This window comes from Bufo gargarizans, chromosome 11 (genome assembly GCF_014858855.1).
Source record: "Bufo gargarizans isolate SCDJY-AF-19 chromosome 11, ASM1485885v1, whole genome shotgun sequence".
NCBI lineage: Eukaryota > Metazoa > Chordata > Amphibia > Anura > Bufonidae > Bufo > Bufo gargarizans.
In genome coordinates this window covers 22,324,930-22,469,108 of record NC_058090.1, presented here as the reverse complement: position 1 = coordinate 22,469,108, position 144,179 = coordinate 22,324,930, and the positions used below count along the sequence as shown (strand labels likewise).

The 144,179-nt window shown below is 44.6% G+C and overlaps 1 protein-coding gene across 3 annotated transcripts; it reads right to left on the bottom strand.

Moving 5' to 3' along the window:
• Positions 1-36,943: 36,943 nt before the first annotated feature.
• LNPK (lunapark, ER junction formation factor) lies at positions 36,944-122,217 on the bottom strand. Of its 3 annotated transcripts, XM_044272359.1 has the most exons (14): positions 122,091-122,173; positions 90,129-90,189; positions 88,683-88,737; positions 85,984-86,025; positions 83,884-84,071; positions 81,698-81,756; positions 80,179-80,219; positions 59,250-59,333; positions 58,368-58,416; positions 56,392-56,610; positions 49,987-50,092; positions 41,277-41,347; positions 38,364-38,531; positions 36,944-37,864 (listed from the first exon to the last, which is right to left on the bottom strand). In XM_044272359.1, the coding sequence occupies exons 3-14, from the start codon at positions 88,707-88,709 to the stop codon at positions 37,635-37,637; spliced, it is 1,284 nt and encodes a 427-aa protein (XP_044128294.1). In that variant the 5' UTR covers positions 88,710-88,737; positions 90,129-90,189; positions 122,091-122,173; the 3' UTR covers positions 36,944-37,634. The 3 variants fall into 3 exon arrangements, with proteins under 3 accessions (XP_044128294.1, XP_044128292.1, XP_044128293.1); XM_044272357.1 differs by lacking the exon at positions 90,129-90,189 and having other exon boundaries at positions 122,091-122,217; XM_044272358.1 differs by lacking the exon at positions 90,129-90,189 and having other exon boundaries at positions 122,149-122,204.
• Positions 122,218-144,179: the final 21,962 nt, after the last annotated feature.

Genomic DNA, 144,179 nt, shown 5'->3' with positions numbered 1-144,179 from the left:
TGTACAAAAAACCTGGAGTACATGGTTTGCACCACATTATCTGTGTTTTAGACACTTTTTATACCTCACTTGACAAAAGGAGGGCATGGCTTAGCAGGAAAGAGAGCATAGCATAACATGCACTAAAATTATACCATTATTAAAAGTGTTTTCCAAGACTTAAATACCAATGACCAATCCTGTGGATAGGTCATCAGTATCTGATCGGTGGGGGGGTGCCCGTCAGTCAGCTGTTTGAGAAGGTAACAAAGGTCCTGTGAGTGCCGCGGCCTTCTCTCAGGTCACCAAGCACAGCGACGTATATTGCGTAGTGGCTGTGCTTGGTATTGCAGCTCAGTCCCATTCACTTCTAAGGGGCTGTTCTGCGCCTAGGCCATGTGACCGATCAACATTTTGTCATTTGGCCTAGGGAAGCTGCAAGAAGGCTGCGGCACTACTTTGAGGGCGCTGCCTTCTCAAGCAACTGATAAGCGGGGGATTTGTGTGTCGAACCCCCACTGATCAGATACTGAGGTCAATATATATGTCTCGGAAAACCCCTTTAAGTCAACCAACAGTAGTGTGAAGTTGTCTGAGCAACTATAATAAATTTGCTGCATCTCCCCCTCTGCACCAGTCTGGTAATAGTTTCATGGTTTTTGTATTTTTTATATTACATATGTGAAACCCCTCTTGATGTACGGCCCAATGGAATTAGTTGCGCTTTGAAATAAATAATAGTAATAATCTTTAAACTATCTAGTTTAAGATTACACCAGATATTAGGCAGACTTAGTAAATCTACCACAGTGCATTTTTGTGGCTTTTCCCCCCAATTTTGGTGCATTCTTGGGGTCAATGGAGTTGTTTTAACATACAACATGCACTAGGTATTGGGATTTTTTTATCAGGTGTTTTTTCATAAGTGATTCTATAGGACTGGAAAAACATGAGAAAAAGGGCAAAATAAATAAAACATCACACAAACAATGCGTGAAAAAAAAAGCATGAAAATCATGGGGGAATGTATCATGTTGTATCACTTTTGTTTTGAGTGTGAATAGGAAAAAGTTGCACCTTGATTAATAAATTTTGCACATTTTTAACCCTAACATTTGACAAGAAATGCTACTACAGTTTTCTCATGCCACTCCCCTACTGGAGTGACTCTGCAAAATTGTCACCTTTTTAAACATTTTCAAAAATGATGAAAGCGATTCAAAATGGCAAGACAAAATGTGGCGCAAAAGGCAAATGTCCCATTTTTTGTGACTTTGGTACGGCAGAAAACAGGTGTGCAAACTTCATACAATTCCCCATGGTGTTTTTTTTTTACAAGCCACAAAAAGTCATGTGAAGGAAGATTAAAGACAGAGGGGGTCATTTACTATCAGAAATACTGGATGCTTCCCACATGCTGTCAGTTTTTTTCATTGACCCATTGACTTGAATGGACCAGTACTGTGTGAAAAATCGATAAAGATAGATCATGCTGACAGATCATGCATGGACAGATGATCAGTGAAAAACAATGCTTATGTACATATACAGATTCACACATTCAGAAAGTCTTCAGACCCTTTCACTTTTTTTCACATTTTGTTATGTTGCGACCTTGTGCTAAAATTTAAAACAAAATCAAGTTTTCCCCATAAATCTCCACTTAACCACTTCCAGACCGAGCCATTTGCCCCCTTCATGACCAGGCCTAATTTTGAAAATCTGACGTGTCAATTTATGTGGTAATAACTTTAGAACGGTTTTACTTATCCGAGCCATTCAGAGACTGTTTTCTCGTGACACATTGTACTTCATGTTAATGGTAAATTTGAGTCAGGATCTGCCCCCCGGTATAGATGCACCACTGCATATGGGGTTGAGCACTTCCTGCTTTTTATTACCACGCCAATTTGTAGTTTGTATTTAGAATTTTTTGGAGGTGTAGAAACTCCTAGTCTGAATGTGCCTTTATTTCCATGTACAGGTAGCATTCTGGTGCACATGTGAGGCCCGGGCTATATCAGCCAGTCTTGGGTGGGGTTCAGAGCTCTCTGCCTCCTCCCATTGTATGCATGGTCACATACTGGAGGTTACTGGGAGATTGCTTTGAGTCGGACCTTGCACTCCTGTAATTCGCTCACTGGCTCCTGGCATTGCCCATACAGCCCAGGTAGGTTTAGCGTTAGGTCCCGAGCTACTTGAGAAACCTTGGCGCGGTGCCCGGGCTCAGACATATCCTCACGTAGTACATGTTGGCTAATTTCACAATTTTAACACCAGTTTCAGGGCTTAGTAAGACCGCAGAGTGCACCTGTCTTTGTTTTTGTTATATTATATATACTGTTTATCACATCCACACATTTGCTATCCTGTGTAGGATGTCCATTGTGGTACTTGTGGTCTGCTGCAGGCATCCTCCATTGTATGCATTTTTGCTGGGGATTGCCATTAGCAGCGGACCACAAGTGCAGGATCTGCCCCCCCCCCCCCCCCGGTATAGATGCACCACTGCATATGGGGTTGAGCACTTCCTGCTTTTTAATACCACGCCAATTTGTAGTTTGTATTTTAAATTTGAGTCAATATGTTTTACTTTTATTTATTAAAAAAATTCAAACGTTAACGAAAATTTTAAAACATTTACTGTTTTCTAAATTTGAATCTCTCTGCTTTTAAGACAGATAGTGATGCCTCATAAAATATTCATTAATTAACATTCCCTATATGTCTACTTTATGTTGGAATCATTTTGGTAATGTAATTTTATTTTTTTAGGACGTTAGAAGGTTTAGAAGTTCAGAAGCAATTTTAAAAGGACCAGTTCAGTTCTGAAGTCACTTTGTGGGACTTACATAATAGAACCAACCCATAAATGACCCCATTTTTGAAACGACACCCCTCAAACTATTCAGAACTATTTTTTTTTTTGTTTTTTTTTTAAATAACATTTTATTTATTTTCTAATAAAAGCATTTCAGAAGCAAAATATGATTCCATACAATGTTTAGGAACAAGAGTAAATTCAAGACAATGACATATTATCCAAAAGAAAATATATCAGCATCACATTCTATTTCATATGACGTTTGCCTCCTCTTGTAGAAAATAACACAATTTCCCCAAAACCCTCTCCCCCCCCCCCCCCCCCCTTCTGGATGTGTACCTATCCCAACTAACATTGTTCAATTCCTAAAAACTGGTATAGCTTCCCTGTTAGGATGGCCGAACTACCTTCAAGTTACCCAAACTTCCTTTCAGGTCAGTGAGTAAATACCATTCTGTATACTGAAAATTTTGCATAACTTTCTGTATTTCAGGTTCCGAGAGCTGCTTACTAATGTAGATCTTCCACTTGCCAAAAAACTGTGACGTTTTACAAGACTTTTGTTTTTCTGCTTCTAATTGATCCATCAACATGAAATATCTCATTTGTATTTGAACTTCTGAGATTGTGGGAGTTTTTGGTTGCAACCACAAGCTCAAAACTAGTTTTAGAAATGTTGTTAATCCTTTAAATATTCCACAGGAATTAAAGCAAAGCAGAGGTGACATTTTAAAATTTCACTTTTTTTCCAGATTTTCCATTTTAATCATTTTTTTCCTGGAACACATAGAGGGTTAACAACAAAACAAACCTCAATATTTATTACCCTGATTCTGCAGTTTACGGAAACACCCCATATGTGGTCGTATACTGCTGTATGGGCACACGGCAGGGAGCAGAAGGCAAGGAGCGCCATATGGTTTTTGGAGGGCAGATTTAGCTGGAATGGTCTTTGGGCACCATGTTGCATTTGAAGAGACCCTGAGGTATCCCCACAGTGAAAACCACCAAAAAGTGACATTTTGTAGAGTACACTACTCAAGAAATTTTTAAAGGGTGTAGCGAGCACTTAACTCAACAGGTGTTTCATAGAATTTTTAATACTTGGGTGTGAAAATGAAAAATGAATTATTTTTTTTATAAGAAAATTGAGCTTTTGGCCCAAACTTTCTTTTTCACAAAAGATAACAGGAGAATATCACCCCGCAATTTACTACCCACTTTCTGTTGAATACAGTAAGACCCCAATTGTGGTCGTAAGCTGTTATTTGGGGATACGGCAGGGCTCAGAAGGGAAGGAGCGGCATCTGGATTTTCTAACATGGAATTTTCTGCCATGGTTTTTAAGAGTGATAACTTTTAGAAAATTTTGTTGGAAGGAATCACAGGTAAGGCTGTATCCTGTCAGAGGATAGTTGTACTCAGGTGGTATGAATCCAAATAGACTATTCACAGAGTACCACCCTAATTTAAAATGTAGCCTTTATTATAAGCACTAAAATTACCCAAAACAAAAAAAATACATAATATATCAAAACAAATATGAAAAAATAGATATAGTGATAAATATTCCACACCATATATGCTCAGTGCAATTACTGTCATGTTGGATTCAATAGTTATATGCCAAAAGACACTTTCTGCTGCCAATGATCATAACATTCAAAGTATAGGTCCCTTCATCACAACGCGTTTCGCCCAATACATTACATGGGCTCATCAGGGGACACACATGCAGTATTTAAATAAACATCCAAACTGTTTTTCATATAAGTAATCCGACCTAGTGTCTAGCGATTTCTTTGTAACACCAGTTAGTCATGAAACACTGATTCAATAAATAGACAACAATGATGAAGTTGGGCCAGTTAATCAGATATCCCCCTCCCACTCAAGTGAGGATAAATGATATAAGTCCTCACATGAGGTGCAAAATAGATACTGCTCAGTCAATAATTGCCAGAGTAGAAGATACTTGCTTGCCCCATATGTTTAACCAGAAGTGCTGGGAAAGATAATCAGCCAGTATGGTTGCTGTTCGGTAGCATCAGTGGGCCGCTGCTGCATACTGTCTATGATGGAATAATAAAGACTTATAGTCAAAGGTATATCAGGTGCCATGAAAACCAGGCACTACTCAGATATCTACAGGGAAATACCCACCTGCATCACATGGTGGGTCTGTATAATAAAGTGGCAAGAGGGTATAACTTTGAATAGGGCGCCGGAAAAACGTGGAGCATTTGTATTGGATGTTTAATAGGACGCTATCCTGAATACCAAGACTCGCGTCCTGCCCCCAACTAGGACCGATCGGTCACGTGATCACGCTCACACCCTCAGCGGTAACGCAGTGCGAACCATGTGATCACACAAAGGTCACATGACCGGCGCCACAAGCTAAGTACAATAGTGCCATACTGCTATGCTCAAAGATGTAGTTAGCATAAATAGGACAAATAGGGCACCTGTGTGATTAAATAAGACAGTATTAATAAGAAAGCGATAATAAACCAAAGAAAAAGAAACAAGAATAGGGAGGAAGAGGGGAAGGGGGATCTCACAAACAGAAACCAAAACGCCAGTGTGAAAGTAGCCTTAGTCGAGCCTAGTTGAACGCAAACATGGCCAGTTTATTAAGGACTTGACTGAATTTAGAAATAAAACTGCGTATGAAGTAACACAGTCCAATAAGAAAGGATCAGTAACTCCAAGCTCCGCATCTAAAGCAGATAGTTCTGATCCAGACTATAGTCAATCACAACAATATCAAAATTGGCGATTAAATTGGAGCGGAAGAAGTCGGACCAGGGCGAGGTCTAGATATTCCACCCCGAGATCCCAACCAAGAGGGAACCAATAATCTACTCATTATCCTGGGAGACAATGGGACCCCCAAAATACCCTAGCACTAGGGGGAGAGGGACTCATTATGAAAGGGGACCAACAAAAACTAAGAGAACCGTCCCCAATTTTAGTTCCACCTGGGACTCCCTTATTAGATGCCTCCTCCTCCTCAATACCCTCCACTACGAATTCCACATCTTTTTTAGGCCAGACGCTTTTGAACACCTACACTTTGAGAGATCGGGTACAACTACCAGCTCAGCAGACCAATAAGTACTAACATCATCTTCTGCTCAATCTGTTATTTTGAACCTGTCAGAAATACCTTTATCAGATATGGAACAGAGAGTTCTAACTAAAGGACTGTCGTATGATAAAAAAAGAAGCCTTGAACTGGGACTTAAACCCAGTGATCTACAAGGACTTGATTATTTGGTGGAACTACTGGATGAAAACGAACGTCCGAAAGGACAAGGTCACTTTACCACTCTTAGAAATAAGAGCACCAAAATGCCCCCAAAAACATTGGGAGAAGCTAATATTGACCTTTTTCTGAGATCCGTAACTAGGGACCTTAAGAATATTGTACTGACACGGCACGGGTATAAAAACTATACGTCTACAGAGATGGAGGTGTTACGACATCCAAGCATAAGCAAAAACCTGGTAATAAAACCCTCGGATAAGGGAGGTAATGTGGTTGTTATGTCTGTTCAACAATATCGAAACATGTGTCTGTCACTTCTGTCTGACAGAAAAAGCTATGAATTATTGAAGTCTGACCCCACCTTTCCGTATTCACAAAAGCTATCACAGATGCTGAGGGAGGCCCTTGAGGGGAAATTAATTGACCGATTGTATCTGGGATAGGCAGCCTTACTGAACATGCAGGCACTTATATCGATCAAATACTTCCCCCATTTGTCACAGCCCTACCATCGTATTTACAGGACACAACAGATCTACTTAATCACTTCACATCTAGGCCATTTCCCCCTTCCTAACAGAGCCATTTCTTGCAAATCTGACATGTGTCACTTTATGTGGTAATAACTTTCAAATGCTTTTACTTATCTAGGCTATTCTGAGATTGTTTTCTTGTCACATATTGTACTTTATGACAATGGTAAAATTGAGTCAAAATGCTTTATTTTTTATTATTAAAAAATACCAAATTTACCCAAAAATTTTTAAAATTTGCAAATTTCCAACTTTCAATCTCTCTACTCTTATAATAGATAGTAATACCTCCAAAAATAGTTATTACTTTACATTCCCCATATGTATACTTCATGTTTGGATAATTTGTGAATGTAATTTTATTTTTTGGGGACGTTAGAAGCCTTAGAAGTTTAGAAGCAAATCTTGAAATTTTTCAGAAAATTTCCAAAACCCACTTTTTAAGGACCAGTTTAGGTCTGAAGTCACTTTGTGAGGCTTGCATAATAGAATCAACTTAAAAACCATTTTATAAACTACACCCCTCAAGGTATTCAAAACTGATTTTTACAAACGTTAGGTGTTCCACAATAATTAATGGAAAATGTTTTCTACTAAGAAACAAGGGTTAACAGCCAAACAAATCTCAATATTTATTGCCCTCATTCTGTAGTTTACAGAAACACCCCATATGTGGTTATAAACTGCTGTATGGCCACACGGCAGGGCGCAGAAGTAAAAAGGGACACCATATGGTTTTTGGAAGGCAGATTTTGCTGGACTGTTTTTTTTTACACCATGTCCCATTTGAAGCCTCCCTGATGCACCCCTAGAGTAGAAACTCCAAAAAAGTGACCTCATTTTGGAAACTACGGGTGGCAGTTTTGTTGGTACTATTTTAGGGTACATATGATTTTTGGTTGCTCTATATTACACTTTTTGTGAGGCAAGGTAACAAAAAATAGCTGTTTTGGCACCTTTTGTTTGTGTGTGTCTCTACATTCTGAAAGCCATAGTTTTTTGTTTGTTTTTTGGATGACTGTCATATGTAGGGGCTAATATTTTTCGGTATGAGATGATGGTTTGATTGGTACTATTTTAGGTTGCATATGAATTTTTGATCGCTTGGTATTACACTTTTTGTGATGTAAGGGGACAAAAAGGGGCTTTTTATTTTTTTTACGTTCAGCTGAGGGTTAGGTAATGTGATATTTTTATGTTTAAACTGTTTTTATTCAGTTCAGTTATGATTAAATGTCCACATTTCATCCACTGAAATACATATTATATATGTGTATTGACATGGATACATGACAGCCAAAGTATTTCTGCAATGTGCATGTTAATTAGTATAACATGGGGACTAACCCCAACACTTTCTGTGAGAAAATAACATTAAGCTTACAATAAAGAGACAAACAGAAAAAAGAGAAAAAGGTGAAATAAAAGAAAAAGAAGGGGGGGGAAGGAAGAGGACAGGAGAGGAATGTATGATGAGAGTGACAGCCATCACAATGCGAGTATTGATATAAGTTCCGGCAGGGGTCGAGTGGAGGGGGAACGCATGGGAACGGCGTTCCTGCACTATTTTCATGGCAGGAACGCCGTTCCCTTTCAGCCTCAAGTCAGGAGAACACGGCTGAATCAGATTCACAGGGGGAGACGGAGCGCACTGTGCAGGGCAGGCTAAGGGAGGAGGGGCGGCTTCAGTTGAGAGGAAGCTGTCTGTGCCGCTGCCTGCGACTGCTCTCATGGCGCCCCGCCCCCTAATGACATCATCTCCTTCACTACTAGATCATTCATTTAGAATGTCTTTTAGAAAAGTTTGTCCTAGGATTCGAACTCACGACCTCTACACATCAGAGGAAGGCATTTAACCTCACAGCCATGAAAGCTGTTTAGGTAGTTGCTTAAAAAAAAAAAAAATATAAGACTTCTACTTATACCTAGTGTACTGATACCTAGTGTACAACCATACACATGACAGCTGCCCACTGTGTATGGATGTAGCAGAGCTGGGTGTGTTGGGGCAGCTGTCATGTGTATGGTTGTACACTAGGTATCAGTACACTAGGCATAAGTAGAAGTCTTATTTTTTTTTTTTAAACAGCTACCTAGATAGCTTTTATGGCTGTGAGGGTAAATGCCTTGCCTCTGATGTGTAGAGGTCATGAGTTCAAATCCCAAGACAAACTTTTCTAAAAGTGTTTTTTTTTTTTTTTTTAAGACTTCTACTGATACCTAGTGTACAACCATACACATGACAGCTGCCCACTGTGTATGGATGTAGCAGAGCTGGGTGTGTTGGGGCAGCTGTCATGTGTATGGTTGTACACTAGGTATCAGTACACTAGGTATAAGTAGAAGTCTTAGATTTTTTTTTTTAAGCAGCTACCTAGACAGCTTTTATGGCTGTGAGGGTAAATGCCTTGCCTCTGATGTGTAGAGGTCATGAGTTCAAATCCCAAGACAAACTTTTCTAAAAGTGTTTTTTTTTTTATAAGACTTCTACTGATACCTAGTTTACTGATACCTAGTGTACAACCATACACATGACAGCTGCCCACTGTGTATGGATGTAGCAGAGCTGGGTGTGTTGGGGCAGCTGTCATGTGTATGGTTGTACACTAGGTATCAGTACACTAGGTATAAGTAGAAGTCTTAGTTTTTTTTTTTTTTAAGCAACTACCTCAACAGCTTTTATGGCTGTGAGGGTAAATGCCTTGCCTGTAATGTGTAGAGGTCATGAGTTCGAATCCCAGGACAAACTTTTCTAAAAGTGTTTTTTTTTTCTTTTTCTGATACTTCTACTGATACCTAGTGTACTGATACCTAGTGTACAACCATACACATGACAGCTGCCCCAACACACCCAGCTCTGCTACATCCATACACAGTGGGCAAAGTTACCTACAGTAGAAGTCTTATATTTTTTTTTTTTTAAAGTAACAAGCTAGACAGCTTTCATAGCTGTGAGGGCATATGCCTGGCTTCTCCTGTGTAGAGGTCATGAGATCGAATCCCAGGACAAACTTTTCTAAAAGTGTTATTTTTTTATTTATTTTTTTAGTCCGCAGCGGCACAAATTACAGCATGCTAGATTTTCTGTGCTTTTTTATTTTTTGGAGGGGGGGGGGGGGGTTGCAGTGGATCTTGGGTGAGTTCCCACACTTTTTTTCCCAGGACTTGACCCCTGAGTTCCGGAGAGTCTTGGAACTCGATCCATTGCGACCATATCTTATGAAATTTGTTCGAAAGGTCCAAAGCCTCAGCAGAGATCTCTTCCATTCTATTTATGTGCAACATTTCTTGATACCATTCTCTAATGTTAGGCGCATGTGTAGTGCGCCAATGCCTAGGGATCACTACCCTAGCCGCTGAGATGAAGAATCTCAACATGTTACGTTTCTGAGATGCGATAGAACCTGGTAGGATGGAGAGGAGCGCTATTTGAGGGGTGTTTTCTATTGACTTCACTGTCATTTTCTTATATAAGTCAAAGACTTTATTCCAAAAAGGTTGCACCTTATTACAGCCCCACCAAATGTGCAGCATAGTCCCTTTCTCCGTACCGCATCTCCGACAGGATACTTTTTTTTTAATGATTTTTTAAGTTTTACACAATAATATCATTTTTGAAACAAAAAAATTAATAGAAACATAGAATTTGTCAGCAGATAAGTACCATTTGACCCATTTAGTCTGCCCAATATACTGAATACTATGAATAGCCTATGGCCCTATCTTATATGAAGGATGGCCTTATGCCTATCCCATGCATGCTTAAACTCCTTCACTGTATTTGCACAGCTACCACTTCTGCAGGAGTGCTATTCCATGCATCCACTACTCTCAGTAAAGTAATGCTTCCTGATATTACTTTCAAACCTTTGCCCCTCTAATTTAAAACTATGTCCTCTTGTAGCAGTTTTTCTTCTTTTAAATATTCTCTCCTCTTTTACCTTGTTGATTCCCTTTATGTATTTAAAAGTTTCTATCATATCCCCTCTGTCTCATCTTTCTTCCAAGCTATACATGTTGAGGTCTCACTAGTGCTCTGTAGAGCGGCATGAGCACCTCCCTCTGTCTACTGGTAATGCCTCTCCCTATACACCCAAGCATTCTGCTCAAATTTCCTGCTGCTCTAGGACATTGTCTGCCTACCTTTAAGTCTTTTGAAATAATGACCCCTAAATCCCTTTCCTTAGATACTAAGGTTAGGACTGTATCACTGATTTTATATTCTGCTCTTGGGTTTTTACGCCCCAGGTGCATTATCTTGCACTTATCAACATTAAATTTTAGCTGCCAGATTTCTGACTATTCCTCTAGTTTTCCTAAATCCTTTTCCATTTAATGTATCCCTCCAGGAACATCAACCCTGTTACAAATCTTTGTGTCATCAGCAAAAAGACACAGATTTTAGTGTCTCCATAGTTTTTTTTTATTTTCTGGCCGATTGCCTTAGGTAGGGTATTATTTTTCTGGGATGAGATGACTGTTTTATTGTTACTATTTCGGGGTGCATATGACTTTTTGATCGCTTGCTATTAGACTTTTTGTGATGTTAGGTGACAAAAAATAGCTTTTTTTACACCGTTTTTATTTTTTACGGTGTTCACCTGAGAGGTTAGGTCATGTGATATTTTCATAGAGCAGGTTCTTACAGACGCGCCGATACCTAATATGTATACTTTTTTATTTACTTATAACAGCATCTTTGAAACAGAACAAATGATATTTTAGTGTCTCCATATTCTGAGAGCCATATTTTTTTTATTTTTTGGGCGATTGTCTTAGGGCTTGTTCACACGACCATATGAAAGAATGTGCCTGTGCTGTGGACAGAAAATTGCGGTCCACAATGCACTGGCACTGACCGCGGCACAGCGGCATGGGGATCGCAGACCCATTCACTTGAATGGGTCAGCGATCCCTCCGTTACACAAAAAGATAGAGCAAGTTCTATCTTTTTGAGGTGCGTTGGGCTTCCGTTCCGCATCTCCGGATTTGCGGACCCATTGAAGTGAATAGGTCCGCATCCGCGATGTGGAATACACACGGAACGGTGCCCGTGTATTGCGCATCCGCAAATCTGGTCTGCAATACGGCAACGGGCAGCATGCGTTTGTGCGAATGAGCCCTTAGGTAGGGGTTAATTTTTTGCGGGATGAGGTGACTGTTAGATTGGTACTATTTTAGGGGGCATACGCCTTTTTGATTTTTTTGTGTTGCACTTTTAGTGATGTAAGGTGACAAAAAAAAGTTTTTTTGTTTTTTTTAGCACAGTTTTTAATTTTTTTTTTGGACAGGGTTCTGAGAGGTTAGGTCATGTGATATTTTTATATAGCCGGTCGTTACAGATGTGGCAATACCTAATATGTATACTTTCTTTTATTTAAGTTTTACATAATAATATCATTTAAAAAAAAAAAAAAAAAATCATGCTTTAGTGTCTCCATAGTCTGAGAGTCATAGTTTTTATTTATTTTTTTGGGTCGATTGTCTTAGGTAGAGTATAATTTTTTGCGGGATGAGATGACGGTTTGATTGGCACTATTTTGGGGTGCATATGACTTTTTGATCACTTGCACTGTTTGTTATGTAAGGTGACAAAAAATAGCTTTTTTGTGGCACCGTTTCCATTTTGTTTGGCGTTCGCCTGAAGGGTTGGGTCCTGTGATATTTTTATAGAGCTGGTTGCTACGGACACGGCGATACCTAATATTTCATTTTATTTTTATTTCACTTTAACACAATAATAGCATTTTTAAAACAAACATTTTTTTAATGTCTCCATGTTCTGAAAGCTATAGTTTTTAAAAAAAAATTAGCAATTTTCTTGTGAGGCTCATTTTTTGCTTTATTGGTATCATTTTGTGGGACATACGCCTTTTTGATCACTTGGTGTTGCACTTTTTGTGATGTAACGTGACAAAAATTTATTTTTTTGACAGTTTTTATTTTTTATGGTGTTTATCAGACAGGGTGGATCATGTGATATATTTATAGAGCCGGCCGTCGCGGCAATACCAAATATGTCTATTTCATAAATTTTTTCCTATTTTTTATTACTTCATTGGGGATTTTTTTTTATATGTGAAATCTTTTTTTTATTCTTTATTTTTTTATTTTACACTTTGAGTTCCCAATAAGGTCATACAAGACCTCTAGGGGACATTGGACTTCATTTTTATTTTATTTTTCACTATTGATTCCTTCTATAACTGGGGCTGACATAGTAGCCCCAGTTACAGGGGAAATACACCCCCCAGAGAGGCTGTACAGCAGAATACAATGCTGTACAGCCTTAGTGCAGGGCTGATCGAGGTCTGTGAAAGATCCGACAGCTCCTGCACTCTTCCTGATCTGTATACACAGCACTCAGTGATCGCTGTGTATGGAGCGATGTAGAAGCCAGGGACACCTGGGAACTGTCTCTGCCTTCTCTCTAGGTTGCCCTGCTGTCACTGACAGCGGGCAACCCACTCTGCAGCTACACGATTAGCGTGCAGTTGCGATGTCTGAATGGACGTTCCAGAATGTCCATTCAGAGTTAAACATCCACCCATAGGAAGTTTATATCTTATGGGTGGATGTGAAGTGGTTAAACGCATCGATGGTATTACATTAGAACCAGACAGTCGGCTAGCATCTATTGATATGGAGGCATTATATACCTCAATTCCCCACAACAAAGGTTTGGCAGCGACTAAACACTTTTTAGATTCTAGGTCCAATGACTTAAAGGAACATAATCAATTTGTCATTCAACTCTTGGACTTTGTTCTTACCCACAACTACTTTGTGTTTAATGGACAATTCTACCACCAGCTCAGGGGCAACGCGAGGGGTAGCCCCACGTGCACCGACCGATGCAAATCTGCTCCTGGGCTGGTGGGGGGATACAATTTTTTTTGAGACCATGGCACACTGGACCTTCTGGTCCAGATTTATAGATGAGATTCTGCTACTGTGGTCTGGGACAGAGGATGACTTTAAACTCTTCATGAGTGAGCTCAATATAAATCACATAGGACTATATTTCACATATGAACTTCAGAATGACACAATAACCTTTTTGGACACACAAATTCAGGGGGGGTTCACTTGATGGGGTAGATAATGTGATAATTTTATAGACCCAGTCATTACAGACACAACGATACCAAATATGTCTTTTTTTATAATTTTTTTACGTTTTACAAAATAAAAACATTCTTAGAAAAACAATTATGTTTTTGTGTTGCCATTTTCTTACAGCCATATTTTTTCATTTTTCTGGCTATACTCTTGTGTGAGGGCTTGTTTTCTGCTGGACGAGATAACGTTTTTATTACATACAACATACGACTTTTTGATTGATTGATATGTTTTTTGTGAGGCGAGGTGACAAAAAAAAGCTGTTTTGGCATAATTTTGTTTTGCTTTGTTTTTTACACCGTTTACTTAGGGTAGATCATGTGATATTTTTGTAGAGCCAATTGTTACGGAAGCGCCGATACCAAATATGTCTATTTTTTTTTTTATGTTTTACACAATAAAAGCATTTAAGGAAAAAAAAATGTTTTTGTGTTGCAATTTTCTTAGAGCCATATTTTTTTTATTTTTCTGGCTATGATCTTGTGTGGGGGCTCATTTTTTGCAGGATGAGGTGACGTTTTTATTGGTATCATTTTGGGGTACATACGACTTTTTGATTGATTAAAATTATGCTTTTTGGGAGGTGAGCTAACTAACAAAATCTGTTTGGCGCAATGTTTATTTTCTTTACGGCGTATACCTGATGGGGTAGATCATGTGATATTATTATAGAGCCAGTTATTGCAGATGCAGTGATACCAAATATGTCTATTTTATTTTTTTCTTCTATTTTTAACATTTTTTTAATGATGGATTGGGGGGGGGGGAATCTATTTTTTATTTTACACTTTGCGTCCCCCATAAGGTCATTCAAGACCTCTGGGGGACATTGAACTTTTTTTTTTTAACAATGGATTTCTCCTGCAACTGGGGCTGACATAGTAGCCCCAGTTACAGTGGAAATACACCCCCCAGAGAGACTATGCAGCATAATACTGCGCTGTACAGCCTCAGTGCAGGGCTGATCGTGGTCACATGACCACCGGACCGGGACAGGAAGTGGCAGATCACTTCCTGTTCTGTATACACAGCGCTCATTCAGCCTTATGAATACAGCGATCTAGAGGGCAGGGATACCCAGGAAAGGTCCCTGCCTTCTCTCTGGGGTGCCGCCCCCCACTCGGCAGCTTCATGATTAGCGTGCAGCTGCAATCTCTGAAAGGACGTTTAGAAACTCGACCGCCCAGGACGTTTATAGTCAATGGGTGTTCGGGAAGTGGTTAATATTCCATAATGACAATCTTGAAAAGGAAAAACTAAAATGTTGCATTGGCATAACTATTCAGACCCTTTACTCAGGACATAGTTGAAGCATTTTTTGCAGCAATTTCAGCCTCCCGTCTTCTTGGGCACGATGCCACAAGGCTTGCACACCTGGATTTGGGGATTTTTTTTTGCCATTCTTCTCTGAAGATCCTCTCAAGCTCTATCATGTGGGATTAGGACTAGTTGGCGGGCAGACATTTTTAGGTCTCTCCAGAGATGTTGAATTCAGTTCAAGTCAGGGCACTGGTTGGGCTACTTAAGGGCATTCACAAGGAGTTATCCCTAAGCCACTCGTGTTGTCTTGGCTGTGTGCTTTGGGTCATTGCCTTGTTGGAAGGTGAACCTTCAGTAGTCTAGAGCACTCTGGATCAGGTTATCGTCTTTGTACTTTGCTCCATTCAGCTTTTCCTCAACCCTACCTGGTCTCCTTGTCCCAGCTACAAAAAAATACAGACACAGCATGATGCTGCCACCACCATGCTTCACTGTAAGGAGGGAATTGGGCGGGTGCTGATGAGTGCCTGGTTTCCCCCAGACATGACACTTACAATTGAATCCAAAAAGTTCCTCAAAGTCAGAGTGTCCTTTAGGCACTTTCCAAAGGGTGAAATCTGTGACAAAATAAAATGTGGATTGTGGTGTAGAAACATTGTAAAAGCCACATAAACCACACTGGCATGTACCCTACGAGGATTTCACTCATATTTTTGTCAGCGTTTTTTTTTCTGGAGCAATAAACTCTGCGACCAGTTACATTCTGGCTAATAGGAAATTATAAAAAAAAACTACACAAACATGTAGTGGCATTTTAAGGCAGTTTTCTTTCTTTTTTTACTCCTGAGTATTTTTTTGTTGTTAAATCTCTGCATGCTCTGGCTGTGGCATCCCCCCCCCCCCCCTTCCCCCAGAGGTTCTCCCATAGACTTAAAGCTGTGTAACAAAAAATACACAACTTTCATGGTGTTTCTTTTACAAGCCAAAAAGAAAAAACAATGTACTGCACTTAGCTTTTATTCACACATCCGTGTCTTTTGGAAGATGTGAAACAATACCCAGCGTTTCATTTGTGAAGATGTCCATTAGTCTTCCAAGATGCACTACTAGACTGAAAAAGATTTCCAGAACATCTCCTAATAATGGTTCATGAAATACAGAAGAAACACTGATGGCATCCATGTACTGTGTGCGATTATCACTGACCCATAGAATTCTATGGTCGTGTGTTTTCCAGAACATGGACCAAAGTTCCTCAAGGATGTGAGAACACACATATAAACACATGTGCTGTACTTGAGTCACTAACATGCCAATAAATCCTTAGCGTGTGCTTCATGGCATGTGAAAGGCTCTGATTTGAAGAAAGATAATGTCATGCCCCACTCTGACGATGTGCGGAGGTCGGCCAGGATAGCAGCACGAGTTTAGTGTTTGTTCTGGTGCCGTGCTGGATCCGCCTCTCATCAGGTGCACTGGATGGAGTCATTAGTTTAAATGGCCTCCAGCTAAGTGCTCTGAGCGGATTATACTAATCATTGTGGTCTGGGAAGCTTGGAGGGAAGGTTGGCTGTCTGTTCCTGCTCTCGAAGATAAGTGTCATTTCTAGTTTGGTTGTTTGTGTCATCTATCCCATCCAGGTTCTGTGCGAGCAGGCTGCTCCTATTTCCCCACTTCACCATCTCAGGGAATTCAGGGTTTTGTCAGCCCAGGGTGGAGGACACATCACACCTACCTTCAAGGTCTGCATGTGGGCTGAGCAGTGCAGGGAAAGAGGTCAGGGATTAGCTAGGAAGTGACCCTTCCCCTGTCTCTCGTCCAGAGCCTGGCTGGTGCGTTATCTGTTATACTGAGTGCACGTCCGCTGTGACATTATAATCCGCCATACTGTGACTGCCATTGCTCAGCGCTTTTGTGATGGCGTCAATTGATGCACTGGTTGACCGCATGCAGAGTTTATCCCTAGAGGTTGCGGATCTGCATAGTTCGGTCACACAGTGTCAGAGGGTTCTGGCATCAGGTACAGGTCAAATTGTTGGGGAGCCTAAAGTCGCTCTTCCCGAGAAATTTACAGGGGGTGCGGATGATTTTTTCCGCTTCAAAGAGTCATGTAATTTGTACTTTCGATTGCATCCATTTTCATCAGGTAATGAAGATCAGAGGGTGGGTATCATCATGTCTTTGCTTAAAGGGGACGTGCAATCCTGGGCTTTTTGTCTGCCGCCCGATTCTCTGGCCCTCTGGTCGGTGGAGGAATTTTTCAAAGCCCTGGGATTGATTTACGATGACCCAGATTGAGTCTCGATGGCAGAATCGAAATTACGTAACTTACTACAGGGTAAACATACTGCTGAGGTTTACTGCACAGAGTTTAGGAGGTGGGCTACTGAGTCGGGGTGGAATGACCCCGCGTTACGTAGTCAGTTTTGTCAGGGGTTATCTGAAAGGTTAAAAGATGCCCTGGCTTTTCATGAGTACCCAGATACTTTGGAGAATGCAATGTCTTTGGCTATACGTTTGGATAGACGTATCAGAGAGAGGTGTAAGGGTCCCTCCGTTGAGGGGATTCCTCCCGCGTGTGGTTTTGTTTCACCTACTGCCCAGGGTGATATTACTTATTACTCTGGGGTAGGGGAGGAACCCATGCAGTTAGGTCAGATATCTTGCCATTCTGATAGTAGAGACTTTCGAAAAGTGCACAATCTATGTTACTATTGTGGGAAGAGGGGTCATTTTAGTTTTTCTTGTCCTTATGTTAAACCACAGGTGGAAGAGAAAAAGAAAAAAAAGAAAAAAAACTTCCCTCACACTTGGTAGTATGAATGGTGTGGTGGAGCAGACGGGTATGCAGGCTCCCTGCAGTTCCCGTTTTCTCCTTTCAGCTATGGTGGCGCTAGAGTCTAGAACTGTGTTTGTTGATGTTTTCCTTGATTGTGGTGCTGGGGTAAACCTAATTGACCTTCTTTTTCTTCAAAACCTAGGACTAAGTACTTGCACGTTAGAGATCGAGATTCGTGTTTTTGCAATTGATTCTTCCCCTCTTTCTCAAAGGAGCCTTACTCACATTGTTCATGGTATTCATTTAAGGGTGGGCGATTCACATGCTGAAATTATTTCTTGTTTTGTCATGAAGGATTTGCCAGCTCCAATAGTTTTGGGGTTGCCATGGTTGTCTAGACATAACCCAATTATAGACTGGCAAGCGAGACAAATCATTGGTTGGAGCAAGTTTTGTTCGGATAATTGTCTTGTCACATCTATCTCTGATGTGTCCATTACGGCCTTGCCTCAGTATCTCTCTGATTTTTCGGATGTCTTTTCGGAGGGTGGGGCTCAGGAATTGCCCCCTCATTGAGACTATGATTGTCCAGTGAATCTCATTCCGGGGGCTAAGTTGCCTAAGTCTCGGCTTTACAACCTCTCTCAACCCGAGAGAGAGGTCATGCGAAAGTATGTCGCCGAGAGTTTGGCAAAGGGTCATATTAGACCAGCGGTCCCCAACCGCCGGGCCGCGGGCCGGGACCGGGCCCTGGAGGATGGCTTGCCGGGCCGCGGCGATCAGGGCAGTCTTTAACGCTGTACTAATGAAGCGCTTCCATTATAGAAGCGCTTCATTAGTACAGAAGGACCAGGAAGCGGTGAAGGCTCTGTACTCACCACTTCCTGGTCCTCGACTCGGCTATCGGCTGTGCAGGGCTGCGCACAGCGTGAGGTCTCTCTGTGACCTCACACTGTGCGCCGCGATACACAGCCGACAGCAGAATGAATGAAGAGGATCGCGATGGTGACCAGGAGAAGGAGAGGTAAGTGTTTTATTTTATTTGCACTGGGGGCTTATGGCTGACCTGGGGGACATGGGGCAGACATGAGGGGCTAATGGGAGGCTTATGGCTGACATAAGGGGCTAATGGGGGCTTATGGCTGACATGAGGGGCTAATGGGGGGCTTATGGCTGACATGGGGGGCTTATGGCTGACATGAGGGGCTAGTGGGGGGCTTATGGCTGACATGAGGGGCTAATTGGGGGCTTATGGTTGACATGAGGGGCTAATGGGGGCTTATGGCTGACATGAGGGGCTAATGGGGGCTTATGGCTGACATGAGGGGCTAATGGGGGCTTATGGCTGACATGAGGGGCTAATGGCTGACATGAGGGGCTAGTGGGGGTTTATGGCTGACATGAGAGGCTAATGGGGGGCTTATGGCTGACATGAGGGGCTAATGGGGGCTTATGGCTGACATAAAGGGCTAATGGGGGGCTTATGGCTGATATGAGGGGCTAATGGGGGCTTATGGCTGACATGAGGGGCTAATGGGGGGCTTATGGCTGACATGAGGGGCTAATGGCTGACCTGAGGGGCTAATGGGGGCTTATGGCTGACATGAGGGGCTAATGGGAGGCTTATGGCTGACATGAGGGGCTAATGGGGGGCTTATGGCTGACATGAGGGGCTAATGGGGGCTTATGGCTGACATGAGGGGCTAATGGGGGGCTTATGGCTGATATGAGGGGCTAATGGGGGCTTATGGCTGACATGAGGGGCTAATGGGAGGCTTATGGCTGACATGAGGGGCTAATGGGGGGCTTATGGCTGACATGAGGGGCTAATGGGGGCTTATGGCTGACATGAGTGGCTAATGGGGGGCTTATGGCTGACATGAGGGGCTAATGGGGGCTTATGGCTGACATGAGGGGCTAATGGCTGACATTGGGGAGGTTTATGGCTGACATTGGGGGCTGATAGATGGCTAAAGGTTTGGGGGTTTGATCTGAGGTCTGATTAACATTGGGGGTCTGATTGCTGGTCTGACCTGAGGTGTAATGAAAAATATTTATTTCTTATTCTCCTCTAAAACTAGGTGCATCTTATAGGGCGAAAAATGCGGTACAGTGCAGCAGAGACCATAGTCAGTTTATATAGTCGTTATATATTTTAATATGCATCTTGTGTTTTGTTATGCACGTGAATCAGTCAGCCCCCCCGGTCCCTGGGAAAATTGTCTTGCATGAAACCGGTCCTTGGTGCAAAAAAGGTTGGGGACCACTGTATTAAACCTAAGTCTCCAGTGGCAGTAGGTTTGTTCTTCGTGAAGAAAAAAGATGGATCACTGAGACCGTGTTTGGATTTCCGGGAGTTGAACCGTATTACAGTCCGGGATCCATATCCCCTGCCTTTGATCTCTGATCTTTATGATCAGATTGTTGGAGCCAAGGTTTTCTCCAAGTTGGATTTGAGAGGAGCATACAATCTGATCAGGATCAAGGAGGGGGATGAGTGGAAAACAGCCTTCAATACGCACGAGGGTCATTTTGAGAACCTGGTAATGCCTTTTGGGTTGACGAACGTGCCAGCAGTATTTCAGCGAATCGTCAATGACATTTTTCATCACTTGGTGGGGAAGTTCGTAGTAGTTTACCTAGATGACATTTTAATTTATTCTCCTGATCTGAAGACCCATCAGGATCTCCTTCGGGAGAATAAGTTATATGCCAAATTGGAGAAATGTTTGTTTGCGGTGCAAGAGCTTCCGTTCTTGGGATACATGCTTTCTGATTCCTGTTTTCGTATGGACCCCGAAAAGGTCCGGGCGGTTCTGGAGTGGGACCGACCAGAGAATCAGAAAGCTTTGATGTGGTTCTTGGGGTTTACGAATTATTATAGAAAATGTATTTTGAATTACTCTACCCTAGTCAAACCTCTTACTTATATGACCAAGAAGGGCGCCGATGTCTCTGTCTGGTCGGATGAGGCATTGCAGGCCTTTTCGGCTATTAAGGAGCGTTTCGTGTCTGCTCCCATTCTGGTGCAGCCGGATGTGTCTCAGCCATTCGTGGTGGTGGTTGATGCATCAGAGGTGGGGGTTGGGGCAGTGCTGTCACAGGGTTCATCTCCTGGCAAGTGGGTCCCGTGTGCCTTCTTCTCCAAGAAGCTCTCGGTCGCCGAGAGGAATTATGATGTTGGAGATAGAGTTGTTGGCTATCAAGTTGGCCTTTGAGGAATGGCGTCACTGGTTAGAGGGGGCGTCTCACCCCGTTACGGTGTATACAGACCATAAGAATTTGGCTTACCTGCAATCTGCCAAGCGTCTGAACCCTAGGCAGGCCAGATGGTCACTGTTTTTTACCAGGTTCAATTTCGTGGTTACCTTTCACCCAGGGGTCAAGAACATCAAGGCAGATGCCTTGTCTCGCAGGTGATTCAGAAGATCCGGCGCTCATTTTGGCGGATGGGGTGGTGGTCTCCGCTCTGTACCCTGAATTGGAGATGGAGGTGTTGGGAGCCCAGGAGGGGGCACCTGGTTCTTGTCCCCCAGGGAGGTTGTTTGTTCCTGAGGGCCTACAATACAAGGTGTTCAAGGAACATCACGATACTGTTCTCGGTGGACATCCTGGTGGCAAGTCCACCCGTTGATCTGGTGTCCTGGAGGTTCTGGTGGCCAGGGTTACGCAAGAGCATTGAGAATTACGTGACAGCTTGTGAAACCTGCACTCGGTCAAAGGTTGCTCATACTCGACCGCCTGGTTCACTTCTTCCATTGTCTATTCCATCTCGTCCTCCGGGAGAACAGTGATTTTGGTGGTAGTCGACCGTTTCAGTAAAATGGCTCACTTTATACCACTAACGAGTCTGCCTAACGCTAAGACTCTTGCGCAGATTTTTGTGGATAATATTGTGAAATTGCACGGTATTCCTTCGGATGTGGTCTCTGATAGGGGCACGCAGTTTGTCTCCAGGTTTTGGAGGGCGTTCTGCTCTCTTCTTGCCATTCAACTTTCATTCTCTTCGGCTTTTCATCCGCAGTCGAATGGTCAGACGGAGCATACCAATCAAAACCTGGAGACCTACTTGAGGTGCTTTGTGGCTGAGAATCAGGAGGACTGGTCCTCATTCTTGTCCTTAGCAGAATTTGCGTTAAATAACCGTAGGCAGGAGTCCACGGGTAAGTCGCTATTTTTTGGCACATACGGTTTCCATCCTCAGTTTGGTACCTTTTCTTGGTCTGGTTCCTCCGGGATGCCATAGGAGGAGAGATTCTCTTCTGCCTTGTCCTCTATCTGGCAGAGGATTCTCGGGTATAAACGAATGGCTGACAGGAGACGTGTGACTGATCTGGTGGGGTTGTCCACTAAGAATATCAAGTTGAGAGTGCCATCTTGGAAACTGGGTCCAAGATTTGTTGGTCCGTATAAAATTTCTGCGGTGATCAATCCTGTGGCGTTTCGGCTGGATCTTCCGCAGACTTGGAGGATCCATGACGTCTTCTACAGATCTTTACTAAAAAAAAAAAAAAAAAAATATGTGAAACCGGTGGTGCCATCGCCATCTTCTCCTCCTGTTCTAGTCAAGGGAAACTTGGAGTTCGAGATCTCCAGGATTCTCGACTCGAGAGTTCTTCGGGGTTCCCTCCAGTACCTGGTACACTGGAGGGGATACGGTCCTGAGGAGAGGATGTGGGTTCCAGCGTCAGATGTCAATGCCAGCCGACTGGTGAGGGCCTTCCATAGGTCCCATCCGGATAAGGTTGGTCCGGGGTGTCCGGAGGTCACCCGTAGAAGGGGGGGGGGGTACTGTCATGCCCCACTCTGACGATGTGTGGAGGTCGGCCAGGATAGCAGCACGAGTTTAGTGTTTGTTTTGGTGCCGTGCTGGATCCGCCTCTCATCAGGTGCACTGGGTGGAGTCATTAGTTTAAATGGCCTCCAGCTAAGTGCTCTGAGCGGATTATACTAATCATTGTGGTCTGGGAAGCTTGGAAGGAAGGTTGGCTGTCTGTTCCTGCTCTCGAAGATAAGTGTCATTTCTAGTTTGGTTGTTTGTGTCAACTATCCCATCCAGGTTCTGTGCGAGCAGGCTGCTCCTATTTCCCCTCTTCACCATCTCAGGGAATTCAGGGTTTTGTCAGTCCAGGCTGGAGGACACATCACACCTACCTTCAAGGTCTGCATGTGGGCTGAGCATATCAGGGAAAGAGGTCAGGGATTAGCAAGGAGGTGACCCTTCCCCTGTCTCTCGTCCAGAGCCTGGTTGGTGCGTTATCTGTTATACTGAGTGCACGTCCGCCGTGACGGATAATTAGTGAACATTAATTTGTTTATAGGTTTCTTCATACTGTTTAACCACTTAACAGTTTTTCTCAAGCTCCGCTCAGGCTCTGGGAAAAACACTTTATGTTCTGCCAGAGCCCAGCTTGGCCAGAAGGGAAAGGGGTATCTGTTTTAGGCTACATGCACACGACCGTGCCATTTTTTGTGGTCCGCAAACCGCGGATCTGCAAAAAACGGAAGCCGCCCGTGTGCCTTCTGCAATTTGCGGAACGGAACGGGCGGCCCATTGAAGACATGCCTGTTCTTGTCCGCAAAACGGACAAGAATAAGACATGCTATATTTTTTTTGCGGGGCCACGGAACGGTGCAACGGATGCGGACAAGTGAATGGGTCCGCATCCGAGCAGCAAAAACGGCGGCTGGGATGCGGACCCAGACAATGGCCGTGTGCATGAGGCCTTAGCTTCTCAGATCTCCTGATTGGTAGCAGTTAGAGACATGCGCCTAGGTTTGAAAGTTGACTTTCATACAAGCCCAGAATCACAGCATTAGCACAACATAAGCAAGAGATATCGCTGTTAGAAATGGAGTCAGGAATAAAAGCATCCCAATTTCTAACAGCAACATCTTCCCATGTGAAGATAATGATGTGATTGTGGTATTGTTTGAAAGCGTAGAATGTCAGACAATACAAAGCCCATATCTCTAGCTGCTACCTATCCAGAGATATGAGTGGCTAAAGCACTTGCCACTCTCCCCTACAGTCTGGAGGAGGAGGAGGGGGGTAGTTGGGGAGCAGGAGTTAAGGAAAAATAATAAAAAAATCTATAGAAATTTATCATTGTACTAATCCACATAAAAAGGTATATTATGGACTTCCGGTTCCGGCGCGCACATGGACGGCCGCTAATCAGGAGAGCTCCGCTCGGCCGGCCCGAAAATCGTGCAAATACCGCCTACAGGGGTGAAGATTTGTCCCCACAAACCTCCCAGGAGCATAAGGGGGCCACTCATGGAAAAATTCCTGGTCAAAGGCGGCTCGCAAAAAGAGGTGCATACCACTCACCCGGCAGGAGACGCTCAGAAGGCGAGGGGCAAGATGGCGCCGGAGACTGAGAAAGGCCGCAGGTTCACCCGCTCGGCTTCTCAGTCGACGCAACGAAGTACGGAGGCTTCCGGCTCAGAAGGAGAAGAGGAGGAATGTGGTCACCTCCCGAACGGAGGGATGTTGGCCTCGTGTAAAACCATGGCCATAGAAGTGGCAAAGCTGCTAGCTCCGGACATAAAAGCCTCTTTAGAGGCCACAGTGGCCACGGCCCTGCAGCAACTGCATACTGAAGTGGCGCAGCATACCTCGCAAATAACGGAGGTGCAGCAAAAGGTGGCGCTGGTGGAGGAGGAGCTAGAAAGGGCTCAAAATAGCATCAGCGATCTCCGGCGTGATAACCGATTCCTGAGGGAGAAAATGGATGATCTGGAAAATCGCTCCAGGAGGAGCAACCTGAGGATCGTCGGCCTGCCGGAGTCAATCCCGCTGAATCAACTGGCGGATATTTGTGAGGTGGAGATACCGCAAGCTTTGGGGCTGCGTGGAGCGTGCATTGTTGAAAGAGCGCATCGCTTGGGTCCGCCTGTATCGTTAGGAGCACGCAAAGACAATCTTAGGCCCAGAGCGGCGATAGCGAAGTACCTAAATTACGCTGCTAAAGAGGCCATACTGGCGAAATTCAGGCGCAAGGATCATCCCTTAGTAATCCGAGGAAGCAAGATCTTGCTGTTTAGCGACTACTCCGCAGAAGTGGCGAAACGCAGGAGAGAATTCTCCCAAGTCTGTTCTGCGTTGGCGAGGAATAAAGTCAAGTTTGCGTTGATCTACCCTGCAGTTCTGAGGGTTTTTCATCAAGATGGATCGATTGACACTTACCATTCCGCAAGAGATGCGATGGAGGCATTGGAGCCGGATCTGACAAGCCCGGATAAGACTCCTCCAGGTTCCCAAAGGTCCAAAGGCCAGGCCAGGGGGAGAGGAGCGAGATTGAGCCCAGGGGGACTGTCACCAAGAGCTAAGGGTTCGGGACGCCTGGAAGTTGATCCAGAACGAGAATAAGCGCCCTGATTTGAGGACTACTCACTTAACCTGATGCCTCCTTGTTGGGTCACGTGAGATAAAGGTGGACCCAAGGTCCAGTAATACTGAGTTTATGTTAACCTGCTATGCTGTGTTTAAGTATATGGGCTGGTGAGCGGGAGCGGATAGGGAAGAGATAATGAGGCCGTTAAGAGTATGTAGTGACAACAACTACACTGCGCAATGTGCGAAAAAAGTGAAGTCAGGATGTTGGGGATTAATGTTGTGGGTTTGGTTGCGGAGGGAAGGGAGGGGGGGTGGGGGGGGGGGAGGTTCGCTAGTCTGGGTCAAATGGAGGCAATATTACCTAGGGGTCAGTATGCGAGTTACGGTGGCTTCTTGTTCCTTTTGGTTTTCTCCTGCAGAAATTGTCAGTGTAGGAACTAACCATGAGAGTAGTAACGTGGAATGTTAAAGGCCTTCGGTCCCCAGCTAAACGTATGGCAGTGTTGCGCCATCTCAAGAAACACAAAATAGACGTGGCATTTCTGCAGGAGACCCATCTGGAAGAAGTAGACTTTGTGAGGATGCAGAAGCTGTGGGTGGGCCAAGTCGTGGGTTCGCCTTCAATAGGCAAAAAAGCGGGAGTAATGATTTTACTGCACAAGAGGTTGCGTTATAACATCTTAGCAATGTCATCTGATAGTCAAGGGAGATGGCTGCGTCTAAGTATGGACTCCCCAGTAGGTCAGGTAGTAATGTATAATGTTTATGCTCCTAATGATTCCCAGACGGGTTTTTACAATGCATTGGAGAGAGACATCATAATGGAAGGCGCGACAATGTTACTGATGGGGGGTGATTTTAATCGTGTCCATAGTGAGCAGGAGGACAGGAAGAGGAAGGTCCCCGGGATTGCCATGAAGCGAAGTAGGAATCAGACGTTACTCCCTTTAATGCAACGCACAGGGTTGCAGGATGTATGGCGTTACCATCATCCTGAGGATCGGGAATTCACCCATTACTCCTATGCACAGGGGTCATGGTCCAGGATTGATTACTGGTTGACATCACCAGGATTGTTGGCCAGGGTCCAGCTGATTGCCATTCTCGATCTGGTGATCTCGGACCATGCCCCAGTGGTGATGGAGCTTTTGGACACTATTCCCAGGGGCCAGGATTACATATGGAGGATGCCCCAAAACCTACCCAAAGATAAAGATTTTGTAGACAGACTAAGAGGTTGGTGGTGGGAGTATGCACATCACAATGCGGACCACATGACTAATCAGGGCCTTTTCTGGGACGCAGCGAAAGCAGTACTGAGAGGCAGAATAATGTCGTACACGACGGGGAAGAGAAGAGAGGAAAGGAATAAGTTTGAGGAAGCTACGATGCAGGTTCGGAAAACGTACACTGAGTTCCTTCTAAACCCCTCTGACTCTAATAAGTTGCTTTGGGTGACAGCTAAGCATAACTTTGACTACTGTCAAGAAAGGAGGGAGAAGTGGGCCAGTGACTATCAGAGGGCTAAGTTCTTTCGCCAGGGTAATAAAGCGGGGCGGCTGCTGGCAAATTTAACACGCCCCTTTGCTAAGCAGCCATTACTGCAGCCTCTTAAGGACGGGAGGGGGAAGTTGTGTACCCAGCCGAAAGAGATAGTAGAAATTTTGGGTGACTTTTACCAGAAACTGTACCACAGTGACCCCTTTGAACCGAGGGATGCGAAGGGCCTATTGGACCAAGTTGATCTGCCACAACTATCTAGGGACGCGGTAGAAAAGTTAAACGGGGAGATACGAGAGGAGGAGGTACAAGAGACCATAAAATCCCTGTCAAATGGTAAGGCACCAGGCCCCGACGGGTTCCCCGCGGAATTGTACAAAGCAATGCACCAAGAATTAGTCCCTACTTTGACCAGGTTGTTCAATAGCATTATGGAAGGGGGGAGCCTACCTGGCACTGGAAAGATGGCCTACATCAAGGTCCTCCCGAAACCGGGAAAGGATTTGACGCAGCCAAGTGCGTATAGGCCTATATCCTTGATTAACCAGGACGTCAAGATCCTATCCAAAATCTTGGCTAATAGGCTGGCCACTTGTGTGCCCGATATCATTGGCTCCCACCAAGTAGGTTTCATGAAAGGCAGGTCAGCGGTGACCAATGTCCGTAAAGTCTTGGCCGCCCTGAGCTCAAATAAGGAAGGGAACAAGGGACCATGTCCAGCATTGCTTGCCATAGATGCCGAAAAGGCTTTTGACAGTGTTAGCTGGCAATGGCTGGACATGGTGCTGGATAGATTTAATATTAAGGGTCATTTTCGGAACTATCTTAAGGCACTTTATGAAAATCCCCAGGCAAGAGTGAATATACCAGGTTTCCTGTCCAAATCCATTTCACTCAGCAAAGGTACGAGACAGGGATGCCCCCTATCCCCGTTGCTCTTTAATTTGGCCATGGAACCTATGGCTAGATGGCTATTGCAATCTGATGTCTTTGAGGGGATTAAAATAGGTAGCAGGGAGTTAAAGTTAAGCTGTTTTGCGGATGACATACTGTTATACTTGGGAGCCCCTGAAAGACAACTAGATAAAATATTAGAAGCCTTGGCTGAGTACGGTAAGGTGACGGGATTTAGGATCAATGTAGACAAGAGCCAGTTACTGTTTCTAGGACATGGACCTCATGGTGGGAGCCAGTTGGACAATGGAGTGGAGATTAGGAAGGATTATCTGACGTACCTGGGCATTAAGATTGGGCGTACTCCGAGCTCTATATATTCGCTCAATTATCCCCCTCTCTTTTTGAAAATTGAAAAGGAGTTAGACAAATGGAGAGAGCTACCCTTATCCTTATGTGGGAGAGCGCATTTAATTAAAATGATGAGTTTTCCAAAACTACTCTACCCGCTTCAAACTATTCCGCTATTGCTAAAACATGTAGATGTCATAAGGATCCAGAGAGCATTTAACCGCTTCCTGTGGAAAGCAAAAAGACCCCGTATTGCATATGCCAAACTGACAATGCTTAAGTACGAAGGGGGGCTACAACTCCCGAATGTGAGACACTATAACTTGGCGTCGTTATTTAGGCATATACGAGACTGGGTGTGGGGGACAAGTCACTACTCGGCGACTATGTTCGAGAGGGAACTGGCTGGCAGGGAGAATTTGGAGGCCCTGCTACATTCCAAACTAAGAGATATCCCAACAAACATCAGGCAGGAGGTATTACTAAAAGATACTTTAATGGCGTGGAAGGCGATTAGAAAGATGTATGGGCTCCCCTATTATATTTCACCAAGGCTACCTTTGTGGTCGTTGCCAGCGTTTCCCCAAGGTAGGGAAAATAGGCTATTCCAGACATGGAGAAGCAAGAACATCAGGAGACTTAGTGACCTGTTGCAGCACAACAGTACTCAGTGGCTGTCCTGGGAGCAAGTGAAGGAGAAGTATGACCTTCCGGACACACAGTACCTGCCCTACCAGCAGATTAAAAGCTATTGCAGAGCACAAGCGAATTCATTGGGCGAATCTGATAGGTTGGCGTGGTTTGCGGCCCTACTGGGCAGAGATAGTTCCCCTATGTCTTTGTCAGACCTGCACCACAGGCTCCATAATATTCAGACAATAAGACTAGTTAAACAGGCCTACACACCATGGGAAAGGGAACTCGCTGACCAAAACATTGGAAAAAAAATGAGAGAGGGGCTGGAATGTCTGAGGCGGGCGACATATAATGAGCAATGGAGGGAGTCGCAACTGAGGCTAATGCACAGGGCAACCTATGCGTTCAATCTGTCCTATCAAGATGCGCCTACGCATTATTTGCGAGAATGCCCCAAGTGTGATCTCTCGAGGGCTGGGCTCCTGCATGCCATATGGGAGTGTCCAAAATTACAACCGCTGTGGCAGCAAGCAGTGGCGACAATTAAAGAGGTTTGGGGAGTGGTAGTGGGACTAACTCCCCAACAATGCATCTTTCACTATATACCGAGGAACCAAGATGAGGAAATGGGATCAGTGGTTATTGAGGCAGGGGTGCATCTTTTGCTGATGTCTGTGAAAAAGTCTTTATTAAGACATTGGTTGGAAAGGGAGGTTCCATCATGGGATGAAGTGCTCGGAACGATGAAAGATATCCTCTATTTAGAAAGATTAGAAGTGGAACAGGACAAAGAAGTGCTAGTGGGGAAGTTCATGAGAAAATGGAAGAGTTTTGTCGAGAAGTTCTTATCCCCCTGTGAAATCAAAGAACTGATGAGCCCATTCAAGCTGACTAAATGGTACTTGGAAGCGCAACTTGCTAACAGATTGGGGAAACTGGAGGTATAAGGTGATGCGAGTGATCTCAAGGAGGGGAAGACGTAGCTCAAGAGGGTTATCCAATGACCAGACTAGGGTTTCAGGGGCGGGGGGGATGGGGGAGGGGTGAAAAGTTTTATAAAATATAAGTGGGGGAGTCGTGCAGTGATGTATTTTTGTGCAATTCCTAGGTACTGCTTTATACCTTGTATGTTATCTGCTGGTGTACTCATTGTATGATTCCTGCTACTTTAATAAAGAGATGTTTAAAAAAAAAAAAAAAAAAAAGGTATATTATTCATATCAGACAGTAAACGCTGTAAATAAATGCCACGAAAATGTTAACCCCTTCACGCATTATCACGTGCATGTACATGATGGGATCGGGCGAGTGCAGGAGCTGCACCTGCCCGATCCACAGCACGGGCTCAGTTGTTACCGATAGCCGGGACCCTGCTGTATGCGATGATGGCGGATTAACCCTTTCACATGCCGCGTTCAGTGCTGACCGCGGCGCGTGCAGGGTTTACAGAGGGAGGGGGGCTCCCTCTAACTCCAATCGGCCCCCCGTGCTGCGCAGACAGGGTTACCATGGCAGCCCTGCTGCCTTACACAGGCATTGGAGCCTGCCAGCTACGGAAGCCTAGTTGATCCCGCCTGAGGGCTGGGTCTCCTAGGCAACTCTCAGCGTCTTACTGTGTAAGATTCTGACACTTCAATTCAGTACAATACATAATGTATTGTACTGAATTGAAACAGGGATCAAACCCTGAAAACTTGAAAAATGTAAGTTTCAAGTAAAGATAAAAGCGTTTTTTTTCCCAAAATAAAAGTAAAACAAAATTGTAAAAATAGGGAAAATAAGAAAAGTAGACATTAGGTATCACTGCATCTGCATATCGTTTATTATTATTGCTTAAAAATTAAATAAAAAAAGTATACATATTAGGTATTGCCATGTCCGTAACGACCTGCTCTATAAAAATATCAAATGACCTAACCCTTCAGGTGAACACAGTAAAAAATACAAAATAAACACTGTGTAAATAAAGCAATTTTTCTCATCTTGCATCACAAAAAGTGTAATACCAAGCGATCGAAAAGACATATGCATCCTAAAATGGTACCAAACAGTTAACTCATATCGAAAAAAAAAATGAACCCCTGCACAGTCGCCGAAAAAAAAAAAATATATATTATATATAGATATATATATATATCAGAATATGGAGACACTAAAAAGAATGCAGTCATATTTACTATTGTCGAGTCCGTAACAACCTGCTCTATAAAAATACCACATGATCTAACCTGTCTGATGAAATAAAATTAAAAAAAACTGTGCGAAAACAGCAATTTTTTGTTACCTTGCCTCACAAAAAGTGTAATATTGAGCAACCAAAAATCATATGTATCCTAAAATAGTACCAACAAAACTAACACCTTATTCCGTAGTTTCCAAAATGGGGTCATTTTTTGGAGAGTCTATACTCTAGGGGTGCATCAGGGTGTCTTCAAATGTGACATGGCAACTTAAAATTATCCCAGTGAAATCTGCCTTCCAAAAACGATATGGCTTTAAATTTCCTCCTGCGCCCTGCCGTTTGCCCGTACAGCAGTTTACGACCACATATGGGGTGTTTCTGTAAACTACAGAATAAGGGTAACAAATATTGAGTTTGGTTTGGCTGTTAACCCTTGCTTTGTTACTGGAAAAAAATGATTAAAATCTGCCCAAAAATTGAAATTCTAAAAATTTCATCTACATCAATGCCCTGCTGTAGGCGGATACCGGTAGGCGGTTCGGGTCGCAGTTTGAGGATGCCTGATCTACATGTTCCTTGTTGATGGCAAGAAGACCCTCCAACCTGAAAGATTTGGAGCTTATTGCTAAAGATAAATGGGCAAAAATACCTGTGGAGACATGCAAAAAGCTGGTCTGCAATTATAGGAAGCGTTTGACTGCTGTAATAGCCAATAAAGGCTTTTCTATTGATTATTGAGAAGGGTATGAATAATTTTAAACTGGACACTTTATGCTCAAATGTAAATAAAAGCCGAGATGTTTTTTTCCACAATAATGCCTCTTGTACATAGTCTTATCTTTTAGGAGACACCCATGTCATTTCCCATCAAAAAATTACTTGGTGGTTGAATAAAAGTAACTTTAAAGGGAACCTGTCACAAGGATTTGGGGTATAGAGCTGAGGACACGGGTTGCTAGATGGCCGCTAGCACATCAGCAATACCCAGTCCCCATAGCTCTCTGTGCTTTTATTGTGTAAAAAAAACGATTTGATACATATGCAAATTAACATAAAAGAGTCATATCTTACTTGTGTGACCAGAGAAGAGTCATATTTTTCAAGCTCTGACTCATCTCAGGGTAATTTGCATACGGATCAAATCGTTTTTTTTACACAATAAAAGCACACAGAGCTATGGGGACTGGGTATTGCGGATGTGCTAGCGGCCATCTAGCAGCCCATGTCCTCAGCTCTATACACAAAATCCTGGTGACAGGTTCCCTTTAAGTCGAAATCTGACAGGGGTATGAATAAATTAACGGCAGCACTGTATTTAAAAGTTTCTATCATATCCCCTCTGTCTCGTCTTTCTTCCAAGCTATACATGTTAAGGTCCTTTAATCTTTCCTGGTAAGTTTTATCCTGCAATCCATGTACTAGTTTAGTAGCTCTTCTCTGAACTCTCTCCAAAGTATCAATATCCTTCTGGAGATATGGTCTCCAGTACTGCGCACAATACTCCAAATGAGGTCTCACTAGTGCTCTGTAGAGCGGCATGAGCGCCCCCCTCTTTCTACTGGTAATGCCTCTCCCTATACACCCAAGCATTCTGCTACCATTTCCTGCTGCTCTATGACATTGTCTGCCTACTTTTAAGTCTAATGAAATAATGACCCCTAAATCCCTTTCCTCAGATACTGAGGTTAGGACTGTATGACTGATTTTATATTCTGCTCTTGGGTTTTTACGCCCCAGGTGCATTATCTTGCACTTAACATTACATTTAAGGCTACTTTCACACTTGTGTTCGGAGCGGATCCGTCTGGTATCTGCACAGACGGATCCGCTCCTATAATGCAAACGATGGTATCTGTTCAGAACGGATCCGTTTGCATTATATTTCAGAAAAAAATCTAAGTCCAATTTGTACTCAGACGGAACCGTCCAGACTTTACATTGAAAGTCAATGGTGGACGCATCAGTTTGAAATTGCACCATATTGTGTCAACTTCAAACGGATCCGTCCCCATTGACTTACATTGTAAGTCTGGACGGATCCGTTTGGCTCCGCACGGCCAGGCGGACATGAAAACGCTGCAAGCAGCGTTCGGGTGTCCGACTGCTGAGCGGAGGCCAAGCGGAGCCATACTGATGCATTTTGAGCGGATCCGCATCCACTCAGAATGCATTGGGGCTGTACGGATCCGTTCGGGGCTGCTTGTGAGAGCCTTCAAACGGAACTCACAAGCAGAACCCCGAACGCAAGTGTGAAAGTAGCCTTAGTTGCCAGATCTTTTTATTTTTTTTATTTTTTTTTAATTACATTTTTGGGAGAGTTTTTCCAATTTTAATGCAACTGTTTTAGGAGGTTAAGGGCTCTTTCACACGAGCGGATGCAGTGAGTGGAATCCGCTGCGTGAAAGAAGCCCCGTTCCGGACAGCACAAACACTGAGCATTAACATAATTCATAATGCTCTTTGTCTCTCTCTGATCTTTTTACTACAAAATCACAGTGAGATAAAATAGTAACTGTGATTTTGTAGTAAAAAGGTCACAGAGAGGCACAAAGCATTATCAATCATGTTAATGCTCCGTGTCTCTGCTGTCCGGAACGGGGCTTGACACTCTTACACAGCGGATCCCACGCACAGCATCTGCTTGTTTTAAAGAGCCCTAAAGGTTTGTTTTTTCCCCCCCAGGCTTACAGGGCACCAATTTTTTTTGTAGTTTTGCAGCATTTTAAGCTATGCCACTTTCCACTTCCCGCTAAGGCTACTTTCACACTTGCGTTCAGAGCGGATCCGTCTGAGATCCGCTCATATAATGCAGACGGTGGCTCGGTTCAGAACGGATCCGTCTGCATTATATTGTTAAAAAATTTGTAAGTGTGAATGTAGCCTGAACGGATCCGTCCAGACTTTACATTGAAAGTCAATGGGGGACGGATCCGTTTGAAGATTGAGCCATATTGTGTCATCTTCAAACGGATCCGTCCCCATTGACTTACATTGCAAGTCTGGATGGATCCGCTTGCCTCCGCACGGCCAGGCGGACACCCGAACGCTGCAAGCAGCGTTCAGGTGTCCGCCTGCTGAGCGGAGCGGAGGCTTAACGCTGCCAGACTGATGCATTCTGAGCGGATCCGCGTCCACTCAGAATGCATTAGGGCTGGACGGATGCGTTCGGGGCCGCTTGTGAGCCCCTTCAAACGGAGCTCACAAGCGGACACCCGAACGCTAGTGTGAAAGTAGCCTAAGCCATATCCCCTTCTCTAGTGAGGAACAAAGGAGGAAATTTATCAAACTGATGTAAAATAGAACTGGCTTAGTTGCACATAGCAACTGATCAGATGCCACCTTTCATTCATTGATAAATAAAAGGAGGAATCTGATTGGTTGCTATGGGCAACTAAGCCAGTTCTACTTTACACCAGTGTGATAAATCTCCCCCTTTGTTCCTCACTAGAGAAGGGGATATGGCTTAGTGGGAAGTGGCATAGCTTAAAATGCTGCAAAATTACAAAAAAGAAATTGGTGCCATGTAAGCCAACCGGGTGTGTAAAGTTAGACAAAAGACTTAGGGGCAAGATTTCCGTGCTGGTGTAATGCGTGAGGTGAACGCATTGCACCTGCACTGAATCTGGACCCATTAATTTCTATGGGGCTGCGCACATGAGCTTTGATTTTCACGCATCACTTATGCGTTGCGTGAAAATCGCAGCATGCTCTATATTGTGCGTTTATCACGCAGGCCCCATAGAAGTGAATGGGGCTGAGTGAAAATCGCAAGCATCCGCAAGCAAGTGCGGATGCGGTGCGATTTTCACGCATGGTTGCTAGGTGACAGTGTATTCACTGTATTATTTTCCCTTATAACATGGTTATAAGGGAAAATAATAGCATTCTGAATACAGAACGCTTAGTAGGTGATCAATTGAGGGTTAAAAAAAAAATAAAAAAATTAACTCACCTTCTCCTCTTGATCACGTAGTTCCCGGTCTCTTCTTTACTTCTTTAATGATGAACTACCAGCTAAAGGACCTGTGGTGACGTCAGATCACATGGTCCATCACCATGGTGATGGAGCATGTGATCTGTGCCAAAAATAGGCCCAAAAGTGGCATATTCCACATCATAAATGACCCCTTAATTTCTAATAAGATGTACCAAATCCACGGTCAAAAATTTGCTCCATACTGTATTTAGACTGCCTATTTCAAGTTTACATAGTTAAATATTAGATAATTAGAATTTTTCCTTTTAAACCCCATATTTAAAAAGTGTCACTGCATCATTTGACATGAAGACATGTTTAAATGGTACATACCACCAATAGCAGCAACTTAATCTACGCAAATAAAGTCTATATATTTAAAGTCTTAATACCAAATGAAAAAGTTACCAGGCTAGCACTATTTGTACACGTCTGTCCTTGTTGATAACATCTACTTTGTACAAAGTTCATACCACAAGAATCTTTTCTTAGGACTGATTATGAAATCTGATCGCTTAAGAATTTTGCAACGTGTCACTAACATTTTTACACACGGCAGCTGTAAGAAAAGGGGAAAATGATCTTCGAAGCCCCAGTAAATTTGTCAGTTTGGAAAGAGAACATGACAAATCCAAATGCAAAAGTTCTGTGCTGTACGTGCCACATTTTCAGACCGAAATCAGTATTTGTTCATGATCTATAGTTTTACGGATAATCTGGTAAAGTAACTTTAAGGGTAAATGCACACGATCAGGATTGTGTGCGGATTTAGGGTCCATTCACACGTCCGTTATAACACTCAGTTTCCGTTCCGAATTCATAAATTTCAATTGCCTCTGCAAAAATGTGGACACCAATCATAGTGCTGTCTGAATCACGGAATCCGTTCCCTTTTCCTATTTTAGAGTATGCGGATCCTGAAAAAAATTTAAGCTTGTCCTAATTTCTGTCCGTTTTTCAGGTCCGTTGTCCATTCAAGTCAATGGATCCGCATAAATGCGGATGACCTGCACAAAACCATTTGAATGTCATCCGATTTTGCGGATCTGTTGACAGGAAAATGGATGGGAAAAAATAAACGGAATAACGGAAACTCGGAACGGATTCGGAAGCACTTTAGTAAACAAACTGAAGGTTGTACTGAAAAACGGATCCGCAAAAAAAGGAACGTTTATCTGGAAAGGTAAAAATACTGACATGTGAATGGACCCTTACCGTGCGGAAAATGCACACCATAGGTCATGGACATTGTATTCTATGAGAATTTGAAATTCTCATGTACAAGATGCAGATTTTTTCCGCGTGGATTTTGACCTACGGTGCGGCATGTCAATTTATTTTTTTGGACCAAATTTTCTCCATCAACTTTAATGGGGAGAGTAAAATTTGCATGTGGAAAATCTGCACCAATTGATAAGGATTGACCGCACGGATTTCCCTGCGAACACCTGCGGATTTCAGTGCGGATTGTCCGCATATAAATCCTGTTCGTGTGCATTTACCCTAAAGGAGCTTTCCCTAGATTGAAACTTATCACCTGGCCTGTGAATAACTGATAAGTGTCTGATCAGTGGGGGTCCAATCGATTAAAAGAACGGTGGTCCTGTTGTCCCCCCTCCTCATAAATTGGGTAGAGGTGGAGCATGTGGGCTGTCACTCCTTTCACCTCTACAGAACTGCCTACGAGAAGCAGAGTGCTGCACTTAGCCATTTATGTCTGTGCCAATGAATAGATTGGCATCAAACATGCTCATCAGCCACTCCATGCATACCTAGGTGGGTACAGGACCCCCACTTTCATGCTCAGTCGAATCCTCACTGATCACATGCTTATCGACTAGTTAAACTCTTGTGACAACTCCATTTCGCGTTTCAAGGACTACTTATATATAGTCTGCTGCACCCTCTGCACTTTGATTGACAGGGCCAGGCGCTATGATGTTTTACTGCCTGGCCCTGTCAAAGTGGAGAGGGTGCAGCAGTTGCAGAGAGAGCAGAGCCTCCGATGCTCCTAAAGGCTCGTTTGCATTTATTAAAACATCATTTTTCTCAGCAATGTGGACACATATGAACATGGGACCAACACATGTCTTCAGCTGCCAAGTGCACATGTAACAGGTCAGCCAGTGTCATAGGTACAAAACTGCTGACAGATACCCTTTACGTACAGGAGAAACCATTTAAACCTACTACTCACCTGGATATGGAATATAAAAATGTAAGATCTAGAACAACGTTCAATCACCCAACACTTACTGTAATTCTATATTGTAAATAACATCTCAACCACATTACATTAATCCAGACTTTATTTACATTTAACAATAAAACACACAAAAGGCACAAACTGACGGGTGTACCATTGTCGTACACATAAATATAGCTCATTATTCAAGTACAAATAAAAGCTTTTCCTATGTTTTTAATGTAAACATGAACCAAACAGCAAACACATGTAGCAGGGTCCGTTCAGGATCACAACAAAGTAGGTGCCCAAAAATACTATTGAGTACGTTGCTCACTCAAAATTGTAGAGATGGTTTGATGTTTGCAGACACACTTGAAAAAGGTACCAGCTGTGGTCCATTCCCCACCCAGATATCACACACACATCAGCAGATTAATATATAAATATCCTTGGTACAAAATATGTCTATCCAAACCGCTCTCTGACTGCTACATGTAAAATAAATAACCCTGCAAACTCATTACCTTAAAATACTCAAATTAAAAATAAAAAGTTCTGCTATCGATACCTTATCAACGCTTGGTAATAGGCCAAAAACACATCCAGGTCAATTCTAGCATGAAAGAAGGTTAAATATCAAGTACAAGTGCTATACAGTTGTGGATGACCCATAGATATGGCACATCATTGCAGGGCATGAGGCAGATCTAGCTAGATTAATCAGAAGTGTAATCTCACAAGTAATAACTCGTGAGGCCTAAGCTGCCATAAACTAAAGAAGGCCCCAAGCACATTCACTCCGTCTCCATTAACGATTCCTCACTCTCATTAACATTAGGTGGTTTCACAATTTCTTCAGGCAATGCCTGACCCACTTCTTTCACAGTTTCATCAGACAACTCTTCTGTGCATTTTTCCTCCTCCTCAACAACTTCTTTAGCATCTGGTGTTTCTCCTGCCTCTGATGGTTCCTCCCCCTCAACAACTTCTTCAGCATCTGGTGTTTCTCCCGCCTCTGATGGATCTATAGCAATTGAGGAAGAGGGTAAAAAGACAAAAGTAAAAAAACAAACAAAAAAAACAACACACATTTAATACGTTTTTAGGGCTGCAACGATTAATCAAAGTTATCGATAATATTCGATAACTGAATTCGTTGCTATGTGGGGCGGGAGCGGTCCTTAACCAGCAGTAACTTTTACTTGAACGTTAAATCAGCACATCTTTACTAACTTACAGTGAAGCTCCGGTAACAGGCAGAGCGTGCGGCGGCATTACGTCACTTACTCACGTGACAGCTCCGCCTGCTTCATTCATAAAGTGGGCGGAGCAGGCGTGTCACGTGAGTGAGTGATGTTACGCCGCCGCCTGCTCTGCCTGTAACTGGAGTTTCATTGTATTTTTACAATAAAGATCATAGAGCTGCTTTAAAGTTCAAGTAAAAGTTTTGTCTGAAAAAGTAATATTGTATAACAATGATACATTTTTTCTGGTACTGACAATTACACCCATAGAATTAATACCTGAGGAAGTCTGGATTTCCAGTTCTTCAGTGGCAGCCTGCAGCAAACTTGTGGAACTCAGGGAGTCTGGTCTTGGTAGCCTCTCAAGGTTAAATTCTTGAAGTCGTGGGGCTTGTGGACGAGTTTTTCTTGCAGGATTTAGGAAAAAACAGTATGCACATCTAAATGCTAAAAAAGGAGAAAAAAAAATACATATAAACCTAGCAGTCAACCAAATTTTAACATGCAGTAAAACCAAGACCACAAAATACTGGCTCTACAGCATTAAGTATTTGGTGGTCTAGTGAAGTAAAAAAAAAATGACACCTTAAAAGGTCATTGCATTTTGGCAAAATATTTGATACATAATAAAAACATATCAAAAGTTTTGATCAGAGGGGGTCCAAGTGCCAAACCCCTGCCAATCGCTAGAGAAAGAGAAATGTTCACATAGCACGCTCCCTATTATCGCTACAGAGGATGGAATCTACGTCAACTGAGCCCCTCTCTTGCAGCAAGGAGCGTTTCTTTCTTCTCATTCTAGCATTCTGTGGGGGTCTCGGAGCTCACACCCTAAAGTGTGAATGTGAAGTCTCTATTCAATTTATACATAGGTCCGGATAAATGATCACTTGTCTGGCATGTTTGAGTGAGACCTTGTCCATTTCTCTCTGATGGAATGAGCAAAAACTGTTTGTGGAGGACTTTGTTCAGTCTATCAGATAAAAAAATGGACAAAGAAGACACGTCTGAAACGTGTACAAGGTATTGTCCCATTTATTTGATAGAACCCTTATGACCTGAAAATGAACAAAAAACCTGTGTGAAAATGTGTGTGCAAGAGAGTCAACTACTGTCTGTGAAGGCCATCTTGGGATTCTGATTTATTGCGGATCTGGGAATTGGTCACCCCAAGGTCCAAAATAATAAAAACAGATAAACAAGATATACACAGTGACCATTATGGATTGCATAAGCTGACTACATTCCATTAGGCGGTGAAGCTCTTTGGTTAAAACAGTATAAAAGCTGGACCGTTTCAATAAGCCATTGAAGTTCACCTGTGAGGGAGACGTCCCTGGCGTTTTCCCAATAGAGTCTGACTGCTTTAGCTGAAACGGACTTCCCAGCTGATGTGTGTCGCTGTCAGATGACGTTAACTTAATTGGTGATGTAAGTACCTTCACTCTGGATGTAGTCAGGACTCTAGAGGAAGTGTATGTGTAATTATGTAATGCGGAATTGTGTGATGTTTTATCTAACCCTTATTCTTTTTAAGTTTTCTATTCTTTGCATAAACTTAACTTGCCTAATTATCACTATTACCTTAATAAACTTATATATTTTACCATTCTTAAAGTGATGTGTGTAGTCTCTCTTTAAAGAGTATCTGAACCTAAATTGGTGTATTTGTTAGCAATACAGGAAAAACATTAATGACCGACATGAAAAGTTTTACCAAAACTCAGTGGCCCTTTAAAATTAAAGTGTCATTAACTTTTCAAAAACCCTTTGATATGTCACAAGATCCCCACCAGTCTCTAGAATGAAAGGAGAGGAGCGCACACATTTTGCTAGCTCTCTCCTTGTTGCACGACCTCCATAGAATTCTATGGACCTGTCTAAATTCCATCCTCAGCAGCAAAGAGAGAACTCTATATGCATGCGCTTCTCTCACCCGATTCTAGAGATCGGTTGGGATCTCAGCACGCCGATCCGCACTACTCTCCCCTCATTATAGAGATCATTGGGGTCTTTAGCCATCAGACCTCACCAAATCAAAAAACTTTTCATATATGTCTCTATAACACATCAATTATTTATTTCATGTTTGACCCTTTAAGCAATCTTGAGCGCTGAGATACGAGCACGCAGCTATGGAAACCTTATTATTACTAATTCACTCTACTTTTCTTGGATTAAAAATCATTTTCCAATTGGTCTTTATTAAAAAATTTCAACACCCTGACTGACAGTTGCTTGTCCTGCTCAGGGCAACTGTCAGAGCTCCATCTGTAGTACTAATAAATCTTTACTTTGTGACCGCTCATAAATGCTCATTTAAGCAATGTTTAGCTGCAGATACAGTGAGACTGAAAGACGTACAATCTAAACTGCTGACATTTTTTAATACAGACCAATTGAAATTTTTAGAATGTATGATAGAAAAATGCACTAAATTTGTCCATAGCCTTTAATGGCTGCATGCTGTTTGTATGCTTTAATGAAAGCAAGTTCTATGCACAAATACTGTGAAAGAACAGCTGTCTGGGTGAATGTACCTCCAGTGTAAACCATTATCTGCATGTAGAGGTCCCCTGGACCCGTTTTTCTCGCACAGCTCTTTAACACAGGATACAATTACAAAACAAGAACACAACCTGTCTCTGAAGGACATCTCTATTTGGTCCCATAGGAATAGCCACAAAGATCAAGCTTGAGCATACGGACTCAGCTGCAGCATTTCCCAACTTACCTTGCATAAACTGCTTTCAGCATAAATGCTGTAAAGTGACCACAGCATCCCAGTTTAGGAACATACGCAAAAAATGAAAAACTCGCAGTCTACATAGCAGGCAACGCCGCTACACCAAGTATTGCTTTCCATCACAACTAACCATACTGACATATATTCTTCTCTGCCACAGATGTGGAAACACTTGCACCGTTTTAACATAGGTTCACTGCATGGAGGGGAAATTGTTAGAAAGCAGGACTGTGTAAATGAAATCCAGCACCCGTCTAATCAGGTGCCAGCTTTCATTAACACAGTCCCCAAACCTGTGCTGGTTGTCTAATGTGAATGCAGTAAATGCCCAATGGCAATGACAAATGTGGTACATTTACAATATTGGGGGGTCAGCATTTATATACCGTATGCAATTACAAAAACTACTTAGAGAAAAAGAACAGTCTATATGAAGGGATACTTACCAACATACTCAAACTCTTCCTTCAGCGCCATTCCATTGTGAGAAAAACACTGCTGGCAAATCAAGGCGTATCTTTTGAAATAAAACAGTGACGTTAAAATATAGATCAAGGGATCAATCAAGTAGAACGGCATTCAGATATGTCTTAAAGTGAATTACCAACCTTCTATAATAGTGTCAGTTTTATTTTTAATTCCACAATATATCTATTTCTCTCGGAGCTGTGTAAATGCATAAAATTCTCTGTACAGACACTGATCTATATATTTTTTTTTTGTTTTAAACATCTTTGCTGCCTGTAGCTGCCACTATAGGGCACTTACTGCATACTGGGTATTACCGAGTTAAATATGTAGAAGTATGCATTAGGCTCCTACACTCCCCCTAGTGGTGGCTGCAGGATGCACAAATGTTAACTTTTAAGTTTCTATGTCTGGGATTTAGAGTTCTGTGTCAGGAAAATGTAGTTCAGACAAGGAATGGATCTGCACAGAATTCTGAACCTAAGAAAAGGGTCAACATTAGCACATAGCAATTACAACTATGCGCATACAAATAAAAATTGCTATGAAAATGGGCATTCCAGTAAGTAAAGAAAATGAAACCACAGCATACAAATATAAGCTAAAAGGTAAAGGGGGGGGGGGGGGGGGTAATTTTGCTACAATGGCCCACAATTACTAAAGTGATTGTACCAAGACTGCCAGATAGATTTGACTCTTTTCTAGGCCTGAGCTGCAATGATTATAATGCTGGTTCTCGGCAACCTCTTACTTTTAGCTCATGAGTGACACATCGCTGACATCAGCATTTCTGTCACTATATTATGCTGCACTCAGTGAGGTCAGCATAAAGTTGATGACAGGTTCCCTTTAAGATGCAACAACTGGCACCAGAATTCTGTCACAACGTAAGCCAATCAAGGTGGTGTAACGTTAGACAAGTGTCTTGCTCTGTACCACATTTTATCATCCAGCCTTGAGCCTCTGATAAATTTGGCAAATTTTTACTCTGCTTATGTTTATGCTGTCCTACATTTAGACAGGGTTATAACATCTACCCCATTGCCTCTACCAAAGCAAAATCTATTAAGATTCAAAAGCAAGAGCAACAAGACAGAGAAATCAGTACATCTGTCATCTTGTTGGTCAGAAAACCCAATACTTCTTTTGCAAAATTCCAAATAATTACATTTTATTCTTGTGCGTCTTAAGATTGGTTGTCAAAAACGTACAAGCATCTTAAGTGTGTTTGAGAATCAGATTATGGGATTATTCTACAATAGAGATTTGCCAGTAAGCTACAGAAAGTAGTAACGACCAGCCTGCCCACCATATTCTTAGAATTATAAGGTATGGCTTAACTGAAGACACGGCACGGCACTAATCTAAATGAGAAGCAGGTATACCACGACATTCATATGAAATCATCTCTTGTTAGGACTTGAATGCTCTCCTCATTTTCATTTCAAGCATCCAAGACATTAGTCTTACAATCTCTCTATCTCCCAAAAGCATATTTTAAAAGCAATTAAGCTTTACTTGGTTTTAATGCCACGATGATATTTCATTCATTCCCCATTTTAATGATGATCACATTAATGACCGCTTGACTTGCGCATCTCCAACTTATTTAACGGGTATAGAAAAGCTATTATAAAAATAAATGATCCATAAAGTTTAATATGTAATCCTATATAGAGTCAATATATTCTACATTTAACCATCTTTGTATTAAAACAGAACAAGATATTGTGTAGAAACTTTGGGGTCAAAAGTTGTAACACCAACACAAATTTTGGGTTTAATTTTGGCTTGCATTAAATTTAGATAGTTATAAAGAATGGTCAGATGAATTGCAATTAATCTGACCAAAGTTATTCCTTGCCATCACCATGAAAATTAACTTAATAAAAAAGTGTTAGGCTGGTTTCACGCGGGCGTTGCGGGAAAATGTGCGGGTGCGTTGTGGGAACATGCGCAATTTTTCTGCGCGAGTGCAAAACATTTTAATGAAGTTTTGCACGCGCGTCAGAAAAATCGCGCATGTTTGGTACCCAAACCCAAACTTCTTCACAGAAGTTCGGGCTTGGGATCGGTGTTCTGTAGATTGTATTATTTTCCCTTATAACATGGTTATAAAGGGAAAATAATAGCATTCTGAATACAGAATGCATAGTAAAATAGCACTGGAGGGGTTAAAAAATAATAATTGAACTCACCTTAATCCACTTGATCGCGCAGCCGGCATCTCCTTCTGTCTTCATCTTAGCTGTGTGCAGTAACAGGACCTGTGGTGACGTCCCTCCGGTCATCACATGGTCCGTCACATGATCATTTTTACCATGGTGATGGATCATGTGACGGACCATGTGATGACCGGAGTGACGTCACCACAGGTCCTGTTACTGCACACAGCTAAGATGAAGACAGAAGGAGATGCCGGCTGCGCGATCAAGCAGATTAAGGGGAGTTAAATTCTTTTTTATTTTTTTTTAACCCCTCCAGCGCTATTTTACTATGCATTCTGTATTCAGAATGCTATTATTTTCCCTTATAACATGTTATTTTCCCTTATAACCATGTTATAAGGGAAAATAATAATGATCGGGTCTCCACCCAGATAGTCTCCTAGCAACCGTGCGTGAAAATTGCACCGCATCCGCACTTGCTTGCTGATGCTTGCGATTTTTACACAACCCCATTCATTTCTATGGGGCCTGCGTTACATGAAAAACGCAGAATATAGAGCATGCTGCGATTTTCACGCAGCGCACAAGTGATGCGTGTAAATCACCGCTTATGTGAACAGCCCCATAGAAATGAATGGGTCGGAATTCAGTGCGGGTGCAATGCGTCCAACTAACGCATCGCATCCGCGCGGAATACTCGCCCGTGTGAAAGGGGCCTTAAGGACAAGACAGCCAATATCGCCCTGTAATACCGATTGAATTAGAATAGCAGACCAGTTGCTTTAAGGGGGAGGGATGCTTGAATCATTGTCTTCTGTTAACCATGGTTAGGTCCAAGGAAACACATGCAGTCATCATAACTTTGAATCAAAAGGGCTTCACAGGCAAGGACATGGGTGTAATCTTACAAGCAGCAAAGTTGGTCATTTATGGGATCATCAAGGACTCATGGAGACAAGTTCAATCCATCGCAAGGACAGACTGACATTTTGCATAAAGTACAAGGGTTGAGGTAAAAGTTCATTTTCTCTGATGAAGCTCCCTTTAGACAGTTTGGGACTTATGGAAAAATTACTGTACAGAGAAGAAAAAGGCGAGTCCTGTGTCATGCCAACAGTAAAGCATCCAGAGACCATTCATCTGTGGGGTTGCTTCGTATACAAGGCAGTGGGCTTGCTCATAAGGTTGCCTAAGAAGCCTGTCACAAATAAAGAATGGTACAAAACATCCTCCAATAGCAACTTTTCTAAATGATCCAGGAGCAATTTGGTGATGGAATATGCTTTTTCCAGCATGAAGGAGCACCAATGTCACAAGGCAAAAGTGATAATGAAGTGACTCTGTCAACAAAACATTTAAATTCTGGCCAGGAAACTCCCCAGATCTCAATTCCATTGAGAACCTGTAGTAAATCTTTAAAGTGGCACTGTACTTTCAGTAAACTTGTGATATGTTATAGGGACATATCAAAATTTCAGTTCAGTGGAGGTCTGAGTGCCAAGACCCCCACCAATATCTACAAAGAGGGGAGAGAAGCGCTCACTTAGTGAGCTCTCTCTCCTCTCGCTGCATGAGATGGAAGCAAGACAGACCTATAGACGTTCTATTGAGTCTGTCTCACTTGCTGTCCTGCAGCAGGGAAAGAGAACACGGTAATTAAGTGCTTCTCTCCCCTTGTTCTAGATATCAATGGGGTCTCAGCACTTAGAACCCAACTAAACTACATTTCTGATATGTCCCTATAACATTTCAAATGTTTAGTGAAAGTACTGTGCCACTTTAACCCCTTAAGGACGCAGGGCGTATCGGTACGCCCTATTTCCCGAGTCCTTAAGGACTCAGGGCGTACCGGTACGTCCTAACTTTAAATGCAGATTCCGGCGCCGCGGGGGTTAATGGAAACGGGATGCCGGCTGAAATCATTCAGCCGGCATCCTGTGACAATGCCAGGGGGGGTCATGTGACCCCCCCCTATCGGCGATCGCCGCAAACCGCAGGTCAATTCAGACCTGCGGTTTGCTGCGCTTTTTGCAGTTTCTGATCCACGCGGTCCCTGACCGCGGGGATCAGAAACTTTAGTGTACCTCAAATATAGATTTTACATCCCCCCTGCACCCCTGCATGATTTTTTGCCGGCGGGTGGTGCAGGGGGGGGAGTTGTGGGCGGTGGGGGCGGTGCGGGAGGCGGGCGGTGCGGCAGGCGGGATCGCGATCCCCCGCCCGCCTCCCCTTGAAAATTCGTTGGTGTAGAGTGGGTATACCAGGGTGCCAGCACATTGCTGGCACCCTGGTATAAACGGCTGACATCGGTGATGCGATGTCAGCCGTTTAACCCTTTCCATACAGCGGTCCGTACGGACCGCTGTATGAAAAAAGTTAACAGTAAGAAGTAGCTCCCTCCCTCTCCCATCGGGGGGCTGCAGTGCCTTTGCAGCCCCCCGAATGGAGAGGGAGGGAGCTCCCAGACAGCCCCCCCAGAGCCCCGTCCTTACCCTTCCCCGTCTGCGCAGTTCTGACCACTACTGAGCAGACGGGGAAGGTTCCCATGGCAACAGGACGCCGTCTCAGGCATCCTGCTGTCCATGGTGCTGAACAGATCTGTGCTGAAGGCAGAGATCTGTTCAGACAAAGTGTAAGTAAAATACAGTACTGTACAATATATATTGTACTGTACTGTATTATACAGACATCAGACCCACTGGATCTTCAAGAACCAAGTGGGTCTGGGTCAAAAAAAAGTGAAAAAAAGTGAAAAAAAAAGTAAAAATCAAAAAAACACATTTATCACTGAATAAAAATGAAAAAAATAAAATTTCCTACACATGTTTGGTATCGCCGCGTCCGTAATGACCTGATCTATAAAACGGTCATGTTACTTTCCCCGCACGGTGAACGCCATAAAAAAAAAAAAAAAAAACTATTAGGAAATTGAAATTTTGCCCACCTTAGTTCCCAAAAAAGGTAATAAAAGTGATCAAAAAAGTCGCATGTACGCCAAAATAGTACCAATCAAACCGTCATCTCATCCCGCAAAAATCATACCCTACCCAAAATAATTGCCAAAAAACTGAAAAAACTATGGCTCTTAGACTATGGAAACACTAAAACATGATTTTTTTGTTTCAAAAATAAAATCATTGTGTAAAACTTAAATAAATAAAACAAAGTATACATATTAGGTATCGCCGCGTCCGTATCGACCGGCTCTATAAAAATATGACATGACCTAACCCCTCAGGTGACCACCGTAAAAAAATAAAAATAAAAACTGTGTAAAAAAAGCCATTTTGTCATCTTACGTCACAATAAAGTGTAATAGCAAGCGATTAAAAAGTCATGTGCACCCCAAAATAGGGCCAATCAAACCGTCATCTCATCCCGCAAAAAATGAGACCCTACTTAAAATAATCGCCCAAAAACTGAAAAAACTATGGTTCTTAGACTATGGAGACACTAAAACATTTTTTTTGTTTTAAAAATGAAATCATTGTGTAAAACTTACATAAATAAAAAAAATTGTATACATATTAGGTATCGCCGCGTCCGTGACAACCTGCTCTATAAAATTACCACATGATCTAACCTGTCAGATGAATGTTGTAAATAACAAAAAAAAAACGTGCCAAAAAAGCTATTTCTTGTTACCTTGCCACACAAAAAAAGTGTAATATAGAGCAACCAAAAATCATATGTACCCTAAACTAGTACCAACAAAACTGCCACCCTATCCCCTAGTTTCTAAAATGGGGTCACTTTTTTGGAGTTTATACTCTGGGGGTGCATCAGGGGGGCTTCAAATGGGACATGGTGTCAAAAAAACAGTCCAGCAAAATCTGCCTTCCAAAAACCGTATGGCATTCCTTTCCTTCTGCGCCCTGCCGTGTGCCCGTACAGCGGTTTACGAACACATATGGGGTGTTTCTGTAAACTACAGAATCAGCGCCATAAATAATGAGTTTTGTTTGGCTGTTAACCCTTGCTTTGTAATTGGAAAAAAAATATTAAAATGGAAAATCTTCCAAAAAAGTGAAATTTTGAAATTGTATCTCTATTTTCCATTAAATCTTGTGCAACACCTAAAGGGTTAACAAAGTTTGTAAAATCAGTTTTGAATACCTTGAGGGGTGTAGTTTCTTAGATGGGGTCACTTTTATGGAGTTTCTACTCTAGGGGTGCATCAGGGGGGCTTCAAATGGGACATGGTGTCAAAAAACCAGTCCAGCAAAATCTGACTTCCAAAAACCAAACAGCGCACCTTTCATTCTACGCCCCGCTGTGTGGCCGTACAGCAGTTTACGGCCACATATGGGGTGTTTCTGTAAACTACAGAATCCGGGCCATAAATAATGAGTTTTGTTTGGCTGTTAACCCTTGCTTTGTAACTGGAAAAAAAATATTAAAATAGGAAAATCTGCCAAAAAAGTGAAATTTTGAAATTGTATCTCTATTTTCCATTAAATCTTGTGCAACATCTAAAGGGTTAACAAAGTTTCTAAAATCAGTTTTGAATACCTTGAGGGGTGTAGTTTCTTAGATGCGGTCACTTTTATGGAGTTTCTACTCTAGGGGTGCATCAGGGGGCTTCAAATGGGACATGGTGTCAAAAAAACAGTCCAGCAAAATCTGCCTTCCAAAAACCATACGGCGCACCTTTCACTCTACGCCCCGCTGTGTGGCCGTACAGTAGTTTACGGCCACATATGGGGTGTTTCTGTAAACGGCAGAGTCAGGGCAATAAAGATACAGTCTTGTTTGGCTGTTAACCCTTGCTTTGTTAGTGGAAAAAATGGGTTAAAATGGAAAATTAGGCAAAAAAATGAAATTCTCAAATTTCATCCCCATTTGCCAATAACTCTTGTGCAACACCTAAAGGGTTAACAAAGTTTGTAAAATCAGTTTTGAATACCTTGAGGGGTGTAGTTTATAGAATGGGGTCATTTTTGGGCGGTTTCTATTATATAAGCCTCGCAAAGTGACTTCAGAGCTGTAGTGGTCCCTAAAAATTGGGTTTTTGTAAATTTCAGAAAATTTCAAGATTTGCTTCTAAACTTCTAAGCCTTGTAACATCCCCAAAAAATAAAATATCATTCCCAAAATGCTACAAACATGAAGTAGACATATGGGGAATGTAAAGTCATCACAATTTTTGGGGGTATTACTATGTATTACAGAAGTAGAGAAACTGAAACTTTGAAATTTGCAAATTTTTCTAAATTTTTGGTAAATATGGTATTTTTTTATGCAAAAAAATTCACTTTTTTGACCCAATTTTAGCAGTGTCATGAAGTACAATATGTGACAAAAAAACAATCTCAGAACGGCCTGGGTAAGTCAAAGCGTTTTAAAGTTATCAGCACTTAAAGTGACACTGGTCAGATTTGCAAAAAATGGCCAAGTCCTTAAGGTGAAATAGGGCTGAGTCCTTAAGGGGTTAAGAAGCGGGTGGACAAACAAAACTAAAAAATTGTGATCAATTCTATCCACTGATTAGGCACCAATGTCACGGGGAGCCGGCGGCAAGCTCTTCATTCTCTGCGCCGTTGGTATCCCACGCCTACAGCGGAGCGAGGACGCGGTCAGCGTCCTAGTCTCCATGGGGACCAGGGGGCGGGGAGGACCTGGGCGCGCACGCCTGCTCAGCGTGGCCGGCGTCCTCCATCCCCTAGAGTCTAGAAAACGAGCAGCAGGGTATCGGAGCGCAGATATTAATGAATCGGCGCTCAGCTGTGCTAGGAGCAATCAAAGTCACGTGGCGCTGCCACCTCACGTGGCTCACTTGCAGGGGTTATTTAAACAGGCAGCCTGCTGGCCACAAGTTGCCTGTGATTGGTCTTGCTACCCTCACCAGCATTGTGTTTATCGTGTACTCTGCGTGTTTTGACCTCGGCTCTGTGTTTGACCTGGACCTTGTGACCTCCTTGTATTTGACGTGACCTCTTGGCTTCTGACTTCAGATTGTGTTATTGTATTGCTCCCCGTGTACATGCGTGTCCTCCTGGCTTTGACTTGTCTGACTCCGTTACGGTATTCCTCTTACCTTCTTAGGCCTCTGCACGTATCTAAGCAGGGACTGCCGCCAAATTGTACACTGTCGGTTAGGACAGGCCGTGCAAGTAGGCAGGGACAGAGGTGGGGTGGAGTTTAGGGCAGCACTTATCCCTCCTCTCTGTCGTGACATCATTCCACTGGTTTTAATATAATGACTGACTGATGTAAAAATCTATATCTCTATATCAATATTATAGACTTTACACGGATATATTAAAAGCACACAGGGTACATACACACACACACACACACAATCCTAGTGATAATTCCTCTTCATTCCTTTTGCAGGTACAAAACGTGTGAACACAGACCAAAGCGTTTATTCCAGTAGCATTTCTGGCAGAGGCTCCAGAATTTTAATAAATACAAATAAATAATTGAAATCTATGACTTCCTTAATTTATGTGTTGTTTTTTTTTTTTTGCAATGTAGAAGTATGCTGAATAATTTTTATATTTCTGTCTCAACTTACCTGTTCTGAGGACCGTCACCAACTAGGTATTCAATAACTCTATCGACTGCACCCCTCTCCCGTGGAAGAATTGGTCGGGCCAAGGGGGGTCCTGGTGGATACACAGCTTAAAAAGAAGGAATGAAGAGAAGAAAAGAAAAAGTATGAAAAGATGCTGTCTAACAAGTCTCAGGGTCCATTCACATGTCCGTAGAATGGGTCCGGATCCGTTCCGCAACGATGCGGCACGAATCCAAGCCTATTCATTATTCTCCATGGGGCCAGAAGAGATTAGGACCGCACACAGTGTGCTGTCTGCATCTCCAGAGCGCGGCCCCGATTTTCTGATCCGCGGCTCCCGAAAAAAAGAAAACATGTCCTATTCTTGTCCGCAAATGCGGACAAGCATAGGTAGTTCTATGGGGTGCCAGCCGGGTGTATTGCGGATCCGCAATATTCTACGGACGTGTGAATGGACCCTAATAGATTTATTGGATAAATGAGCACTGGTCAGATACTCCCAATATACCAGATGCGGAAACTGTCAAATGTTCTCTATTTCAAACAGTAAGTTTATCTATAACAATTGCAATTCTTTGTTTTTGGAATCTAATATTAGAGGGAATTTGCTTGACTCAATTAGAAACCAGTCCACAAGATACGTACTGGGTTTATGCTGCCAATTCTCCTACTGGTTGCTGAAAGCAGCATACATCTAACAATCCCATACAATAAAGAATTGAGATCTGGCAAATCTAATTGCTGCATCAACAAATAACCTTTACTATCAAAGCGCTGTAGAGATGAATCCAGTCAGATTCAGATTTGCACAATAGTTAGGTCTCTTGCACACGAACGTTGTGCATCAATTCTGTGCATAGGGGACTCCAATTTGTGGTCCACAATGCACGGGCAACATCCATGCAGCGGCTGGGACGGATCGAGACCCATCCGCTCCGCAAAAAAAATAGAACAAGTTATATTTTTTTGCGGTGCAGAGGCACGGGCAGAAACGCTACAGAAGCACTCCGTAGTTCTTCCGTGGGGTTCCGATCCATGCTTCCATTCAGCATCTCCGTGATTGCGGACCCATTCAAGTGAATGGGTCCGCAATACAGCCACGGGCACACAACGGCCGTGTGCATGAGGCCTTAATTGAAGGATTAGAAAATCTGCTAGAAAACCACAAAAATGCACAGCAGCAATAGCTAGGCCTCATTATGAACTGCAAGAATAGGCCAACAATAAACCAAAGGGCATTTAAAACTATTTCTCTTCAATTACATTATTTAGATATAATATTCTGGACTTTCAAATAGTGGCGCCAAGTATTACAGCCGTGCCAATGAGCGTTGGCAAGAAATCTGACATCAAAGACACTTTCACCCTGGGTTCACACCTGAGCGTTGCGCAAACGCACGTTTTTGTCGCGCGTTTTTTGTAATAGTAAACGCGTTTGTGTCATTGACTGCAGTGTCCTATGGCCACAAACGCGCGTCAAAACGCCCCAAAGAAGCTCAAGTACTTGTTTGCGCGTCGGGCGTTTTACAGCGCGTTCGTACGTGCTGTAAAACGCCCAGGTGTGAACCATTCCCATAGGGAAGCATTGGATTTCATGTCTTGAGCGTTTTACAGCGCGTTTGAACGCGCTGTAAAACGCTCAGGTGTGAACCCAGGGTAAAGGAATGCTTAGGCTTCGTGCACACAACCACATTCATCTGTGTACGATCCACATTTTCTGCTTTCTATGGGGCCATGCGCAGATTAGTATTTTTTGTGGATCCATGCAGCCGATCTGCAGATTATAAAACATAACCGTACTGCAGGCGACAAAAATCTACTTTCTACTGATGGGAGGGGGGAAAACGCAGAATGCACACGTGTCCGATGTCTGCGGACCAAAATACGGACACTGCTTTGTGGTTAAAGTCTTAGGCCCTGATTTATCATACCTTCACTCCAGAATTCTGGCGTCAAAAAGTCGCAAAATAGGGCTTTTGCAACTTTTTTTGCACTCTGCTGCACAAAATTTAAGCGCTTGCACAAATATTTTTTTTACTTCTTAAGCTATTTTCACATATGCGTTTTGGATTTCAGTTAGCAAAATCAGGGCTCTCACAAGCGGTCCAAAACAGATCAGTTTTGCCCTAATGCATTCTGAATGGAAAAGGATCCTCTCAGAATGCATCAGTTGCCTCCGATCAGTCTCCATTCCGCTCTGGAGCCCTGCCGCATTTTGCTGTCTACTTGACAAAACTGAGCCAAACGGATCCGTCCTGGCACACAATGTCAATGGGGACGGATCCGTTTTCTCTGACACAATAGAAAACGGATCCGTCTCCCATTGACTTTCAATGGAGTTCATGACGGATCAGTCTTGGCTATGTTACAGGTAATACAAACGGATCCATTCATGACGGATGCATGCGGTTGTATTATTGTAACGGATCAGTTTTTGCAGATCCATGACGGATCTGCCCAAAACGAGAGTGCGAAAGTAGCCTTAGGTGCACTTGCACAAAATTTGGTGACCTTTTGCATTTTTACACAACTTACTCCAGTTTTGTAAAATAGGTGGAAAAGTAGGTGTGATTAGCTATCTTAAGGAGTTTCGCTACAGATTTATTATTGCGAGACTTTTTTTTTTTTTTAAGTCACAAAAATGTCGCATTCTCACTCCAGGAAGAGGGTGGAGTAGGAAAACTGGAGAAGCTTTTCTAGACAGAAGGTGTTCGGTTTAAAAACAAGCCAAATTTATCAAACACCCGGTGACATTTCATAAATGTGACACAAAGTACTCCAACAAAGGCTCAAGCAAAACAGACTTAAAATATTCCCCCCTTAGAATTGGTGACAAACCAACTGCAAAAATCCGTGGGCTAGGCTTGGGTTTAGATTTGACTTGACTTGGTGGCCGCACTAGGGTTTATGTCCCTTAAAAGCAACAAGAGTGCAGGAAACTACGACAAAACCCATCATAAGTCCACAGGGTCTATTACACAATTTATCCGGCACATCGCTACAGCTTCCTTTTTTTAAAGGAAGCCACAGCACATATGTGAACAGTGACTTACATGACGATTACAACCTTATCATTGCAAAGCAAAACTCTGCAACCTATCTACAGCACGCCCTAACACGGTAATGAGGTTTTGCTAAATCCCAGCCACTAGCCTTGCTCTACACCTCGTCACAGATTTGCAATACAAAATCTGCTATGCCTGAATAAAAAGGACAACTTAGACTTGATTTTCAAGTTTTTTTTAGTTTTTTTTTTGTTGTTTGCAGGGATGGGGCATATCAAATTTAAGATACTATCCACCATTTTGAGAGGAATTCCACTTTAAAGTTAGTTATTCTCCGATTTGGGAAGACAAATAGAAGAAAAACAACTGAAACAGTATCAAAAGACACATAACTATACTCCTTACAGTGGTCTTGGACTCGCACGCCTCTCCTCCATGCATCTTGTTACTCACGCTGTTACCGACAACAGTAATTAATACAAACATCAAAGCAATCACTGTAGGACTACTGGTCATTTCTGGAGGCTTGGCATACTCTCAACTACCTGCTGGTTATTCATTTTCCAACATATGGGATCACAGTAGCAAGGAATCAAACAATTGATTTTTCCCTCCACAAACTGTGGTGAAATATCAGCAGGAACATTTAATAGCATGCATCGTGTGCATTAATGCCAAAACTATATTTTGGGAAAATTAAGCAAGTAAAAAAAAAAAAAAGTTACCAACCTGGGGTGAATAAAAAGTGTGTCTGAATATATTTTCCTTTGTGAACAATGTAACACTTTTGGATTGCTAGCTACTAACGTTTAATTGCTCCACGCTGGAGCTCAATATAAATGTGTTCACCTCATAATGCCATACTATGTAAAATACTACACGGTGTGGATGCACATGTTGGCCAAAACTGTCATCTGCTACTCGGGTTAGAAACAGTCAAGCCTCCCAGCTGCTCTCTTCACAGCAAGCGTCCAAGCACACAAAGGAACGGCCATTCAGTGCTTCCATTCATTCTCTCTCTTAGGGCTCATGCACACGACCGTATGCCCTCCGAGACATACGCTCCGTGAGCGGGCCATATGACCTGGAGCGGCATACATTGTGCACACAGTATCATAGGTTACTATGATACTGTGTGCACTGGGCCGCACGCAGGACTATTGTCCCGCGCTCATGATATTATGAGTGTGGGACAATAGACCTGCGGGCGGCCCGATGCGCACAGCATCATAGTTACCTATGATGCTGTGCGCTCCCATGCGCACGATGTATGCCACTCCGGGACATATGGCCCGCTCACGGACCGTATGTCTCGGAGGGCATACGGTCGTGTGCATGAGCCCTTAGAGGGAACGAGGGGGCATACTTGAGAGAGGGAAAAAATAAAAATAAAAAAGGAAACTGAACTACAAGACATTCAAAAAATAAATAATCATGACGGATGAAATACTGATGACATGTGGATGTATCCGCACTTTGAACAATCCGCACTAGCTTCAAAATGGATGAAAGTAGTGAGCAGAGTTCAGCGAACCTGCCTTCTGGCGGGTTTGAGGTTTAAGGGAATTATGTAATGGAGTCCGTTCTCATGGAATCCATAACATAATTCAATGCCGGCATGCCGCATAATACAAGTGTATGGCCAGCAGAACAGAACCCTCGGGGCTTGTATTATGCGTCATGCTGACATTCAATTACACGATGGATTCCGTGTGAACGGAATCCATTACGCAATTCACTTAAACCTCGAACCTGACTCAACTCTGATAGTGAAGCCGCGTTTTTAAGATATAGTATATACACAACCATGTGAATAGCCCAATAGATTAACATTAGTCCCATATTATGGGCAGAAAAAAATAAATTGGGATGTAATCCTGCTGACAAATACATTCAGGTGAAATCAGACAGATTAATTTGAAAGTGGTTGTAAGGGATTAGAAAAACATGGCTGTTTCCTAAAACTGTCCACAGGGCGAGTGAGGTACTGCAGCTTAGCCTCATTCACTGAATGGGACTGGACTGCATTGCTAGACACGACCCATGGACAGGTGTGGATCGGTATTTGAAAGAAACAAGGCATGTCTTCCTAATCCTTAACCCAATTTTTTGGGGATCAAACCGACTTTGCAAAATAGTAAATGGTACAAAAATAACAATCAATAGGAAACAATGATTTATATTAGGATGCATCCAGACAGCCATGATGTAGCTGCAAACAGTGAAAACACCTGGGAAAGTGTGATAAGTCTGGAAACTGGCTATAATTTTCTTGTAAATCAGAGCATGGGAATCCTTCAAGTTCACTGAAGGTCTGGTAGCTAGAACCCTCAAAATCATGATAACAGAAGCCCCGATGTAGACTATTTCCTAATAAAAAAAATATATATGCAAAAAGCAGGGAGTTTACTAAATTTACACTGAAGCCTCACAGTATACATTTTTAATTCTCTACTAACACAGGGTTACAATGTCTAATTCTTACAGGAAGGTACACAGGCAGGGCAACGCTAAAGGCCTCAAAACTGTGAAGCAAACATTTGCTATGCCTCTTTCACACGAGCGATATGGAATGCGTCATTCTGCCCCATGAAAAAATGAGTTTTGCACGCAAGTTAAAATTGCATTCGGGGTTTCGTTTTTTTCTGTCCGGATTGCATCCGTTTCGCATCTTTTTCACACTCGTGAAGAATAACTGAACGACACTCAAAATCTAGCAACCATCAGTGAAAAACGCATTACATCCAGATGCCTTCACTTTTTCAGGCTGCTCCATTCATTTCTATGTGGCAAGGGCTGTGTTAAAAACAGACAATATAGAATATGCTGCAAGGAAAAGATGGTCAGTGAAAAGCTGCAAGTTCACACAATGGATCACAACTGGATGGAAAATACGCTCATGTGAAATAAGCCTTCTTCTCCCCATCAGCAAAACATTTGATGCCCATCAGTCCACACACTGAATCTAGATGGATCTGTTCCAATAAGCTCTACAGACAAAAAACTTAAAAGGAAAACTGCAGGTATTTGTAAAGTAAAAATATATATTCTAGACGTGTTTGCCTTTATAACGGATCCATATAAATCTGAAGCTTTCCTAAACCCAGGGCTGTAAAAAGGTATGCTATATATCGTTGACTACAGAACACTGCAAAGTTTTATTGCCATTTAAACAAAGAAGCCATAACAGTTAAACGAGCGCGAGCAATAGGCTTCAGTATCACAAGGTGCCAGCTGTAAAGAGTTATGGCTAATTGAATATGGAACTCCTGCTTAATCAGATAACTGTGCTCCTATTTCCAAATGAAATGCCATTGCCATGGTGTCTGAATATTACCTGGTTTATTGGTAACCAGAGAAAACTATATAAACTGTAAATAACAGTAAGTGCTCTGTTTACCCATTCCAGATATTGCAGGCGAACCAGGGCGTCTTGGTACGAGGCCTGACTGTAATCCTGGCTGAACAGTCCGCTCAGGGGGTCCACCAGGAGCTGAAGTGTCCCTTTGAAGACCTGGAGTTGCCGCCAACATCCCAGGAACTTGGGGAGTTCCCTGGCTCGGGTTTACTGGGGTAGACACACTTATATTTCTTTGAGCTGCCGTCCTCTGGCGCAGATCTGAGGGAAGTGTGTACAGTACATAAGAAATTTAATGATTCTTTACACCGTGCTGAAAGCAAGTAATAGAGATCAAGTAACACTGTAAAAATGGTCACAAGAAGGATGGAAAAAAAAAAATATTGTAGAGACCGGAAAATAAGTGGTGCCAAACTAAAAGCACAAAGGAAACTTTTGGAACAGCCGACTGTGAATATAACACAAAAGTGATAACCTGTAATTCATATGGTCATTTAAAGGGCCCCTGCATCATGAAAATATATGTTATCCATATCGAGCGATATGCAGTAGATTCTGTGCATTAAAGGGGTTATCCAGCCCCTATAATGAGCCACCCCAATGTCCGGGCAACTCATATAGATTATACTTACCTGCTCCCCGCACAGCGGCCGCTGCATCTCCCCGTCGATCAAAACATCCAGCAACAGGGGGATGCAGCCAATAGCAAGCCATGACAGGGCCGAGCCTCCCTAGCATCGCGGGTGATGTTAGGGAGTCTCGTTCCCATTGCGGCCTGCTATTGGCCGATTTTCGTACGGTACATACCGTTGTGTGTACTTTATATTCCTTGTGTATTTTGTATGCTCAATAAAAATAATTTAAAAAAAAAAAGCTTTCAAAGTGCATATGTGCAGGTCAGACAGCTCATTAGGAACTTTTAAAGGGCTGTTCCAGTTACTAAACTTTGAAGAGGTTGTGCAGAGTACAGATTGATGAACTATCCTCAGCCGAATGGAACAAGCACTTGTAATTACACTGCGCCACTGTGACTTTCGAGACGGCACGCAGAGTAATCTTGAAGAGGAAGTGGCGTTCGTACAAGCGCGGCCTCCTCTTCAAACAGCTGATGGGCAGGGGTGCAAGGAGTCTGTCCCAAACCAATCAGATATTGATGGCCTATCTTGGTGATATGTACTCTCTGCACTACCCCTTTAACTCCTATCCACTGATGTAGAATAACTGGTTGTGGGGGTCCAACAACTGGGACTGCCCAACTATCCTGAGAACAGGAGAACAGCCAATAGCAGGCCGCAATGGGAACGAGACTCCCTTACATCACCCGCAATGCTAGGGAGGCTCGGCCCTGTCATGTCTTGATATTGGCTGCATCCCCCTGTTGCTGGATGTTTTGATCTGTGCGACGGGGAGATGCAGCGGCCGCTGTGCGGGGAGCAGGTAAGTATAATCTATACGAGTTGCCCCGGACATTGGGGTGGCTCATTATAGGGGCTGGATAACCCCTTTAATGCACAGAACCTACTGCATATCGCTCGATATGGATAACATTTTCATGATGCAGGGGCCCTTTAAATGATCATATGAATTACAGGTTATCACTTTTGTGTTAACTCCGGCCTAATGGAATGGCAAGTCAAGCATTGGCCTGCTACCCCATTCATTCTATATAGAACGGCCAAAGATAGCAGATTGCTGTACTATCTCCAGTAGTCCCATAGAGAATGAATGGAGATGCAGGGCGCATGCTCAACCTTGAGCCCCATATTAATAGGGTAAGGGGAAATGTTAAAATGCTGATCACATGCACTCTCAAAAGCAACACACAGTGAGATTTGTGCATAAAAACTATTGTACAAATTAATAAAATCTGTGTTGCCTACCAGAATCTAGCCAGTGTATAAAAAAAATTAAATAAAAAATAAAATTATAAAAAAGGCCGTAAACTCATTGCTTGCTACTGAGAACAACAACTTTTTTTTAGAACAAAGCACAGCACATACAGATAAGATTTCAAGTACCTTGGCCGGGCTTTGGAGTGCTAGGAACGCCAGCAGGAGATTCAAGTTCCTTTAATAGTGAAAGAAAATACAATAAATCATCAGTAAATAATGGCTAAAATATCCAGCAGATAAACTGCACAGCAACCTCAGGCCAAAAAGAAAACTAATAATATTGCTAAAACTAATAAGAAAACTAAAAAACTAATATTTCTGCCCTAATTGTCCTGCAATAAATGTTAGTGAGATCAGTCTTCACAGGAAGGCATTTCATATATTACCCATTAACAAGGAGCTGAATCTGGAAAGTAAAAAATAAAAAACTACTCAAAAGGGGTTATCCAGGTATAAACGTATCCCTTTGCCTGTGCTTCCCCTGCAACTCACTAATGTACTTGCACAACTTTTTCTGTCTCAGGAGAGAGGTCACATGACTGTGTTGTCTGTGGAGACCATTTCCTCTGACATCACGACCAGGCCTCCCATGATGATCCCCTCTCACAGAAACCCTGCCCGAACGGTCGTGATGTTAGACCCATGTGATCTTGGAATGGGCTGCTCGATGCTCTCAATCTACACAAGCAGGGAAGGCGGAGTCTACAACTCGTAATATCGAAGATGCAAGGGGATGATTGAGGGTGGAGTGGGTGGAGTTTTTCGGCCCAGGGAAAGATATAGTGTTGTGGCTGCTGCTCATCTACACCCACAACCTGGAAGTTCAGGTTGTAAACAATGGAACGCAGTGGGAGCATGGGGACTGAAGGGACAGGAAAACTTGACAGGTACACTAATCTCTGTAGGAGACTAGATGGGAACTCCCAAGAAAAATAAAAAAGGAAGGAAAAAAAAAATATATATTATTTGTAGTTGACCAGTGTAATGTCCCTTACGAATAAACTTTACCTTGATTTTCCTTGAATCTGGATCAAAGCGTTCAAGAATCAGTTTAGCTGCTTTGTAAGTTTCTGTTTCCATTACTTCCTCGAGCTGAAATACAAGACACATTATATAAATAGGGTTGAAGTTTATTTGTTACAAACATTTAAAGACAAGTCAAACAGCTAACGAGTTAACACACCCCGTCCAGAAGTCTTACAGGCTGCACTTTTCCTGCCCTCCACTGCCGCCATACACACTGGATCACATGCACTAGAACTATAGGTAGTTTAAAAGACGGAGTAGAGATGCTAGACACATGGGCGAGAATTCCACGCGGGTGCAATGCGTGAGGTGAACGCATTGCACCCGCACTGAATCCGGACTCATTCACTTCAATGGGGCTGTTCAGATCAGCGGCGATTTTCACGCATCACTTGTGTGTTGCGTGAAAATCGCAGCATGTTCTATATTCAGCGTTTTTCATGCAATGCAGGACCCATAGAAATGAATGGAGATGTGTGAAAATCGCAAGTATCCGCAAGCATGTGGGGATGCAATGCGATTTTGACGCATGGTTGCTTAGGAGACGAGGGATGAGTTACCCGGGACCCCATTTACTTTATTATTTTCAATTATAACATGGTTATAATGGAAAATAATAGGATTATTTCATTCAGAATCCTACGTAAAATGGGGTTAAAAAAATTAATATGTAACTCACCTCATCCACTTGATCGCGCAGCCGGGCTCGTCTTCTTTCAGGACCTGGCTGGAAAAGGACCTTATGTGACGTCATAGCGCTCACCGCGTGGTGAGCGCGGTAACGTCAGCGCAAGTCCTGCTGAAAGAAGATAGAAGGTTCTTCTATCTTCATTCAGCAGGACCTGCGCCGACGTCACTACGCTCACCACGTGGTAGGCGCAATGGCGTCACCGAAGGTCCTTTTCCAGCCAGGTCCTGCAAGAAGAAAGAAAGAAGACGAGCCAGGCTGCGCGATCAAGTGGATGAGGGGAGTTACATATATTTTTTCTTTTTACCCCACAATGGACATTTTACTTAGCATTCTGAATTAAATAATGCTATTATTTTCCATTATAACCATGTTATAATGGAGAATAATAAAAATATACAGAACACCGATCCCATACCCGAACTTCAGTGAAGAAGTGCGGGTTCGGGTCTGGGCACAACAGTCAGTTTTTTAATCACCAAAACGCATTGCACCCGCGCGATGAAAAATGAATATTGGAACGCAATCAAAACTGACTGCAATTGCATACCTACTCGCACGATTTTCCCTGATCGCAGACGCAACGCATCCAGACACGCTCGTCTGCAAGGAGACCTAGGCCTCTTTAACAGGGGTGTTGCGGGAAAATGCAGCAATTTTTCAGCGCAAGTACAAAGCATTTAATGTGTTTTGCACGCACGTGATAAAAATGGGCATGTTTGGAACCCAGACCTGAACTTCTTTACAGAAGCTCGGGTTTGGGATCGGTGTTGTGTAGATTTTAATATTTTCCCTTATAACATGGTTATAAGGGAAAATAACATTCTTAATACAGAATGCTAAGTAAATTAGGGATGGAAGGGTTAAAAAAATTTATAATTATTAAACTCGCCTAATCCACTTGTTCGCGCAGCCCAGCTAGTCTTCTTTCTTCTTTTTTGAGGACCTGGGAGGAAAAGGACCTTTGGTGAAGTCACTGCGCTCCTCACATGTGATGGACCATGTAATGAGCGCAGTGACGTCACCAAACGGTCCTTTTCCTCCCAGGTCCTCAAAAAAGAAGAAAGACGACGAGCTGGGCTGCGCGAACAAGTGGATGAGGCAAGTTTAATTTATTTAATTTATTTTTTTAATAGCATTCTTAATACAGAATGCTAAGTAAATTAGGGATTAATTTACTTGGCATTCTGTATTAAGAATGCCATTATTTTCCCTAATAAACATGTTATAAAGATCGGGTCCCCATCCCGATAGTCACCTAGCAACCATGCATGAAAATCGCGGTCCATTCAACTTTTACGTTGTACGTTGCGTGAAAAATCGCAGCATGCTCTATATTGCGTGTTTTTCACGCAATGTACAAGTGATGCGTGAAAATCACCACTCATGTGCACAGCCCCAAAGGAGTAAATTGGTGCAGAGTCAGTGCTGGTGCAATGCGTTCACCTCACGCATTGCACCTGCATGGAATTCTCGCCCGTGTGAAAGAGGCCTTAGTGTTTCTTCTTGTGCTGGAAATCAGCAATGACCATTGTGGTTAGGGTTGCACCAGTATCGAATTATCGATAATTTTGTACCCGGATGGATTGGATACCGAGATTTGCCTTTTGCAGATACTAGGCTGTGCTACTGCACAGCCTAGTATCAGAGAACATGGCGCGCACTGCTCTCAGCGCGGAAAAGGAGAGAGTCTCTCCCTCCCCGCAGGGCTCCAATAGGTTACCATGGCAGCCAAGACGCTACTGAAGCCTTGGCTGCCATGGTAAGCTCCCTGCTGCCGTGTGCACAACGCACAGGGCAGGAGAGACAGCGTAAAGTCCTATTCACCCTAATACAGCTCTATTAGGGTGAATAGGACAAGGGATCCCAGGTTCTAGCCCCTAAGGGGGTTAATAATTATTAAATAAAAGTAAAAAAAAATAAAAAAAACACCCCAAGATTTAAGTTTAAATTGCCACCTTTCCCAATTTTACATATAAAATATATAAACAATAAAACATATTACATATCACCACGTCCGAAAAGTCCAAACTATTCAAATATTTATAAAATCTCCTATGCGTAGACGCCCTAACAGAAAAAAATCTAAACCGTGCAATTCGCTATTTTTTTGTCACCTTCCCCCCCCCCCCCCAAAAAAATAGGATAGGACTATTCTATTATGGGTCGGACGTTCCATAAAATGCGGAATGTATGCTGCTTTTTGGGCGATTTTTTCCGCGTGATATCAAATGGTATTGAGTATCGCAATACTTTTTTATGGTGTTAAAATCGAATCAAAATGTTATCGTGACAATCCTTATTGTGGTGCGGTTCTTTTGCTGTCTCCAAAGTATCTGACATGAGATACAAGCTAATTTACATCTAAAGTGTGGAGGTGAGCATTACATAGTAGACAACAAGCAGCCTGCTGGACTAGCATGAGAGGCATGTGGTGGAAAAGCAAAGAGTCAAAGATGTCACAGAGGCAAACTCTAGAGAGATGTATCACAGCCGGAAGAAGCTTTAAAAAGGGGTTATCCAACCCCTATAATGCCCGGGCCCCTCACACAGGTTGTACTTACAGTGCGCCCTGGCATCAGGTGTCACTACTGATGCCAGGGCGCACGGTATCTCCCCATTGCGCAGATCAAAACATCCGGTGGGGGGGGGGTGGTGTAAGAGGCTCCGAGGGCAGCCAATAGCAGGCCACGATGGGGACGAGCCTCCCTAGCATCACCCGCAATGCTGGGGAGGCTCGTTCCCGTAGCGGCTTGCCATTGGCGGCTTCCCCACCAAGGCAAGTACAACCTGTGAGGGGCCCGGGCATTAGAGGGGGCATTATAGGGTTTGGATAACCTACTTAATGCTTGTCTGTTGATGATGAAGAAGGGAAAAAGCTAATAAAAAAAAATTAATAAAAATAAAATAAAACACACACTACAAATCAGAGAGGACGTTAACCATAATCTATTTGATATAATTGCTATTTATTCACCCTCTAGCTTGACTTAATCAGTACTGCATTTACCAGTCTGGTGTGAATAATGGGTCATATTACTGTGATATTATTTACATGCTATGCTGTATGTACTTATGATGGAGGCAAAGTATTAGAGGGTATGGTGCTATAGAATACTCCCCGTGACCCGATTTTAACTTGCCCCCGCAGAATAGTAACCTAAACATTCAGAGCCTAACACCACAGATCAAAGGTAACAAAAAGTAAAGGCTTTTCATACAAACTTTACACAATATATATCATCCCATAAACAATGAATAAGCGCAAAAAAATTAATAAATAAAGATCTATGCTACATTTATGAAAATGACGACACAGGTAGCCTGTAGTGCCGTTATAGCATTAATTCCTGGATGATGAAGGACTGCTATGGGCAATAGATGGCCTTTCCTACTGGTAGTGGCCGTGTCTGGTATTAGGGGCTGTTCGCATTACGCTTTAGCTCTCCACTGGGATTTCTGCCAGGGGAACATGCTTCAATAACTGAAAAGGGTATTCAAACATGTCCCTCAACAAATCATTTACTTCCGTAAAGCAAAGAGAATTTTAATTTAGACTAATCTTTTGGACTCCCTTTGTTCCACCAAAGTAAATCTTATGAGGGATACATCCGAATACCATTTTCAGATAATCAAACATATCTCCTGGCAGAGAGCCCAGTGGATCGCTAAAATGTCACATGAACAGCCCCTTACAGTTCACAGCAGCTCCGTCCCATTCTGCATCATGTAAAAATGGAGGGGACGCCTGGTCCGTTCAATCAGCTGATCTGTGAAGGTGCCCGGAGTCAGATCCCCACCAGTGTGATATGGTTGGCCTATCCCAAGGCTAGTCCAATCGTATAGTCATGTAAAACCCTCCCTTACTCATTTAATGTTGGGAGTTCTACACAAAGTATTTCAGAACAAATAGCTTGCTTAAAAAGGGGTTATCCAGTTTCAGGAGGAAACAAATAACCCATAGGATTCGCCTGAATTAAAGAACAGGCAAGTACTTACCTGACAGATCCCACCCTGCAACTCCGACCAGGCTTAAATTTACCTGGCTGCAGCGGTGACATCTTGTTGACAACATGTGCCCCCTGCAGCCAGTCACTGACCTTGTGTGATGCATCTGATCTTAAAGGGCTTCTGTCACCCCACTAAACTAATTTTTTTGGGGGGGTACTTATAATCCCTATACTGTGATATATCTATACATTATGTTATTAATAATTTTCGTTATGTAGATAAGGCAAAAAACTTACTTTTATAATATGCTAATTACCTGTCTACCAGCAAGTAGGGAGTCTACTTGCTGGTAGCAGCCGCAAAAAAACACCCCCTCCTCTTGTTGATTGACAGGGCCAGCCGCGATCTCCTCCTCCGGCTGGCCCTGTCTGCATTTCAAAAATCGCGCGCCTGTCTTAATTCGGCGCAGGCGCTCTGAGAGAGCCTGAGGAGGAGATCGCGGCTGGCCCTGTCAATCAACAGGAGGAGGGGGCGTTTTTTTTGCGGCTGCTACCAGCAAGTAGACGCCCTACTTGCTGGTAGACAGTTAATTAGCATATTATAAAAACGAGATTTTTGTATAACTTACCAGTAAAATCTCTTTCTCGCTCTTTCCTTGGGGGACACAGAAGACCTTGGGTATAGCTCATCTCCCTAGGAGGCGTGACACTAAGTGAAAACTGTTAAGCCCCTCCTCCATCAGCTATACCCTCAGCCTGGAGAGAGAGACTGCCAGTTGCGTGTCCAAGTAGTGAGAAAAGGCAAAGTCCAACAAGTGGAAACAACAAGCCAACTACCCAACGGGTAAACAAAACTCGGAAACCGTGCAGAAAAAAACCAATGAATGGGTGGGTGCTGTGTCCCCCAAGGAAAGAGCGAGAAAGAGATTTTACTGGTAAGTTATACAAAAATCTCGTTTTCTCGCCCAATTTCCTTGGGGGACACAGAAGACCTTGGGACGTTCAAAAGCAGTCCAAGAGGGGAGGGACCACAGCACCAAGGCGAAGCACCCAAAGGCAGCAAGGAAATGCCACCTGCAAAAACCAGGCGGCCCAAGGCAGCAGCCGCCGCCGAAGCCAGAGCACGCACCCAGGAAAACCTGGTAAAGAGTGCAAGGAAGACCGTGGCCACCCTGCACAATGACATGGCTGAAGCCCAATGCCTCCGGCCCCGGAGGCACCAACCGCTCTGGTGAAATGAACGGTGACACCAAAAAAACAGAGCCCTGCCCTTGAGCAGTAACCACAGCAATAGCCATGTGGTTAAGCGGAGGAAAGCACCCAGGAGCCGTGAACCTTGGCGCGGACCTCCTGGAAACAAGAGACCGAGCGTCGACAAGAGTCGGAGATGTCCAAGCAAAAAACTGCAGACACTTCAAGTAACAGAGTCCCAGTCGCAGGTCCAGGCCAGACTGGAGAAGACCGAATCACGGGAAGAGAAAGGCAGAATTGGGTGAATGCCCAGCTTTCTAAAGAACCCCAGGGAAGACCCTAAGTCAGACAACAGAACCTGGACGAAGCACGGCCGGGAGCGAACACTAGTGTGCTCGCTGGACTCGTCCGGGCAGACGGGAGGAAATCCAATGCGAGTAAGCGCAAATCAGTGACACGGCAAAAAGGTTGGGAAAACCGGTCCCGTCGGCCCCCGAGCAACGCCGTCCCGAATCCACGCGGAGTGGGGGAGCAGATGGACAAAACGGAAGGAACCGAACGGGACCCGGCCAGTTTCCAACAGACTCCAGGACAAGTCAGGCTAAAGTCCTCGTCGTTGTAGCCACCACAGTAAGGTGTTCTACAGACCCGAAGTGGGGGCTTGAAGGGTAATCTTGACAGAAGAAAGTAGGCACGCCAGGTTACCGAGAAGGTAAAGTCCAAGCAGGACCAGCGCCCAGAATGGTAAAAGTAATCTGCACCCAGCGGGAGGACAGAATGCGGCAAACCCGGTAATAGGCACACAGCTAGTACAGCCAGTGTGAACAATGGAGACAGTACGAGGTCATAAGGAACACCGGGACCATCCATATGAACAACCATGGTCTCCCCAGGGGGGAGGGCAGTGAAGGAACAGCCTCTGAAGCCCGGCCGGGGCAGAAGCCACATCGGAGTAAAACTGACCCAGGAGAAGCCAAAACAGAGCCGTCGAGAGAAAAATAGCCGAGAAGACGGATGACACCCTCCAACCGCAAGGAGGAGTGGGCAACAGGGAAGCCACAGGACCGCTCAAAAGCAGAACTCCGCTACTCCGAGATGTCCGGCTCACCAATTCGCAGAAGGCGAATACCCTAACGAATCGAAAGTGGAGGTCCCTGAGACCTCCGTAATCGAGCAACCAAGAGAAGTTGGGCGACCTGCTCGAAAAGAGAGGCTAGAACCTGGTAGCAAAACAAACTGAAGCACGGAAGGTGCCAACAGGAAGGACTCAAACCAAAACGCATCCAGGAGGAGGAATGGCAACAGGCGAGGGAACCGTAATCCGGCCAGAGCCAACGTAGACTGCGAGGAACGCTGGAGACAGCACTCCAGACCATGTGACCGCTTGCGCTGGGAAGCAATGCCACAGGGTAACTAATGGGTACGCATCCAGGAACCACAAACACTCCCCAGGCGGAAGGGCCAACGAATATGGTGGATACCGTCACAACGGAAACACCAAATATACCCTCCGAACAGAGAATGGATACCACCCAGCTCGCTGCAGTAGAGAACAATAGAGTCCGTCCAGGCCAGGTGAACAGAAAGATCTCCTCAGAGAAGAGTGCCAGGCCGGCAGCAATCACCGTATCCCAAGAGAAAAACGACAAGTCGCAGGAAGAATGGAGGCATACGTACAAGCAGCCCCATAAGCAGTGAGAAAGCCAACCCACCTACGGAAGGAGAAGGCATACATGGCCCAACAACGCACAGAGTAGCAGCCCCCAAGAGCGTCCGCCCACTGCGAAATAGTCATACAGCAAGGAGGGCCAGCCACAGAGCCCCACAGAAACCACAGAAGTGCAAAGTGCAACCAGAAGGGGGGACATACACAAGACTAGTATGGCATGCGACGGAGCGCAAGCAGTCCGCCCAGAAGAGAGGGCAATGTACTTGGCAAACAGTGCGGGCAGCAAGCGTGCAAAGCGCGCCCCACAAGGGGGTGATGCCCAAGACCAGCACCTACTTCAGAGAAGGAAGACATACCATATTCCGCCCAGAAGAGGGCCATGCACATGGCCACACCGCATCCAGCAGGACGTCCACCTAGTGAAAGGGGGACATGCACAGGGTAATCCTAGCATTAAGTGAGTGTGCAACAATCCACCAAACACCGAATTTTGTGAGAGTACAACTACTTCGCCAATGAATGGGGACAAGTACAAGTCCAGCACAGCACATACAAGGACAGTTGTGAGTCCTGTGAGCGTACACAAGGTCCACCCATGGAATGAGGGGTGGTCACGCACAAGGCCAGCACCGTATCCAATGGGAGTGCAAGCATTCCACCCATCTTAGAGGCCAGCAACGTATCTGGTGAGAGTGCAGTATGCCGCCCAGAAGGGGAAGCCATGCCCATGGCCAGTATTGCAACCAGGGAGAATGCGAGCACCCCGCCATGGATGGGGGTCAGGCACCTGGCCAGCAGCACACCGGCGAGAGAACAAACACAGTCAGTGAGAGTGTGTGTATGTTGCCTGAGGAAAGGAGACATGTCCATGGCCGGCAGCAAATCCAGTAAGAGTGCCGTACACCGCCCACGGAAGGGGGAACATGTATATGGCCGGCAGTGGATTTAGTGAGTTGCAAGCGTCCCACCATGGAAGGGGGTCCTGCACGCGGCCAGCAACTTATCAGCGAGAGAACGACCCCAGTCAGTGAGGGTGTATGCATGGCGCTTGAGGGAAGAAGGCATGCCCAAGGCCGGCAGCGAATCCAATGAGAATGCAGCATACCGCCTATGGAAGGGGGTTATGCACATGGCCGGCTGCCCAGCACCATAATCAATGAAGTGCAGTATTCCGCCTAGAGGAAGGGGGTCATGCACAAGACCGGCAGCGAATCCAGTGAGTGCAGCATTCCGCCCCTGGAAGGGGGTCATGCACAAGACCGGCAGCGAATCCAGTGAGTGCAGCATTCCGCCTATGGAAGGGGGTCATGCACAAGACCGGCAGCGAATCCAGTGAGTGCAGCATTCCGCCTATGGAAGGGGGTCATGCACAAGACCGGCAGCGAATCCAGTGAGTGCAGCATTCCGCCTATGGAAGGGGGTCATGCACAAGACCGGCAGCGAATCCAGTGAGTGCAGCATTCCGCCTATGGAAGGGGGTCATGCACAAGACCGGCAGCGAATCCAGTGAGTGCAGCATTCCGCCTATGGAAGAGGGTCATGCACATGGCCGGTATCAAATCCAGTGAGAGCAGCGTTTCGCCTATGGAAAGGAATCACGCACATGGCCGGCAGTGAATCCAGTGAAAATGCAGCGGTCCCCTATGGAAGGGGGTCGTGCACCAGACCAACACCGTATCTGGTGAGAGTGCAGAGTCCACCTATGAGGACATGCACAAGACCGAATCCAATGAGTGCAGCATTCCGCACATGGCCTGCAGCGAATCCAATGAGTGCAGCGTTCTCGTGCACATGGCCAACACCGTATTGGGTGAGAGTGCAGTATTCCACCTAAGCGGGGGGTCATGCACCAGGCAAGCCTGCAGCCCGAGAGAGTGCAGTATCCCGCCTAGGAAGGGGTTGTCTGCACATGGCAGTTACCATAGCTGGAGGGTGACGAACTCTGCCAACCGAAGAAAAAGGAGAGCGCATGCACTTGGCCAGCGCTGTATCCCGGAGAGCAAAGAAGGGAAACATGCACCAGCCGGGGAGTGCGACACCATGCCGCTCATGGAAGGAGCACGCATACAGGCGGCGCTACTGAGATAAGGCTGCAGCGTCCTGCGCAGCGCACAAGAAATCCATTAGCTTAACCATGTTATGCATTTCTAAATAAAAAATAGCCTCACTGAGGCAGAGGAAGTGCCACCATACAGGTGCCCAGCATAGAAGTAGAGGGGGGGGGGCGGGGCGCCAGCCATATAGGCCCATCAGCCGAGCAAAACAAACTGAAGCACGGAGGCCGGTACCCGAAGGGTTAACAGCCAACCAACCTGGAAGGGAGGAGGTGGCGGCGCCGCGATCCCCTGGGGGCGGGGAACCTCCAGGCGGGAAGAATTCGCGCCCGGAGAAGTTCCCGCCCCCTCCAACAGAGGCCGGAAGTTTGCGGCCTAGCAGGCCGTGAAGCCGGGGCCTAAATTTTCTGCGGCACCCGGCTGACCGGGGCCGCACAGGAAACCGGAGCGGACTGCCTGGACAAACCGGCCGCGGAAGCCCACCCCGCGGACCGGAAGTCAGGGGCCCGGGTGGAGCGCCGGAATGCGGCCCAGTAGGCCCGAAGCCTGGGCCAAAATTTGCGGCGCCCGGCCGGCCGGAAGTCGCCGACGGCCGGCCGGAATCGTTGGAGCATCGTGCTCAAGCCAAATGCCGGCCGCGGGAGTCCACCCCGCAGGCCGGAACAGTCGGGGGCCGGGAAGGAAGTGCGGCCCAGCAGGCCGGGAAGAAGCGCCGGAGGTGCGGTCGCCCAAGCAGCACTGCCGTCAGGAAAAGGCCCCCGGTCCAGAGCAGCGCATCGGTGAGGGGATGGGGGGACCCTGAGACCAGGTGCCCATGAGGATGCGAGCACAGCGTTCCCTGGAGGGACGCTGATAAGTGAAGGGAGGCGATGTGGTTGCCTATTCGCAGCATTCTGCTGCTAAAATGTCCCATGAGGGCCAGAAGGGAGGAGAGGGAGCAGGGAGTGGAATGTCGCCCCGCAGCACCCCAGGGGCCAGCCTAGGTCCAGTAGTGACCGAAGGGTCCAAGTATGGGGGGTCAGGCACGCAGGAGACCAGGGTGGGGGGTGGGGGACGTAGGGCTGGAGAAGCCACTCTCTCACCATAGTCGTCTTCACCCTCGGTCCATTCCAGCAGGGTCGCCCCTTCAGCTACTGGCACCGTAGTGGCAGGACGCTGGGAGAGGGACTTGGCGTGCGGGCGACCCTTGCGCTGGCGGGATGTAGGGGAGCTGGGCTGCCCTGATCCACCTTGTCTTCTGTGGGGGAGGCAGCAGTGCGGGTGACCGGCACTGGCGCAGCTCAACCCCGGGAGAAACAGAGAGGTCTAGTGCGTCTCTGTTGTCCCTGATGATCTGGAACAAAAAGAAAAGAAAAAAGTAAAAATCAAAATTTAAACAAGGAGAAAACAGCCCTGCAGTAGCAGGGAGTGTCTTGCCTCCTTGGACACTAAGCAAAAACTGGCAGTCTCTCTCTCCAGGCTGAGGGTATAGCTGATGGAGGAGGGGCTTAACAGTTTTCACTTAGTGTCACGCCTCCTAGGGAGATGAGCTATACCCAAGGTCTTCTGTGTCCCCCAAGGAAATTGGGCGAGAAAGTAAGTTTTTTGCCTTATCTACAGAACGAAAATTATTAATAACAATGTATAGATATATCGCAGGATAGGGATTATAAGTACCCAAAAAAATAAAAAATAAAAAAAAAAGTTTAGTGGGGTGACAGAAGCCCTTTAACTTCAGACAGATCATTTAATAGCCTACAGTTCAATGTGTTTTTGTATTTGTTTGCCCCAAGCCAGAGTTAAGAAAGTACTAAACATTATCCCATTTCTGCAATGTTTTTATACACCTGTCTATTATAACTGGGAAGATAGGAACAAGTTGTGCAAGCTGCTGGGGGAAAAGACAAATCTTAAAATCAGGAAAGCTGTACAGTATGGACGTATACACTTGCATTAATACAAATTCAGCTTTGCTCAAAATAGTTAATCATAGACCAGGTTCTCAATTTAAAAAAGTCTAATGCCTTTAGTGTATAGGACGTGACTCTCAGCTTACAGCCTAATAGCTTCTAATCTCCCTTTTTAGATCATTTTTTTCTCTGGTTATGAGACAAGGATCAGATTAGGAAAGAATTACACATGGATTAAATCTGAGTTCAGAACCAATATTAAGCCTCAAGACGTTCCAGTTATGTACAAACATGGACATATTCTGAAAGGTCTCTCTAGCACCTATGTAGCTGTTATAGCAGTTTAGCAAGTTGAAGTCTGATGACAGGTTAACTTTAGTGTATAATAATGTAGCTTGAAAATATTAAAATTTCATTTTAAAAGATATCTGCTTGTAGCCTGTGAATGGAAACCTTTGAACACATTTCAGAAGCTGAAAACCATGTCCTGCCTCAATCCTACTTACTTAAAGGGGTTGTCCAGGTTCAGAGCTGAACCCGGACATACCCATAATTTCATCCAGGCAGCCCCCCTGAGGTTAGCATCGGAGAAGTTCATGCTCCGATGCTCTCCCTTGCCCTGAGCAGGATCGCACAGTGCAAGGGCTCTTTTGCTTACCATAACAAACTACTGGGCGGAGGCTTCCGCCCAGCAGTGTGTTCGGTGACGTCACCAGCTATAATGGGCGGGCTTTAGCTCTGCCATAGCCATTTTACAGGCTAGGGCAGCACTAAAGCCTGCCCATCAGTGCTGGTGACATCGTCGGGCTCACTGCTGGGCGGAAGAGGAGGCTTCACCGGCAGAAAGGGACCCGGTACGTCACTGACTGTAAGAAATACGGCACTTCCGGCTGGGAATTTTCTCAATGGCAAAAGTGGCATAAGGATTGTCTGTTAAAGGTAGGAGAGGCATGAGTGTAAAATTTAGGGCACTGTTGTCCACACACCAATCTTCCCAATCCCCGACAACCCCTTTAAAGGGGCACATATTCTGTAGAGTAATAAGCTGTGCATCTATGAGACCAGCATGTGTTTCGCTGAGCACAAGCAAATAAAAGTTGAATAACGTTTCAGGAAGTACATATTTATTTCCTGTTTGAAGGGAATGACTTCTCAAAACATGACCTGCTTAAATCAATTAATATTAAAGAGGTATTTCAGCACGATCATAACTCCTTTTCATAGCTTGCAAATCTTACACTGACCTCACCAATGCCCTGCCGCTGGTCTCTACTGAGCTCCAATTCAAGCTCCTGTTCTCAACATTGCAAGAAATTGCAATGGGAATACCACTTAGTCAAATCAGTGGCTGAGACCGGTGATCTCTGCCCCCTGTGATTGGCTTAGCAGCATTCCCAGGCATTTTTGGCAATTTTCAGAACAAAAGCAGGAAGTGGAGCACAGCGGTGACCCGGGCACATTCAGAATGGCAATAGTGGGAGACTGGAGAGGAGAGTATAAAATAAATATATAAAGAAATAAATGTATTTTTAACCATTTGGAGGCCAGAGAGCAACATTTGTATTGTGCTAGAATACACCAACAAACCCCCAGTGGGGCTCTTACTCAACTGGTCCCCGCTGCTGGTTACGGTTCCTTTGCACCCCAGCCGTTTCCGCTGAAAAGTTATTTAACGTTTAACTTCTCTCTGCAGCTCCACAATGCTCTGGCAGACGAAGCAGGTAGCGAAACCCGGGTCGGGCAGGAAAACCATTTTTTATGAGCGATGTTGAAAGAACAGACTTTTGTAAGTATAATAAAACAAAGAATCCTTTTACTTGCGGGTCTGCACTGTGTTTTTTTCCTTTTGAAGTGATAACTGTTTCTGCTGCCGGTTGGTTCAGAGATCAAGGGGGCTGAAACCAGAGACTGAGGAAAAGTGCTCTGGAAAAGGGATCGTGTGTGAACATATACAATACACACACACACACCATATTTTACGCTGTATAAGAATTTCCTCCAAAAGTAGAGGAAAAATGGCAATGTTTCTTACAAAGCAAATACTAGTGAGGCTTTCATCATGATAGCGCTCACTAGTATGCAGGAGGTGCAGGGAGCGGTGACTGTAGCACTGCCAGTACTCACCGCTCCCTGGTCTTCCTCCGGGCGCTGCAAATGTCCCGACTGCAAACAGCTTTAGGACGTAGTGTGCGAACTATGACTTGACATTGTACACAGCCAGGTCACAGTGCAGCGCGGGTCTGGAGAAGACCAGGGAGCAGCGAGTGCTGGAGAGAACATCAGATCTTTAGAGGGGCAGCAGAGAAGGAGAGAAAGTTAATTTATTGAATTTTATCTCTGATAGGGGGCTGACGAAAAGTATTTTTCCTTTTTCATTTCCATACTCTAAAAGGTGTGTCTTATAAAATGAAAAAAAATACATATATATATATATATATATATATATATATATATATATATATATATATATATATATATATATATATATATATATATATATACATACACACACACATATATATACACACACACACACACACTACTTGTCTATTACTGTGCTCACATTATCATGAGTACAGTACAAAAGACCCACAATCAGATAGGAACTTACTATCATAAATCACTATAAGGTCTCCTGCACACGAACGTGGGCCAGCAGCAAGCAGATCGAAGACCCATTCACTTAAATGGGGTTCGCAATCCATCCGTTCCACAAAACTATAGAACAAGTTCTATCTTCTTGCGGAACAGAAGCACGGAACGGACCACTACAGAAGCACTCCGTAGTGCTTCCGTTCAGCATCTCCGGAGGATTTGCAGATCCATTCAAGTCAATGGGTCCGCATCCGTGATGCGGAATGCACATGGAACAGTGCCCGTGTATTGTGGGTCTGCAATACGGCAACAGGACACCTACGGTGGTGTGCAGGAGGCCTAATGCAGTCAGTTCAGGTCAGGGGGCGACGAGATTGGTCTGGGAGATGCTGCTGACACACAGTCCGCGTTTCTCAGGCCAATCGCACGAATCAGCCCTAAGGTGATTTTTTTTCATTAATAAACGACATTAACCCACTGTGATAGATACTTGCTAAATGTGTCCTTAGCACAAGTAGCCTTGAAATAACAGAAAGCAGTCAGTATTAGAGCTGAATCTAGGCCATTTCCAGAGATAATACCTACTCTACAAGCATCTCACGTAATACAGAGCAGTACTCCTTTCTCAGATCTTCCGCTACTAAAGCTCTTTACAAGAAAGGATAGAAATGTATCGTTGGTATTTAACGGCTTTATTGCAAGGAAACACCAAATGTTGCTAATTGTTTACATATAATGAGGAGAATAATTACATGCAGCAACTTCAATAATGAAATCTGCAAAAATCTATCAGCCATCATTATCGGAAGTTATTAGACATGACAGCAAATGACAGGCAATTTCTCAGATTTATTTCCTCGTACCATTTAATGCTATTAATTTAAAGAAGGTCGTTAGCCAAGCGCTTTGCTGAATAAAGTCTCGGTGCCAATTAACTGCTGTCAGCATCGATTGTAGATTATTTATTAGCAGAAGCAATTAGCTTGCTCCAAATGCTGTGAAAACTCAATAAGAGGAAAACATTTCGGAAACTTGCGCGCTTGTCTTAAAAGGTTAAAGCTTCATTTTCTGTGAGAGCTGTAAAATCTTTATTTCATTTGTAAGACTCCCAAGAAGTTGTGCTTGAAGATCCTCCATCCTAGTCTCAAACTGATGAGAAGTCGTCATATGTAAACTACAGGTCTAGGGCTAAAGAAATGATATATCATAAATAAAATATACAATTCTGCACTAGTTCTCTTTAGCCATAGACCTTGTTTACAGAGGGGGTGTGCGTGTGTGTGTATAATTAATTATATATAGATATATGTCTGGTTTCTGTGATGTAAAAAAAGAGACAAAAATCATTTCAGAACTTTTTCCACCTTTAATGTGACCATACAACTCAATTAAAAACCAAACTGAAATCTTTTAGTTGGGTGGAAGAAAACAAAAACTAAAATAATGTGGTTGCATAAGTGTGCACACCCTCTTATAACTGGGGATGTAGCTGTGTTCAGAATTAGGCAATCACATTTAAAATCATGTTAGTTAAATAGGAGTCAGCATACACCTGCCATCATTTAAAGTGCCTCTGATTAACCCCAAATAAAGTTTGGCTGCTCTAGTTGGTCTTTCCTGAAATTTTCTTAGTCGCATCCCACAGAGAGCTTCCAAAGCATCAGAGGGATCTCATTGTTAGAGGTATCAGTCAGGAGAAGGGTACCAAAGAATTTCCAAGGCATGAGATATACCATGGAACACAGTGAAGACAGTCATCAAGTGGAGAAAATATGGCACAACAGTGACATTACCAAGAACTGGACGTCCCTCCAAATATGATGAAAAGACTAGAAGAAAACTGGTCTGGGAGGCTACCAAGAGGCCTACAGCAACATTAAAAGGAGCTGCAGGAATATCTGGCAAGTACTGGCTGTGTGGTACATGTGACAACAATCTCCCTTATTCTTCATATGTCTGGGCTATGGGGTAGAGTGGCAAGACGAAAGCCTTTTCTTACAAAGAAAAACATCCAAGCCAGGCTACATTTTGCAAAAACACATCTGAAGGTTCCAAAAAGCATATGGGAAAAGGTGTTATGGTCTGATGAAACCAAGGATTGAACTTTTTGGCCATAATTCCAAAAGATGTTTGGCGCAAAAACAACACTGCACATCACCAAAAGAACAACATACCCACAGTGAAGAATGGTGGTGGCAGCATCATGCCAAGGGGCTGTTTTTCTTTAGCTGGAACTGGGGCCTTAGTTAAGCTAGAGGGAATCGGTGAACGGTTCCAAATACCAGTCAATATTGGTACAAAACCTTCAGGCTTCTGCTAGAAAGCTGAACATGAAGAGGACAACAACCCAAAGCATACATCCAACTCAACAAAGGAATGGCTTCACCAGAAGAAGATTAAAGTTTTGGAATGGCCCAGCCAGAGCCCAGAGCTGAATCCGATAGAAAATCTGTGGGGTGATCTGAAGAGGGCTGTGCCCAGGAGATGCCCTCGCAATCCAACAGATTTGGAGTGAAGAAGAGTGGGCAAGTAAAAATGTGCCATGCTGATAGACTCATACCAAAAAAGACTGAGTGCTGTAATAAAATCTAAAGTTACTTCAACAAAGTATTAGTTTAAGGTGAGCACAGTTATGCAACCATATTATTTTATAAATTTTTTCTTCCCTCTACCTAAAAAAGATTTCAGTTTGTTTTTCAATTGAGTTGTACAGTTTATAGGTCACATTAAAAAGGTGTAAAAAGTTCTGAAATGATTTATCTTTGTCTCATTTTTTTACATCACAGAAACCTGACATTTTAACAGGGGTGTGTAGACTTTTTATATCCACTGTATGCACACACACACACATAGATATAAATCTATATAGATAAAAACATTCTATATCTTTTTATTTTTCATGCCCTTCTCTACAAGAGAAAAAAAGTCCACACATTTATTTTATAAAAACGGAATTAAAAATAAAGCATGCAGTATGTAAAAAAAAAAAAAACAAGCGGTTCTAGTTATTTTTGTGGGTTTTTTTTTCCTTCAGTGCTCAGAAGCTGTTTTTGACGCAATGCAAAGGACAAGATCTGGGGCAAAGCAGTGTCAAAAATCAGCAAGTGGATTTTTGAGCGGAATTGTAGTATATGCAGCTACACACTATTGCACGGGTAAGCAACCCCCAGAACTTTAAGGCCCCTTTCACACGGGCGAGATTTCCGCGCGAGTGCAATGCATTGCACCCGCACTGAATCCGGACCCATTCATTTCTATGGGGCTGTGCACATGAGCGGTGATTTTCATGCATCACTTGTGCGTTGCGTGAAAAATCGCAGCATGTTCTATATTGTGCGTTTTTCACGCAACGCAGGCCCCAAAGAAGTGAATGGGGCTGCGTGAAAATCTCAAGCAAGTGCAGATGCGGTGCGATTTTCACGCACGGTTGCTAGGAGACGATCGGGATGGGGACCCGATCATTATTATTTTCCCTTATAACATGGTTATAAGGGAAAATAATAGCATTCTTAATACAGAATGCTTAGTAAAATAGGGCTGGAGGGGTTAAAAAAAATTATTATTTTAACTCACCTTAATCCACTTGTTCACGCAGCCCGGCTTCTCTTCTGTCTTCATCTTTGCTGTGTACAGGAAAAGGACCTTTGATGGCGTCACTACGCTCATCACATGATCTATCACCATGGTAAAAGATCATTGATGGACCATGTGATGAGCGCAGTGACGTCATCAAAAGGTCCTATGCCTCAAAAAAGACGACAGAAGAGAAGCCGGGCTGCGCGAACAAGTGGATAAAGGAGAGTTAAATTATTATCATTATTTTTTTTAACCCCTCCAGCGCTATCGTACTAAGCATTCTGTATTAAGAATGCTATTATTTTCCCTTATAACTATGTTATAAGGGAAAAAATTACAATTTACACAACACCTAATCCAAACCCGAACTTCTGCGAAGAAGTTCGGGTACCAAACATGCCGATTTTTCTCACGCGCGTGCAAAAGGCATTACAATGTTTGGCACTCGCGTGGAAAAATCGCGCATGTTCCCGCAACGCACCCGCATCTTTTTCCGCAATGCCCGTGTGAAACCTAACTGTTGTGGAACTACAACTCCCAGCATGATCCATTAACTTCTATAGGAGCTCCAAGTACAACTGGGCAAGTGTGCATGCTGGAAGTTGTAGTTTTAGGCTAGGTCTACACGACGACATTTGTCGCGCGACAGATAGGGCGCAACAGTTGTCGCGGGACATTTTGTTGCACTAATGTCGCGCGACAATTTTTATAATGGCAGTCTATGGTGTCGCACTGCAACATGCGACATGCTGCGACTGCGACGCGACAGTCGCAGAAAAATCCATCTCGAATGGATTTTCTGCGACTGTCACGTCGCAGTCGCAGCATGTCGCATGTTGCAGTGCGACACCATAGACTGCCATTATAAAAATTGTTGCGCGACATTGGTGCAACAAAATGTTGCGCAACAAATGTCGTCGTGTAGACCTAGCCTTAATAGCTGGCGTAGCAGAGGTAGCAGACACCAGCACTACTGCAAAGTCTTAGTATTAGAATGCCAGGTTAATCAGTATCATTAGCAATTGCACAGAAGCATATGGATTATTGTAGGTTGGTTATCTGAGATTTGTAATACCAGCATTTATTTTGCCAATGAAGAACATTCAGGATAGTTGCCATTTTTATTATAAGCTCCAATATAGCAGATGACCAGCAATAGTTGATGCGTGAAATCGCTGCTCTTGGCATTGGTAGAAGCATTAAATTCAGTCCAACCCACAAAATGATGCTCTCACATGGAGGAGGGGGTACATCCTGTACTTTATTAGCAGCACCTGGCTCTAATTACCTACTAAACTGGTGTGTTAACCCTAAAAGCATAATGTAAAACACAAAATATTGGGCTCTTTAACCTATTAATATCTACCCATATAATTTTTAACAAACATTGGAATGCAATTTCTAATTTTTTTTTTTATTACATGGGTTTTCCCTTGACAACTTATTCCCTATCCATAGCATAGGGGATGCACATACACCGCTCCATTCAACTTTATGGAGTTGCCAAAGAGCTGAGTACAAGTGCTCATCTATCCCCGCCAGCCCTATAGAGTTAAAATGTCTTACCATTAAAACGGGGGGCACAAGTCACCGTTCTAGTGACTGGTAAGGGAATCAGTGGTCAGACATCTCCTGTGCTGAGGTGCTTGTACTCTGCTCTCTCTGGCAATCCCCTAAAGAGCAGAGGACATGCATTCCCTATCCCGTGGAGAGGGGATTAAACGTCATGGGACAACTCCTTTAAATGTTAGGACATCTGCAGACAGCTACTTTTAGAAAAGGAATGGGGCCGAGACATAACCCTAATCTATCACATACAACTGGCCAATGCAGCCGGCCAAAGAACTGAAAGGGGAACCAAAGACAGTAAAAATCAAAATGGAGACAAAAAAATAAAAATAAATGTTAAAATATATGCGATATCACAATGGCACTAAATGGCACCAAAATGTCCAGTCCATACTGCAAAAAAAAAAATATATATAAAAAATTAACAATGATGGGCATTTACTAAAGTGTTTATGAAAAGTCACAAATCAAGGAGCACACTATAATTGTGCAGTAATTTGCAACTTTTCACTTGCCTCGTCACTTTTCTAAAGTGTTGAGGAAAAGGGGCAGGGCTTAGAGGGTGCGGTTTCACACGGCCACCGGATTCACTAGAAACTGGCATAGGGGTTAGCTGGCTGGCGTAGATGTCAGTTTCTGGCGCACAAAGTGCCAGAGATGCGACCAATTTATCAAGAGATATCTGCCTCTTAATAAATAGGCGCATGTCACTCCGGTGCACAGGGATCAAATACTGTTGTGTGGGAACGCCAGTCTTGATAAATGTCCCTCAATGTATTTTACAGAATGACAAAAGGAAATACTGAAGTAGGCAATAGACAAAACACGTGATCAGGTAGATGGAGAACAAGGATCTGTCAGTCTAGTAACAGGACCAGTGTTTATGTTTAAGGTGCATTGTATTCATGATGTTCTTCAGTTAGTAATGTCGCAGCAAAAAACATATCAGGATGACAGATCCTTTACATGTGCAGACAATTTTCACATATGGATTTAATGTGGTTAGAAATATCTCAATTTGCACTTCCTAAAACCAGAGGTAAGAATTATAAGTAAAAGTGACCAATTAACAACTCTTCAAGACTTACTATTGGCACCCTTTCTCCCGTACCTTACCAAGCAGAGAAGAGTTCCTTGAATCAATGTCAATGCTGCTGTGATCACAGGACTTGAGCTAGCAAGTTCTTTCTACAGACACAGCCTGTTTACAATTACAATCTCCCGATTAATAAAATAGCTTGAGTATCACAATCAACAGTGGGAAAGCAAATGGCTGCAGAAAGTAAAGTCTCCTCCTATTCTGCCCTTTACAAAAATGAGTCTTCAGTCTGCCAGGGAATGACACTAATAATCTGCCTAGAGCACTCATTCTTTAATTCCAGATTAAAAACATAACACAAGGAAAGTATATATAAAAACATTGGGGTTCATTTACGAACAGATATGCCACTTTTGTGGCATATATCTGCTGCAGATTATGTCGCACGCCATAGTGTGGCAGAATCTGTGACTTCTTCCCCACTCACGCCAGGTCTAAAAAAGAGGGCATGGCGTAGAAAATGGTCTAAATGTCAGCCAGCAAGAAAGCTGTCTTACAGTACATTTAGAATCGGCGGTGGATATGGCGAAGTTACATAATGGGCCCCATTATGTTTATATGACAATACGTTAACACAATATCTGACAATCCGACAGCCTTCAGATCATACTGTGGAATATTTAAAACTTACAATTTTTTTCTTCTGTGCTTTTAAGTCTTCAAGTGCTTCATCTGTAATAAATATAAAACAAATTAGTTTCAGTGGATTTGATTAGGAAGTAGCTCCAAGATCATGGAGGACATTACAGAGAATTAAAGGGGTTCTCCAGGAATTAATAAAAATACTTAAATATTACTTTATTATAAATATATTCTCAAATACCTTTTATTAGTTATATCAGCTTGTTTTGTCTACAGACCGATCATTGGAGAAATAAAATGGCCGCCAGTCCTATCAGTACACACAAAACCTGTCCTAATCACACAGGAGGACAAGTGACTTCAGAACACTAAGCTAAAGAGCTGCCATATCCTCCTCTCTGCTAGTCAGGGATTATGATCCTGAATACACCTGATAAGAACTTCAGCTGAACTTCTCTAGGAATGGAGTTCATGAGGAGTTATAAAGTACAGAGAGGAGGTGGGGGTAATGAGGAGCATCACTTGTATGTAGTCTCCATTACCACAGTCTGTCCTGTCCGTCCTCTGTACTTCATGTCTCCTCATGAACTCAATTCCTACAGAGATCTTATCAGCTGTATTCAGGAGCATAATCCCTGCCAAGCTGAGCAGAGAGAAGGAGGAGGCAGCTCTTTAGCTGAGTGTTGTGAGGCAGCTCATCCTGTGCGATTAGGACAGGTTTTGTGTGTACTAATAGGACACAATTTTGTTGAATTATTTGGAATTTATATCTCATGGTAGCTAGTTTACAGTCAGGGCTGAAGTTAGCAGGTTCCTGAGCTTAGACATGCAAAGTGATGGAAGTACCAGAACAAAAAATAAAAAATTAAAATTAAGCCAACGCCCAGACCACTACAGACTTTACGACAAAATTTCAATTTGAGACACTAGAATGGCTAAGGATTGTGATCTGTTTGACTTAGAGTCTGAATGCACAGCAAACATATATCGACTGTCAACAGCTAAGCAGGCCATAGACGCAAGATAACATTTTACTAAACTTGACAATTTAGTACAAATTATTATGCGTATAGGGACTTTGACAGCAGAACGAGAGATCAGGCATGCTAGGTTTCAAGTTGCCCAATCATTTGTTAATGTGGGAGATGAGAGGGTCTTGCAGTGTCTTGTCCCTCACTTTCCTATTGTAATAAACAAGCACAATCTGCATATATTGCAGAGTCGGGGGTAATGCCAGCTGTCAGCTCGCATCTGTATAGTCAGCTTTAGATTGCCACAGAGGCCATTTCTTGTTTTTTTTAGGAGCCAAAGAGTATAGAAATAAAATAAACTCCCAGCTATGGTACAGCAGACAATTGGGGAGATTTATCAAAACTGGTGTAAAAGGATAACTGGTTAGTTGGCCATCATGACCAGATTCCACTTGACAGATGGAATCTGATTGGTTGCTATGACCAATTAAGCTAGTTTTCCTTTACAAAAAAAGTTTTTGATGAATCTCCCCCAATTAGTTTTTTTTTTTTTACCCATCAAAAATATAGCAGACAAAAATAAAGGGAGGTACTTACTATTTCTTTCTGTACGCTTGGAGAACCATATAATCAGCAGTGTTCTAGCAAACCAAATTCTGTTTAAAGAATTAACAAAAATTTAAAAAGATAGAAAGATGGGAAAAAAAGTAATAATACTGTCAATTAGGTATGATTCACCCACTGAAGAGAAGTAAGGGTAAAAGTACATTCTTATACAATAGATTCACCCCAAAAAATAAAATGCCTATTTCTAAATGTTCATGTCCCTTTGATCTAGCTGTTATTGATCAGGAAAGCTGCCCCTACTGCAGCCATAGAACGGAGTGTTACATTGCACACATTCAAATGAATGGGCCATTATTAAATATATGGTCACCACGAGCCGGCCAGAAAGGAGCCGCTCTTGGCAATTGCTCTCCACTCTAGCTAATGGAAGAGTGTGGAAAGAGAGACCTTCCTCTATGACAGGGATCAGCAACCTTCGGCACACCCGCTGTTGTTACACTACAATTCCCAGCATGCTCCATTCACTTCTATGGGAGTTTTAGAGAACAGCTGAGTGCATGCTGGGAATTGTAGTTCCACAACAGATTGAGTGCTGAAGATTGCTGATCCCTGCTCTATGATGTTCATTGAGAAACAAACACATTAGGCATCAGTAGCATATTTCTAGGAACATTTGGTAATTGGCTCTTGCGATCCGTCCAAACAATCTAGAAAATTAGGCAATTCTTGTGAGCGTGTCACTTTAAGTGACAGCAAGCCCTCGTTAAAGGGAGTATTTCTCCTAAAATCACCATTATAGAACACTAACATCAGGATCACCATTACATTCCCCATATTAGAATGCTACCTTCCATATTGCTGTTCATCGCCGATTTTCTCAGAAAAACACTTATTCAATATGTTAATTAGCTTCTGAAGGTGCCCAGGGGGTGGCGTTCATGCGGTCGGTGCCCAGGCCCCTCTGTGCTTTACATACGAAACCCCTCCCCTTTCACCCCTCTGGCCCGCCCTAGGTTCTTCTGATTACGTCCTCTTAGTGAGAAATCCAGCGCCAGCGCCGTTCAACAGGTTCACCGCACCTGCGCATTTCAATCCCCATTATGGGCAGAGGCGCGCATGTGCCGGCCCGTACATGCCGATCTAGCCAGCCTTGTGCCTCTGCCTATAATGGGGAATGACGTGCGCAGGTGCGGTGAACCTGTTGAACGCCGCTGGCGCTGGATTTCTCACTAAGAGGAGGACGTAATCAGAAGAACCTAGGGCGGGCCAGAGGGGTGAAAGGGGAGGGGTTTCGTATGAAAAGCACCAAGTGGTCTGGGCACCAGCCGCATGAACGCCGCCCCTGGGCACCTATAAAAGCTAATTAACATATTGAATAAAAAAGTGTTTTTCTGGAGAAAAAAAATAAAATCTGAGATGGACAGCAATATGGAAGGCAGCATTCTAATATGGGGAATGTAATGGAGATCCTGATGTTCTCCATTGCACGATCTCCCGTGCATCCCCCATACTCTGGAACTCGCTACCCCAACACATCAGACTCTCACCTACAGTGGAATCCTACAAAAGAAACCTGAAAACCCACCTCTTCAGACAAGCCTACAACCAATGACCCTGCTGCCTCTATACCGCCATGACCAACCCAACCCGCACCTACTGTGTCCTTCTCCCATACCATGTAGATTGTAAGCCCTCACGGGCAGGGCCCTCTCTCCTTCTGTACCAGTTTGTAACTCATCTTGTTTATGATTAGTACAATTGTCTGTTATGTATGTGCACCGCTTATCATATGTACAGCGCTATGGAATGAATGGCGCTTAAATAATAAATAATAATAATAATGTTAGTGTTCTATAATGGTGATTTTAGGTGAAGGACTCCCTTTAATGGAAGTTCATATAATGTCACCACTCATCATTGTAACATTGATACATTTTCCCTGCACACATAGAGCTTGTATATTACAGGACGCGTACGTGATACATAATGTTTGATTATCTTATAGCTTAGAGCATGATTTCACAATCAAATAGAAAAACAAAACAGCAAAAGCACGAACTACTTAAACCCACAACACGCATTAGTAACTACGACTTGCATTCGATATAGAAAACACAAACAAGCCTCGTCTCTGCCATCTACTCACTGCATATCAAAAGATTTGATCACTAATTTTGGAAAAAAAAATTGAATCCAGTAAATGGTGAAATACTTACATTACTGGGAAAAGCAAAAATGGAATAATTATAACCAGTCTTGCTGTTAAGCCATCGGGGAGGTACCATAGGTAAACTATTAAACAGGTGAGAAAATACAAAAATGCAGAATAGACAAGTAATCTTCCAACCCAAATCTTCCGCAGCTTCTGGTTCTTCTCCTGAAACTCTTCTAACGATTGGACTTCCTAAGAGATTTAAATAATAAATCTAAAAAGTGGTACAAGGAATTAGGTTTCACACCTATAGCAAGCACATGTCTATCATGTACTGGCCTTACTGTGCCAATAAGTGCACGTTTTTCTAGAATAAAACACTTACTGGATGCAATCGTCAGGTAATCTGATAATAAATGTAGCCCTCTGCACAATTTAGTGCATTCATCACCAATTTTGGGATTTAATGAGCATTAGCATACAACATATTCCATTGTGTACATTCATTGACATATCGTACGTCTTTAGTGTCTCTGCTGCCATACTTCTATTTACTTTCAAGTGAATGAGTCAAGTTTTGGTTTGGGCCTGAATGGGTCTAAAGCTGCATTTACACGAGCCAATAAATCGCCTAGATTATCGGGAACGACCGTTCCAGATAATCTGCCCATGTAAATGTGCCGCCAATCACCCGATGAACGAGCGATCCTGTTGTGCATGCAGGCACCACCGATCATGGCTTCTGGGCAGCACATTGTGTGGTCTAAATAGTGATCTGCTGCTCAGAAACCATGAATCTGTATGAGGACGAGGGATCACAATAGCAATCTCCTATCCTCAGACAGTGAAGGAGATTGCTGCATGTAAATACAGTAGTCTCCTTCAGTGAACAAGCAGCCGACTGTCGGAAGGAACACTTCCTTTCTGACAATCAGCCACAGAATTGTGCCATCTAAATCCACTTTAAGGGCTGGAGCTACAGTGAGGGCTTTGACCAATAACATAAGCAAATCAGGGGCTTAACAAGGGCAGAACTCCTGATGGGTTTTCAAAACCAACCAATCTGTTAAAGCAGAACTCCAGTTCAAGAAAAATAATTCTCATTAACTGGGGAACAAACAGAACTCTTACTTGCCGCTGTATTTTTCACATACAGATCAGCCAATTCCCAGGCTCCTCTTCTGCCACCCAAGATGGCTGAACCCGCTTCTCAGACTACCTGGTGCATTTAGAAGTCCTCTCTGCTTGTCCAGCCCTGCCCTAGGATTAGCCAGCACTGCTCACATCAACAGTGCTGGGCAATACAAGAGCAGGGCTGGACAAGTAGGAAATTTCTTGGACTAAGCCGCCTGAGAAGCGTTGCAGCCATCTTGGTTGGCAGAAAAGGAGCCTGGGAACTGATGGATCTGCAGCTGAAAAGAAGGAAAGGAGGACATCACGTAAGTGTTCGGTTCAATCCTCAGTTATTATGACTTTTTCTGAACCAAAGTTACCAAAGGAAAAAAGTCACATAAGCCCTCATGCACACGACCGTTGTGTGCATCCGTGTCAGTTCCGTAATTTTTCACAGTTTAGTGGAGGTCCCATTAATTTCTATGGAGCTGTGAAAAAAAAAAAAAAAAAAAACTGATAGTCGTCCGTTTTTTGTCCGCGTCCTTGATTCCAGTCCGAATATATATATATAATTTATTTTTTTTTATTTTTTTTTTCGGACTGGAATCAAGGACGCGGAGAAAAAACGGACGACTATCAGTTTTTTTTATATATATCTCTATCCTCTCCTATTCTTGCCGGTGGAAAACTGAGGACAAACCCATTCATGTCAACGGGTTTGTCAAAAAAAAAACGGATGCACAACTGGTATGTCATCCGTGTCCGCGTCCGTTTTTTTTTCTACAAAACCTTGGTGCAATAAAATTACACTTTTCATTAACCTTCCTTTTTTTCCCCGTCAGACAAAAAAATAAAAAAAAGGAAGACACAAGGAAACACAACTGAAGCAAAATCGGATACAGACCACTGAAGCCAAATCACTGACCGTGTGCATGAGGCCTAATGCTGATAGTTTTCTATAAGGAAAGTCCCAAAGAAATTGAAAACCAGTGTACATTATTTCTGCCTAAAAGTAATCTGAACGTTAAAAAGAAAGTAGATATTATGGTACCTTTTCCATTTTCTCCAAAACTTGAACGGTGGAAGGCTTTGCCTGTTAAAGACAAAAAGGTCTTTATTATTTATTATATGTAACGCGCCAAGTTACCCCAAAATCTATTGATAAGGGAATCTGTCACTTCATTGTCACATCTGAAATTAACTCCAAAGCACTGCACTACACAAACAGATTAACTTTTGTTGCTTTTTGGGGTTTCGGTCGCACATAAAATAAACTTTAATTAAAATGCTAATGAGGCACCAAGTGCCCAGCTGGGCATTTACCATCATTTAATGTGCCCAAGCCCTCCGCTCCAAATCTATCCCAGCCCCTCCCCCTAGCTCTATGAAGTCCTTCCCCTCTCCATCAGATATCAGTTTCTTTCCGCCAAATCTCATGCAAACTACCGCTCACCCTGTGCCTGCGCAATGAAATACATACTGGGAGCATTGGCTTCACAGTATGTACTGCACATGCGCTGATGACCTATGCAGGACTGCAGCCCTACAGCACATGAGCAGTATGTACTGTAAAGCCGATGCCCGCAGTATGTATCGTAACGCGTTGACACAGGCTAGGCAGTACTCTGCACCTGCGCAAGATTTGGTAGAAGAAGGCTGCGACATTAGATACAGAGGAGAAGGACTTCAGGCTAGGATCAGTTAAGAGGGAAAGGTTTAGCACTTTGAAAGAAGCTAAATGCCCAGCTCGGCACTTAGGGGGTCATTTATTAAGACATTTTGTGGATGGCCCTGAGCTGTAATACAAAGCACAGCCGCTATACAATGTGCTTGGTAAGCTGTGAGGAGGCTGCAGCGCTATGGCCTATAGCAGGGATCAGCAACCTTTGGCACTCCAGCTGCTGTGAAACTACAACTCCCAGAATGCACACTTACTCGCAAGCACGGCCACCACTGATGGATTGCAGAGTGGTCTGTATCCATGGAAGCAAGCAGTGTATAGAAAAAGGAATCCAGCCAGCAAAGGCAGCAATATGGATAATAACAATACATTAGTAAGTGCCTTGTATTAACTTCCTCTACATGATAAATGCAACTTCGTGAAATTAGGCAACCCCTTTAACTCCTATAGAAGTGAAAGGACAATTCTGGGAGTTGTAGTTTCAGAACAGCTGGAGTGCTGGAGGTTGCCAATCCGGCCACCTGTCAGGCCTCATGCACACGACCGTTGTTGTGTTCCGTGTCCGTTGTTCCGTTTTCCGTGATTTTCTGCTGACCCACTGACTTTCAATGGGTCCGTTGAAAACTCGGATAATGCACCGTTTGTCATCCGCGTCCGTGATCCGTGTTTTCAGTCCGTCAAAAAAATATGACCTGTCCTATTTTTTTCACGGACAACGGTTCGCGGACCCATTGAAGTCAATGGGTCTGTGAAGAAACACGGATGCACACAAGATCGTCATCCGCGTCCGTGATCCGTGTACGTTTTTTTTCCTATCATTTGCAAGGCAAACTTGACTTAGATTTTTTTTTTCACTTTCCTTCATGTCTGGTGATCCTCCAAAAATCAAGGAAGACACACAAACAAAAACGGAAACTGATCACGGAACAACGGAACCCCGTCTTGCGGACTGTGAAAAAATACTGTTGTGTGCATGAGGCCTCAATTATACGGCAGTTGGGAGCTTCTTTACCTGTGGGTTGAAGAAGTCTGGATAATAGGACAAATAAATTAGTTAAAATCAAATTTGCTCATTTCTACTTTGCATTCCTACATATAGTGCATTGTCCCAAGAAACTGTATTATAGTGGAAGCCAGAGGGATCCAGGAAGATCATTTTCCTGCACTCTCTCATTAAGGGCCCATTCAGACGGCCATAGTCCGTTGCGGATCCTCAAAACACGGATACCGGCCATGTGCGGACCGCACATGGGCGCAACCATAATCGAAAATGCCTATTCTTGCCCGCGGACAAGAATAGGACATGTTCTATCTTTTCGGTACGGAATAACGGATGCAGACATCACACGGTGTGCTGTCCGCATCTTTTGAGGGCCCATAGAAATTAATGGATCCGCAGACCTTCCGCAAAATTGCAGAACGGGTGCGGATCCGTTCATACGGCCGTGTGACTGAGCCCTAAACAGGAAGCCCTGTTTATCAGTCAGTAGAGTACTCATGCTAGACAAGCCAGTGTAACATCTCGTGCGCTGTGGGAGTCTGCCTAAAAGCAGGTAAATCACTGGGCGAAACTATTTTCTCCCACATGAACATGCTCCTTTGGAAATCTGTTTATGGCTTTGCTGATGGACTCCAATTTCTTTTCTTTTTTTTTTTTTTTATAGTCAATCCTATATCTTGTAGCTTCATAAATAGCACAGGTATTCAAATTACAGACCACTGAAAAACTATTTTAACATCTGAAAGATAGAAATAAGGCAGACATCTTATGTGCACTGGGCAAGATTTATGGAAACTGTAACTGCTCCACTTCTCAGCAGTTTTCATAAACCTCCCCTACTATGTTCCACATCCGCATGGACTCTTCACTCTGGGTCATAAGAAGCAAACGCTGCTAGCGCCCGGTGTCCAATCATTACTTCTGTTCATGGATAAAGGATACAGTAGTCTCCCGACTCCCTCCTCTTTCTGCAACATGTGCACTGTACATGTTATGATGTCAGATCATGCGCGTTACCTAAGCATGGTATACTCCTGGACAATCCCTTTAATTGTTCTGACATACAAACCTTCCATCTGGAAAGGAGCGCCCCCATTAGGTAGCCGATGAGGATTCTTCACAACCTAAAAAGGAGAATTGTGTCCAAAATTAAAACAAAGTACACAGTGTATGTGAGAACTAATCAAGTCGATCAATGGAACCTGCAGATCCATTGCTGTTATATAATGCCCGATATAAAAGCAACAAATAACAGGAACAGAGGAGCTGTACTCAGATAGGCAACATATGGCAAAAATCTTTAAAAGATAGTTTAAACGTTTATAAATTTAAACATATTGGCGACATTGATCACGGGGGGGAATTTTGTGCAGAAATCTGCGTTGCAGGAATGTGTATGACGTATCGTACAACGTCTGGTGAATCTTACAATTCTATCTTGAGATGTTACTCCACTTTCTACATCTCCCCATTACTGGAGGAAGATTGCAAAAAATGTTCAGCTTTTTAAAAGTCACAGCTCAAATCTTGAATGATCCTGGTTGTTATAAGTTATCCCCCATCCACAGGAGAGGCCATAGCTATTAGATCAGTGGGGGTCCTACTGCTGAATGAATGGAGCGTCTGGTCAGGCATGCGTGTGGCAGCTCCATTTATGGGAATTCATGAGATAGGTGAGCGCGGTACGCCATCTCTGGAACTCCCATAGAAATAAATAAAGCCGCCACGCACATGTGTGACTGGCTGCTGTGTTCTTTTCAGGATGGAGGGTGCAGGGGGTACTGGGCCCCCCTTCTTATGATCGTTGAGTGGTAGGACCCCCATGGATCTAACAGTTAGCCCTACCCTGAGGATAAAGGATAACTTGAAAAAAAAAATTAATATTCCTTTAAAATCAACTCAACATGCCCAGTTCCCACCCACTGGAGTGGTGTAAAAAAAAAAAAAAAAAAAAAAAAAAAAAAAAAACAACAATTCCACCATTACGCCTACAGTTTCATTTTTGTTTAAAGAGAACTGGTCACCAAAAAATGCAATGCAATCAGAAAGCGCCATGTTAAGCTCCAGTCACACGTCCGCAATTCTGTTCCGCATTTTGCGGAACGGAATTGCGGACCCATTCATTTCTATGGGGCCGCACGATGTGCTGCCCAGATCCGCAATTCCATTCCCGATAAAAAAAATAGAACATATCCTATTCTTGTCCGCAATTGCGGACAAGATTAGGCATTTTCTATTATAGTGCCGGCAATGTGCAGTTTGCAAAATGCGTAACACACATTGCCGGTGTCCGTGTTTTGCGGATCTGTAAAACGCTTACGGACGTGTGAATGGACCCTTACAGAGCAGGAAAAGCTGAGCAGATTAAAATTGATTTATGTGGGAAAAGATTCAGTAAAACTTTTAATTTATACATTGACACCTGCAGTCCTATGAAGTGCTATCAGTACAGGGAGGAGGAATTACCAGTGACCGACTATCACTGAGTGACCAGGCTATCACTGAGAACACCTACCTGTACCAATAGCGGTTCACAGAATGTAGAAAAAGCAGAGACATACATTCCACCAAAAATACTGATAAAAAAAAATGAAAAATTAAAATCACAAGGACAAATAACTGATTGACTTGGCAAATTTTATGCAAAATTAGAATTGTCAACTAGAGCATCAAATCATTTAGTCTGCACATTCATACATCTACACTGCTATAGAAAGTAGAGTTGAGCCACACAAACAGCAATAAGTCATAAGACAATGAACAGTGGTCCACAGTTAATAAAGTGCACCAAAATTTTTATGTAAATTACACTAAGTGGCACAATTTGTCACATCTAGGTTTGGAGGAAGTTTCTGCACCTAGTCTGAAAGGGATATGGAAGTTAGACAGAAGTGCCTATCCCTGCATCCAGCCTGAGCGCCTGTGATAAACCTGGTGGAGGTCTAGACTGCCTGCAAGTCTACGCCATCTACAGACTTAGCAAATCCATCCCAATGTATCCATTTAGCACTAAACTGCTGGGAACCCCAATGATCACAAGGACAGTTATCCCCGAGAGCTCAGTGTGAATGGAGTGGTGGTAATATGCATGTGTAACCACTGCTGTATTCACATCTTTGGGACTGACCGATGTGCCTGCGCTGTAACTTGGTCAACCCATGCTGTTTATGGAAAAAAATACTTCAAGTCCACCAAAGCCACAAAGTGATGACAAACGTAACAACCTTTGGCTACATGCACACGAACGTTGTTTGTTTCCATGTCCGTTCCATATTTTTTTTTGCGGATAGGATGCAGACCCTATCCGCATCAGTATGTCCGTTCCGTAGCCCTGCACAAAAAAAAAATATAGAACATGTCCTATACTTTAGGCATTGTTACAGTGGATCCGCCCCAAAAAAATATATATATTTTTTTGTGGATCCGGAATTTGCGGACCGCAAAACACATACGGTCGTGTGCATGTAGCCTTTGAAAAAGCGGGGTTTTCCAAGATATTTTTACTGATGAATTATCCTCTGGGTAGGTCCATCAGAATCTGATTGGTGGGGGTCCGATACTCGGGACCCCCACCAATCAGCTGCTTGAGAAGGCACCAGCGCTCACAGATTTCCCTAGGCCATGTTAAGTCACGTTCATCAATCACGTGGCCTAGGCGTAGCTCGGCCTCATTAAAGTAAATGGGGCTGAGCTGCCATACCAAGCACAGACGCTATACAACGTACGCCGCTGTGCTTGGAGAGCTGAGAGAAGGCTGCCGCACTACTGTGAGCGCCAGTGCATTCTCAAACAGGTCAAAGGTGTTGGGCCGGCACTGATCAGATACTGATGACCTATTCAGAGGATAAAAATATCTCAGAAAACCCTTAAGCCTTTGCTGACTATGGCATCATGGTTTCCATGATCAACACATCACACCAGAAATGACGGATCCCAGTGACTTATAATGGGCTCTGTCAGGTTTCTATTTGTACTTTTTTTCTGTGTGGAATAGACCATACTATAGTGCCGGTCAGGGGAAACAATCCAGATGAAAAAAAAAAAAAACTAATGTCACTGTGAACAGAGTCCAAGAGTTCTTCAACAACTCTTGACATACCTCTTTCTGTTTTGAAGAAAAGTGCTAAGACAAACGCAGACAGACTGTTACAGCAAAGCAAAGATTTGTGGTTAGAAATGCCTTTTAATTATGTCAACTACTGGTGAAGGAATATCCTTTTACACCGAGATTTGTTAACAAACCGCTTATTAAGAGTTGTCCACTATCCGTCACAGCACTTAGAAAACATGTCCAAATGTAAAAGAACTGTCTGTGAGCCATAATAATGAGAAACACTTTCTCCACATTTTAATCTTATGACAAGATGCATTAACAGGACTTTGAGTTTTTCTTCTCTTTCAGTAAATTTCTAAATTCCCCGAAATAACGAGCGCACAAATTGACAAGAAGATGAACTAACGTCTGAAACATTAGCGCTGCCTGGTACCTGCTGTAGCAGCCTGAGGAGACCACTGGCAGGCTGCATTTACATACACACAAAAAAAAAAAAAAAAAAGTTTACAGTGCCACCTAAGGCTACTTTCACACCTGCGTTTAGGTGCGGATCCGTCTGGCATCTGCACAGACGGATCCGCACCTATAATGCAAACGCTTAGATCCGTTCAGAACGGATCCGTTTGCATTACCATGAACAATAATGCAAACGGATCCGTTTTGACTTTACATTGAAAGTCAATTGGGGACGGATCCGTTTGAAAATTGAGCCATATTGTGTCAACTTCAAACAGATCGTCCCCATTGACTTACATTGTAAGTCTGGACGGATCCGTTTGCCTCCGCACGGCCAGGCGGACACCTGAACGCTGCAAGCAGCGTTCAGGTGTCCGCCTGCTGAGCGGAGGACAAACGCTGCCAGACGGATGCATTCTGAGCGGATCCACATCCACTCAGAACGCATTAGGGCTGGACGGATGCGTTCGGGGCCGCTTGTGAGAGCCTTCAAACGGAACTCAAAAGCGGAGCCCCGAACGCTAGTGTGAAAGTAGCCTAAGAAGTCTAAAAACAAGGAAAAGTCGGTGCACGCCCCAATGAAGCCATGTGGACTGTAGTTCCTTGAATAGATCCAAGAAAAAAAAAAAAAGAGGCAGCACCCAGTTTAATAATGGCAAAATAAAGCAGTGTTCTTTTAATCCATATAGTAGCAATCCAGGTCCTGGCGACGTTTCGGCTATACCCAAGACTACTTAAACACTCGCGTTTTGGCTTTCCATTTAAGAGATCCGTTCAGGGCTCTCACAAGCGGTCCAAAACGAATCAGTTTTGCCCTAATGCATTCTGAATGGAAAAGGATCCGCTCAGAATGCATCAGTTTGCCTCCGTTCCGTCTCCATTCCGCTTTGGAGGCGGACACCAAAACGCTGCCTACAGAGTTTTGGTGTCCGTCTGACGAAACTGAGCCAAACAGATCCGTTCTGACACACAATGCAAGTCAACGGGGACAGATCAGTTTTCTCTGGCACAATAGAAAACTGATCTGTGCTCTATTGACTTTCAATGGAGTTCATGACTGATCTGTCTTGGCTATGTTACAGATAATACAAACGGATCCGTTCATGACGGACACATGCGGTTGAATTATTGTAACAGATCAGTTTTTGCAGATCCATGACGGATCCACCAAAAACGCTAGTGTGAAAGTAGACTTAGCCGACCTCAAGCATACATACAACAATAGTGCACAAACTTATACCCATGTGGCATGATGTCACAACCAGGGCTGGTGGAGTCGGAGTCGGCAAAAAATGAACCGACTCCTACTAGATTTAAATTGGAATAAAAAAAAGCAAGTTTAAATGCCCCAATTCACAAAAAGTTATAATTAATTACCGTATTTTTCGCCCTATAAGACGCACCTGCCCATAAGACGCACCTAGGTTTTTGAGGAGAAAAATAAGAAAAAAAATATTTTGAACCAAAAGGTGTGCTTTTGAACTAATGGGGGTATCTGTGGATGGTACTGTTATAGGGGCATATGTGGATGGCACATATATAGCATCTTATCTTATGTGTCATCCACAGATCCCCCATAACAGTGTCCCTGTGTAGTGCATAGGGGCCGGAATCTGTTTCTGTAATGGCAGCGGGGCCCGATGCCTGCTTCATTCATAAAGTGGGCGGAGCAGGCGCAGTGAGCGTAGTGAGCTACGCTACGAGCGCACACCCGGCCTCCTGACTGCCAAGAAGTTAGTTGTAAGTAGTACAGCACTAGATTTAAGAAGATTAGAATACTTTAACAATACCCACAAGTTAGATATGATTACCGTATACTACAGTGAGCGGGGCCGGCCGGTGTAGTAGAATATAGTGACTGCACCGGGCCCCGCTGCCATTACAGAAACAGATGCCAGCCCCTCCCCCCCCTCTCAGCCTATTCACCGGACGGTCGCAGCATTCGCCCCATAAGACGCACTGCTATTTTTCACTTACTTTTGCGAAAAATACGGTACTTCTCTACTGTAAGAATAAAGGCCAATGCATGCAGTGCGTCACGTTACCGCAAAACGAACACGTTAGTGACCATGAAGAAGCATGCATTTCATATGCTTCACTATATGGCACGCAACGCACAGTTAAAGAGCAGCAATACTTAGGCCTCTTTCACACGGGCGTCATGTTTTTTGCCCGGATAAGAGCCGGGTGCGTTGCGGGAAAATGCGCAGTTTTCCCGCGCGAGTGCAAAACATTGTCACGCGTTTTGCACTCGCGTGAGAAACATCGCGCATGTTTGGTACCCAAACCTGAACTTCTTCACAGAAGTTCGGGCTTGGGATTGATGTTCTGAAGATTGTATTATTTTCCCTTATAACATTGTTATAAGGGAAAATAATAGCATTCTGTCTACAGAATACATAGTATAATAGTGCTGGAAGGGTTAAAAAAAATAAAAAAAGTTAACTCACCTTATCCTCTTGTTCGCGTAGTTTGTTCCCGGTCTGTTCTTTGCTAGCTGTGGGCTTGGGCTGAATGACCTGTGGTGACGTCAGATCACATGCTCCAATCACATGGTCCATCACCATGGTGATGGAGCATGTGATCTGACGTCATCAAAGGTCCTTTAGCCCAAGCCCACAGCTAGCAAAGAACAGACCGGGAACGAACTACACGAACAAGAGGATAAGGTGAGTTAACTTTTTTTATTTTTTTAACCCTTCCAGCACTATTATACTATGTATTCTGTAGTCAGAATGCTATTATTTTCCCTTATAACCATGTTATAAGGGAAAATAATACAGTGAATAGACTGTCACCTAGAACCCATGCGTGAAAATCGCACCGCATCCGCACTTGCTTGCGGATGCTTGCGATTTTCACTCAACCCCATTCACTTCTATGGGGCCTGCGTTGCGTGGATTATCGCACCACAACGCACAAAGAGGAGCATGCTGCGATTTGCACGCAACGCATAAGTGATGCGTGAAAATCACCGCTCATGTGAACAGCCCCATAGAAATGAATGGGTCAGGATTCAGTGCGGGTGCAATGCGTTCAACTCACGCATGGCACTCGCTCGTGTGAAAGGGGCCTTATACTTTCCATTGTGTTGTGTTCCGCTGTTACAGGGAACGCAACGCCCATGGTTAACCTAGGCTCTCACTGATAACTGATTAAGTAAATGTGTTTTTTGCAGGACTAGACACTTGTCTAAGTGAAGGGAATGGATAGTCAATAGTTCAAGACTGAAGCTGTAAGCCATTTGAAAAACTGCTGTCATTCAGCTAAGGCTATAAAAACTTGTAGACTCAGATTGTTAGCTTAAACTTTAAACATGATTATGGGATTCTACTAGGGAAATCATGTTTTACAATAAATGCCCCTTCCTGGATCCCCCACTGCCCTATCTTCAGCAGAAGATCAGCACACAAAGGAGAAGGCAGCAGCTTCCTAGCCAGTAGTTCTGTGGTAATGACATGTATGTTGCCTTTCTTTCCTTCAAGGAATGTATAAAATACATTCGCATATTAAATACACAGGAGTCGGAAGTGCCAAAAACGGAAGAGTCGGAGCATTTATCTACCGACTCCACAGCCCTGGTCACAACCATGAATCAGGAAGTGCATCACATCTTATTACATCTTTATTTCACCATTATCAAATTGGGTGCTGCCTCTTTCTCCTCCTGCATTTACATGAAGCAATAGTCTCCGCTGCATCAATCGCTTGTCCCCGGTCAGCAGATCCCTAGTTACACAGCACAAAATTATTTTAGGTGCCGTCTGAATGACATGATCCCCTGAACGAGAAAATGCTCATTTATCTGGTGATCACTGGCACTTTTTACACAGACAGATTATTGGAAACGAGCATTTCTACAATTGCTTATCCCCGATAATTGGCCTGATTATTGGTAGGCGGAAAACGGATCTTAAATGGGTTGTCCAGTCTCAAGAGCACACTGGACAACCCTGTAATAACAAATAAATGACGACCAAGGCTACCTTCACATCTGCGTTTTTGCTGTATCAGTCATGGATCAGCAAAAACGCTTCCGTAATGATAATACAACCGTCTGCATCCTTTTCAGAACCGGTTGTATTAACTCTAAAATAGACTTGACGGATCGGTCTCTAAAACCATTATAAGTCAATTGGGAGGGGGGGGGGGCAGTAAAGTTTTCTTTTGTCAGAGAAAACGGATCCACCTCAATTGACTTACATTGTGAGTCATGACGGATCCGTCTTGCCCCGCACCCCAGGACGCACTTAAAAAAGGCTGCTTGCATTGCTTGTGTGCGCGTCATGGGAACGCAATGAAATGGAGCGGAATGCATTCTGGTGCAGTCCGTTCCCTTCAGTTCAGCGTTTACCCCCGCTATTGAGACCCTAAGATGGATCGCAATAAGGGAAAATGCTGGTGTAAAAGTAGCCTTACCTAGAAGATCTCCCAGCTGGGCCTTGTTTTCCAAGCAGCAGCAATGGCATCACACCAAAAACATGTGACCACTGCAGTCAATCATTGGCCTCAGCGGCACACTTCCAGTGATTGGCACAAGAGGTCATGTGCTGTCGACATGACATCACCACTGCTGCTGAGAAAACAAAGTCTTTCTGGGAGAACCAAATTGTCAGTATAGGATCTGCTAGGTAAGGCCTCTTTCACACTTGCGTTTGGAGTACACGCCGGATCCGGACAACGCAAGTGTACTGAAAGCATTTGAAGACGGATCCGTCTTCAAAATGCTTTCAGTGTTACTATGGCAGCCAGGACGCTATTAAAGTCCTGGTTGCCATAGTAGGAGCGGGGGAGTGGCATACTTACAGTCCGCGCGGCTCCCGGGGCGCTCCAGAATGACGTCAGAGCGCCCCATGCGCATGGATGACGTGCCATGCAATCACGTCATCCATGCGCCTGGGGCGCCCTGACGTCACTCTGGAGCTCCCCGGGAGCCGCACGGATGGCAAGTATGCTGCTCCCCACTACACTTTACCATGGCTGCCAGGACTTTAGCGTCCCGGCAGCCATGGTAACCATTCAGAAAAAGCTAAACGTCGTATCCGGCAATGCGCCGAAGCGACGTTTAGCTTAAGGCTAGATCCGGATCAATGCCTTTCAATGGGCATTAATTCCGGATCCGGCCTTGCAGCAAGTCTTCAGGATTTTTGGCCGGAGCAAAAAGCGCAGCATGCTGCGGTATTTTCTCCGGCCAAAAAACGTTCCGTTCCGGAACTGAAGACATCCTGATGCATCCTGAACGGATTTCACTCCATTCAGAATGCATTAGGATAATCCGGCATAGAGCCCCGACGACGGAACTCTATGCCGGAAGACAAGAACGCAAGAGTGAAAGAGCCCTAAGACATCATCTATTCTTTACTACAGGTTAATTCTTAAAGGGGTTCTGCACTTTCATTTAACTTATGATCTATCCTCTGGATAGATCATCAGCTTCTGATCGGCGGGGGTCCGACACCTGGGACCCCTGCCGATCAGCTGTTTGAGAAGGCAGCGTCGCTCCAGCAGCGCCGCGGCCTTTTCACTGTTTACCACCGGCCCACTGACGTCACGACTAGTATTAACTAGTGTGGGCGGGGCTAAGCTCCATTCAAGTGAACATCACTTAGTCCCGCCCTCGCTAGTTGATACTAGTCGTGACGTCAGTGGGCCGGCGGTAAACAATGAGAAGGCCGCACGCTGCTGGAGCGCTGCTGCCTTCTAAAAACAGCTGATCGGCGGGGGTCCCAGGTGTCGGACCCCCGCCGATCAGAAGCTGATGATCTATCCAGAGGATAGATCATAAGTTAAATGAAAGTGCAGAACCCCTTTAATTTGTCCGACTTCCTATTAAACCGAAAACTCCTTTAAGATGTATAGAAGCCTAAAGACCAGTCAGGATATTCACTTAAAAGGGTTGTGCAGGATTAAAAAACATGTCACAGAAACAGCGGCACTCCTGCCCATGGGCATTGTCTGGTACTGGAGAGCTAGGCGATATTGAAGTGAACGGGGCTGGGCTGCAACTAGGGGTGCACCGAAATTCCGGCGGCCGAAAATATCGTCCGAAAATGGGCCTAATCCATTTCGGCCGATATTGGTACATATCGGCAGAAAATATGGTTGGTTATATACGTTCGGGCGGCCGGCCGGCGGCGACCCCTCATGCTGTGCCTCCTAAACGCTTGCCGCTCTAAAGAATCTCCGGCTCAGTGCTGCGCAGCCTGCTGTGTCTGCTCTGTGCTACTGCTGCTGTTAGTGTAGCGTGGCCGAGTTCTGTTCGTTCCGCGGTACAGGAGCTTTTGTTTCCTGTACCCGGCCGGACTGACAGGAAGTGCTCACTTAGTGTGCACTTCCTTTCAGTCCGGCTGGTTACAAGAAACAAATGCTCCTGTACCGCGGACCGAACAGAGCTCGGCCACGCTACACAGGCTACACTAGAGGTGACAAGGGAGGGGGAGGGGGGGGTGTAAAATGAGAGTGACAAGGGAGGGGGGTAGAATGAGAGTGACAAGGGAGGGAGGGGGAGGGGGAGAGTGACAAGGGAGGGAGGGGGAGGGGGAGAGTGACAAGGGAGGGAGGGGGAGAGTGACAAGGGAGGGAGGGGGAGGGGGGGGTGACATTTTTTTTTAAATAACCACTTTGGGTGGCATTGTGTGTATAATATCTATGTATCTGTTTAACTTTATATTTTAATTCACTTTCCCTTTTTTTTTTTTTTTACTTAAAAAAAGTATTTTAAAAGTATTTGGGCAAAAAGGCAGTTTCGGTTTTCGGTCAAGGGCATCCTGAATTTTCGGTTTCGGACCAGAATTTTCATTTCGGTGCACCCCTAGCTGCAACCTGTGAAGATGGAGAACTGTTTTTGCTAGAAAGTAGCCACCGATATTGTCTTGATGAAGGGGAGATGGGATAAACTCTTGTTCCAACAGAATTATTCTTTAGGCTCCATCCACACGTCCGTAATAATGGGCATGGCATATCACTAGGACAGTGATGGCGAACTTTTCACAGACCAAGTGCCCAAACTGCAACTCAAAACACATTTATTGCAAAGTGCCGACACAGCAAATTACCCTGAATACTACAGTCACATATAGTATATCTTCCATGTACTTTATCATTTAGCTATAATAGCCTGCCTACATTCAGTGCGCTTCCTGTGCCGTACATAGTGTGCCCTGTGCTGATGAATGGCAGGAAAAGTCTAAGGCATATTGGTACACCATAGACTTTTTCCAGGGTGCGGGTGCCCACAGAGAAAGTTCTAAGTGCCGCCTCTGGCACCCGTGCATATAGGTTCACCACCACTGCACTAGGACATGCCATACATGTCAGATAGGTGCAGGCCCCCCAAAGATAAGGTGAGCACACCATGCAGGCGCTGCCACCCTTCATTAACCGCAATGAGAGTTCAAAAAAAGCCGAGTGCGCTCGCCCGACCGACCATACAGGTCACTATAAAGTAGAATTGCAGAGTCCATGGGTTTCAAGTGTATGAGAACCCTCTAGAACTTATTTATATTAGATTTATATTTTATTTTGAAATCCTGACCATGAATCCTGACCAGTTTTTCCTTTGCACCTTGAAGAGGGATGGGTCCAGTACATGGGTGTTCAGTTTTGCTGTCAAAAAGTTTGTACATGTATTGAGAAACAATAGTGAACAAGGACTCCGTAAAGAGTCCGAAACGTGCAGTTTATGGGTGAACCACTACTGTAAATTAGATTTTACTTGGAAGATGAAATAAAAAAAATTAATTAATTATGTGATTGTACAAAGCTCCAGCTTTGGCTTTTTGAGGCCTCTTTCACACTTGCGTTGTCCGGATCCGGCGTGTACTCCACTTGCCGGAATAACACGCCGGATCCGGAAAAACGCAAGTGTACTGAAAGCATTTGAAGACGGATCCGTCTTCAAACTGCTTTCAGTGTTACTATGGCACCCGGGACGCTATTAAAGTCCTGGTTGCCATAGTAGTAGTGGGGAGCGGTATACTTACAGTCTGTGCGGCTCCCGGGGCGCTCCAGAATGACGTCAGAGCGCCCCATGCGCATGGATGACGTGCCATGCGATCATGTCATCCATGCGCCTGGGGCGCCCTGACGTCACTCTGGAGCGCCCCGGGAGCCGCACGGACGGCAAGTATGCTGCTCCCCCGCTCCCCGCTACACTTTACCATGGCTGCCAGGACTTTAGCGTCTTGGCAGCCATGGTAACCATTCAGAAAAAGCTAAACGTCGGATCCAGCAATGCGCCGAAACGACGTTTAGCTTAAGGCCGGATCCGGATCAATGCCTTTCAATGGGCATTCATTCCGGATCCGGCCTTGCGGCAAGTCTTCCGGATTTTTGGCCGGAGCAAAAAGCGCAGCATGCTGCAGTATTTTCTCCGGCCAAAAAACGTTCCGGTCCTGAACTGAACACAACCTGATGCATCCTGAACGGATTTCACTCCATGCAGAATGCATTAGGATAAAACTGATCAGGATTCTTCCGGCATAGAGCCCCGACGACGGAACTCTATGCCGGAAGAAAAGAACGCAAGTGTGAAAGAGCCCTGAAATTGGATTTCTGACGGATGGTCTGCAGTTGCTGGAAGCTTTGAGCCATGGGGAGAGCATACTTTGGAAAGTGTAAGAAAAGTGGTGAGAGTCCTATCTTTATGTATATTTTCTATAACTGGCTGCAGCCACATACAAGAGCAATATCAAAGAGCAAATCATGCTTTGGAGGACTTGTAATGACCATGCATTAGACACAGACAGCCCATAGCTTTCATTGGGAGCTCTGTAATGCTTTGATTCCATGACTGCTGAGGCCCAGGCAGCAGGACACATTGTGATCGGCTCCTTTTTGCACTGTTCAGATTCTGACACCTTAGGCTGAGTTCACATCTTCGTTCCTAAACAGGTTTCCCAATACTTAGATATTGATAGCTTATCGTCAGGAAAGATAATCAGTGTCAGTCAGGTGAGGGTCTAACCGTCAGTGCTGGAAACTATACAGTGGACGGATCTAGAAGCAGAAGGCCCGTCCACTGTTGTGGCCGTTCTGGGGTATTGCCTTTCAAGTGAAGTGGAGCCGAGTTGCAGCACACCAGCACCAGAAACTACACAGTGGACGGAGCCTTGTATCCCCTGTATAGTTCTAAGCGCCAACGGCTGATCGGTGGGGGTGTCAGACTCCCAATGATTGGATATTGATGACCTGTCCTGATAAAAACAACAGCCGCACCTGTTTCATTACACAATGGACCCCACTGACTAGAATATAGTCCGTCTGGTTTCCATCATGCATCCAAGTGCATTAGCAATATTCTGTCCCATATTTTTGATTAAATCTGCCTTCAATGGCGCCTCAGGCATGGAGGTGGCCGTAAAGGGGTTGTGCAACCAGTAAAGGCTGTTTAATATAATTCACGGTGGAAAAACCAAAATTACTTTGCAATTTACTCGCTGTTACAAAAATGCTCCAGTTCTGAGATATTCCATTTACTTCATTATAATGGTGCACCTAAAGTTTAATCTGTACAGTAACGAGTACTGCATGGATGAGCATGGTCGCACATGTTCCAACCCCCAAATGCCAGCAGCCATATCTGCTGTTAGAAGACAGCGGCACAGTGAGAGAACTGGGGGGTGCAATTCCCAGTTGGCTCTATTTCCCTGAACATTCAAATAAAAAGAAAAAAGAGACAGCACTCCAAAACAGGTTAAAAGCCCCCTTTATTCATCCCAACTGTTAGAAGACAGTTACAGGGAAAGAGCTGCAGCAGAAAGGGCACACTCCCTGAGCTGCCAGGATGAAGACAATCTAGCAAAGTAACTGGAGCAATGAATGGAGAGATCCATGTAAGGTATAGTACAAGCCCATACATTTAGATCCAACATGCTGGGCATTAAAGGGTTTCTACCACTTCAGTTTGACCAAATTAGCTTTCAGACACTAGCGATCTCCATAACCATGCAATTCTTAGACCTTTGTGTGGAGCCGTTTCATTAAAAAACTAACTTTTATTCCTATGCAAATGAGCCTCTAGGTGCTATGGGGGCGTCTTTTCAGCACCTAGAGGCTCGGTCTACTCACACTGTATGCCCGCCCATCTCGTCTTGAATGCCTGCCTCCATCGAAGCCATCGGACGATTTCTCGCGCCTGCGCCGTTCACTTCTGTCATCGGTGCAGGCGCAGTGAGTAAATGATACGCTCCTGGTGCCGGATTCCTCACTGCGCCTGCGCCGACTACGTCACAGTGAGGAAGCCGGCATCAGGAGGGGGGCCTTCACTCACTGCGCCTGTGCCGAAGACAGAAGTGAACGGCGCAGGCGCGTGAATTCGTCCGATGGCTGTGATGGAGCCAGGCATTCAAGACGAGATGGGCGGGCATACAGTGAGTAGACCGAGCCTCTAGGTGCTGAAAAGACGCCCCCATAGCACCTAGAGGCTCATTTGCATAGGAATAAAAGTTAGTTTTTTAATGAAACGGCTCCACACAAAGGTCTAAGAATTGCATGGTTATGGAGATCGCTAGTGTCTGAAAGCTAATTTGGTCAAACTGAAGTGGTAGAAACCCTTTAAAGGGGTTGTCCACAACAGAATTAGGTTGCTCCTGCAGCATGTGAATGGAATTCAGCAAGCCCATTCAGATGAGGTGCAGAAATTAAGAAATTTTGAAATATCAGACCTTCATTAAATATCCTGCGAATATGGCACATGTCTCTGGTAGGAAAAACAGACGGCCATGTCCATGCAGCTCTCTTATTTCTTAAAAAAGCAGTGACCAGGGCAGTGATAGGGGAGTGTCGGTAATTGGCTGGGTGGGAGGAGCCATGAACTAGCTGGGTGTCAGAGAGTAAGTTGAGAGAGAAAGGGAGAAGTGCATTATGGGCTTGGTTGGATACAGGAAGTGCTACAGACAGGATGGAAACAAGGATCTGTTTACATGGTAAAAACAGGTTAGGAGAGTCCAAATTGGAAAAGTAAGAGGCTTGGGAAACATGTACACAAGGTAAGCAACTACAAGAGTATCTGTTAAAAGCAATAGTAATTCCAGGAATCCCCTTTAAAACACCTAGCCTTATAGCAATATGGTCAAAGTCTTGCAGATCCCATTTCTTAGGGACAGTGGTGGTTAACCACTTCCAGACTGGGCCATTTGCCCCCTTCCTGACCAGAACTAATTTTGAAAATCTGACGTGTCACTTTATGTGGTAATAACTTTAGAACGCTTTCACTTATCCAAGCCATTCAGAGATTGTACTTTATGTTAAAGAAGACCTTTCATTACAATAAAAAAAAATTAAACTAAGTATACAGACATGGAAAGCGGCACCCAGGGATCTCCCTGCACTTATTATCCCTGGGCGCCGCTCCGTTCTCCCGGTATCTTCAGATTTTCAGCTCGACTGGGAGGAGCCTGCTCTTGTTCTCCTGGGCGCCTCCTTCTCCCAGGCTGGAGTGCTGGCCAATCGCAGCGCTCAGCTCATAGCACATTACCGCTCCTGGAGGAATTAAAGGTGTGCTAGGAAGCCCAGACTTGCAGGGCTAGTAGAGGGGGACTTGTGCTTCAAGGGGAGACCTCCAGCTAGTCTGTGCCACCTTCCCTCCCGTAATGGCAGAGGGTCAAAGTCTGACTTTTTTACCCGAAAACACTTCCATAAGCTCACTGGGAGGAGCCTGCTCTTGTTCTCCTGGGCGTCTCCTTCTCCCAGGCTGGAGTGCTGGCCAATCGCAGCGCTCAGCTCATAGCACATTACCGCTCCTGGAGGAATTAGAGGTGTGGTCGATCTGATAGACTCCTATCTTTAAGAGTCGATATTTTATTGATCTGTTCAGAGGTTTCAAATTTATTATGGTTCTGAACAAACTATTAGGCTTTCTTGCGAGAAACAGTCTTGAGCAATAGCCCTTGCCCTCCTGATGTTTTGGGATCTGAATCACCACACCCAGATTTTTTTAAATTTTGTAATGCCTTCTATCAGGTTCCTTTGAGTTGTATTTTCTCCGTACAGAGTCAGCACATATTTTTGTTGAGGAACAGACAAATATTCTATTCTGTAGCCTTCTTGTATGATTTGAGTTATCTGGTGCCATACTGGGAGAATGAGTTTTAGTCTTTCTCCCACCGGCCTGGCTTCATTGTTTGTTCTGGAAGGTGTTAGGGTTAAGTAAAAACCTTTCTGCCTTGTCCTCCTTTCCGATAGGCCCATCTTCCCGATTTTCCCTTGTTCCCATTTTTTTTTTGCTGGAACTTTTATGAAAAAAGTTTTCTTGGGATTTCCTTCCAGAAAGGCTTTGAGGCTTTTTCAAGGATATCATCTAATACCGGGCCGAAAACATAAGACCCTGATAAAGGAATCGCGCATAATTTATTTTTAGACGCTAGGTCGCCCGACCAATTTTTTAACCATAAGGCTCTTCTTGCCATGTTCAGAAGTGCTCAGTTTTTTGCCGCAAACCTGACTGGCTCTGCCGATGAACCTGCTACGAATGCAGGTGCCATTTTTAGGAGAGGAATAGATTCCAGTACATCCTCCCTGGGAGTCCCCATTTTTTAATTGTTTTCCAACTGGGACAACCACTATAGCATGGACCTTGCCACCCAGGTAGCAGCAATGTTAGTCGAGACTAAGGCCCCCTGCACACGGCCGTGTTTCACAGCCGTGTGCGGGCCGTGGAACCGCGGCCTGGATCCCTCCTGAGAGCAGGAGCGCACGGCGTCACTGGTTGCTATGACGCCGTGCGCTCCCTGCTGCCGGCACAGTACAGTAATACACTGGTATAGAACCAACCGCACTGTATTGCGTCAATGGGCGGTCAGGAAGTGGTTAAACAAGCAGTTCACGGGAGGAAACTCACCAAAGATTAAGCTAAAATTCCCCCAAACCAATGTTGTTTAACCTCCCTGGCGGTACAAAACATTCATACATTTTGTACCCGGAGCGGTACAAACTTCCGGAGATGCGGCTGGAAGTTTGCGCCGCGCTCCGGAAATGCGGATGCAGACAGCACACTGTGTGCTGTCCGCATCCATCCCTGCGCCGTTCAAATTAACTCATGGTGGTCCCAAGTTTGGCTCGGGGTTACCGCTAAGGAGGTTAAACTGATGATTTATCCTCTGGATAGATCAGCAGCATCTGATATCGCTGCCTTCTCAAACAGCTGATCAGCGGGTGTCCCGGTGGTCAGACCCCCGTCGATCAGATGACGATTATCTATCCAGAGGATAGATCATCAGTTTAAACTAACTGCAGAACCCCTTTAAGCCACTCACAAACATCTGACATTGGATTATTTCTCAAATAAAAGTAATATGTTTGACTCATTTGTTGGTTTGTTATCTTTAACTACTTTTAGGACTTGTGTGAAAATCTGATGTAGTTTTAGGTCACATTCTGAATGGTTCACAAACTTTTAAACACCATTATACACCAAACCCGGTGATCATGTCTGCATGACTTTATGAATGAAGCTTCTGAACTGAGAACTGCATTAATGACTACGTATATATAATGAAGCAAATGATGTGAACCAGTGACCTCCCCTCACACTGCTGTAAGCAGAGAAGACCCCAGGCAATGCAGGTTGGTACAAAGTGGCTGAAACCCGGATGCAAAGCAGAGTAAAGTGCTACACTCTCCACGTTTTGATTTTTAGCTTTGTACAGTGGGAGCTCTTTGCACCCACAAAAAATCCTTTATTGGCTTATTACAGATACCAGTGGTGAAAAAAGGACAGGTCACCTCTCCTGACCAGGTCTGTATAAGTAATGCCCGTATTATCCATTAGATAATTCTGGGGCTCCTCTTCTTAGCAGTCCAGGTTTTGCCATTACTCTGCTCTTTATTATATCCAATCAATGCTGACATTAAAATCATAGGTAAATACACTGTATTTCCAAGAAAATCAGAGGCAGAAATCCAAAATGGACTGGCCAGCTAATCTGCATGTGGATTAGGCCTATTGTAGTAAGTTAATAAAGTGGAGTTATATCGTCCACTTCAATAACAATTCCATAAGTTAAAGGGGTTTTCTGAGTGTTTTATACCAAAGACCTATCCTCGATAGGGTCATCAGTATCTGATCAGTGGGGGTCCGACCCCTGGCACCCTTGCCAATCAGCTATTAGAAGAGGCTGTGGTGCTCTGGATAGTGGCTGTGCTTGGTATTGCAGCTAAGCCGCATTCACTTGAATGGGACTAAGGCTACTATCACACTAGCGTTAATGTTTTCCGTTATTGAGATCCGTCATAGGGTCTCAATACCGAGAAAAAAAAAAACGCTTGCCGTTTTGTCCCCATTCATTGTCAATGGGGACAAAACGTAACGCTCCAAACAGCATTCCGTTCTGTTTGGTTGCGTTCCCATACCGGAGAGCAAACTGCAGCATGTGCACTGTCACTTTTTCCATCTCCCATACAGATACACATGCTCAACCTGTCCCTCCATTCATTTCAGGTATCCCTATTTTCGTGATCAGTGGGGGTCCCTACAGTAGGACCTCCACTGACCTAATAGCCATGCCCTAGTCCTGTGATGGCTAACCTTCCGACACTCCAGTGGTGGTAAAACTACAACTACAAATGAATAGAGCATGCTGGGAGTTGTAGTTTCACCACAGCTGGAGTGCCGGAGGTTAGCCATCACTGCCCTAGCCTGTGGATAGGGAATAACTTGAAATAACCAGAACACTTATAAAACAACAAATCAGTGATAAGTAGGTCCTGATCTGTGGTCTAGTCTGGCTTCCATCGATGGGATGTAGATCTGTTGCTCACTAAAAATATAAACTGGATATCAAATTCAACAGCTTTTTGTCCAACCCTGTAAGACAGGGGTAGGGAACCTCTGGCATGCAGGACCATTTCACGTGGCCCCCGGCCCGAACATATTGTGAAAATGCTAATGACCGCTCCCATTATGGAGGCGGTCATTAGCATGCAGAAGCCACAGGCAGATGAGAACAGCGCTGCACTGGCTGTCCTCACCTTCCCTGGTCTTCTTCCAGCCCCACTCTGTGTCCTGACATGTACAGTGTCAGGACGTAGTGCACGTAGACGCGCACTATGACCTGATGCTGTGCGCAGTCAGGTCACAGTACAGCGCTGCGGGGAGAAGACCAGGGAGGGTAAGTGATTATGCCAAGTGGCAGCGCTGTCCAGAGCTGGAGAGGTAAGCTTATTTATTTTATGTCTGATCTGACATCTGATTGGGGCTGATCTGTGGCTAATGGAGGGTGGGGAGAGTCTGATGGAGGTCTGATCTGAGGCTGGGAGGTTTGATGGGATCTGATCTGAGGCTGATTTATGCTGGTGGGGGTTTAATAGGAGGCTGATTGAGGTGGGGGGCAGATCTGAGGCTGATAAAGGGACAAAGGCAGGGACAGTTAGGAAGAAAGAGGCAGGGAGAGTGAAAGCTGGGTGAACCCCTCTCTGGACCCATCTGGGTTTAGCTCAGCCGCCATTAATGCCAAATAAAAAACTAAATATATAACATTCTCAACTTAGGGCCCTTTCACACCTGCGTTCTTGTCTTCCGGCATAGAGTTCCGTCGTCGGGGCTCTATGCCGGAAGAATCCTGATCAGGATTATCCTAATGCATTCTGAATGGAGTGAAATCCGTTCAGGATGCATCAGGATGTCTTCAGTTCCGGAACGGAACGTTTCTTGGCCGGAGAAAATACTGCAGCATGCTACGCTTTTTGCTCTGGCCAAAAATCCTGAAGACTTGCCGCAAGGCCGGATCCGGAATTAATGCCCATTGAAAGGCATTGATCCGGATCCGGCCTTAAGCTAAACGTCGTTTCGGCGCATTGCCGGATCCGACGTTTAGCTTTTTCTGAATGGTTACCATGGCTGCCGGGACGCTAAAGTCCTGGCAGTCATGGTAAAGTGTAGCGGGGAGCGGGTGAGCAGCATACTTACCGTCCGTGCGGCTCCCGGGGCGCTCCAGAGTGACGTCAGGGCGCCCCAAGCGCATGGATCACGTGATCGCATGGCACGTCATCCATGCGCATGGGGCGCTCTGATGTCACTCTGGAGCGCCCCGGGAGCCGCGCGGACTGTAAGTATACCGCTCCCCGCTCCTACTATGGCAACCAGGACTTTAATAGCGTCCTGGGTGCCATAGTAACACTGAAAGCATTTTGAAGACGGATCCGTCTTCAAATGCTTTCAGTACACTTGCGTTTTTCCGGATCCGGCGTGTAATTCCGGCAAGTGTAGTACACGCCGGATCCGGACAACGCAAGTGTGAAAGAGGCCTTAAAAAAATTGACTGCTATATGTGGTCAAAATAGTGCCTGTACCATTTGTAATATATAGTGCAGGAACCATTTTGTGCTGCAATAATACAGTGCTCTAGATTATTTTAATTGACGCGCAATTTCTGTAACTTACCCCTAAGTCACTTATATGTTTGACCAAATATAGCAGTCAAATTTTTCAGTTGAGAATTTTGTATGGCCCCTGAACGATGTTACAAATATCCAAATGGCCCTCGGCAGCAAAAAGGTTCCCCACCCCTGCTGTAAGACAATTCATAAAAATTGTATTCTCCACATGGCCAGCTTCTCCTAAATCTGTGGGTCCAGCCCCGTAAATCTAAATTTATATAAAGCACCTTTACATTAGAAGTGTACATAACTCTTACTTAGGGAATCCTGTTCAGCGCATTGACAAAAAGATAATGTTTGAAGTTATACAGAAAGTATAGCAGAAAATTGTATAAACTTCATGATACAAGCAAGAGACTTTGTATGAAGAAGTAATTTACCTTAACATCTAGGTTCAGTTCCATTGAAATGTGACAACACTGAAAGGGTAAACTACTCTTACCGGTAATTGGTTTTTGCAATAGCCTCCACAACGGCCCTTACAGGAGGGTATCCCCGCCCCCAGGACAGGAAACAACGTAGAAGCACACGATTTAAAAGGCCTCCTCCCCTTAACTATTCAGTCAATAAGAGAGGACACGGAAGTGATGCAAGAACAAAAAAATATGTATTAAACATAAGCAAAATTACATCATTTGAAGACAAAAGAAAATAAAAGGGCGGGAAATCCCAGTGCCGTTGTGGAGGCTATTGGAAAAACCAAATTACCGGTAAGAGCAATTTACCTTTTTCGCCCAGGGCCTCCACAACGGCACTTACAGGAGGATTAACAGATAAATCAGCTCGGGGGGGTACAGCTGAAAGAATTCTGTGGCCAAAAGATAAGTCCTAGTTTTTTTGAGGATATCTAATTTGTAATGATTAAAGAAAGTCCTAGGGCTAGCCCAAGTGGCTGCCCTGCAAATCTGGTCCAATGAGACAGATGCAGACTCCGCCCAGGAGGAAGACATTGCTCTAGTAGAGTGAGCTCTTATACCGGTTGGAGCTAGGATCTCATCCCTAGGTGTACCTGCTGCCAGGTGTTCTTCTAATTGATTAAGCCAGATGGATAACGTTCTGGCTGTACAGGTAGATGCAACATGGCTGTATTTGTTTCCCACGATTTCTTCAATACATTTTCACACTTCTTGTCCTTGGGATCAGAGACCCATGTCCTCAAACGGGAGGGAGGTTTTTTTTAGAAATGCGGGCGACTGGAGCATCTAATTTTGGCATCTTGTCCCACAGATTAGGATCGGTTTCTGAAAAAGGATATTTCCCTTTAAAGGAATTTGTCACAGCTGTTCTTTTTTCCGGATCTTTCCATTCCCTGGATATTAGGGCCTTGATATGGTTATGGGTAATCACTTTTCCATAAGCCCATGACAGCACCCTTGAGAGACCGCCTCCATCCAGGACAGGAAACAGGAACTTTCGTAGAGAGCTCATAAGGAGGAGCATGGCCCCGAGACCACCAGTTAATCGCAAGAACTTGTCCTAGACCACACTTTTTTTTTTGTATATATGATTTTTATTTATTTATTTTTTTATTTATATATATATATTTTTTTTTTTTTGCATTAATTCTATACAGGGTGGGAATAAACCCGGGTGCTGTCATGGGCTTATGGAAAAGTGATTACCGGTAAGTGTAATCTTAAATTTCCCTTTCGCCCATGACAGCACCCTTGAGAGACGACTAGAATAGAAATCCCTTTATTTCTTAGGGTGGGACTACCGCCTGGAGGACTTTCCTACCGAAGGCTAGCTGTTCTCTATTGCCTAGGTCTAATCTGTAGTGACGAAAGAAGGTGCCAGGCGACTGCCATGTGGCTGCTCTACAAATCTGTTCTAAGGTAGTGTCAGCCCTTTCTGCCCAAGTGGTGGAGACTGATCTTGTGGAATGAGCACCAAAACCCCCCGGGGGAGCCTTTCCAGCTGAAGAATAGGCCAAATTAATGGCTCTCACGATCCATCTTGAAAGGGTTTTAGCAGAGGCTGGGAGACCCTTATTTTTCCCACTAAATTGAATGAAAAGTTTTGAGGTTTTCCTCCACTGACTAGTAACCTCTAGATAATGAGATAGGCATCTTTTCACATCTAAACAGTGCAGTTTTTCCTCTTTTTCATTTCTCGGATTTTGACACAGGGAAGGAAGGATAATGTCCTGTGTTCTATGAAACATAGAAACCACTTTCGGTAAGAAGGAAGGGTCTGGTTTAATGAGCACCCTATCATCTAGGATGTTAGTGTAAGGAGGCGAGGTAGAGAAGGCCGAAATCTCACCAACCCTCCTTGCTGAGGTAATTGCCACAAGAAACGCTGTTTTGAAGGACAAGATTTTTATGGGTAATTGTTTAAGTGGCTCAAAGGGAGGTTCTGTGAGGCTAGTGAGGACCAAGTTGAGGTCCCAGGGGTGAATTGAAGGTCCAGATATAGGCCTAAGCCTGCTGATGGCTTTAAAGAATCTTCGGACCCACGGGTGGCTAGCGATGGGAGAATCAAAGAATGCACTCAAAGCGGATACCTGTACTTTAAGAGTACTTGGCCTCAAATTTTTTTCATGTCCAGCTTGCAGAAAATCTAAAACCTTACACATAGGTGGGGGATTTAAAGGATTCACCGGATCTTTGGCAAACTTCTGGAAGGTGTTCCAAATTCTGAGATAAATAGAGGAGGTGACATCCTTTCTGCAGGATAGTAAAGTAGAAACTACATTCTTGGAGAGTCCCCTACTTTCTAGGATTTCCCCCTCAAGAGCCATGCTGTTAGGTGTAACTGCTTCACACTCGGATGATTGACTGGTCCTTGGGATAGAAGGTCTTGCCTCTCCGGGAGAATCCAAGGGTCCGTCAAGGATAGCTTCCTCAACCAGGTGGACCAGGTTCTTCTGGGCCAGAAAGGAGCAATTAAGATCACTGTCGTTCTTTCTTGTCTCAACTTCTGTAAGAATCTTGGAAGAAGTCTTAATGGAGGAAAGGAGTAGAGCAGCTGGTTCGGCCAGTGAAGGGAGAAGGCATCTATCCCTGTTGGTGAATCTCTCGCGCTGAGGGAAAAGAAAAGATGACACTTTCTGTTTTCTCTGGTGGCAAATAAGTCCAGAAGAGGACAACCCCAAAGTTGAATTATTTGATCGAACACCATTTGGTTCAGACACCATTCCCCCTGGTCTAGTGTATTTCTGCTTAAGAAATCTGCCACCTTGTTTTCTGTACCTTTTAGATGTATTGCCATAAGGGACGGAACAGAAGGAATTATAAGGGAAAAGATATCCGTTGTTAACTGCATAAGATTTTCTGATCTGGTTCCTCCTTGTTTGTTCAGATAGGAGACAACTGTGGCGTTGTCCGAAAAAACCTTTATAGATTTTCCCTGCAGTAAAGGAAGAAACTCTTTTAAGGCGAAAAAGACCGCTCTCAGTTCCCTCATGTTTTGGGAGTCTAGACTCTGCTCTCTTTCCCAAACACCTTGTCTTAAGTACCCTTGGCAACAGGCCCCCCAACCGGAAGGACTTGCGTCGGTGGTAAGGGTAACAAAATTTTGTTGGATCCAAGGGAGCCCCTGGGACAGGTTTGCAGGATTCAGCCACCAGTGAAGGGACTGGATCACTTGGGGGGTGAGTGTGAGAGGTGTATCTAATGGGCGGAGGGAACCCTGCCACTCCTTCAGAATTTGCCACTGTAGGGGTCTGGAGTGAAGATGGCTCCAACTGACCGCTGGTATAGTGGAAGTCATTCTGCCCAAGACCGCCATTGCTTGTCTGATAGTAGGGTTCTTTGTCGATATCAGGGACTGAACCTGTTGTATTAATCTCTGAATCTTGTCTTGGGGTAGAATACAGAGTAGTTTCTTTGAGTCCAGCATCATTCCCAGAAAGACACAAACTTGGGAAGGTATTAGATGTGATTTTTCCCCGTTTATTTGCCAGCCGAGGTCTTCTAGGATCTGCACTACTTTTTTGAGGTGTACTTCTAGAATGGATTCTGACTCTGCTACCACCAGGAGATCGTCTAGGTAAGGAATCACTAAAATGTCTCTTCCCCTTACAGGAGCCATGACTTCTGCCATGACTTTCGTGAAAAGTCTGGGAGCTTGAGAAATCCCAAAGGGAAGGGCTGTATATTGTAGGTGCTGAATGTGACCTCCTATTGAAACAGCGACTCTGAGGAATTTTTGACAGTCTAGCCGAATAGGGATGTGGTAGTACGCATCTCTTACATCTATCGTAGCCATGAAGCAGCCCCAGTTTACTGAGTCTGCCTCGTCAAAGGGATATTTCCTTTTCACATTTTTTGGGACAAAATTTTTTTTATCGGGTCTTTTCCATTCCTTCTGTATTAAAAACTTTATATTCTCGTTTACGGGAAATACTCTAGATTTTTTCTGCCCGAGGTCACCAAACATGATATCCTGAACGGATCTTGGGTCTTTGGGTTCGTCTACTTTCATGGTTGCACGAACTGCTTTTAGTAAAGCTTCCGTATTATCCGGGGAAAAAAGTGGCCTGCCCGTGGATTCTTCATCCTGGGACGAGTCTGGGCTATCTAGGATTTCTCCTGTATCACTATCCTCTAAAGGATCCGAGTCAGATTTATTAGCCGTGCCTGATCTGGTTCCAAGGGAGGTAGAGGCTACAGAGGGAAAGCTCTTTTTGAAATCTTTCAGGGAATCCGAGACCTCTGTCTTCACCATCTCCCTAATACTCTGCAGAAGGGATGGGGACTCCTCCTCCACTAGTTTCTCAATGCAACATTGACATAGTTTTTTCAACCAAGAGGGGGCCAGTTTCTTTTTACAGACGGCACACTCCTTCCCTCTGGTCTTTGAAATTGCCTTTCTAGGGCCCTCTTTTATAGTCTAAAATGCAGGAAGAAAAAAGAGGGAAAAGGAGATTTAGCCTAACTAAAAATAACTAAGTGATGGGGAATGATCCCCCTTACCCCACCAGGAGTACCGGTCTGCTCTCATGACCCTCCTGTTGATCGGCGCGTTGGGCACTCTCCTCCTCCATGCTGCTGTGGGATAGAGTGACTCCCAGGATTCAAAAGAAATCTGGCTTCCTATAAGGCTGGCTGGCTGGGCTGCTGCTGACCGTGCGCCTGTGGGTCCAATCCCCTCGGTCGGGTCCTGCTGAAAACCCTCTGCGGCCTAAGTAGGAGAAGGCACTTCCTACTTCCGGAACGCACGCTACATGCGTTCGAAATACCGGAAGTCTCGACCGAGACCCGGATCTCGCTTAGATCGCAAGATTTTGTTCCCATCCCCCCCCCCCCCCCTCCCGAGCGCGAGGTGAGGAGGAGGCCCCGGCCCGCCTGAACACTGTCAGGAAGGACCGGAGTGCTGAACGCACCTCTCGGTGAGCCCGGGACTGCAGAGTAGCGGCCAGCGCGGCGTAAGCCAGACCCCAGCAGCAGGCACCAGACTCCGGCCGGCGGCTCCTAAAGGAGACTTATGCCGGAACAGGTAACCCCACTTAGATAAAATCCTCCGGGGCCCTGCAGCCTAGCTTTCTCCTCTTCTCCACGAACCGTCTTCTGTCTAGGACAGGAAACAGGAACTGGTGGTCTCGGGGCCATGCTCCTCCTTATGAGCTCTCCACGAAAGTTCCTGTTTCCTGTCCTGGATGGAGGCGGTCTCTCAAGGGTGCGATCATGGGCGAAAGGGAAAATTCCTTTTCTTTCTCTCACCCAACCCCTGGAACATCTGATCCTGGATAGAGTGGGTCTCCCTGACTTCTTTTATATTTATAGTCGCTCTTATGGTTTTTAGAAGCCCTTCTGTCTCTTCAGGGAGAAACAGAGGTTTTCCACAACAGTCATCAGAGAAGGAAGAGTCTGGATCGGATACTAAATGCCCCCTCATCCAGATCAAACACTATATCAGAAGCAAGAGATCTATGGGACGTGGATAGGCCTGGGGATTGTGGCATAATTTGAGTCCACTGCTGCATTTACTTCTTCCTTAATCATGGTTCTCATGGTCTCAAGGAAGGAAGGTGACTCCTCTGTAACCACCTTTGAAGTGCACTTAGGGCACAAAGGTTTCTTAGATTTTGAGGAAAAGGAATTTTGGCAAATTGGGTGCAAGAAATGCGCCCAGAGTCTGCACCTGCTGGCATCATGGTCTCTCTGCCCTAGAAGGATAAAAACAAAAAATGTATAGGGCCAAGTAGAGAGAGACCAACACCTACACCAGGGGTGGATTTGAAGATAAGACACAACTAACCCCACGTAATAATTTTAGGGGAAGCAGGAATTTCTTAAACCCAATAAAATGTACATACAAATGTCCAAGAAGCTGGGGAGGAGGCTTACCGGGCTGAGGCAGCGGGATCTCTAGACTTCTTAGTGGTGTCAGTGTCCACCGGGGCAAGCATAGTTGTAAGCTGAGAGCGAGGACAGAAAGTGGATTTCCTCTCTCTGTTTAAATCTTGAACACCGCACCACCGGAAGTACCACTTGATCGCGAGATTCTCTTGCCCAAGGAGAATCCCGCCTGGTGACATCATCACGTCGGATCCTGCGCGAGTTCCCCTAACCTGGGAATATCGCGAGCCCTGGGAGGCCTGCATGCAGGGCTTATTCCTTGCGGAGAATCCTCCTGTCCCAGTTCCCACCTTTAGGAGATCTACGCACAACCTCTATCACCTGGAAATGCAAGACTCCAGTCACCCGAGTGATATTCCAAAACATGTCTCGCTAGCGGTTTATCCCTCCGATGACTGATGTCACCTATATGGTCCCCCACCCACCATTGCAGTTCAATCATTGGAGGGATAAACAGATGCTTTTCCCCCTTAGCTGGGCACCCATTTTAGCTCCTTATCTAGGCGCTTTAATGTAGTAACGCATTGTGGTTACCGCCTGTAAGCGTCCTGTATCCATAGCAGCGGTTTCTAACTGCCTGTGCTCCGCTGAAGTGCCACATCCGCTTATCGGCACTGGACTTCCGGGCCTTGGAGCGCAGCATGCGTTCCACCTCCTAGACATCTCACTGGTGCACTCCACACCGCACCAGGTATGCCTCTTCCAGCCTCAATATATCTAAATCAGCGCTGTTCAGCATATATAACTTCAGCTGACTTGGCGCTTTTGTTTTTAATTATGTTTACCTAGACTATGGTAAGGTTTTTATTTTAATAATATGCTCAATCACTAGGATACCTAACGATCACATGACCGGAAGTGATGTCAGACGTGCGCACCTTTTAGAGCTTTAAAAAGAGGCGCCGGTAGAATTGCTGGTGCGCTCCTTTTTCTTCTTGGTGCCCACATCTCGTGTAATCTTCAGTACCATTTACAGCACTTATTCATCGTCTAGGTGCTGGACAATTATTCCTCTGATGAACCACATGGATATCGACACCTGGGGAAACGCGTCGGGAAGTGTGAATAAGCCAACAGGGACATCCAGGGTCTTCCAGGGTTTAGCCACCGATAAGTGGGGTCGGCCCTTTCAGGGCGGGTGCTCCGCTTTTAGGCAGGGGTAGCCATAGGGATTTAACGCCTCCCCCACCCCATCTTGTCAGCTGCTACCCCTGGATACAGTCTGGTATTAAGTAACCGTGAGTTTTGTAACAACCCCCGGTTCTTTACTGCATCATTACGATATATCAAATATGCAGTTGTAACGTTATTTTTGTCCCTGTTGTCTTGCTTTTTGGTACGTGCACTACATTGACCTATTATCCTGGGTGTAGGCACAAGCTATTATTTGTATACTATCTTACTGTATCTATACTTTGGGGTTTATTTGATATTTTTTAATGTCTATATTAAAGGTTATATTTTAGGGGTTTCGTGTTTGCTCAGTGATAGTTGATATTTCCCCCTATGGTGCTTCAATACCATATTCCCAGTGAGGTCCGTACAGCATTAATCCAAAGTTTTGAGAGAAGCGACTTTGGATGTGGCATCTGAAGCTCGTTTCTCTCATCACTAGCCATCAATATCAGATTGATGGGGGTCCTACAGCCGGGTCCCCCACAGATTAGCTGATTCAAGAGAAGGCAGCGTGCCACGTCAGAGCAGCCTTCCCTTCATTGCTTACCTGCTCGCTGTCAACATCGCAGCGGTGTGGAGGTGCAATTACAAGAAGCCGTCCCATTCGTATACACCTATCGATTTATTATAAATAACAAAAACCCCGGAAAACACATTTAACAGCTTTTTTTTTTTTAAAGCTGGAGTTGGTAGATTTCTACAAACTGACTGACTCCACAGCCCTGCATCATCTGATTCGGTTTTGATCATAAACGGTAGCCGCACGAATGGCGACATGGCCTCCAGCAGCTGCTGTTGGCCTCTTGGTGCAGAACCTGTACCAAATTCCACTGTCAAAAGAAGCCTAATTTTGACTGACTTATCAGTATTTGGTTAGAATTTTGTATCCTTATCTGTGAGCCATGACCAGAAGTGGAACCCTAGACAGAGAGCATTGAGTAAAGATTTGCACCTCTTCCATGGTTTGGACCCAATCCAGGTTTTGGCTTACAAATGCTGACCAAAATACTGCTGAGTAAAAACGGCCCAAAGGTCACCAGTCACATTTGCTAAACTGAGTGACAACCATAATGCCCACTATCCGGTTAGATGAGCACATATTATTTGCTGTGCAGATTTGTGCACAGAAAATCCCCAGCAGATTACATGCAAATGCATGTGGCCAAGATTTCTAACAATCTAACAAGACAATCTTCCTGTGTTCTACCTCTGGTATAGCCAACTTCAGTGCCATCTCTACTGCCTTTAACTCCTTGAAATTGGAGGAGGCTTTCCTCGTGTTCAAGTCCCACCTCCCCTGCCAGCACCTGTTCTGGGAGCCCCCCAAGGGCTGGCATCTGTGGCAATTACAGTTGGGTCTAGAAATGTCCATGGAATCCCTGCGGACAGATTCTCCGGAATTGTCCACCACAACAGGTAGAGTCTTGTCTTTGAAGAAAGGTGGAAACTCTGATCCAAGGAATAACGGGGGGCCGTCCCATGATTTTAGGATGTTTGCCTGAAGCTCTTTGGAGTGGATCTGTGCATAAGGTACTGCTGGAATCGCTGATGTAATCTGCCCGAGTGACGCCAACTTGGAAGCGGGACACCGGGCACCCTGCTGCAATGGACCAGGAGCCGCCTAAACATGGCCAAAGCAACTCCCCAATGAGGCTTGGGAGGAGGCAGAAGAGCAGGCTCGGGCAGCGGCTCCCAAGAAAACTGATGCCGCCAGGGATAGGTCCCTTTACGGTATAGTAGACCCGGACCTCCCCAGTATCCAGAAGTGGGAACCAAAGCAACGGTAGGAGCCAGAGCTCCATCCGGAGGACAGGAAACCTGAACTGTGGTGTGGTGGGGGTGTGAACCATTTTAGCTCTTCAGGTTTCCTGTCCTGGATGGGAGGTCCTAGTCGCATGGGTGCCGTCACGGGTGAGGGGGGAAACTTTTATGGCATCCGGCCTGGTCAGAGAGACTCCACATCCAAACAGGGAATGAATGAAGAGATGGCCGCACATCTGTATGACTATGTGGTAGTGCCGAGCACCGCTCCATATACTCCCTACCTGGAGGGGCAGCCACTTTACTTTTGACACCAATCCGACATCTGTGGCATATGGTATTGAGATGCCATAATGTCTATGATGTAACTATCCCATCTCATATATTGGGGGCATAGCGCTAGGATAGACTGGCTGCTGACTTTCTCGTGTGCTCAGCCATTATCCAATTCAGACGTCAGAAATGGGCAGAGAAATAGGAGGGATGGGGGCAGCCGCTGCGGGAAGTAATGTGTAATGTACTAGTATGCACTATGCAGACGGCTGGACGCAGATGTTTTAGAAGAGGTCAGCACACGTGACCGTTCCTATGACATCACAAAACACATCGGTTATTAGGAAATGGCGATATCACTGTATCGATGTTTCCTAATACTGCAGTATATCGCTCAACCCTATTCCTATCTGATCACAGCTCTATTGTACTGTGCTGACATCATCGTGAGTACAGTACAATACAGCCACGATCAGATAGGAACCATCATAAATCACTATGATGCAGTCAGTTCAGGGGACTCGTGGGCCGTCTGGGAGTGATCAGGCATTATAAGTTAAAGGGATTCTGTCACCAGTTTTTGACCCCCACATTCAAAAATATGGTTATGTTCATGGTGCCCTTGTGATTCCTAATGTGGTCTTATAAGCTAAATCTGTGTGCTCATTTAGTGTAAAAAACGTTTTATCTAACCTGTCATTCATCAGATTAAGGTGCCCAGGAGGATGCTCATGTCTCCAAGATGCCGCCCGCCGCCGTTCGTGCCCAGCTCCTCCTTTGCTGTCATCAGCGATGTGCCCAGCTCCTCCTTTGCTGTCATCAGCGCCGCCTTAGAATCCTTTTCAACGACTCCGGCTCTCCCTCACTCCCCCCTCCTTCTTCTCTAAGATCCCGCGCGTGCGCACAGGCCTGTGCCTGATGCGCCCGTGCGGACTTCTCCGTTCAGCTTCATTGAGCGAAGTGCGCATGCGCCGGCACTTCGCTCAACCTCCCGATGACCTGAACGCTGGCGCACGCGCAGGATCTTGGAGAAGAAGGAGGGGGAAGTGAGGGAGAGCTGGAGGCGTTGCAAAGTATTCTCAGGCGGCGCTGATGACAGCAAAGGAGGAGCTGGGCACATCGCTGATGAAAGCAAAGGAGGAGCTGGGCACATCGCTGATGACAGCAAAGGAGGAGCTGGGCACATCGCTGATGACAGCAAAGGAGGAGCTGGGCACATCGCTGATGACAGCAAAGGAGGAGCTGGGCACGAACGGCGGCGGGCGGCATCTTGGAGACATGAGCATCCTTCTGGGCACCTTAATCTGATGAATGACAGGTTAGATAAAACGTTTTTTACACTAAATGAGCACACAGATTTAGCTTATAAGACCACATTAGGAATCACAAGGGCACCATGCACATAACCATATTTTTGAATGTGGGGGTCAAAAACTGGTGACAGAATCCCTTTAACGAGCATTCTACTGTGCCTACATACGCTACAGAGATCTCCATACACACAGACCCAGATTCACTAATCCTAAAGATGGTGGACGCTCAGGCAGGCGTCTAGAGCTGTGGGCAGGAGGATAAATCTGGTGCAGGGATAGACACCATTGTCTGCGACTATAGGTTGGCTTACTTTGAGACAAACTTTTGCAGCAGAATTTGAGCACAAAATGGTACTTTAGGCTTCACCCCCTGTCCCGTGAATCTCTGCGCCCTTTCCGCTAAGGCCTGCTCCTTTGTCGAGCAGGTCGTGAAAAAGCGTAGAAAATGCTAGATTTGTCAAATTGTGCCAGATTAGGCAGATTTTAAAAGCAGACACCGTCCTGTGCATAAGCCAGTAAGGAGCCCATACACCTTCAATAGCTAGCAGCCAAAAGCGCATTCAGCCAACAGCTGTTCCTCCCGATTTCCCCATACACCTGCATGCTCAGCTGAGCATGCATGTGTTTTCAGTGGTGAGAAAGCTGCTGCTAGACACATCTGGCAGAGCAAAAGAATTAGGGGGGGGTCATTTATTAAGACCAGCGTTTTAAACACTGATCTTAACACCCAGTGCGCTTGCGCTTCATGCGCCTAAAGTTATGTAGAGGCGCCGGCCTCTACATAAGTTCGGCGCATACACCGCCAGCCAAAATGTACGCCATCTCGCCCGTAGATTTAGATAATTTTTTAGACTTAAAAGCATAGTAGAAAACTATAAGCGAGACGGGGCAGCTGGCCTGTCCCACTCTTTTTTTTTTTTTTTTTTTTTTAGAACCGACATACCCAGCGTCAATGAGGAAGAAGTCACAGATTCAGCCACAAATCCCCTTCGCGACTGAATCTGCGACAGATATACGTGACAAAGTGGCGGATATCTAATTATATATGACCTGTCACCTCGGAACCGAAGCAGACTTCTGTTCCAAAATTGTAAGTGGTTTTCCCACTTGAAAAATCAACTACCGAAATTATTCAACGAAGTCTCACGCAACTTCGCCTCATCAGAGCCCATACATTTTAATACTATACGGTGGCTGAACTCTGTACAGTATTGACCCGAAGTTCTGAACGAAGCGACTTCGGATGTAGCATCCAAAGCTTGCTCCGTTCAGTATCTGATCAGTGGGGGTCTGCCGCCTGGGATCAGCTGTTTAAGAAGACACCAGCGCTCCTGTGAGCGCCACAGCCTTCTCCGTGCTCACCAGCCACAGCGCCGTACATTGTATAGTGGCTGTGCATCACGCTCAGCCATGTTCACTTCTATGGAGCTGAGCTGCTCCTAGGCCACGTGACTGATGAACGTGTCGTCACTTGGCCTAAGGAAAGTTGAAAGAAGGCCACGCTCACAGGAGCACCGGTGCCTTCTCAAACAGCTGATCAGCAGGGGTCCTGGGTGTCGGACCACCACCAATCAGATACTGATGGCCTCATCAGTATTAAAATCTCAAAAATAAAAAATTTAACTGCAAGCTGCTAACCATTCATTCATAAACCTCTAGTAGAAACAACAGAGGAACAGCACATCAGAGCCATAAGAATAGATCACATGGGGGATGCAAGTAGTTACATGTCAGGAGAGAGGACAGGGACTCTATAAAAGGAACCTGTCACCTCAAAGATGCATCTACACCCGCCAGTCAAGGGGGCGGCGGCCTCCTTGCTTCAAGTCAAGGTCACCACGCCCCCTAACCGTCCCCTTTAGCCTGAGAGTGACAGCCTGCAGTGCGGCTGCGATTCCCCTAGTTTTGCAAGCTGGCCGGCACTATACCGCTGATGGAGAATAAAACCGTGTTTTTTTAACTTGCGCAGCATCGGACAACAGGATGAAACATATGATTATTAGCAGGCTGCGGGCTATATGAGGTACTGCTGGCGGGTGTAGATGCATTTTAGAGGTGACAGGTTCCCTTTAAGTTGGCCCTACATATAGAGAACAGGTCAGTTTCGGCAAACCATCTAATAATACATATGGGAGGGATGGAGCCCTTCCTGCTGATAGAGCCACCTGGCAGCAGTTCTTTTCCTTCGCCCCATTCAGGACACATGCATGCTCAGCACAACATGCATGCACATGTACTGAGGGGGGTGCTCATGCACATGTACTGAGGGGGTGCTCCTTTGGCATTTATGGCATCTTCACCTGATACTTGTGCTTCTGTGCAGAGAAGATAAAGAAAAAGCCAAAGTGAGCAAACATTGTTGTCACAGGACCTCCAGATGAGGGGCCAGAGGTGGGACCCCCGCCTATTAGAGATATGCTACATGTCTACAATGGGGGGGGGAATGTGACAAGCACTGATGACAGGGGCAGACAGACACCTGGACTTCCTGTCAGACCGCACAGTCATCCTCTGCAGTACAGAGCCGCTCACATACACAGTGCTGAGGCCACAGGTCACGTGTCCTTATAATGCAGCTACACCGAGTCTCATCCTCAGGACTCAGTGTCGGGACTGTCAGGACACGGGCTGTCACCCGGCCACGCCGTGACAAGTGAAGGAAAGCGACCAGCTCCACTCCCAGGCCTCTGCCAGCCTCAGAGCCGGCTCTCCGCCGCATACACCAGTGGCCACCAGTCACAGCCTCAGCACGGAGCCAGCGTTACCTGCGAGTGACAGGGCGACAACAAAGCCGACGCCGCCTCCTCCTTCCCCTTCACTTACGAAGTATTCATACGAGCGCCAGTTGTTCGCCAAGAAGCCGGCCCCGCCCTCGACTCTTCAAACGCAGTCGTCACACGCACGGCGCGCGCGCTCGGCCAATCGGACGGCGAAGGCGTGTCCACAGCCGCTGTCAGTGACGTGGCGGTTGTTTAAGAGTGGCGGGAATTCTTTGAAGGGGCTGCTGCCTGCAGGCTGCTGCTGGGAGGCTGTGGAGCAAAGTGACCACGATGCCCGTGTGCGGCCGGGTGACGCTCGACGCCCTTCCATAGGTTCTCTCAGGCTGGGTTCACACCTGAGCGTTTTACAGCGCGTACGATCGCGCTGTAAAACGCCCGACGCTCAAACAAGTGCTTGAGCTTTTTTTTGGGCGTTTGTCGCACGTTCCCGCACATAGATATTCGGAAACGCGCGACAATGTGTGCACGCCTGTCTCTGTATGCGCGATTGTAAACGCCCGTACAATCGCGCATACAGAGCGCTCGTTTCAGAACGCTCAGGTCTGAACCCAGCCTCAGAGTAACTGGTGCCTAAACATTCTGTACACTGGTGACATGGCGGCCGCCAGTTACTTGCTGACCACTACCACACGTCTGCTTTTATGGTTTGGAAGCTATGTAGTGTTGAGCGAACTTGTGTTTTAAGTTCTGCGTCCAAGGTTCGGGTTATCGAAGAATCCCGTTATGGATTCCAAATTCCGTTATGGTCCGTGGTAGCGGAATCCATAACGGGATTCTTCGATAACCCGAACTTTGGACGCAGAACTTAAAACACAAGTTCGCTCAACACTAAAGGTATGTTGTTATCACAGCATAACTTACCTCTTATAAAAAGCCCAATCATCCCCCCAGATAAGTGACAGTTGGGAGGTAAGTCACAGTGAAAGCATACCTACCAACCTTATAAAACCACAATGAGGAGCGTAGTGTGTCCAGGCACATCTTATAATACTAAGCCTCGCCTTTAAGTCCACCCAGTGTATATCTACAGTTAGGTCCATATATTAGGACACTGACACAATTTTTGGTTTTACCTGTTTGCTAAAACATATTCAAGTTATAGTTTTATAATGGACATAAAGTCCAGACTTTTAGCTTTCATTTCAGGGTATCCACATTAAAATTGGATGAAGAGTTTAGGAGTTGCAGCCCCTTTACATGTGGCACCCTGTTTTTAAAGGGATCGAAAGTATTTGGACATTTGACTCCAAGGCTGTTTCACGGGCAGGTGTGGGCGATTTCTTCATTATTTTATTCTCAATTAAGCACATAAAAGGCCTGGAGTTGATTTGAGGTATGGTGGTTGCATTTTGAAGATTTTGCTGAGAAGTAAACATGCGGTCAAATGAGCTCTCCATGCAGGTGAAACAAGCCATCCTTCAACTGCAAAAACAGAAAAAAAACATCCGAGAAATTGTTACACTATTAGGAGCTGCAGAATCTACAGTTTGGTACATCCTGAGAAAGAAAGCATCGGTGACCTCAACAATGCCAAAAGACCTGGACGCCCACGGAAGACAACAGTGGTGGATGATCGCAGAATAATTACCATGGTGAAGAGAAGCCCCTTCATAACAGCCAACCAAGTGAACAATGCTCTCCAGGATATAAACATATCAATATCCAAATCTACCATAAAGAGAAGACTGCATGAAAGTAAATACCGAGAGTTCACTGCACGGTGCAAGACACTCATAAGCCTCAAGAATATGAAGGCTAGATTGGACTTTGCTAAAAAAAAACAAAAAAAAAAACAGCACACTTCTGGAAGAACATTCTTTGGACAGATGAAACCAAGATCAACCTCTACCAGAATGATGGAAAGAAAGAAGTATGGCGAAGGCTCATGATCCAAAGCATACCGCATCATCTGTAAAACACGACGGAGGCAGTGTGATCGCTTGGGCTGCTAGTAGCACTGGGCCCCTAGAGTTTATTGATGATGTGACACAGGACAGAAGCAGCCGGATGAATTCTGGGGTTTTCAGAGACATACTGTGCGCTCAAATCCAGCCAAACTGATTTGTCGGCGTTTCATAATACAGATGGACAATGACCCAAAACATAAAGCCAGAGCAACCCAGGAGTTTATTAAAGCAAAGAAGTGGAATATTGTTGAATGGCCGAGTCAGTCACCCGATCTGAACCCAATAGGACCGTGATGGCGAACCTTTTAGAGACCAAGTGCCCAAACTGCAACCAAAAACCCACTTAATTATCGCAAAGTGCCAACCTCTGCAATTTTACCTGAATACACTATAGTATATCTTCCATGCACTTTATCATTTAGCTATAATAGCCTGCCTACAGTCAGTGCGCTGCCTGTGCCGTACATAGTGCGCCCTGAGCTAATTAATGGCAGGAAAAGTCTGAAGCACATTGTACACCAGAGACTTTTTCCAGGGTGCGGGTGCCCACAGAGAGGGCTCTGAGTGCCACCTCTGGCACCCGTGCCAAAGGTTCGCCACCACTGCAATAGAGCATTTTACTTGCTAAAGACTAAACTTCAGACAGAAAGGCCGACAAACAAACCGCAACTGAAAACCGCTGCAGTAAAGGCCCGGCCGAGCATTAAAAAGGAGGAAACACAGCGTCTGGTGATGTCCATGAGTTCAAGACTTCAGGCAGTCATTAGCAACAAAAATTTTCATTCAATCATTTTGTTCAACCCACTGAATTAAAGCTGAAAGTCTGAACTTCAACTGCATCTGAATTGTTTTGTTCAAATTTCATTGTGGTAATGTACAGAACAAAAATTAGAAAAATGTTGTCTCTGTCCAAATATATATGGACCTAACTGTATACACGCCCAGTCCCCTTAGTGCCCCAATGAAGAAGTTATATCTACAATGTGCCCCATCACACTAGTTATCAGGGGCGGATTAAGTGCATGGCAGGAGCTGTCTACCCAACTCAGGCCCCTCCCTCCATTTTATTTTTATTTTTTTTTCTGTATGAAGAGGCTGTGGTGCTTTGTGAGTGCCACAGTCTCTTCCTAGGCTATAGGACATCACATTTATCTAGGACACAGCAGCACACAGTGCTCCAGAATAAGAAAAAATACCCCAAATTGGATCCTAAACTTAAAACTTTAGGAGCCAAATTCCGACGGGTCTAGACCCGCCCCCCAGAACCATTCTTTTTTTTTTTTATCAGTCAGGGCCGCACCGCTGATAACCACAGGTGGCACGGCCCTGGATCTAAGCGGTGGCCAGGCTGCAGCAGTAGATGAGCACTTCTATTGTGAAAGCGCTCATCTTCATATTCATCTGTATGGCCGTCCTCAGGACAGGGGAGGGAGAGGCGTCTAATATCCTATCAGAGGCCGGCTCAGGCGGCACAATGAAGTCATTATTATCATTGCACCACCTGAGCCAGGCAGCACACAGAGCGGGACACAGGCCGGAAGAGGCCTGCATCGCATCGCTAACAGCCGAATAAAGGTAAGAATTATTGTTGTTGTTTGTTTTTTTATAGATGGCAATCTATTGGAAAGAAGAACCATGGGGGCATCGGGTGGCACTAAGGGGGCATTTTTACTGGCACATTATGGGGGAAACTATAGGGGAGAGCGGCACTATGGGGCATTATTTATTAGCACATTATGGGGGGCACTAAGGGGCATCTGGTGGCTTTATAGGGGCATTTTTTACACTGACACATTATGGGGCCACTATGGTTGTATCTGGTGGCACTAAAGGGGCATTTTTACTGGCACATTATGGGGCACTATGCTTGCATCTGGTGGCACTAAAGAGGCATTTTTTTACTGGCACATTATAGGGGCACCTAGTGGCACTAAGGTTGTTTTGTTTTACTGGCACATCATGAGGCATCTGGTGGCACTAAGAAGGGGGATTTTTTTTACTGGCACATTATGGGGGGCACTATAGGGGAATCTGCTGGGGGCACTAAGAAGGGACATTTTTTTACTGGCATATTATGGGGGAGAGGAGCACTATCGTGGCCTCTGCTGGGGGCACTAAGAATGGGCATTTTTTTTTTACTGGCATACTACGGGGGACACTATGGGGAAGGGGGAGAGAAGCACATTAGAGGCATGTGCGTGTCTCGGTTCCGGTGTAGTTTGCCGTGACACGTCTGCCGTGCATGCAGTTGCCATGGGCAACGTGTTGTTTTTGCTGCATGTAAGTGCTTTACTTCTTTCTCCTGGTTCCTTTTCTGTCTGGTGGTTATGGGGTTAAGGTGTGGATCTGGGTGAGGTCTCATAGCTCTACTTATCCTGTTGCTGTGAGACTGAGGTCAGTGGTATTACAGCCTTGGTTGGTGCAGGAGCCTTGCGCCTTTCCTGGATATTCCATCTGTCCAGGCCCCCTAGTTTGACATCAATGTCTTCCCTTTGTTTCTATGTTATTCTACCCTACCTTCCCTTGTATATGTTTGGTGTGGGTAAAGTTCAGGGTCTGTTGTATGTCTAGTTGTTCCATATCTGGAATGTTGTTGGTGTGTGTTGGATGCTAGATGTTCCCCTGTCTGTGCCTTCAGTGAGAGGGCTCCTGGGTTTCCCAGAGGAGGAACTTCAAGTCAGTGAGCAGCTCTGCCTGGTGCCGTCATGTATCTGGTTCACATTGGGTCTAGGCAGTTTCTGGTGTGTGGCTGCGGCAGGTAAGTGCTAGTTGTTCTGGGTTCTTACCTGCCGAACAAGTTGCTTTTCTCTGTCTTTCCCTTTCCTTGCAGCTAGGCCAGTGGGAGACTTTTGGTTCATCCGTGTTTTGGAGGAACCGGTTATCTCTGGTCCTGACTGTATTCCAGGTATCTTTAGGGTTAGTAGGGCCCGAGGTTCCTGTGTATGAGCCCTCCTACCATCTGGGTCCGCTCATACGGTTAGGAGTCAGGGGGAGGTTTAGGGATGCATTAGGAGGTTCACTGCTCCATTTCCCCGGTATCCTGGCCTAGTTTCAATTTCCGCTTCCTTACGGTGTTTTGTGTGGAGTCTCTCTACTGCTCTGTGACAGTGCTGGGGGCACTTAGATGAGGTATTTTATACTGGCACATTAAAGGGAGTCTGTCACCACATTTTAGCATGTTAGACCGTTAAAATAGGGTTATGTGATCCAGCCAGAACATAAAAACGGTACCTTTGTGGTAGAAAACGGACTTTTCAATTTGCAGAAAACGAACTTATAAGATTATCTTCTGAGCCCTCTCAAGTGCCCAGGGCGGTCTCTCAATCCTCGGAGCCCCAGGCAGGCACCTCCTAAACGGCTGATAACTCCGCCCTCCGTGCGCCTCTGCCCGCCCGTTCTCTCCCCTCCCCTGTCCATTTCCACTGCGGCTGTGCGCTACAAATCGTAGCGGGCGCATGCGCAATAGGTATTGCGATGCCCTGCCAGGAGCGGGCATCGCATTGCGCATGCGCCCGCTACGATTTGTGCGGTACAGCCGCAGTGGAAAGGGACAGGGGAGGGGAGTAAACGGGCGGGCAGAGGCGCACGGAGGGCGGAGTTATCAGCCGTTTAGGAGGTGCCTGCCTGGGGCTCCGAGGATTGAGAGACCGCCCTGGGCACTTGAGAGGGCTCAGAAGATAATCTTATAAGTTCGTTTTCTGCAAATTGAAAAGTCCGTTTTCTACCACAAAGGTACCGTTTTTATGATCTGGCTGGATCACATAACCCTATTTCAACGGTCTAACATGCTAAAATGTGGTGACAGACTCCCTTTAAGGGGGGCACTATGGGAAAGAGGCAGAGGAGCACTATAGGGGCATTTACTGGGGCACTATATAGGGGTATTTTATACTGGCATACATTATGGGGACATTAGCTCAACTGCAGGCACAAGGAGGGGGTATTTCTTGTACTGTCATATTATAAAAAGTGATTTTAGCACTAGGGGGCATTATGGTGAGCTTTTCTACTACTGGGGGGCTATAGAGAGCATGATTACTAGTATGGGGACATTATTACTACTGTACTCTGGCAGAGAATAATTTTTATTGGTGGGATTTTGGGGAGCACTGTTACTTTGGTGGGCATCCTGGCACAGTATCAGCTTAGCACAATTATTTTTGGGGGACATTATGTTTATACTATTAGTGTCATCATGGCGGTCTGGTCTGAATGGAGAAGATGAGGAAAGAGAATGTCTACATCAAAGGTGACGTTACTGGATATAAGAGGTATGGCGCTATGTAGGAGACAAGATGCTCCGGCTCCTCCCCCTGCCATTTGCAGAAGGAGGATTTAGAGCTGGGCAGCTATAAGCATGGTGGTGGCTGGAAATGGGGCAGGGGGCTTCGGCCTGGTGAGGATAGCCGAGGGGGTGCAGCAGGCCACGGGCGGATAGTGGTCAGAACCACAGGCCTCGAGCAGGATCCAGGGAAGGAGAACAGAGAAGGAGCTTCCTGGCTGTAGCCTGCTGTTGTCTATTGTATAATGTAAAGCAGGCATTGCAGCCAGGGCAGGCCCTCCCCTCTCTGTATAAGTGTAGGGGAAAGTACATAGTAATTACACAGTAATTTCCCCCACACTGCCCCCATATAGTAATTTCCCCCCACATAGTAATTTCCCCCACACTGTTCCCACATAGTAATTACCCCCACAATGCCCCACTTATCCCTCCCATAAAAAATTGCCCCACACAGCCCTCACATAGTAGTTTGCCCCCACATAGTAATCCCCCCCATAATATTTTGCCCCACATAGTAATTTTCCCTCACACTGCCCTCACATAGTAATTTGCGCCCACACATCCATCATATAGTAATTTTCCCCCACATAGCCGCCATATAGTAATTTGCCCCCACACAGCCGCTATATAGTAATTGGATCCCACACAGCCCCTATATAGTAATTTTCCCCCAATGTAGTAATTTGCCCCTACTGCCTCTTCACTAATATGTCCTCCTGTGACCCCCCAGTAATGTCCCCCAAAGTTTGCACATAAAATAAAAACTAAAAGCTAAATACTCCTCTATGTCCAGGCGTTCACTAGCTGCTGGTACAGGATGGCACAGGCACATGATGACTTCATCACTCCCTCCTGCACTGGGATTTTACCACCGCATAGGCCTCAGGCCTACTAGGTCTGAAGCTTATGGCAGTGATTGGCAGCAGGGCAGGCGTCGGCGTTAAGCCCCCCAGAGAAGCCGGGCCCAGAGCTGCCAACCCAAACATCCTTATTATAATGTGCCCCTCACAGTAGTTATGCCCACATTGTGACCCAATGTCGACATTGTCCCCCCCCCCCCCCCCTTCGAGTACTTTTCACACTAGCGTTTTTCTTTTCCGGCATAGAGTTCCGTCCTAGGGACTCTATACCGGAAAATAACTTATCAGTTTTATCCTAGTGCATTCTGGATGGAGAACAATCCGTTCAGGATGTCTTCAGTTCAGTCTTTTTGACTTTTCAGGACAGAGATAATACCGCAGCATGCTGCGGTTTTATCTCCGGCCCAAAAACTGAAGACTTGCCTGAATCCGTTCTTGCAATGCATTTGTGAGATGGATTCTCATCCGGATCCGTCTACAAATGCTTTCCGTTGGCATGCAGATTGCTGGATCCGGCACGCAGTTCCGGCGACGGAACTGCTTGCGGATCGCTCTGCCGCAAGTGTGAAAGTACCCTTACAGTAGTTATGTCCACATTGTGTGCCCTCACAGCAGTAATGTCCACACTGTGCCCCCCTTTTAGTAGTTGTGCCCACATTGTACCCCCTCACAGCAATAATGTCCATTTTGTGCCCCCTCACAGTAGTTATGCCCACATTGTGCCCTGTTACAGTAGCTATGCCCACATTGTGCCCCCCTTCGGTAGTTATGCTCCCCTTTCAGTAGTTATGGCCACGTTGTGCATACCTTTTTAGTAGTGCCACCTCTGTTAATAAAATAAAAAAACATTGCACTGGTTGTGTAGCTGGAGGCTGATTTCCGGGCAGCACGCTTCTCCTACACAGCCCAGCAGTGTGACGTGTGACCGCATTGTGCCTGTGGGGAGCATCAACAGTTGAATGGGGAAGCAGGGGGCGGACAGTTGAGAGCGGGACATACCTCAGACCTTCTGGGACTGCAGGACACCCACCAAAATCCAGGACTATCAAGGATGGTTGGCAGGTATGGTGATACTACAAAGTATGCAAGTAATGGACCACAGGCTGTCAGTAAGAGAAGCAGCAGTTTAAGTCCAGCGACCCACCAAGGAGGCTGTGAGGAGGAAAGGAGTGGTAGTGGTGGCACAGATAGGAGTAGTAGTGGTTCACGGTGGCTGTCCTTTCTTCTCGGTGCTCCGATGCTCTCCTATGCCCTGCACTGAATCGCGCAGGGCAAAGGCATTTTTTAGGAGATCCGGTGACGTACCGGTCTCGGAAGAGTCGGTGACATCACCGAATACACTGCTGGGCGGAAGCCTTCGCCTAGCAGTTTGTTGTAGGAGCCGGTGACATCACCGAATACACTGCTGAGCGGTACATCTCCTTCTCCCAGGAGTCACCTATTTATGTTTCAAATGCTTTATTGAAAAATATGTTCATCATCGTAAAAGCATCTGGTTACATTAGAGAATAATTGCTGAAATGCATACAGTTTGTTCATGCATCAGGTATAGACAAACAAGGAAATAATAAAAAAGAAATAATATGAATAAAACAACAACAATTGTCAAATGGAGGTCCTCAAGTGATCCTTAGAAAGATAGCAGCAAGTGAATTTAGATAGTATCAAGAATACGAACAGGATGCTCGACTTTAGTTTGAGGTAACATCACGCAGAATATTGCACATTACAGTGATAAACTGTGTTTTACTCTGGCGGAGTAGGTTGAGGAGACCCAGGGTTCCCATAGTTTTTCAAACGCTTCAAAAGTGTCCGCTCGAATTGCTGAAAGTTTTTCATAGAGAAGTATCCTATTAACTCTATCCAAAACTGCTTGGAAGCTTAAGACACTTGTTTTCCACTTAAACGCTATATGAATTCTGGCTGCCATTAAAATGTGTTGTGACAATTTGAATTTGGCAAAAGTCAGTCCAGGAGGCTTATCTCCCAAGAGGCATAGAGCTGGTGTAATCTGGTATTGACATCCTAATATTGTGGTAAGCAATTTGCCAATTTTGGACCAGAATAATTGAACATGAGGGCAGGTCCACCAGATGTGGTAGACTGTACCATCTTCAGTACATCCCCTAAAGCATAAAGGAGATACATCTGGGTATATACGGTGAAGCCGAAATGGCACTAAGTGAGTTCTGTGTAGTACCTTAACTGAGGTCTCAGCTAGTGTAGTCTGCCAAGAAGTCTTGGTCAAAGTCTGGGAACGAAGAAACCACTCAGATAGTGGACATTCCTCCTGGGTGTCCCTCTCCCACTCCACCATGTACGGAAGACGAACCCCTTCAGGTGTGAGGTCTAGCATACCATACAGTCTAGATAATAAACCCCATCTACATAAAGAGAAGTTGACAAATCGTTCAAAGGAAGTAAAGTCTAATATCTGATTATCAATCTTCAGGGAATGAAGGAATGAGAAAATTTTATTAGCCCTGAATGATTCACCGCTAGGAAGGTCCACTTTATCTCTAAAATCGCTCAGGGCAATCAATTTCCCCCTAACCAGGAATCTGTGCAGGGTTGTATAATTGCTGTTGATCCACCACTTAAAATCGGAGTGTCTTAATCCCGGCGGGAAGGCAGGATTGCCTATCAATTGGAGGAGCGGAGAGGACTGTGACTGTAATGAAAACTTAAACCTAACTGACCTCCATAACAGTATGGCCTGGTATGATAGCGGTGCGTCGGAACAAATTCTATGTGGGATGGGTAGCGTAGACCAAACTAAAGCTTTCCATGACCAAGGAGATAAAAGGGACTGCTCCAACGCGACCCACCGGGGATGGGTTTCACATTTTGTGTGCGTCAAGAAAAGCTGGGCTAACCTGGCCGCTTTATAGTACTTTATGAAATCAGGGACTGATAGACCACCTTGTGTTTTGTGTCGGCACATGGTAGCCCTAGCACAACAGGCCCGTTTATTACCCCATATGAACCTCATAACATCCCTTTGAAGGCCCTGAAGATCTCGACTCGGAACTGGGATTGGTATAGTCCTGAATAAGTAAAGGAGTTTGGGTAAGACAACCATCTTGATAACATGTATTCTTCCTATCCAGGATATCGGTAACGTATGCCAGATTTTAAGGTCTTCTCTAATACTACGGTACAACGGAATGTAGTTTAACCTATACATCTTGTGTGGGAGGGTTGGTAGTAACGTGCCTAGATATGGAATGTGATTGGGCATGTAGTGAAATTGGAAGTTTGTAAGGAGGAGAGACTTCAGGGAGGGCAGACAATTACATAACATAAGTTCGGATTTTTGATGATTAATTCGAAGTCCAGAGGCCTCTGAAAAGTTTTCTAAAAGACGTAAGAGGTTTGGTAGGGAAACAAGGGGATTGGTGAGGGTAAGGAGGAGGTCGTCCGCAAACAAACTCAATTTGTAATCCATCTCACCAATTTTGATCCCCATTACGTTTTGATCATTCCTAATAGAGATAGCCAATGGTTCCATCGCCAAGGCAAAAAGCGCCGGAGATAGAGGGCAGCCCTGTCGTGTGCCTCTAAGTATTTGAATAGGGGAGGGGTTCAGGGATGGGAGTTTAAGGTAAGCTACTGGGGTTGAGTAAAGAGCCTTGATAGCCTGCACAAATGGGCCTTTGATACCTATAGATTGGAGGACTGAATATAGGTAATCCCAGGTGACTGAGTCGAAAGCCTTTTCTATATCAAGGGCCAGGACAGCCAACGGTGTTTTCCCTTTGTTTGCCACTTGGATCAGATTAAGGGTTTTTCGAATGTTATCAGGGGCTTCTCTACCAGGAATAAACCCTACCTGATCTTTCCCTATAAGACTAGGAAGCAGATTGTTAAGTCGACGTGCAAGTATAGATGTAAGAATTTTTGTGTCCAAATTCAATAAGGAAATTGGTCTAAAGTTGGCGGGGGATAGGTGATCTTTTTTGGGTTTCGGAATGACTGTTATATTAGCCGTCAAAAAGTCGGGGTGCGGGGTGTTACCTTGCAATATGTGATTACAATATTTAGCGATATGCGGGGTTAGGAGGGAGGCAAATTTTTTATAATATAGGGCAGACAGCCCATCTGGGCCCGGCGCCTTCCCTAATTTCAGGGACTTAATCGAGAAATCCACCTCTTCATTTACCACTGCTTTTCCCAGGTCATGCACTGCCTCGGGGGAAACCTGAGGCATTCTAATAGAAGTTAGGAAGCTATTAAGGTTCTGACCCTGATTGTCACTCGGTTTGGCATATAATTTCTGGTAGAAGGCATGGAAGGTCTGGTAAATAGTTTCAGGATTGGAAGAGGTTTGACCTGTGGTGGATCTAATCCGAAATACCTGATTAATAGTCTGCTTAGCTTTAAGTTGACGGGCCAACATTTTATCAGGTTTATTAGCATACCTATAGTAGTAGGATTCAGTCCACCGTAGGGCCTTTTCCGTTTGGTCCGTAAGGATCATATTAATTTGGAGTTTGGTGTTCTTAATTTCCCTGATAAGATATAATGATGGGGTTTTCTGGTGTGCATTTACTAATCTGCTAAGTTTGGATTCAAGGTTTAGTAAAGTTACTTGTTTCTCTTTTTTTAAACGTGAGGCTTCCTTTATAATCTGACCTCTCATATAGGCCTTGTGAGCAAGCCAAACTATGGTAGGGTCCACGTTTTGGTCAGAGTTATCTATAAAGAACTGCTTTAGCTCGTCTTGAATCCGATCATGTATGACTGGTCTAGTCAGTAAAGACTCATTAAGTCTCCATGAATACAACCTACTAGTTGGCGTGGACGGGGTGAGATCTGCCACAAGGAGTCACCTATTTAGACTAATCTTCTTTCCTTTATATTCCCTCCCATATTGCCTCACTTTGTAGTTTATACTACTTCCTGGAGGAAGTGTTCAGTGCTGGAGGTTTCTGCTGCTGCTTGTTCAGATAAGTTTTTTTTATGTATTGTGTTTCCTTGCTGGCTTGATTCTAGGTGACCCTGACTCCCTCCGTATGAAGTGCAGGGAGCCGGTGGTCGTGTCCCCTTACTATTATAGGGTTTTCAGGTGTCACACAGTCTTAGGTACGTGGGCATACAATCGTCTACCTTTGAGACCCTTGTATGTGCTTAGCAGTCAGCGTGAGCTCTTAGGGTTTTATAGGGGTCACCTATATGCTCCTTAGTTTGGGATCAAGCCAGTCGGACGTTTATTCTCTACTTCCAGCTATCTGCAACATCATCCGTGACAATAGAATAAAGACGCAAGGTGAAGATGCTGGCTACATGTTCTTTATTTTCTGACCGATTCACTTTATCAGTCCGTTCCTATACCAATCAGGTTTTTGACTCTGTATCCAATCCCAGAGCTAGGCAGGGAATTTAACGGCCCTTTCACATGGGCGACTATTCGTGATATGAACGCATTGCACCCGCACTGAATCGAGACCCATTCATTTCAATGGGGCTGTGTACATGAGCATTGTTTTTCACACAGCCCTTGTCAGTTGCGTATAAATCGCAGCAGGCTCTATATTCTGCGTTTTTCACACAACGCAAGCCCTATAGAAATGAATGGGGCTGCGTGAAAATTGCATAGCATCCGCAAGCAAGTGCGGATGCGGTGCGATTTTCACGCATGGTTGCTAGGAGATGATGTTAGTAAATAAAGGATGAGCAATCCCGGACCCCATTAAAGTCAATTCACTGTATTATTTTCCCTTCTAACATGGTTATAAGGGAAAATAATAGCATTCTTTAATATACAGGGTGGGCCATTTATATGAATACACCTTAATAAAATGGGAATGGTTGGTGATATTAACTTCCTGTTTGTGGCACATTAGTATATGTGAGGGGGGAAACTTTTCAAGATGGGTGGTGACCATGGCGGCCATTTTGAAGTCGGACATTTTGAATCCAACTTTTGTTTTTTCAATAGGAAGAGGGTCATGTGACACATCAAACTTATTGGGAATTTCACAAGAAAAACAATGGTGTGCTTGGTTTTAACGTAACTTTATTCTTTCATGAGTTATTTACAAGTTTCTCTTTGTTTACAGCCATTGACATGTCGCCGAGGTTAACACGTGCGGAGCGGATGGAAATTGTGTTGATGTCTGGTGAACGCAGTAACCGGGTAATTGCAGCAGATTTCAATGCAAGACAGCCTACGAGACCACCCATCTCCCATGCTACAGTTAGCAAACTGCTTGCTAAGTTTCGTGAAACTGGTTCAGTGTTGGATTTCCCAAAATGTGGACGCATGAAATCTGTCACTAATGAAGAAACATCAGTGGCTGTCCTTGCTTCATTCAGCAAGAGCCCACAGCGTAGCAATCACCGCATGTCACTGGAGAGTGGCATCAGTCGAACATCCCTTCGGTGGATATTAGCTACTCACAAATGGCACCCTTACAAAGTCCAGCTACTGCAGCATCTCAACGAGGATGACCCAGATCGGCGCACTGAATTTGCAGAATGGGCAAAACAAAAATTGGAACAGGACCCTCAGTTTATGCAGAAGATTTTGTTCAGTGATGAGGCAAACTTTTATGTGAATGGTGAAGTTAACAAACAAAACCACCGCTATTGGTCTGACACTAACCCACATTGGATAGATCCCTCCAAGACTGTTGGAACCAAAAAATGTATGGTATGGTATGGTGTGGTATCTGGGGTACAAAGATAGTGGGGCCATTCTTCATCAATGGAAACCTCAAGGCCACTGGATATGCAAAATTGCTACATGATGATGTGTTTCCCTCTTTATGCACTGAAGCTGGCACGTTCCCTGAGTTTTTCCAGCAAGATGGTGCACCACCACATTATGGGTGTCAGGTCCGAGCATTCCTAGATGAACAGTTTCCTGGAAAGTGGATTGGTCGTCGTGGGCCAGTTGAATGGCCCCCAAGGTCTCCCGATCTGACCCCCTTAGACTTTTATCTTTGGGGTCATCTGAAGGCAATTGTCTATGCTGTGAAGATACGAGATGTGCAGCACCTGAAACTACGGATACTGGAAGCCTGTGCTAGCATTTCTCCTGCAGTGTTGCTATCAGTGTGTGAAGAGTGGGAGAAGAGGGTTGCATTGACAATCCAACACAATGGGCAGCACATTGAACACATTTTATAAGTGGTCATAAACTTGTAAATAACTCATGAAAGAATAAAGTTACATTGAAACCATTGTTTTTCTTGTGAAATTCCCAATTAGTTTGATGTGTCACATGACCCTCTTCCTATTGAAAAAACAAAAGTTGGATTCAAAATGGCCGACTTCAAAATGGCCACCATGGTCACCACCCATCTTGAAAAGTTTCCCCCCTCACATATACTAATGTGCCACAAACAGGAAGTTAATATCACCAACCATTCCCAGTTTATTAAGGTGTATCCATATAAATGGCCCACCCTGTAGAATGCTAAGTAGAATGTCCCTTTAAGGGTTCAAAATTTATGAAAAAATTACTCACCTCATCCACTTGATCGCGCAGCCATTATCGTCTTTTTTCTTCTTCTTGCAGGACCTGCAAAAGGACCTGCGTTGACGTGGTGAGCGCGGTGACTTAAGCGCAGGTCCTGCTGAATGAAGATAGAAGAGCACAGAATGCCTTCTGTGCTCCTAACCGCTCACTTGCACATGGCTTAAGCATTTATTTCTCCAGAAAGAAGCAACGGATCGCACAGTGGACACAGGCAGGAGGAGCGATGTGTATGCGGGCTCCTGCCCTGCACTCGTTCAGCTGTGCTCACATACATATCACGCCCTGTGTCTACTGTCCTGTGCCCACTCTGCTAAAATCTGACATAGCCCATCTATGCCTGGCTTTACCAAAGCAGACAGGCAGGAGCAGTGATGTGTGATATGATCATATTTATTGTATGTATGTGTGTGTGTCTGTCCCTGTGTCTGTGTTTGTGTCACCATTACCATGCCCACAGTGTTCCTATGTCTTGACGCAGCTGCATCAGGACGTTCTGTGCGGGGCAAAAGAAAGAAGAAGGAAGAGGAGGCAGATACGCCAGCATGGAGTCCGTGGGAGAGACACAGGGAGGGACACTAAGGACACAGGTAACACTACTACATGATCTACACTAGTGTAATCTGTGGTTTTACATAGGACTGCAAGTAACACTACCACATCAGCACTAGTGCTATCTGTGGTTTTTACATAGGCCTGCAGGTAACACTACTACATTTTCGGTAATCAGAGAGCCATCACTGTGTTATCTGTATTGACAGAGAGCTATCACTGTGTTATTTGTGGTGTTACATAGGACTACAGGTGACCTCTACTACATTATCTGTAATCAGAGAGTTATCACTGTGTCATTTGCAATGTTACATAGGACTGCAAATAAAACTTTTATGGAATATCCACAGTAGTCCCATAGATTCAGATACCACAGGGTTTTGTTCCTACGGCATTCCCTTTGCCGCAAAACTGACCTGTGCCCTTCATTCTCTGGGTCAGTACGAATACGTACGAACGTATGTATACATTTCTTTATTGGCAAATGGGGGTGTGGCAGGGGAGGAGCCAGAACAGGAGGTGGGATGGGCCAGGGGTGGGTGGTGGGCGGGTTTAGAAGGCCCAATTTAGATTCTTGCTATGGGGCCCAGTGATTTCTATGTATGCCCCTGACTAGCACATCCGCAATACCCAGTCCCCATAGCTCTCTGTGCTTTTATTGTGTAAAAAAATAAAGATTTGATACATATGCAAATTAACATAAAAGAGTCATATCTTGTGTGACCAGAGAAGAGTCATATTTTCAAGCTCTGACTCATCTCAGGTAATTTGCATATGTATCAAATCGGTTTTTATACACAATAAAAGCACACAGAGCTATGGGGACTGGGTATTGCGGATGTGCTAGCGGCGATCTAGCAACCCATGTCCTCAGATCTATACCCAAAATCCCGGTGACAGGTTCCCTTTAAACAGCTGATTGATGGGGTTTGCGGGTGTCGGACCCTCACCAATCAGGAGGATAGTTCATCAGTTAAAAAATATCTCGGAAAAGCCCTTTAATGACTACTTTGGGTTTCCATTATAGTGTCTGCCATTTTAGCAAACAAAATAGTGCACAATGCCTACCATTTTTTTAAACTGAATCTGTGATGGGCCCCTAACGAAGCCTCCAACATATACAGGTCCTTCTCAAAAAATTAGCATATTGTGATAAAGTTCATTATTTTCTGTAATGTACTGATAAACATTAGACTTTCATATATTTTAGATTCATTACACACCAACTGAAGTAGTTCAAGCCTTTTATTGTTTTAATATTGATGATTTTGGCATACAGCTCATGAAAACCCAAATTTCCTATCTAAAAAAATTAGCATATTTCATCCGACCAATAAAAGAAAAGTGTTTTTAATACAAAAAAAGTCAACCTTCAAATAATTATGTTCAGTTATGCACTCAATACTTGGTCGGGAATCCTTTTGCAGAAATGACTGCTTCAATGCGGCGTGGCATGGAGGCAATCAGCCTGTGGCACTGCTGAGGTGTTATGGAGGCCCAGGATGCTTCGATAGCGGCCTTAAGCTCATCCAGAGTGTTGGGTCTTGCGTCTCTCAACTTTCTCTTCCCAATATCCCACAGATTCTCTATGGGGTTCAGGTCAGGAGAGTTGGCAGGCCAATTGAGCACAGTAATACCATGGTCAGTAAACCATTTACCAGTGGTTTTGGCACTGTGAGCAGGTGCCAGGTCGTGCTGAAAAATGAAATCTTCATCTCCATAAAGCTTTTCAGCAGATGGAAGCATAAAGTGCTCCAAAATCTCCTGATAGCTAGCTGCATTGACCCTGCCCTTGATAAAACACAGTGGACCAACACCAGCAGCTGACATGGCACCCCAGACCATCACTGACTGTGGGTACTTGACACTGGACTTCAGGCATTTTGGCATTTCCCTCTCCCCAGTCTTCCTCCAGACTCTGGCACCTTGATTTCCGAATGACATGCAAAATTTGCTTTCATCTGAAAAAAGTACTTTGGACCACTGAGCAACAGTCCAGTGCTGCTTCTCTGTAGCCCAGGTCAGGCGCTTCTGCCGCTGTTTCTGGAGAATGCGGCACCTGTAGCCCATTTCCTGCACACGCCTGTACACGGTGGCTCTGGATGTTTCTACTCCAGACTCAGTCCACTGCTTCCGCAGGTCCCCCAAGGTCTGGAATCGGTCCTTCTCCACAATCTTCCTCAGGGTCCAGTCACCTCTTCTCGTTGTGCAGCGTTTTCTGCCACACTTTTTCCTTCCCACAGACTTCCCACTGAGGTGCCTTGATACAGCACTCTGGGAACAGCCTATTCGTTCAGAAATTTCTTTCTGTGTCTTACCCTCTTGCTTGAGGGTGTCAATGATGGCCTTCTGGACAGCAGTCAGGTCGGCAGTCTTACCCATGATTGCGGTTTTGAGTAATGAACCAGGCTGGGAGTTTTTAAAAGCCTCAGGAATCTTTTGCAGGTGTTTAGAGTTAATTAGTTGATTCAGATGATTAGGTTAATAGCTCGTTTAGAGAACCTTTTCATGATATGCTAATTTTTTTAGATAGGAATTTGGGGTTTTCATGAGCTGTATGCCAAAACCATCAATATTAAAACAATAAAAGGCTTGAACTACTTCAGTTGGTGTGTAATGAATCTAAAATATATGAAAGTCTAATGTTTATCAGTACATTACAGAAAATAATGAACTTTATCACAATATGCTAATTTTTTTAGAAGGACCTGTATGTGAACAGAGCCTTATGAAACTTGTTTGGTAATATGCAATATCTATTAGATGTACTCTTCTGTGCTATTCAAGTTTGTATTCATTTATTAAACATCAGTGACTTGACTGCACCCTGTCCGTCACCTAGGGAGCAAGCGATTTTCATGCTTTTGTCCAAATATTGTCTGTCCTGCCTTTAACGGTAATACTAATAAAGTTATATATTCATCTGCTGTGTTGGAAGTTGTTTCAGAATAGAAAGGACCTCTCACCACCCCTGATATGCATGTTTGGCCGAATGCACACGGCCGTGAGCGGTCCGTGGTAACACGGGCTGGATTCCTGCTGAGAGCAAAAGCGCACAGCGTCATTGGTTGCTATGACGCCGTGCGCTTCCTGCTGCCGCCGCAGTACAGTAATACACTGGTATAGATCATACCAGTGTATTACAGTACTGCGGCGGCAGCAGGAAGCGCACGGCGTCATAGCAACCAATGACGCTGTGCGCTCCTGCTCTCAGCAGGAATCCAGCCCGTGTTACCACGGACCGCTCATGGCCGTCAAACACGGCCGTGTGCATTCGGCCTTTTAGTAATTACTTGTGTTCTGTCACGGCCACGGTTATGGTTGTGACTCCTCAACCGCATGCGGTTGCCTGCGGTTTGGTTTTGGTGTTCAATCACAGGTGAGGACCGCTGGTGTGTGGCCTCACTTGTGGTTGCTGCGGGCAATTAGTTGTATTGTGTTGGTTTCAGCAGAGCAGCCTGAGCGGTGCTGGGCAGCTTGCTGCATGGCATGCGGTTGCACCTAACAACCTTCATGTTGGGTGTTGTGTTTGTTTGTCTGGTGTGCACTGCGTTTTGTGTTGTGTGTGCACTAGGACTCTTCCCTTCACTGTGGCTGCCCGTGGCAACGTTTGGTTGGATGTGTACATGTGGTGGCAGTGTTCCGGCCTTCGGGCTGACTCCCAGGACATGGTTGCCACCCTTGTCGTTGCCCGCGGCAACAGCCACAGTGTGATCTTGGTTTGGACACTTCCCCTTTAAGTGGTGTTTTCCCTTCCCTGGTGTTGGAAGGGTTAACTTCCTTTCTGTGTGTGTGAGACACTGGGTGTGTCTGTGTGGGTGTGACCTCTTAGGCCTATAAAGCCTCGGTGTTTGGCATGTGTCAGGGGGTTGCTTCAGCCATGCTTAGCTGGAGAAGCCTCCTGTGTATATAATCTGCCAGTGGGGGCCACCCTTGTGGTCATAGGTTTATCTGTGAAGTTTATGTCTTGATGTTCAGTTGATTTTTTCCTTTGTCTCTGTTTATTTGCAACTACGGATGTCCTGGTTACCTGTGTGTTATGTGTGCTGTGTCCTCTAGTTGTTCTGTGGACATTAGTAGTGCATGCATGGGTTCCAGTCAGCGTGGCTGTGACAGGTACGTGTGGAACTAGTAGTTCGCCTATCTGTATGTTGTATGTGTTTCCCCATTCCTTGTAGCTTGGCCAGTGAGACCCCTGTTCCTCCGTGTCCAGAAGGAACAGGCCGTCTTACCTTGACTCCTAGTTCAGGGACCGGTCGGAGGGTGAGTTAGGGATCCGAGGTTCCTGAGCATGGGCCCTCCTACCTTCAAGGTCAGCCCATGCAGCTAGGAGTTAGGGTCAGGTTAGGGACGCTTTAGGAGGTGACCTGCTCCCTAATCCTGTTGTCCTGGCCAAGCAGCCTAACATCTTCTGGCATCGCACGGTTGAGGGTTTTCCCCATCCTCAGCCGTGACATGTTCTCCATGTAATAACAATTCCTTTCATATAACTCAACAACTACGTTGTGCCACTTCCCTGTTATTCCTGACAGAAGTTTCTGAATGATTTGTCAGCAGTCTTTAATAAACGTCCAACTGAGTGTTATCGGTTGGGGGGTGAGTCCCTGCACAGTCTGATACTATCCTATCACTGCTAGCAGTGTCAGAAAGTGCAGGGACACACCGCCAACTTGTAACACCCAGATGGACCTTTAATGCAGACGCTTGGTGATTCATTCATAATCTTCTAGTAATCTTCTAGTAGATATAATAAACAGTGCAACATCGAGTCAATATGTGCTTCAAACTTGTTATTGCATTCGGAATGCAAGTAGTTACTAATACTAAAATGTCAGGAGAGGTGGCAGGTTCTTTTTAAAGTTAGCAGAATTCACTCTTTGCTCAGTCTATCAGATCCTCTGTATTTTCTAATACCCCATTGCCTTCTAAGCAGACTCTTCTAGTGCCTCGTATTGTAATAGGCAACAAAGAAGCCACAGCTGCATTACTGGAGACAGGGAGTCGAATATGGTGATCTGTGTGCAATGAGCAGCTGTGACTCAGGTCATCTCTTACAGGACACTGTAGATCCTATGTGTGAGAGTATCTGACTGTTTTACATGTTTCTTAACGAGAATGTCTGGTTCTCTGTCAGTTACCTAAAGCTAGAACATAGCTGGGCTATTATGTGTTTGGTGAAGGAGAAACAAAATTCCGGTTGTTAGAAGCTATCCCCTATCCACATTGAACATGGGATAACTATTAGATCGGGAAGTCCTACCGCTGGAACCCACACTGATCACGAGAATGGGGGCCCAATATACCTCAGAGCCCCCCAACATGAACAGAGGGGCAGGTCGGGCATGCAAACTGCGGCTTCATTCTTCTCTATGTGAGTCCCTAAATAGTCGAACGTTGTTTTTTTTAAGAGAGGCTCCGAGGAATATGGTCTCCTCGTGATCGGTGGAGGCCTACCTGTGGATAAGGGATAACTTCTAACTACCGGTATACCCTCTTAAGTTTTACATCAGCCTAACCAGTCTCTAATGAACCCAATAGGAATGCTGGCATATGACAAGAAATGAGTTAATCATACATGAAAATTTGGCAAAATTGCATAGCAGGGAGACAATTGACAATGAACAGAGAGACACTGGAACTTTACACTGTTGAGTTAAAATGTAGTATGTAACCTAATGTTGGAGATTGAATTGCAAAACATTGAAAATATTTTTGTACACATTAGAGGGCTGCAGTATTTTCAAGTTACAATGGTCCTCCCAGAGTTAATTGTAACTTGTGAGAACTCTGTATATTGAGGTTGTTAAGAAAGATGGCACTGGCACTTATGCCAGTTTTTTATGAAAATTCTACAAAAAAAGTTGTATTTTCAATAGTGAATGTGCCCAAATGTTTTAACAACAGTGACTATATAAAAATACTAATAGTCAGATACATGTATAAAACATTGAAACAATTTGGTGTTTGTTTTTATTAAAGCCAGCATTATTTATTGGCGCTTTGTGGGTAGCAGATCATGTCTTAATGTAACATAGGTTATAAGGCCGAAAAAAAGACAGTACATCCAGTTCAGCCTGTTATCCTGCAAGTTGATCCAGAGGAAGGCTTAAAAAAAAAACTGTGAGGTAGAAGCCAATTTTCCTGACTCCAATCAGGCAATCAGAATAACTCCCTGGATTAACGATCTCTCTCTAGTAGCTATAGCCTGTAATATTATTACACTCCAGAAATACATCCAGGCCCCTCTTGAACTCTCTTAGTGAACTCACCATCACCACCTCCTCAGGCAGAGCGTTCCATAGTCTCACTGCTCTTACCGTAAATAATCCTCTTCTATGTTTGTGTACAAACCTTCTTTCCTCCAGACGCAGAGGATGTCCCCTCGTCACAGTCCTGGGCATAAATAGATGATGGGATAGATCTCTGTACTGACCCCTCATATATTTATACATAGTAATTAGATCTCCCCTCAGTAGTCTTTTTTCTAAAGTGAATAACCCTAATTTTGATGATCTTTCAGGGTACTTTAGTTGCCCCATTCCAGTTATTACTTTAGTTGCCCTCCTCTGGACCCTCTCCAGCTCTGCTATGTCTGCCTTGTTCACAGGGGCCCAAAGCTGTACACAGTACTCCATGTGTGGTCTGACTAGTGAGTTGCAAAGTGGTAGGACTATGTTCTCATCACGGGCATCTATGCCCCTTTTGATGCAACCCATTATCTTACTGGCCTTGGCAGCAGCTGCCTGACACTGGTTTCTAGAGCTTAGTTTGCTGTTCACCAAAATTCATAGGTCCTTTTCCATGTCAGTGTTACCCAGTGTTTTACTATTTAGTATGTACAGGTGACTTGCATTATTTCTTCCCATGTGTACAACCTTACATTTGTCAGTGTTAAACCTCATCTGCCACCTCTCTGCCCAAGCCTCTAATCTATCCAGATCCCTCTGTAGCAGTATACTGTCCTCTTCCGTGTCAATTACTTTACACAGT

What these genes read in the sequence shown, in the direction of transcription:
- LNPK (XM_044272357.1), bottom strand. Translation starts at nt 88,709, where the DNA reads ATGGGGGCGCTCCTTTCCAGATGGAAG. An exon ending in CAAGCGTACAGAAAGAAATA is followed by an intron (nt 80,220 to 81,697) that starts GTAAGTACCTCC and finishes TATTTATTACAG; the next exon opens with ATGAAGCACTTGAAGACTTA. An exon ending in CACTCCAAAGCCCGGCCAAG is followed by an intron (nt 56,611 to 58,367) that starts GTACTTGAAATC and finishes CACTTCCCTCAG; the next exon opens with ATCTGCGCCAGAGGACGGCA.